The sequence below is a fragment of the Pelophylax lessonae genome (assembly GCF_965119305.1).
Source record: "Pelophylax lessonae genome assembly, chromosome: 2".
In the NCBI taxonomy this organism is placed as follows: domain Eukaryota; kingdom Metazoa; phylum Chordata; class Amphibia; order Anura; family Ranidae; genus Pelophylax; species Pelophylax lessonae.
The window spans coordinates 592,858,382-593,002,560 of record NC_138769.1 but is presented as its reverse complement, the minus strand read 5'-3'; the positions used below and the strand labels follow the sequence as shown (position 1 = coordinate 593,002,560).

General features: G+C 42.2%; 1 protein-coding gene across 2 annotated transcripts; it reads left to right on the top strand.

Annotated features, from left to right (window-relative positions):
• The first annotated feature begins 32,449 nt into the window (after positions 1–32,449).
• On the top strand, positions 32,450–113,377 carry ENDOU (endonuclease, poly(U) specific). Of its 2 annotated transcripts, XM_082247746.1 has the most exons (11): positions 32,450–32,578; positions 41,677–41,796; positions 43,655–43,699; positions 44,737–44,781; positions 54,132–54,314; positions 58,502–58,649; positions 71,533–71,732; positions 73,364–73,477; positions 99,136–99,242; positions 110,999–111,141; positions 113,121–113,377. In XM_082247746.1, the coding sequence occupies exons 1-11, from the start codon at positions 32,503–32,505 to the stop codon at positions 113,230–113,232; spliced, it is 1,293 nt and encodes a 430-aa protein (XP_082103872.1). In that variant the 5' UTR covers positions 32,450–32,502; the 3' UTR covers positions 113,233–113,377. The 2 variants fall into 2 exon arrangements, with proteins under 2 accessions (XP_082103872.1, XP_082103873.1); XM_082247747.1 differs by lacking the exon at positions 44,737–44,781.
• The last annotated feature ends 30,802 nt before the right edge of the window (positions 113,378–144,179 follow it).

Genomic DNA, 144,179 nt, shown 5'->3' with positions numbered 1-144,179 from the left:
GGTAGAGAAGCCTGGGGAGCACCGTCATCTTAATTATGGAGGCTCTACCAAAACAGAAAAAGGTCTTTATATTCCATTTCTTAAGATCAGTAGCAATCTGTTTCATCAGGGGGTTAAAATTCATCTCCACTAGATCTTCTAATTTTGGTGTGAGTTTGATGCCTAAATATTTTAAGGCATGATTTTCCCATCGGTATGGGCAATTTTCCATTGTAAGTTTTAAAGACTTGGGTGATAGGGTCGGGTCAAGTTTAATGCTTCTGATTTGCTGTGGTTTATTTTAAAGTTTGATAGGAATCTATAGAGTTTAAATTGGTTGTTCAAATTGGGGATAGAAATGTGTGGTTGAGAAATAAAAAACAAGAGATCATCCGCATAGGCAGAGAGTTTAAACTCTCTAGTCCCTCTATGAAAGCCGTGTATGTCTGGTGTCAAGTTGATAGTTCTAATAAGAGGTTCAAAGGTAAGTATGAACAAGAGAGGAGAGAGGGGCAGCCCTGCCTAGTACCATTTTGTAAAGAGAAAGGTGTGGACAGCACGTTGTTGACCTTTACTCTTGCCATGGGGTTTAAATACAATGTCTGGATCCATGTCAACATGTTGGAACCCAGTCCGATGTGTTTACAAGTCTGAAGTAGGAAATTCCATGCCACCCTATCGAAGGCTTTTTCTGCATCAGTTGAGAGCAGAAGTCCTTCGATGTTAGAGCCCCTAATGCCGTGGATCAAATTCAAAGTCTTGGTGACACTGTCCTTAGCTTCTCTACCCTGCATGAAATCAACCTGCTCTGGAACGATGATGTGGTGCAAGAGAGAACCCAATCTATTTGCCAGTATCTTGGTTAGAATCTTTAGGTCAATGTTTAAAAGCGATATTGGTCTATAACTCGCGCAGTGGGTAGGGTCCTTGTCTGCTTTAGGGATCACGGACACATATGCCATCAAGAAGTCCTTAGATGGAGTATGCTTTTGGAGAATAGAGTTCAGGGCCTTGGTAAGGTGTGGAGCAATTATGCCAGCGTATAATTTATAATATTGGGAAGTGAAACCAGGGCTTTTCCCAGTTTTCAATTCCTTAATGACAGCTTCAGTTTCTTCTAATAAAATCTCTCTTTCCAAATCTTCAATTGCATCTTTCGGCAGTACAGGCAAACCACTGCGATAAAGATAATCTGAAATCAGTTGGTCACGTGAACCATTGAGGCCCTCTGGTTTGTTTTGTGTTGGTATGTGGTATAAATTAGAGTAAAAGGAGCCAAAGCATTCAGCCATTTTGTGTGGGTCTCGCAGAGGATTGCCCCCCTGTCTTCGGATGCAATGAATGTTATTGTCAAGTTGTGCTTCTTTCAAAGCTTTCGCTAAAAGCTTGCCTCCCTTGTCACCATGCTCGTAGTAGATGGACCTCTTGAAGAATAAAGATCTCTTCATTTTAGCTTGAAGTGTATCATTCAAAGCTTTTCTATGTATTAGTAATTCTTGTTCAACCTTTTTAGAAGCACTAAGTTTATGTTGTATTTCAAGGGATGATATTTTCTCAACCATAGTGTTAATGATTTTTTCTCTTTCTCTCTTCTGAAATGCACCATGTCTGATCAGCTCTCCTCTTATAACACTTTTGTGTACTTCCCACACTTATAGCGGGGAAACATCTGCTGAGGTGTTATCTCTAAAGTAGTTATTTATCGAGTCTCGGATTTTGGATGAGATATCCTTTCTAACGAACAAGGAGGAGTTCAATCTCCAAGTGAACTCACCTCTGTAGTGGGTGTCCATTTGTAGAGCTATAGAAACTGGTGCATGGTCAGAAAGAGAGATTATACCTATTTCCGCTTTAATTAATCTTGGGAGATCTCTTTGTGTAATATAGATGTGGTCTATGCGTGTATAGCGCTTGTGTGGAGCTGAGTAAAATGTATAGTCCCTTTCCGATGGGTTAAGCGTCCTCCATGTATCAACTAGGGTTAGGGATCTGAGTTGTTTATGCAACCCTTTGCAAATCTCTTTAATTTTTCCAGTATCAGCGTGCAGAAAGAGATGTGTGCTTTGTTAGGGAAATAGACATTCGCCAGGGTTATTGGATTCCCATTCAGTGTGCCCGTTAGGAACAGGTATCTTCCATCTGGGTCTGAAAGTTGTTCAGCTAGTACAAATTTACAATTTTTGTGAAGAAGTATTGTAACTCCTTTGGTCTTAGCCTGGGAATTTGTAGCATGGTATGCTTCAGGGAAATATTTATTAGTTAGCTTAGGGATGTATGAACTTCGGAAATGTGTTTCCTGTAGGAATATCATTTGTGCTTTAGATTTCTTTAGTTCGTATAGTAGACGGCTTCTTTTCTCTGGGGAATTGAGGCCATTCACATTGTGTGAAATAAGGAATGGAGATTTACCTAGGTGTGAATAGGCCATCTTGAGGGTGAAGGGTCTAGGACTGGGATGGGTAAAACGGAAAAGAGGGGTGGGGAGTGTAGCTGTGGGGGAGAAAGTATAAGGAAAGAGAAGAAAGAGAGAGAGGAAGAAAATAGAATAGAAGAGACTATGTAGTAAATGTCAACCTCCCTAGGTGGAGCCTTCCGGGAAGCCATCCCAGTAAGTAGGAAATGGAGGCAGTAACTGCACCTACTTTGAAGTGATGGTCTGCCAATTAGGGATGATCGAACTTTCCAAAAGTTCGGTTCGGCCAGAACATCCGAACTTCCCGAAAGTTCAGCCCGGATTTCAGAACCCCATTGAAATCAATGGGACCCGAACTTCGGTAATCAAAAAACACCATTTTGAAGCCCTAAAACCCAATAAATGCCCCTAAAAAGTGCATAGGATTCTGGGTCATACCCCAGGGACTATTAATCACACAAAAAAAAGTTCTTAAAAATTGTAATTTTTGATAGAGAGCCAATTATTGGAAAAATTAAAAATAAAAAAAAATAAAAAAAAATAAAAACATTTCTTATCTGGGGTTTCTAAAAAGTGTACCTGTGAAGTTTCAGCTCTGTAGCATGTCCAGAACCATAAAAAAAAAGATTGTTTGTATTAGAACACTTACAGAACAGGTTAGTGGCTTCTCGCTTTTCACACCTTGCCGGTTTAATAGCAGGCGTATTTTGGGGCATTTTTTGGGTTCTTTTGAGGCAGGAAAAACATCTGAACTTGTGTATACGGGTATATATACCACTATACACAAGTTCAGATGTTTTGCCTGCCTCTAAAGAACCCCAAAAAATGCCCAAAAAAATGCCCAAAAAAACGCCTGCTACTAAACCGGCAAGGTGTGAAAAGAGCGAAGCCATATTACAGATCTATAATTGCACTAATACAAATGATCTTTTTTTTTATGGTTCTGGACATGCTACAGAGCTGAAACTTCACAGGTACACATTTTAGACCCCCAGGCACAAAATCACACAAAAAGTTCTTAAAAATTGTAATTTTTGATAAAGAGCCAATTATTGAAAAAAAAAAACATAAAAAAAAAAAAAAATTCTTTGGATTTAGTGTCTGGGGGGTCTAAAAGTGTACCTGTGAAGTTTCAGCTCTGTAGCATGTCCAGAACCATAAAAAAAGATAATTTGTATTAGTGCAATTATAGATCTGTAATATGGCTTCGCTCTTTTCACACCTTGCCGGATTAGTAGCAATTGTTTTTTTGGGCATTTTTTGGGTTCTTTGGAGTCAGGAAAAACATCTGAACTTGTGTATAGTGGTATATATACCACTATACACAAGTTCAGATGTTTTGCCTGCCTCCAAAACCCCCAAAAAAATGCCTGCAACAACACACCTGGGCGTTTTTTTTTTGGCGCTAGCGTTTTTTTGGGCATTTTTTTGGGTTCTTTGGAGGCAGGCAAAACATCTGAACTTCTGTATACGGGTATATATACACACATACTTATATGTATATACACACCTAGACATATATAGGTGTGATAGTAGCAGAAATATATGCTTGCGCTAATAAAATCATTTACACTAATATGGTTATGCTCCTATAACACCTATATATGTCTAAGTGTAAAATACATATAAGTATGTGTGTGTACACAAGTTCAGATGTTTTTCCTGCCTCCAAAAACCCCCAAAAAATGCCTGCAACAACACACCTGGGCGTTTTTTTTTTTTTTTTTTTTTTTACGCTAGCGTTTTTTTGGGTTCTTTGGAGGCAGGGAAAACATCTGAACTTGTGTACAGTAGTATATATACCACTATACACAAGTTCAGATGTTTTTCCAGACTCCAAAGAACCCAAAAAATGCCCAAAAAAACGCTTGCTACTAAACCGACAAGGTGTGAAAAGCGAGAAGCCACTATCCTGTGCTATAAGTGTTCTAATACAAACAATCTTTTTTTTTTTTATGGTTCTGGACATGCTACAGAGCTGAAACTTCACAGGTACACTTTTTAGACCCCCCAGATACTAAATCCAAAGAATTTTTTTTTTTTTTCAATCATTGGCTCTCTATCAAAAATCTATCAAAAATGACAATTTTTAAGAACTTTTTTTTATGTGATTTTGTGTCTGGGGGCTCTAAAAGGTGTACCTGTGAAGTTTCAGCTCTGTAGCATGTCCAGGACCCCAAAAAAAAAGATCATATAGGTGTAAAAGGAGGGTCCCACCATCCCTGCTCTACTGAAAAATTATCATTTTTTCTGGTTCTGGACATGCTACAGAGCTGAAACTTCACAGGTACACTTTTAGACACCCCCCCCCCCCCCCCCAGATACTAAATCCAAAGACATTTTTTTTTTTAATTTTTTTTTTTTCAATAATTGGCTCTCTATAAAAAATGACAATTTTTAAGAAACTTTTTTTGTGTGATTTTGTGTCTGGGGGGTCTAAAAGGTGTACCTGTGAAGTTTCAGCTCTGTAGCATGTCCAGAACCATAAAAAAAAGATAATTTGTATTAGTGCAATTATAGATCTGTAATATGGCTTCGCTCTTTTCACACCTTGCCGGTTTAGTAGCAAGCGTTTTTTTGGGCATTTTTGGGGTTCTTTGGAGTCAGGAAAAACATCTGAACTTGTGTATAGTGGTATATATACCCGTATACACAAGTTCAGATGTTTTACCTGCCTCCAAAAACCCCCAAAAAATGCCTGCAACAACACACCTGGGCGTGTGTTTTTTTTTTTTACGCTAGCGTTTTTTTGGGCATTTTTTTGGGTTCTTTGGAGGCAGGCAAACCATCTGAACTTCTGTATACGGGTATATATACACACATACTTATATGTATATACACACCTAGACATATATAGGTGTGATAGGAGCGTAAGTATATTGGTGTTAATTATTTCATTAGCGCAAGTAGTTTTTTCTGCTCCTTTCACACCTATATATGTGCAGGTTTATATATACAGACATGTGTGTGTATATATACCCCCTATACACATGTTCAGATGTCATGCCTGACTCCAAACATGTGCTCAAAAAATCACTATAGATGCCTGCAGCCAAAAATAATGCTGACGGCGGCAAAGCCATATTACTGCAGCAAAAGTGACTTGAGAGAAACAATCTTTTCTCTATAGCGGTCACCCTGATATGGAAGGGTTTGTCACCTTGCCATAGCAGTCACTGTCAGTTCACCCTACACTACATTACGGTCACCCTGATATGGAAGGGTTCGGTCACCCTGCCATAGCAGTCAGTTAACCCTACACTACATTACGGTCACCCTCACACTTCACACTTTCCCTACAGAAACTCAATTTTTGAAGCTAACTAAAGTGTAAAAGAGCACTCTAACTACACTAGATATCCCTTTCCTCACATTAATAAATGCTAAATGACACTTTTAAAGTAAAATTAACAGAACTGCTTCCACTCTCTTCAATGTCCTGTATAACAATGCTAGGAATTTGGCGGGGGCTATCTTATATACTGGGGGGCGTATTCACTAATGATTGGCCTAGGGACCCCCTAGTCACTCCAATCACATTCCTAGCATTCTCCTGCCCCCTCAATTGGCTTTTGCTAATGGTTCTGGTCCAATCACAGGCTTTTAAAGCCCATTTCCTGAACCATTGCATTTTGGTCAGTTCTGGTTGCCGAATTCCGAACTTTTTGGGCAAAAAGTTCTAAATTCAACCGAACCTCGAACACCCAATATTCAGGCCGAACCGATGGTCGACCCGAAACGTTCGATCATCCCTACTGCCAATTCCTATTTGGGGTAGAGTGATTGACTCGTGTAGAAATGGTAACTACGAATATTCAGATAAAGGTGTGTAAACATATAACAGCCGGGGGCAGTCCCCCACCTCGATTGAAAAACAGATATCTTGTAAACTATAATGAACATTACAATAAACAACACGACAAATTAGAGAGTTAATGAATACGACTCGTTAAAATGGCAATTCTATGCATAAAGCATAAAAAGCAGGGTTAAACATAAAAAGTTCCCAGATATCGTGTCAACGTCCTTTAGTTAAAGCAAACAGTTTTTATATTCCCTGTGTGGTTAGAAAAACCTTATGAGTTAAACATCTATATGTGGCGTTAACGTCACAGAGATATCGGACAAAATCCAGCCACAAATATACCAAAATCTCTTGTCAGCATTGAGCCGGTAAATAATTTGGGTGAGATTTGTGTAAAGAGAATCAATCATAGTAATATATAAGGTGAGTTTATGCGTTACCTATTCTGTCCCATATCCTGCGACATTCAGCTCCAGACCTCACTCAGGGATGCGATTGAAGTATGGTCATCTGCTCATTATAAGGTATTGAACATATGAGGTTAACATGCAATAATAAAAGACAAGCCTTATGAGTTATGCAAATACATTCACAATATAGGAAGTAGTAAACTTTCCTCTACTGTATTCCTCAAATGATCTCCCAAGTCAGTGAGTAGTGAAAAATATCTCACTCCCATTCACTTCTGATAAAGCTATAATGTAATATAGACACTGTCATCTTGTGGTAGTTTTTGGGAATTACCACTGTTATAGTAATACTATGTCAGAAATGTTTTCTCAGTTATTAGAATAAGTGAGATAATGTAAAACATCAGAACTGTATATAGTCAATTGTGAAATATGACCATTGAGGAAAAACCGCGAAAAGAACATGTAGGTAACCAGGAATAATGTTCCGCGGATTTTAGACCTATCAGCTTCCATCTGGTTGATCAAAAGGTTAGTCTATGGAGCTGCGTCCCAAAATTGAGGCCAGATATCTGGTTGAAAGATTTATGCTCATAGAACTAGGTTCCATGAATTACAATTCCCCATTGTCCAAAATCTTCCCTCTTTGGGTATGGTAGGAAAGGGGTGAAGGAAATTATTGGGAGAGGCTAATGAAAGTGTGTAGCATCTTTAGTGATCAGTTTGTCTGCCCTATGCAGATTAAACAAAATGGCTGATGAGTTCGGCTCCTGACATTCAGCATGTCAGGGATCCACACAAAGGCTATTGTCAGGTAGGTAGGCAAAGTAGGGAAAAGTGTACTGGAATCTGGGATATACTTATCAATAACAGAAGCGCAAAGATTTGTAGAGTGAGGTAAGTGTTCGATCACTTATGGACTCGCAGTCTCGGTGTCCTGGGAGGCGAAGTGAACAGGTTCTTGGGGTCTTTATATTTCTGTTTCTTCCCGCTTTTCCCAAAGGGAGTGTGTGCTGGAGATGGGTTTGGGACCTTAGGCGATCCCTGAGGATGGAAGCATAAACTCTGCATACCATTCTGGGAGGACTACAGGTTCCAGCTGTAAAAGGTTGCAGAAGTTTGGAAGTTCATCTGGGGTTCTAAGCAAGTGATGTCTGCCTCCCAGCATGGCCTGTAATGCGAATGGAAATTTCCAACGGTATGGTATGTTTTTAGACTTCAGTATTTCGAGAAGGGATTTCAGAGCACGTCTATTCTTCAGGGTGATAGAGAATAAGTCCTGAAATAATTGTATTTGTTGGTCATTAAAGATAACTTGGTCTTGCTTGTTTCAGGATTTCTTCCTTTAAGGGGTGATTGCTCAAACAGCATATTATGTCCCGTGGAGGTGTATTGTCCGGGGCTTTAGGCCTAAGTGCCCTGTGGGCTCTATCAAAATCTATTGGGGATTCTGCAGGCCTACCGAGTAATCCATTGAAAATGGAGGTCAGGGCCGGCTTAATTCTTTCACTCTCTATTCCTTCAGGAATGCCCCTGATCCTGATATTATTTCACCTGCCTCGATTATCGAGATCTTCAAGCTGGCGGTTCATGGCAATGAGGTGTGAGGAATGTGAGAGAGTGATCTCCTCCAGTCTGTGAATGGCTCTGTCCCTGGTTGCTCCTGCTTTCTCCCCAATGGCCATCTGCTCTTTGATGCTGATGATATCTGCCTTAAGATCAATTATAGCCGCTGAGAATGACCCCTTGATGTCAGCTGCTATGATGGTCATGTCATTGAACGTGAGGGGGTGATCATTCATTGTGCACTCACCTCCCATGTCATCCAGAGAGTCCAGAGAGTCTATGTCGCAATCGTCTTCCTCTGCCTGGGTCGGCGCCGGCGCCATCTTGGCTGCAGCCATGCCTCTCCTGCTGTGTGAATGAGGCTTGAAGAGATCGGGTATGAGCTTGCTGCTGTCGGGTCCCCCAGGGCGCTGGTGCTTCATGTATGTGTCCTGCTTAGAGATCTTTCCCATAGTGAAGGCGGATGGAGTCAGATGGTGTCGTATGAGTCAGAGGTGAGGAAGCTGCCGGCGGAGCTCTGTTACAATGCAGCCATCTCTCCCGCGCGCCAAGCCACGCCCTCGGTAGATCTAACCCCATTTAATAAAAACTCACATGATCTTTAATATTAATTTAATCATAATAATACTAATCATAATCTAATCATAATAATGTTACTTCAAAGAATGTAAATCCTTTCAAATCTGTAGCATTTATTATTCAAAAGAATATGTGCTAATCCTGATATGAAGGTTCTTGTTATGGGGTGACAACAGCTCCTGCATTGTCAAACTGTCATATTTGACCCTTTTTCAGACAACCTGTGCACACATTGTGCAGACAGGGACCAATGTTGTCACCATCAGGAAGCCAGTCCAGAGCATGAAGTCATTTGAGAGCAATGATGTGCAGCTAATGCTGGAGTGCATGTCTGTGGAGAGGAAGTGGTAAAAAAAAAAAAAGTGGAGGAGCTCAGTAGTACTGGGAGGCAAAAAATGAAAACAGAAATTATTTTATATAAAAAATGCAAATTATAATTGTTTATCACACACAGTGCATTTCCAACCCGAAAGTCATCTAGTTAGTGTTTTCCCTTAGGGGTCTGACTCTATTTATAAATGGTCTTTTGACAATATTCACATAGCTGTAACCCATGGTTCATGAATTTTTACCACGTGAGGGGAAATCCCAAGTTTTAGGTTTGCCCTCAGAACAAGAGGTGAGGGAAAATCTTCCAATGGGGTCACCTGTTCCAGGAAAATCTCTCTATGAAGGAAATCACCCTCCTCTAACTTCCCCATGCATTTCTGGGACAGAAAGTGATAGGAAATTTTCCTAAAGCAGTATTAAACACTTAAAGCAGTAATAATACAAACGTATTATATTGCAGTGCACCAAATTCTTAGATATGATGGATGCATTAGTTTCCTTTTTTTCTATTTTCGTCTGGTGATCCAGGCAGCAAATCTGTTGTTTATCACAAGTTCAAGCTCTCCAGCAGAATGTATCAGTTTACCTGGATGAGACAACCCACCTAACACTGGCAAAGGTGATTAAAACGATCAACTTTTATTTATTAACGCAAAATATTTATTCTAAAAGGACAAAAAAATGGTTGCTGTAATCGAAATATAAAATGATAAAAAATGATGTAAAGTATAAAATGTGAGCTGGAGTTTAGCTTCAATTTGTTAGTGCATCTAAATCTGCTAATACTACCCCCCCCCCCCCCCCAGACTGACAATGCTGCTTTCTTCTGTACCTCCCGTTCTCATTCTTCCAGAGTTGTGTCTCACTCATACACAAGGTGTGTTACTGGCCAGTTCACCAGGTGAAAACAGAGGGGAAAAAGCCAAAGAAAAGAAAACAAATGCAGCCACCACATCTAATGATTCGTAAGCTACAATATATAAAATTTTTCATTTTGGGTTTAATACCGCTTTACCTGGAACATCAACAGAAAAAAAACTGACAGGGAAGTAATTTTCACTACTCTATCAAAAACAAAAAAAGTGTTCTTTATTTAGATGGAAGGGTTAAAACCACCATTAGCTTTAAAAAAAAAAAAAAAAGCCCAAAATGTTCTGACTTTATTTGCGTTAAATCATTTATTTTGAATGGGCCACCGCTACCAACACACTTCAACAGATAGAAAAGCACACAAGACACTTTTTACAACTCAGCACTTTACAATGCATGCTGTGCATTGTGCGCTGGGGTGCCATTTATAATCAATGGCACCTCAGTGCATTTCACCTCCTATTCACGTTTCACCACATGTTTTCCACAGGTGTGAATGTGCATGTAACCACCATAATAACCTCCAGCATTGGTAAATAATTACTTTGAACACTGGTGTCAATTATTACAATAACCCCCAGCATTGGTGCAGTGACTACAATAATAACCTCAAGCATAGATGTCAGTGACTGCAATAACCTGTACATTGGTGGCAGTGTTGGGCTGTTAAGCCCCCATACACACACACACACACACCTTGGTGGTCAGTGCCAGTGCTTATTGCCCCCCCCCCCACAATTTACCTTAGTGGTCAATGTTGCAACCCCCCCAGGGGTCATATACAGTGGGTTTAGAAAAAAATTGCCCCCCTTTAAAATAATCACATTTTGTTGACACACATTTTTTGTTTTATCTAGCTGTATTTAATAGTGCAACTTATAAGGCCCCGTTCACATACGGGCGACGCTACTTCGCACCGCGACCTCCGAGGTCGCGGTGGAGCAGCGCGCCGCGACCTCTGAGCGGCCGCCACGGACTTCATAACATTGAAGTCTATGGCGGTCGCCTCCTGGTCGCCCCAAAGAAGCTCCGGACCCTTTTTCTAAGTTGGAGCGACTTGTGTCGCTCCTATTAGAACGGGTCCGCAGCTTCCCTATGGGAGGCGACTGCGGCGACCTGTGAGGCCGGTCGCCCTAGTGTGAACCGGGACTAATACCCTTGTGAAAGATAAAACATCAACATGTCAGAAAAAAATAAATAAAAGACGGAATCACTGAGTTGGAAAAAGGATCAACCCCCCTCCCCCCCCCTCCCCTGTGAATGTCAGAGTTTTACATTGCCTCATGGCCTGGGATGTGTAGTTCCACCACATCTGGAGGGCCGTAGTTTGAGGATCCCTGGGCTAAGGCATTGAGGTTCCTGTCCTTACCCTAGTTTTGGCCATTGTGCCACGCTAATGAGGTCTAATAACACATGCTTCAAAATGAGTACACACAAAATCCCTTGCTGTTATACAAACTGGGTTTATTAAGCACTTTAAAATAAAGTAAAAGGGCATATGGCAAGGATAGCTGGGGAAAATTAACAAAGCATTTTTGATTGCAGAGCAGTAGCTATTAGAAGAGATTAAGTAATTAGGAGGTGTTTTGTAACAATACAGAATGTGGGGCAATAACTCAAACGCCACTTTAGCAGAATCATTTTTGTTATTTTAATATAAATAGTACCGAAATTTGAGACATGATCCAGAGTATAGTGATGCCACATCCCAAAAATAAATAAATGGAAAATGTGTTGGGGGGGGGGGGGGGGAGAGAACAATTCAGTCCCCCTAAAGATGATAGGACTTTATAGACATACGCTAATTAATCTCATAAAAAAGTACAATCTTGAGTAATATAAATATAGACAAATTTATTATTTAAAAAATTCCATAAAAACCATCACACAGATGTGTTTAGATAGCCATGCAACAATTGCTCCTAAGCCAAAGGAACCCATGCACATTCCAACATGTCATAGTCTCTATTTGAAGACCATAAATATGGTCAACCTTCTTATTCCTGGGTAGACAGGGTTCAAATGTGCAGAAACGTGCCCAAGGAATCGCTATGCGTTTCGCTACACAGCTGCTTCAGGAGATTCCGTGGGAGCTAGGAGACACGGCATAATAAATACACATTCTATAATTTACAAAAATATTCATTAAAGATACGTAATTCATTATATGATTAGATACAAAAGTATTTTTAATTTTTAACATTGATTGTACACATTATATCACAATTACAACTATAGTTATTTTCAATTTGTTTTAAACCCAGGTTAAAAATTAAAAAAAAACTTTTGTATCTAATCATGTAATAAATTATGTATCTTTAATTAATATTTTTTTATGAAGCTTTCAGATGAAAACAGACTGCCTGTCTGTTTCCATCCCACTGTCATCTGTTTCAATCCACCGTATCCCCATCCATCTGTTTCTAGCAGACCGGATCGAATGCCGGCAGGTGTCAGCGGACATCTTTTACTGCACAGAGATCTGATCAGGTCCGCCTAAAAAAACGGATAGGTGGACCCGATCGGCCTGCTGGTGTGAAAGGGGCCTAGAAGTTTCCCATTCATCTGTTTTTAGGATTTTGGATTGGATGCCGGCAGTTGTCAGCAGATACATGTCCGCTGACATCCACCGCTCCATAATGAACAATGGGTGGTCCGGTTGGGTCCGCTTAAAAAATGGACAGGGGGACTTGATCGGTCCCCTGGTGTGAAAGGGCCCAAGACTTTAACTATTCTCTCTGCAAACCAAAAATAGAAAAAGTTTTACTTTTTTTTGATACTTGGACCTCTTCCTAAAAGAAAACCTTTCACCAACATTTCCATAAGAAAATTTGTGTGTTTAACATGAAGACTGGTATGTTAAACCCCCTTTCCGCCCAGATAATTTTTCAGTTTTCAGCACTGTGATATTTGATTACCCTCTTGTTAATATGAAAATACTCTTACTCTCTGTCCTGATCTGCAGCTCCTCCTGCCCTCTGCCCTGCTAATAGGATCTGCAGAATGGCAGAAAAGAAACTGCCTAAGTGGCAGAGCCGCACAGCAGGAGGTGAATGGCGACCATAATCCTTGATAGTCCAGTCCAAACCGCAGTCTCTGCTCACCTCCTGCTGTGCAGCCCACTTATCGACAGGCCGTGGACCGGTACAGTGGGGCTGTGGGGTTGGGGACTCCTGCATTAAGGTACAAAACCTTCAGTCTTTAGAACCACTTTAACCACCTCAATACAGGGCACTTAAACCCCCTTCCTTCCCAGACCAATTTTCAGCTTTTAGCGCTGTTGCATTTTGAATGACAATTGCGCGGTCATGCAACACTATACCTAAACCAAATGTGTGTCATTTTTTTCCCCACAAATAGAGCTTTCTTTTGGTGGTATTTGATCACCGCCAGGTTTTTTCTTTTTTGGTGCACAAATAAAAAAAGACAGAAAAGTTTGAAAAAAAAAAAAAAGTTTTTTGTTTAGGTTATAAAATTGTGTAAATAGATATGTTTTTTCCTGCACTGATGAGCATTGATGACGCCGCACTGACAGGCACTGATGAGGAGACACTGATGGGGTGGCACTGATGGGGTGGCACTGATGGGGTGGCACTGATATGCAGCACTGATGGGCACTGATAGGTAGCACTGATATGCAGCACTGATGGGCACTGATATGTGGCACTGATAGATAGCATTGATATGCAGCATTGGTGGGCACTGATAGGCAGCGCTGATGGGCACTGATAGGCAGCACTGATGGGCACTGATCGGCGGCACTGATGGGCACTGATAGGCGGCACTGATGGGCACTGATAGGTGGCACTGATCGACACTGATGGGGGGCACTGATGGGCACTGATAGGCAGCACTGGTGGGCAATAATGGGCACTGGTGGGTGGCACTGATAGATGGCAATAATGGGCACTGGTGGGCAGCACTGATAGATGGCATTGGTGGGCAGCACTAATAGGGGGGCACCACTGGCAGGCTCTCTGAGCCCTGTTTGCCATCCCTGGTTCTGTCAGGAGGAGAAGAGATCGAAGCCGTTACAACGGCTGTATTGACATTACATGACGGCTGTGATTGGACACAGCCGTCATGTGATCAGGAGGGCCAATCACAGGGCCCTCCTGCCGAGGCTTGTTGCTCTGTGTCCTAGGGACACCGGCACATCGAGATCGTGCCGCTGCGCGTGCCCGCGGCGGCGCGATCTCTCTCCTTCTGAAGGACGTTCTGGAACGTCCGATCAGAAGGAGGAGACTCCCACCCGGCCGTATATTTACAATGGCCCGGGTGGGAGGTGGTTAAGCCAACATGTATTCTGCTACATTTCTTTGGTTAAAAGAAAAAAAAACTAAAAAAAAGTTTATAATATTTAAATTGTGGTAACGTTGTAGAGTCTACAAACCATAGCATGTATATTTGAAATGTAACAACCCTGAAGTATCCAAAGTATTTAATAAGATGCATGGTGGACTTTTTGAAATTGTATTTTTTTTGCCACAGTTTTTTGAAAAGTGAAGAAAGTAAATAAAATTGTATTTTATTTTACAAAGTTGTCATCTTAACAAGTTGGTTCCCACACACAGCATCAGCATACTTACAATTTCACCCCAAAATACATTCTTCTACTAGGTAGATAAAGTTGGCAACCAGGTGAGAATGAATAAAATTTCTTTCTATTTCATCCAAGGAGTACACATGTTCCAAATCGAGCCAACACAAACGCGCTTCAGCCTATCATTCAATGCATCTATCACAACAACACACAATAAATACAGCAAATAATAACAAATATTGAATCAAAATAAAATAAAGAAATACATATGCTGTATACTACCTTCACAGTGGAATATCACTAAAGTCAGTTACATAAAAATAGCTGCAAGAATTAAATATTTTCATGGGTGTACAGTTGAATGACGTACAGTTAAATAACGTAGTTGGTTAACGCACAGTTGTATACCATACAGTTGGATAACATGCAGTTGGAGAACTAATCAATTCAGCTGAAGATCCAGGTCCCATCTTAGGTTTAACCCTTTGGGTACCCAAGTTTTCACTCTGTGAACCCACCATGCCTCTTTCGTGACACTGAGACTGGTGTGGTGGCGATCAGACACACCGGTATTTGCTTACACTGGTCTGATGATACTGGAACTAGTGTGGTGGCGATCAGTAACACTGTTGCTGACTGCACTGGGCATTTCTAAGTTGGTGACAGGATCTATATAAAGTTGTTTCATCACCTAAAAAAAAAAAAAAAAAAGATCAGATGCTCAAGATTCATAAGCTTCCACAGCTCTTGAGAAGAGTGAAGTTGGGCCAAAGTGGCAAGTAATAATCCTCTTCCACTGCCAGGTTTAGGGTTTGTTTTTCTTTAATAGAAAATATTGTCCAACTCCACCCAAGGTTATTCTTTGTTGTCAGTAGACTGGAGAAGGCTGGGAAGTGAAAACCTGATATAGGCTTAGACACTTGATCATATTTTAATTGCTGTCTGTATCCCTGCTGGGAAGATTTACCCTCACTGCTTGTACTGGAGACCATGCTTTTTGTTACTGGAAGTTGGACAAAATCTTTGCAGTGGGGCCCCAGACAGCTTTGGAAAAATAGACAGGTTCTATAAAAAATATATATTTTTTACCTTTTATTCAGCGAAAATCTATTCTATTCCACTTAATTTTAAATAATATAATTAGTAAATGTTTCATATTTTTATGTATTTGTTTAATTAGTGTACTTTTCATCACTTAGAGAACACAAACAATTCACATAAGCCACACCCATTGGACACACACACATACAATGTATATTTAGACCAAATTTGGATAAAAGTCAGTGTAGCCAGGTGCTGGACTACAGAACCACAGAGAAGGAGACATTTCCCTCTTTACAATGAGTATACTTTCACTTTCTACTGTAATGTTGAATATTGTGTTACAATATACCCTCCAGTCAGCACGGGAAGTACTATAACCAGGAAAGCCTATGGACCTCTATGCAGAACGCTGAGGGTCATTGGAATTGTATTCTGAAACATCAATCACAGAATGGGACTTATGGACCTTTACAATGCAGTTCCCATAGTCAATGAGGAGGAAGGGGAGTGTTGGAGCAGCTTTTACCAGACTGCACTATAAACCTCTTCCCGCAGTGTGGGAGCCAAGGTATGCACATCAGTCTTGGTGCACATGGATCATCCATAGAGCAAGTGACCAGAACAAGAGACTGACAACTGGGGAACAGAGACGCCCAGGGCAACGCAGTCCAGACCACAGCAACTTAATTATGAAGAGCGTCTGCAATCGCTTGATTTTTTCTCCCTGGAGAAGAGACGCCTGAGAGGGGACATGATAGCTATTTATAAACATCTCAATGGTGATCTCAGCATAGAAAAAAAGCTATTCAGTCGAAAGGATTGCATGAGGACTAGAGGGCATACAATGCGATTAGAGAAGAGGCGTTTTAACCTCAGGCAACGTGGAGGGTTCTTTACTGTTAGGGCTACAAGATTGTGGAATTCTCTACCACAAGAGGTGGTTTCTGCGGGAAGTATGGTGGCCTTTAAAAGACTCTTAGACGTACATCTCAAGAATCAGAACATTCAGGGGTATGAGAGATGATTACGGCCACATACACCTACACAGGTTGAACTAGATGGACTATTGTCTTTATTCAACCTCACCTACTATGTAACTATGTAACTATGTAACTGCATCTGCACTGTTGCTGCAGTGAGACCAGAACATCCTCTCACTCTCTGCTTCCCACTGTTGAATCTCTGGAGGCATTCTGTGGAGAAACAGAAGGGGTCCCCCTTTCTACAAGGAGAGGTCACAGCAGCGTCCCGGGGACTGGTAAGAAGGCTAGTCTCCCATTGCTGATACTGCTAGCAGGGACTGAGCCACTGAGAGCAGGACACCGAGTGTACCCAATCCATACTCATACTGCACACTATACTGCACTTATTCCAAACCTAAACTGCACCTATACCAACCCAATACCACATAATACCAAATGTTTACCACATCTGAGCCACATCTACCTTGCACCTATGCTGAGATTATACCGCACCTATACTGCATGCAGGTTAACAGGGACAGTCATTAAGAAAACCAACGCTCTTAAAGGGCCCCAAAAATAGCTGGCAGAAAAAATCTCAAAGGACTGTCCTTCCCATAATAATTTTTCTGCAAGTTCCCTTTGTTCCCCTGCCTCCTCTGCTACCATCCTGCTTTTATTTTAGACAGTGCATACTCAGTCGGTATAGGACTAGCATTGCCTCCATAAATGTGCTCTGGTAGTATAGTTCCAGAATTCGGTGAATTAAGCTTTACTACTGCTAAACTTTACAAGTGCTCACTGCTGCGCTTGAGATGGCCTTGCTACTGTTTATGCTAATCTGGATGCCAAATATCATCTTATGCCTAGTCCCTTCTGTTAATACCTTTGTATGCCAGATTGTGTTATTTCCACGGTAATCTATTTTTTGCTTGCCTAGTTATCAACCATATTGTTTGACAATATATTAGGTTTGCCTTTACTACCTGGTGTGTTGTCTGTTTACTTTGATATAGTGATACTACTGGGTACAAAGTATTACTTTCAGTAATTTCATGCGATTTTGTATGTTTGTACACTCAACCTGGTCTGTTAGTGAGGCTAAGGTTTTTTGGAAAAGGTTGATGCAAAGAACAGAGGACTCATAATCAGCCGCTCTTATGGGGTTACAGCTACACCAGTTAAATTAAATGTCATTTTTTTTACTGTACCAGGAAACCAGAGGGCAGGAAAGCCAAGGAAACATAGCAAAATCTTACGGACACCAATTAGACAGTATCCATGGTGCAAACTGAGCTTGGAACCCTAATTCCGGCCAATGTTATAGCACAAAGCAGAAAGTACAAATCGTGCATTGATTACAGCCATGTCTGTACTCCTCTTCTTATCCTCCAAATACTTAAAAATACATATACCTGTATGTTCTTAGTCGTATAGGTGAAAACCTGATATAGGCTTAGACCCTTGATCATGTTTTAATTGCTGTCTGTATCCCTGCTGGGAAGATTTACCCTCACTGCTTGTACTGGAGACAGTGCTTTTTGTTACAGGATGTGAGGCAAAATCTCTGCAGTGGGGGTACAGACAGCATTAAAAAATAGACAGGTTCTTTAAAAAAAAAAAAAAATATATATATATATATAAATATATATATATATATATGTGTGTGTCTGTGTGTGACGGTACTCACCATCACTGGGAATGAAAGACAGATACTTAATGGACACTGAGAATATGGTTTACTTAAAATGGGACAGTAATATTTGTCAGCCATGTATCTCGAGAAATATGTGAGGACTTTTCCTGCCCTGTTTGACTCTGAACATGTTGATTGAAAGAGCTAATCACATTGGCCTCTGCTCCATGTTCTTCAATGTCAGAGACGGACAGTCTGTCACTGGCGGTCTCTTCCTATTGTCTGTGTATTGAGGTGTGATGTGGATTCTGGTAAGCCTGTCTGTCCCATTGTTGAATGTTAATGAACTCACATACTGTTTCTATTCAGATGGCTGGATAATTAGTTCAGGTTAATTATATTTCTGTATACAATTTCATCTGCATATGATAATGTAATCAGGCAACCCCTGACCTGATGGGATAATTTGATCAGGAGGGGGGTGTCCATGCTGTATATAAACTGTGTGAGTTGTTCAATAAAAAAGAAGGTTCCTGAACAAACTAAGTTGTCGGCTAGCTTTGTATGGGCCAGCTGGAATATTTTATATCTATGTTTAAGACTGAAGGAAACCGTATACTAACGGAAGCCCACAAACACAGTGTAGGTTGTGGTTCCGTTACATTGGTGGCAAGCGGTGGGATGCTTCCTGCAGTCTGGGACATCCAAACCTCCACTGGGATCCAAGGTCCGGATAGCAGAAGAGAAGAGGTACAGATATCAGACGCCATGGAAGAGAAGTTCGAAAGGAGGTTGCGAGAGATGCAGATACAGCACAGGGGACCAGTGTCAGAGAAGGTCCTGCTAGGATGGTATGATTCAATCCGCTTGGAACTCTGGGAGGAAGGGCTAGCCCGTGAGCATCGACACCAGGGAAAAATCCTCCCCTCTTTCCAGGAAAGGTTCTGGCCTCAGCTCGAAGTTCGAATGGTGTTTTTGGGGAGACAACTGCACAAAGAATGGAAAGCTGAGTTAGGCGGGCTGGTCCAGTTGGAAATGCGGTTGGACGAGAGCTACAGAGCCCTCCGCTGGCATGTAACCCAAGTGTGCCCATGGACAGCGGACGACAGCCCAATTGAAGGCTTTTGCTACGGCGGCCTGGGGCTGTTATTAGAGAGGCTGTCCAAGCATCCGACTTTGGAAGTGATTTGTAGTGGCGGTTAGAGGAAATTGAGGATTACAGAGAAGAGATCCTGAACCTCTCGGGAAGTGTTCTGGGTACTGGAAGATTTGAAGTTTCTGGCCGTTCAGGAATGGGAGCTGGAGATCGCCTACAGATGGCTGCTAGACTCTGCTCAGTGCTGGGCCTGTGCTCCCCTTGCCTGGAAATATCCAGAAGTACCAGCTGACAGTCAAGAAATCCTGACTGAAGAATATACAATATCTCACAAAAATGAGTAGACCCCTGACATTTTTGTATATATTTTATTCTATCTTTTCATGTGACAACACTGAAGAAACGACACTTTGCTACAAAGTAAAGTAGTGAGTGTACAGCTTGAATAACAGTGTAAATTTACTGCCCCCCTCAAAATAACTCAACACACAGCCAATTAATGTCTAAACTGCTGGCAACAAAAGTGAGTACACCCCTAAGTGATAATGTCCAAATTGGTCCCAAATGTGTGGCCACAATTATTTTCCAGCACTGCCTTGACCCTCTTGGGCATGGAATTCACCAGAGCTTCAAAGGTTGCCACTGGAGTCCTCTTCCACTCCTCCATGATGATATCATGGAGCTGGTGGATGTTAGAGACCTTGCGCTCCTCCACCTTCCATTTGTGGATGCCCCAGAGATGCTCAATAGGGTTTAGGCCCAGAGACATGCTTGGCCAGTCCATCCCCATTACCCTCAGCTTCTTTAGCAAGGCAGTGGTCGTCTTGGAGGTATGTTTGGGGTTGTTATCATGTTGGAATACTGTCCTGCGGACCAGTCTCCGAAGGGAGGGGATCATGATCTGCTTCAGTATGTCACAAAACACATTGGCATTCATGGTTCCCTCAATGAACTGTAGCTCCCCAGTGCCAGCAGTACTCATGCAGGCCCAGACCATGACACTCCCACCAGCATACTTGACTGTAGGCAAGACACACTTGTCTTTGTACTCCTCACCTGGTTGCCGCCATCTGAACCAAAAAAGTTTATCTTGGTCTCCTCAGACCACAGGACATGGTTCAAGTAATCCATGTCCTTTGTCTGCTTGTCTTCAGCAAACTGTTTGTGGGCTTTCTTGTGCATCATCTTTAGAAGAGGCTTCCTTCTGGGACGACAGCCATGCAGACCAATTTGATGCAGTGTGCGGCGCATGGTCTGAGCACTGACAGGCTGACCCCCCACCCCTTCAACCTCTGCAGCAATGCTGCCAGCACTCATACGTCTATTTCCCAAAGACAACCTCTGGATATGATGCTGAGCACGTGCACTCAACTTTGGTTGACCATGGCGAGGCCTGTTCTGAGTGGAACCTGTCCTGTTAAACAGCTGTATGGTCTTGGCCACAGTGCTGCAGCTCAGTTTCAGGGTCTTGGAAATCTTCTTATAGCCTAGGCCAGTGAACCTTAGCACACCAGATATTTTGGAACTACATTTACCATGATGCTTATGCAATCTGCAGTGTAGTTGAGTATAATGGGAAATGTAGTTCCAAAACATCTGGGGTGCCAAGGTTTGCCATCACTGCCCTAGACCAGTGATGGTGAACCTTGGCACATCAGATGTTTTGGAACTACATTTCCCATGATGCTCATGCACTCTGCAGTGTAGTTGAGCATCATGGGAAATGCAGTTCCAAACCATAGGACATGGTTCAAGTAATCCATGTCCTTTGTCTGCTTGTCTTCAGCAAACTGTTTGTGGGCTTTCTTGTGCATCATCTTTAGAAGAGGCTTTTTTTCTGGGACGACAGCCATGCAGACCAATTTGATGCAGTGTGCGGCATATGGTCTGAGCACTGACAGGTTAACCCCCCACTCCTTCAACCTCTGCAGCAATGCTGGCAGCACTCATACGTCTATTTCCCAAAGACATCCCCTGGATATAACGCTGAGCACCTGCACTCAACTTCCTTGGTCGATCACGGCGAGGCCTGTTCTGAGTGGAACCTGTCCTGTTAAACTGCCGTATGGTCTTGGCCACTGTATTGCAGCTCAGTTTCAGAGTATTGGCAATCGTCTTATAGCCTAGGCCATCTTTATGTGGAGCAAAAATTTTTTATTTTTTTTAGATTCTCAGAGAGTTCTTTGCCATGAGGTGCCATATTGAACTTCCAGTGAGCAGTATGAGAGAGTGAGAGCGATAACACCAAATTTAACACACCTGTCCCCCATTCACACCTGAGACCTTGTAACACTAACGAGTCACATGACACCGGGGAGGGAAAATGGCTAATTTGGCCCAATTTGGACATTTTCACTTAGGGGTGTACTCCTTTTTGTTGCCAGCGGTTTAGACATTAATGGCTGTGTGTGGATTTATTTTGAGGGGGACAACAAATTTACACTGTTATACAAGCTGTACACTCACTACTTTACATTGTAGCAAAGTGTCATTTCTTCAGTGCTGTCACATGAAATGATATAATAAAATATTTACAAAAATGTGAGGGGTGTACTCACTTTTGTGAGATACTGTGTATATATATTGTCTGTTTTTTTTCTGCAAAATACTATTGTATTCCACTGAATTTTGGTACAATACATACCCTTAGTGAATATTAACAATGCCACATCTCCCCACAGTTTGAGTGCTCTTGTCCATTAATAAATAGTAGATACATTTGCCTACATGAAAACTAGTGCACATTGCTGTGCACATAACTATAGAGGTTTGCTGTTGCTTACAACAAAATTAAAAAAGAGGAACTAAGTATAAAATATATACACCCACTTATAAACACAGACTTCTCACATGCAATACCCCTTTTTTTTTTGCTACGTGTTTTGCAATAAGTGACATATCTTATTCATTACACATCACTTGAAATAGTAATAAACTCTGCCCACACTTGGTTACTGCCTCTTATACAACAGCCTTAGTAATTATATAGACAATGATCATGAAAATATTGCCACTGATACAGTCACATTTTAAAGATAATCTGACTGTATACATTTCAACACTATAGACAGTCTTTATAAGCGTTGATACTTGTATTACTAGTTGTATTACCACATAAAGCATTTGCAGAATGTGTGTATAATTATTATGTGGCCAAACAAACTCACATCAAGCGGATGCCTAAAGCAAAGACTGCACCCTTTAATGTTTAGCTGATGAATTGCACAATACAAAGCAGTAGACAGCACATTGTATTCTAGTAAACGAGTGATCTATGACTGATCTTACAGCCATCTCATTTCTGTCCTGTGGGAAATCATTTATTCAAATTTGATATTTGGGAAAGAAAAATAAACGCAATTTCTGTAAGTTTTTTAATACTCAATGTTATACAATATAAATCCTGGACTCTAACTGAGTGAGGTAAATTAAATAAAATAAATCAATAAATAAATAAAATAAAACTAGAAAATATCCATTAATTGACCATGTGTGAAATAAACTAATAATATCCCAAAAAGTGCTAGTGCATAGGTGACGATGTGAAAATTAATGTGCGACCGCCCCATGAAGACGTCAGATGACGAAACCGGTAGGGGGTGGCGAAGGACGCTGAAGCAATACCGCATCACACTGAAACATTGTATCCAAGCTCGTGCCTCGCATTGCGGCGACCCGAGCAGCGGAGGATTTATTTTATACGCAGATTCCTAGTCTCAGGCAGACACCATCTAATGTGAGTGTTTACAATCTTGCTTTTTGAAATAAAAATGAGTTAGGGCTCCTTCACACGGGCGATCCGATCAGATCCGCTTGTCAGTTTTTTAGGCGGATCCGATCCTCATGCAGCTCTATGGGGCAGCGGATGTCAGCGGAGACACCTCCGCTGACACCCGCTGCCATCCGTATCCGATCCTGTCCGTGAAATCTGGACGGATGGAAAACCTATTTTTCCATCCATTCAGGTATCGGATTGGATCAGATGAGAGCGGACAGGCGGTCCGCTCTCATCCGATCCCCCATAGAGAGCAGCGGGAGCTGTGACACCTCCCTCTCCGCACTGAAAGCTGAGACGGAGCTGTCATCCGTCGGCTCAGCGGGGGTCGGCGAATCGATCCCCGCTGAGCAGCACGGATCCGCCTATGGAGGCAGACCATGTGAAAGAGCCCTTATACAGTATCACGCTATGGTCGACATTCCTTATTCTTTTTCCTCATATGGACCATCCTGAGCCTTGATCCCTCCTGGGGTGAACAATAACAAATTAAGGAGAAAAGTTTCTGGCTGATCTCTGGTGTGGATAATGCTTTTTTGCTGTTTTATAATTTTACCAGCAATATTTCTGGTAAGATTTATCTAGGAAAAACAGTGAAGCACTGTGGGTGGAAGGATTTTCACGTGTGAACACTGTGAACACTTCGTGTTTGGATTGTCAGCAATATTTGCACTTTTGTCACTGGATTTTTCAACATGGACTTTTCTTTTGATGGACTTTTATTTATAATTTACATATCCTATTTATTTATTTATTCATTTTTGATAGATTTATATTTTGGATTAATTGAGGTTGTTGATATACCAATTGGTACACCTGTGCACATAGCACAACCTAATTGCACCAGCACTTTTCCATTGTAGACATTGGAGAATCAAATTGTTTGCTATCATTATACCACATATAAAAATAAATTGCACATACATATAATGACATTCAATCATTTGTATAAAAATAAATATATTGGAATATTGTTTAAGTATTAAGAGATCAATTACAATCATCAGGAGAGATACATTGCATTTGCACTCTTTTGACACATAGCACTGTTTCGCACATTAATTTTCACATCGTCACCTATGCACTAGCACTTTTTGGGATATTATTAGTTTTTTTCACACATGATCAATTAATGGATATTTTCTAGTTTTATTTTATTTATTTATTGATTTATTTCATTCAATTTACCTCACACTCAGAGTCAAGGATTTATATTATATAACATTGAGTATTGAAAAACTTACAGAAATTGCGCTGATTTTTCTTTCCCATATGTTCATAAAGCATAGCTATAGTTGATCTGCAGCACTTCTGGAAACTAAAGCCCCGTACACACGTACCGATCGTCGTCATACAAACGTTCGTCTTTTGTCCCCGGGATGTCGATGTCTGTTGAAAAGTGCAAAGACTGCCCAAGAATTTTGTCCGCCGACTACAGCCGACTGCAGAAGTGATGTCATGTGATGGTTAACTTTCCCTGTGTTTTTTCTTTTCTGAGCATGCCCAGTCTTGCAAATCTGCGGTCTGTCGGCAGAATTCTGTACTGACTGGCGAACAATCGTCCGTTCTGGTGTCGGCATACAAAAATTTTTATGTTTGCAAGAAAGACTCTTGTCCGCAGAATGTGCGCAGACAGCTGTCGGAGGCACCATACTAACAAGCGTACAATCGGCAGATCTTTCGTCCGCCGACGTTTGTATGCCGACGATCGGTACGTGTGTACGGGCCTTTATATCAAAATACCACCAAAAGCTCTCTTTCCTTAAAAAAAAAAAAACCCAAGGCGCTGGATCTTTTTATATTTGACAAAATTTGATATTTGCCATGGTTGGATACCGTGTGATGAACCATATACTGGTTTCTGTCTATTGGGGACTCCATTAGCAATATCTCTGCACAGTTTTTTACAGGTTACAGAGAGTTTAGTAGCAGTGAGTTGGGGGTAGTAATAAAGAACAAGGGGGGGGCACATACGTTCTGGGGATTTCATAAATGGTGCCGTAGACACTAAGGGAGGGTGGAGCTTGATGGAGAACTGAGAGACTAGTTCCTGTTCCTGGACAGCTAATGGTCTCATTCCAGCATCCTTGTTTTGGCTGAGTTGCATCCTCCCTGTCTGACTGTCCACCTGCAAGGTGATGTAGCCAGCCTCTAGGTGGAGACCAAACCTGTTTTAAGCTAGCCAAAAGGAGGGGTACACTGACCATGACTGTATGGTTAGTAGTAATACACAGGTCTTGCCGCTATGGCTAACAGAGGGTGAAATCAGGGAAAGGCTGGATAAACTTAACACAAACAAATCACCAGGCCCGGATGGCGTACATCTGAGAGTACTCAAGGAACTCAGTAAGGTTATATCTAGACCACTGTTCCTGATCTTTGCGGACAGTATTATGACAAGAAATGTACCAGGGGATTGGAGGAAAGCTAACGTGATACCGATATTCAAAAAGGGGCAGAGGCATATCCCGGGAAATTATAGGCCTGTCAGTTTGACATCGATAGTATGTAAACTTCTGGAGGGGATGATAAGGGACTATATCGTAGAGTTTACTAAAGACAACAACATCATCAGCAGTAATCAGCACAGGTTTACAAATGGGCGTTCTTGTCAAACCAATCTCTTAACATTCTACGAGGAGGTGAGCTGTGAGCTAGAAAGGGGCAGACCCGTGGATGTGATATACCTGGATTTTGCTAAGGCGTTTGATACAGTTCCCCACAAGCGCTTAAATTTATAAAATAAGGTCTGCAGGTATCGACAGCAGGGTTTGCTCTTGGATACGGAACTGGCTAAAAGGGCGTGTCCAAAGGGTGGTAATAAACAGCGCATACTCAGACTGGTCTGAGGTGGTAAGCGGGGTCCCCCAAGGCTCAGTCCTGGGATCAACCTTGTTCAATTTATTCATAAACAGCATTGAGGACGGGATCAGTAGCTCTAGATCAGTTTTTGAAGATGACACAAAATTGGGCAGGGCAATAACTGCACAGCATGAAGCAGATATCCTACAGAATGACCTGGACAAAATAACAGAGTGGTCAACGACATGGCAAATGAGGTTTAATGTGGAGAAGTGTAAGGTTTTGCACTTGGGGACTAAAAACATAAAAGCACAATACACGTTAGGGGGGGAACCCTTAGGGGAACCAAAAATGGAGAAAGATTTGGGAGTCTTGGTTGATGATAGATTAGGCAATAGCATGCAATGTCAAGCGGCAGCTGCCAAAGCCAGCAGAATATTAGCCTGCATAAAGAAAGGGATGTATTCCAGAGATAAGACTATAATCTTTCCAATTTATAAAACTCTGGTCCGACCACATCTGGAGTATTCTGTCCAGTTCTGGTCGCCAGTCCTCAGGAGGGATGTGTTGGAGCTGGAGAGAGTCCAGAGAAGGGCAACTAAACTGATTAGGGGATTGGAGGACCTTAATTATGAAGAGCGTCTGCAATCGCTTGATTTATTCTCCCTGGAGAAGAGACGCCTGAGGGGGGGACATGATAGCAATTTATAAATATCTCAATGGGGATCTCGGCATAGAAAAACAGCTATTCAGTCGAAGGGATTGCATGAGGACTCGAGGGCATACAATGCGATTAGAGGAGAAGCGTTTTAACCTCAGGCAACGTGGGGGGTTCTTTACTCTTAGGGCTACTAGATTGTGGAATTCTCTACCACGAGGTGGTTTCTGCGGGAAGTATGGTGGCTTTCAAAAGACTCATAGACGTACATCTCAAGGATCAGAACATTCAGGGCTATGTGAGATGATTACAGCCACACACACCTACACAGGTTGAACTGGGTGGACTATTGTCTTTATTCAACCTCACCTACTATGTAACTATGTAACTATGTAAGCCCAGAGTGTCTTGCTTGTAATAGTGTTTGCAACACATGTGTCAAGCTCCCTGTTTGCCTGCCCTGTTCCTGTACCTTTCCCCCACCTGCTCCCTGCTCTGCTAGTTTGGATTTCCTTGTTAATGACCTCGGATTGAATATTGACTACGCTCACAACTCAGCCTGCCCTGAACCCAGACTGACCACTCTGTCTGCCAACCACAAATACCTGTTGGCTGTGCTCAGATCAAGTATCTGTTTGCTGTGCTCAGTTTGCACCTGCCCTGGCGTGGTGGCCAGGCATTAGAGCATTGTGTATAAGATCTGGGGCAACCAAGTACCGGAAGGCCTGCTTGCCTTATGGGTTTCTATAGGTGAAGAACACAGTAGCAAGCTGTAGTGCCTAAACACCAAAGCAAGGGATAGGTGTGACAGTTCTCCATCAGATCCACCTTACTGTTGATTGACAGCGCATGGCAGTGGGTGGATCTATAGTCACTATCCAGTCCAAAAGTGACTTTCGAATTCACCCACTACTGTGCGCTGTCACTCATAAGTGAAGTGGGTCTGATAGGGAACTATCAAATGTAACTACTATTCACCAGTAGGGATGATCGAACTTTTGAAAAGTTCGGTTCGACCAGAACACCCGAATTTCCCAAAAGTTCGGTTCGGATTTCAGAACCCCATTGAAATCAATGGGACCCGAACTTCGGTAATCAAAAAACACAATTTTTAAGCCCTAAAACCCAATAAATGCCCCTAAAAAGTGCCTAGGGTTCTGGGTCATGCCCCATTAACTATTAATCACACAAAAAAAAGTTCTTAAAAATTGTCATTTTTGATAAAAAAGCCAATTATTGAAAAAAAAAAAAAAAGAGAGATTTTTTGATTTTGGATTTAGTATCTGGGGGGGGGGGGGGTCTAAAAAGTGTGCATGTGAAGTTTCAGCTCTGTAGCATGTCCAGAACCATGAAAAAAAAAAGATAATTTTTCAGTAGAACAGGGATGTGGGACCCTCCTTTAACACCTATATGATCTTTTTTTCTGGTTTTGGACATGCTACAGAGCTGAAACTTCACAGGTACACCTTTTAGACCCCCCAGACACAAAATCACACAAAAAAAAAGTTCTTAAAAATTGTCATTTTTGATACAAAAAGCCAATTATTGAAAAAATTAAAAAAATAAAAGAGATTTTTTTGAACTTTGGATTTCAGATCTGGGGGGTCTAAAAAGTGTACATGTGAAGTTTCAGCTCTGTAGCATGTCCAGAACCATAAAAAAAAAAAGATTGTTTGTATTAGAAAACTTTCAGCTCAGGGGGTTGGCTTCGCTGCTGTAACACCTTGCCGGTTTAATAGAAGGCATTTTTTTGGTTTCTTTGCAGTCAGGAAAAACATCTGAACTTGTGTATAGTGGTACTGTGCACAAGTTCTGATGTTTTGCCTGCCTCCAAAAAACCCCAAAAAATGCCAGCAAAAACACACCTGGGCATTTTTTTTTTTTATGCTAACGTTTTTTTTTTGGCATTTTTCTGGGTTCTTTTGAGGCAGGCAAAACATCTGAACTTGTGTATAGTGGTATATATACACACATAATTATATGTATATAGACACCTAGCCATATATAGGTGTGATAGTAGCAGAAATATATTACTGTAAATGATTTCATTAGCGCAAGCATATATTTCTGCTACTATCACACCTATATATGTCTAGGGGTATATATACAGACATATATGTGTATATATACCCCCTATACACATGTTCAGATGTCATGTCTGACATCAAACATGTCCTCAAAAAAGCACTGGCAGTGGCAGCCCCTGCAGCATAAAAAATGCTTGGCTGGTGAGAAGCCATATGGGTGTGCCGAAGCAATTCAGAGAAATGATCATTTCTCTATAGCGGTCACCCTGCTATGGAAGGGTTTTGTCACCCTGCCATAGCAGTCACTGCCAGTTAACCCTACACTACACTACGGTCCCTTTACACTTAACACTTTCCCTACAGAAACTAAATTTTTGAAGCTAACTTAAGTGTAAAGGAGCACTCTAACTACACTAGATATCCCTTTCCTCACGCTAAAAATAGCTAAATGACACTTTTAAAGTAAAATTAACAGAACTGCTTCCACTCTCTTCCATGTCCAGTATAACAATGCTAGGAATATGGCGGGGGCGATCTTATATACTGGGGGGCGTATTCACTAATGATTGGTCTAGGGACCCCCTAGTCACTCCAATCACATTCCTAGCATTCTCCTGCCCCCTCAATTGGCTTTTGCTAATGGTTCTGGTCCAATCACGGGCTTTTAAAGCCCATTTCCTGAAGCATTGCATTTTGGGCGGTTCTGGTTGCCGAATTCCGAACTTTTTGGGCAAAAAGTTCTAAATTCGGCCGAACCTCGAACACCCAATGTTCGGGCCGAACCGATGGTCGACCCGAACCGTTCTATCATCCCTATTCACCAGCACTAGGATCTATAAGACATGCAGCAGCTGCTGTATTCATATTCCCAAACTTTGGCCCCTGTCACAAATGCGGACCATTTGTTTCATCAGTTCAGTTGCGTTTTTTCAAAGAAAAAATGGATGAAGTTTGCATCTATTTTTACATTTTGTTTTTTACAACCACCAGCCAGAGTCCTTAACCACATGAGTCGCAGAGCCATTTTTTCATCCAAAAATGGACCATTTGTCAGTTTACATCAATTTTTACATCCAATCCATTTTTTAACGGAAGAAAAATAGACAGAATTGATGAAAGCTGGTGTAAACAGAAAGTTACATAGTTAGTCAGGTTGAAAAAAGTCCATCTGGTTCAACCAAAAAAAAAAAACAGTATTGAAAACCCAACCATACAATCCCATATCCCATATACACAATCCTATACCCGCAGTTTATCCAGAGGAAGGCGAAAAAAAAAACACCAGCAAAGCATGATCCGATTTGCTACAGCAGGGGAAAAAGATTTTACCTAAAAAAATTGTTGTGAGCTAGCCAGAACCACCTCTAGATGGAGTCTATTCCACATTTTCACAGCTCTTACGGTGAATAAACCTTTCCGTATTTGGAGACAAAATCTGTTTTCCTCTAGACGTAAAGAGTGCCCCCCTTGTCCTCTGTGTTGACCTTAAAGTAAACAACTCAACACCAAGTTCACTATACGGACCCCTTATGTATTTATGCATGTTGATCATATCCCCCCTTAATCTCCTCTTCTCAAGAGAGAATAAATTCAGTTCCTCTAATATTTTCTAGCTGATATCCTCCATGCCTCTTATCAGTTTGGTTGCCCTTCTCTGCACTTTCTCCAGTTCCCCGATATCCTTTTTGAGAACTGGTGCCCAACACTGAACTGCATATTCCAGATGAGGTCTTACTAATGATCTGTAGAGGGGCAAAATTATGTCTCTCTCTCTCTGGAGTCCATGCCTCTGTTAATACAAGAAAGGACTTTGCTGGCTTTGGAAACAGCAGCTTGGCATTGCATGCTATTATTAAGCTTATGATCTACCAGAACACCCAGATCCTACTCCGCTATGGATTCCCCCAGTTCCACTCCACCTAGTATGTATGATGCATGCATATTCTTAGCCCCCAAGTGCATAACTTTACATTAATCAACATTAAACCTCATTTGCCACATAGTTGCCCAATGAAACAGTGCAGTTTGTAAGTTGGAGACATCCTGTAAAGAAGTTATTCCACTGCAAAGCTTGGCGTCATCTGCAAAGACTGAAATGGTACTTTTAATCCCAGACCCTATATCATTTATAAAGATATTAAAAAGTAAGGGTCCCAAAGCTGAACCTTGGGGTACACCACTGATAACCTTAGACCATTCAGAGTAAGAATCATTAACCACTACTCTCTGAATTCTATCTTTTAACCAATTTTCTATCGAATTACAAACCGATCTTTCCAAGCCCATAGACTTTACCTTACACATCAGCCGTGTGTGAGGAACTGTGTCAAACGCTTTTGCAAACTCCAAGTATACTACGTCCACAGCCGCCCCTCTGTCCAAGGTTTTACTTACCTCCTCATAAAAAGAAATTAGGTTTGTTTGACAACTTCTGTCTTTCATGAATCCATGCTGTCTGTTGCTTAAAATATTTTTTTCCAGCAAGAACTCATCTATGTGGTCTTTTAGTAAACTCTCCAATATCTTCCTGACCATAGAAGTTAAACCAACAGGTCTATAGTTACTTGGCAAAGACTTTGATCCCTTTTTAAATATACTGTACGCACCACATTGGCCCTACGCCAATCCAGTGGTACTATTCCAGTCCTTAACGAGTCCCTAAAAATTAGAAGCAAAGACATTGAAATTACATCGCTCAATTATTTTAGGATGCGTGGGTGGATGCCATCTGGTCCAGGTGCTTTATACACCCTTATTCTGTCTAAATCTTTATGGACCATATCACTTTTGAGCCATTGTGGATCATTTGGGGCTGTGTCTACACTATCCTCATTATGGTCATGAGCTCCCCCATGATCCTTTGTATATACAGAGCTGAAGAAAGTATTTAATACATTTGCCTTCTCTTTGTCCCCGGTCACCCACTCCTGATTATTTTGTAAAGGGCCTACATGCTCAGACCTAACCTTTTTACTGTTAATATATTTGTCCTACTATCTTTTGCAATCTGTCGTTCATTTTGAAGATGTAAATCGATAATCATTCATTTACATTTGTTTTTCCAGAGAGATGCATTGATGTTCATTTTTTAATGGATGAAACACAGACAAACAATCCACATGTGTGAAAGTCACCTTAGTGTTCAAAAAAGTATTTACTACCACATATACAGCACTAAAATATGCCTTATTCATTAACCAATAAATATCATACAACACCAAATATATTAAAGTGTCTGTGCGTTAATAAAGTGTCCATGCAAAAACTATTTTGAAGGTGCTCTGTGCTGTGCAGATATCCTTCAGTGATATCATTTCATTCTTTTATTGCCCCCTGTGCTTACCATCCAATATCCTCTACCACCACAGGTTCTATTCCCTGGGAAAACATAAATGTTCAATGACCTACTGTACAATAGGTGGTCATGGTGATTCGGTGAGTTCTCTGGTGTGTAAAATAGTAGAAATAAAATCCCAGTAGTTATTAAATACCACCAAAAGAAAGCTCTATCTGTCTAAAAAAATGATTCAACAATAATTTAGGTACAGTTTTGTATGACTGAGTAATTGTCAGTAAAATATCAAGGTGCTGAAAACTGAAAAATGGCCTGGTAATGAAAAGAGTGAAACATGCTGGTACTGAGATGTTATAAAAAAAAAAAAAACAGGCTAGCCTGGGAGTTTTGCTGACAGACCAGACTATATTTGCAGGTATCTGTGTTCCCCAAATCTTTTGGATTACCACATATATCGATTTATTTCTCACAAAAATGAGAATGCAGAAAAAAGCATGACAATATAAGTTTAGTATAAATTGCAACAGATTATAAATAAATGGAAAACAGGTAGAGCTAGTTGTTTTATTAATCACTGTCATTAAGGAAGATAAATTATGTTCCTGTTCTTTTCTCCTCCTTAACACATTTGCATAGAAGAAAACACACCCTTCATAATGAATGGCTTTTTAGGTAGGATCCAGGGAGCACCGGTCCAGTCTTGTTGTTCACCATGAAGACGCTCGTGGTTCTACTTATCCTCTCTCTTATCGGAGGCAATCTGGCTTTTGATACTTGTTCTAGTGAAAGTAAGTGTTACTGTATTCTATATGACTTCTGAGTTTCTGATTACTTTATACAATTCTATAACTAAAGCAGTTTTCTGTGTTCCAGTTTCATAAATAAGCCTATAAGTAGTGCTTTACTCTTTAAATTTACTTTGAACATTAAAAGCTCAAACAGGATCATTACTTTCTAAACATTGTATAAATAACCAATTTAAATACATATGCTTTAAAAATATTAAAAATGTGATACTTGTCATAAGTTTGAAATGTTCGTTTTTTTTTAATATTCAATAAAAACTATTTGAAAAAAAGAAAAATTAAAAATTGACTAACTGAATGAAATGACTGATAACAGTAAGATTTCAAATACTAGACAAAAATAATCACATTTGGCTTTATGAATATAACAATTAATTAATACAGTAAATTAATTTAAAATCTTTGCTGCATCAATGTCCTGGCAGCTGGAAAGCAGATCTAAAGACAGTTTTTCTCTGTATAAGGGTGTCTTTGAAGGCTTGGTAACCACATCTTCTCCCCCTGAACATTTAGGAAAAGAGAAATGTTTCTCTTCACTCCAGCCACCAGGGTGTACTGACCTTATATGCCCCCCATAATGTCACTATCTCTCTCTCGCAGCATCTGCAGAATTTAATTTTATAGGAATCCAATGCTTGCATGTACATAGAAGGAGATTGTTTTTAGAGAGCTACAATAGTAAAAAAAAAAAAAAAATACAATTTTCTTTAAAAAGAAAAATAGATATACATGTGAAAGTGATCGTCTTGATGTAAATATTACCAGCATATGCTAATCTTGAAAAAATGGTGGGTTTCCTCTAATAGAAGTGGTTTATATAACTTGTTCTTAAAACAGAGGCTTCTTTTCTGCTGCAAGTTTTACTGTAGTTTGACTTCAAGGCTCAAAGCACTCATTAAATCGCAATAACCTGTACAGTCAGATTGTGAAATAATGAGCTAGTTTAAAGAACAGCTTTCATCGTTGTAGCAGTAAATCAGTTTACATAAATGTGACAAGTACTCACAAAGGTAACTGGCTTTAGGATAAAAATAAGAAGGATTTAGTTGTATAGACAAACAGGAAAAAAAAGTAATTTCTATTATCTCTCAGTTTCTGAGTGTCAGTCAATGATATAAACCAAAACTACAGATGCTATTACTTATATAAACCATTTTTTTGTTTATTATAATTGTTGGGGTTACAATATATCTAAATCCAGTTGCTAAAATCTCCCATAAACAAGCTAATGTTGTGTCAGGGCCAGTTCACACCATTGAAACGCAGTCCGGATGCATTCCAGATGCTTTTCTACATGCACGCTTTTGGAGCATTTTTGATGCAGTCCAGTGCATTTTTCCCCTCTTTTTTCTTAATCTTAAATGAGGTTTTAGTGCGTTTTTGGTGCTTTTAGGTGCGTTCTGGTATGTTTTTGATGCGTTTTACCGCATTCCAGTACAGTCCAGTGCAGACAAAATGCAGCATGTTCTACTCTTTTTTCTGGAACTGGATCGCGCTGGAACTGACCAGAAGATACTAGAGCCAAGGATGGCACTATGCCATTGAAAACCAAATATTCTTCTATCCATGTGTTTTTTAATGCAGAAAAAAACACACTGGACTGCATGTGGTGTGAACTGTCCCTTAGTTGTTTTAAATGACTTATTTTCAATGCACGGCTTTCAATAAAAGAATACTTTATGATCCTGCCATGAATGTTCTTATTCAGGCACATCTTGTAAATGTGTGACAACTGTCTCCCATTTGTGCTCCTGCATTGTCAATGCACCACTGGTATTGTGAGACACATAGCATAGGCATGATCAGTCTTTCTCAAAAGCAGGAAACTGATCCAGAGCAAAGATGTGCATCCAATGCAAGTTAGCATGAATGTAGACTTGAAGTGCCTAAAAGAGGCGTCAAGTAGCACCAAAATGCAAAACAAAAAGTATGAAAACAAGTTAAAAACATATTTTCTAAAAGGCAAATATTTAGGATTTACAGTGCTTTAGCAAACCTAATCTTACCCTATTGGTATAAACATCTACTTTGTGTTTAAGGGGTTAGGCTTTAGGATGATTTATGTGGAGGAGTATGGATTTAGAGCACATTTTCAGGGTGTTTTAGGAGCACATCTTAGGGGTTGGGTTGTGTGTTAGGATTAGGGTGGGGCTAAGTGTTAAAGGACAATTTCAACGAAAACTTTTTTTTTACAGTGGGAAATGGTGAAAATGTATACCTCTGTTAATTCTGTGTGTCCCTCACATCACATCTGGGTGATTGGTGTCAAACAGAACAGGAATAGAAGTGAAATCCCCTATCTAGGGACACAACATTTACATCTTACCGAAACACCTTAATATTAGGGTCACAGACACCCATTTATTACAGTCAGTAGATTCACCTTCTGTTCTTTGCCTGGTGGCTATTTTTATTGGGACAGTCAGAGCTTGGAAACCCATAATTTTAATTGTTGTCACTTGAACAAAACTAGAGAAGGACATTTCCAATGGGAATGTCAGTTGTGGTGACACTTTGGAAAATGTATTAATCATTCATGTCATACAGTATCTCTGAGGCAGGATGTGAAGGGAAATCTCCGCAACTGGCAGTAGACTTCCATAGACCTCAAAAGGCACATCTCACATGTATCCCCTGCCTCTTTGAATGGCCTTAGTACCCTACTAAAAATTAAATTTTTCCTATTATTTTCTTTCTTCTTTTCACATTTGCTTGCCGTTTTTTTTGTTGAAAACAAATAGAGTAAGCTTAAATTCACACAAATAACAAACTGCTCAGAACAGCGACTCGTCCACCTCTTTCTCCCTTTTTGCCTTAATGTAAGTCAAAGAAAAAGGGTTTGTTGTATGGGCGCTTCCGTGAAATACAGCAGGCTTTAGGTGAGACACTGCACTTCGGCAGCACTGGAGAGGAGAAGCTGCTCTGAAAGTGATAAAGATAAAAAGACAAGGTGCCTCTAAGTGCAGTAGGCTCTGAGTATTTATTGGGTTAAAAGTATAAAAGCACTCACATTTGGTTAATGTGACATGGGCATAGCAAAGATCTGTCTGGAGTCTTCCTATCAGCTGTGCTGAGTGATTGCAATGAGGACATCCGGTGATCTGCTTCCTGTAGATGCGTCCTTTCGTCTGTGTCTCAGCCTGGTCAGCATGAGATTTCCTGAAGGCAGGGTGTGGACGCAGCGGCTGGTGTCCAATAGAGCGGGTGGTGGGCGGATGTCCTCAATGCAATCACTCAGCACAGCTGATAGGAAGACTCCAGACAGATCTTTGCTATGCCCATGTCACATTAACCAAATGTGAGTGCTTTTATACTTTTAACCCAATAAATACTCAGAGCCTACTGCACTTAGAGGCACCTTGTCTTTTTATCTTTATCACTTTTTGCCTTGTTGATGCAGAATCATTGGGGCATTTCATTTAGGAGAGAAAGTATAAAGACAAACAGCTTATGCAGTGCTCTCTTTACAGTGCGTATTTGCTTATTGAGCATTATACAATGCTCTGTAAATCCAGTGTGCATCCAGTGTGCATCCTGTTTACTTCCTGCACCCTTCATGACCAGAGATCACTGATGTCTAGATACCTACGGTAAGTCAGTGTCATCATGCATTGGTAAACTTGACAATAACTCTTTGACCAATTTGCCTACCTAAATCATTTTTATGTATTTATTGGAATATAAAAGGATTTTATTGAATACTTTATTTTAGTAAGAATCCTGCTATGCTAAAAAGAATAACAATATTGTTTCTGATGTGTTTTTTTTTTCATTAATTTGTTATTTTTTATATATATATATGTGTGTGTATATGTATATATATATATATATATATATATATATATATATATATATATATATATCGATAGATAGATAGATAGATAGATAGATAGATAGATAGATAGATAGATAGATAGATAACACAGGGATTTATTCTGAATAATTGAATAATTGTGAAACCAAGAAGCGCAACTGCATGGTTTATTATTTCCCTATATACATACAAATCTGCGGTACAGAGGCTTCTCTTTAATTTCAGTTTGGATATCATGAGGGTCCACTGCATAAGAACTAGGGCCAAACTTTGTGCAGGCTTACTTATTTTTACAGTGTGATTACCGCACAGACCCCAGAAGTAGCTGTGTTGGCAGCTGTTCCAGCAGATGAGACATGAGATGTCCCTTAGTATCACATAGGAGTGTTTTCATCCTGGTTTCCTGAGCCCAGTCTATCATCTCATTCTGCACAAGGGTGTAGTCCTTAGTTCCAGCATGTCATACTGCTTTGTGTATATAAAACACAATTATGATGACACTGTATCTTTTCATAATTTAATTACAACTTCTGAGAAATGGGTAGAGTTCTCTTATTAGTAATATTGTTATTTCACTGCCCTTCACCATCCTCATCAAACCTGCAATATAACAATATGAATACTGATGTGGGCAAACCCATTTCACTGTAATGGTCTACTCACCTCCCAGCATTGTTTACATTGTGCAGTCTTCCAGCAGCTATGTGACATGCATGTTCTCATCTAGCCATAGAAAATAATGGCTTTTGGTATAATACAATGTGCTGAACTAGCTATGCCTGAACTAGCCTATGCACTACTTGTCATAGAGACCCAAGACGACAGCACTATGTTCGGCTGTGGACAGGCAGCAGCAATGAGAAGAAGATAACCTGTATTTCAGGTTTTTAAGTATTTCAAAGGGTGAGATGTACTATGATAAAAGTTGTTTTAAAAATATACATTTACTTTTTAAAAGTGTTTAACTAAACCCCTAGGCCAATTCTGACATTTCTCTCCTACTGTACATGTAAAAAGAAGCATTTTTTTGCTAGAAAACTACTTAGAACCCCCAAACATTATTTATATATATATGTATATATTTAGGCAGAGGCCCTAGAGAATAAAATAGTGGGCATTACAATTTTCTATGTCACACAGTATTTAATGCACAAAAACCCAATATAATACCCAATTGTTTGGTAAAGTATAAAAGATAATATTACACCGAGTAAATATATATCTAACATGTCTCTGAAAATCTCCATAGGCGACATTTTATAAGCCTTTTCAGGTTATTCGTTTACATTTACACAGGAGGCCTGGTGCTAGAATTATTGCTCTTGCTATAACATTGGAGCGATACCCCACATGTGTGGTGCGAACACCATTTACATATGCCTGCGGGACCTACGTATGCATTTTCCTCTGTGCATGAGCATGGGGGGGGGGGGGAAGGGGTTAGTGGAATTCCCATCTTGGAGCATTGCCACAGGAACAGGTATGCCAGTTGAAGGATTGTCCCGTACTACTTGCTCTGGTCTGACAACTGTAACATTTTGGATTTACCATCACTTTCTGTCTTGGTGGATGTGGTTACCAAATTGGAAAGTGAATCGCCCCAGTGGAGACCAGTAAAAACCTGTCTAGATATATAACCCTTTCCTGACAGACTCCATGGCAGCATACGTATGGGTTAACCCTGCCTCCACTCCGACCCCGATAGGACCCCACTCCCATAAATCTTTGCTCTGAGCCAGAGGCCGCGTTCCTTTTTTGCCAAGATTTGCCATGGAAGACATGTGGAGTCTCCAGCAGTCCCCAGCTATTAGCGGGGTGGAGAAGGGCGGTGGATTCGGTGCCACATGGAATCCCCAACAGTTCCCAGCTATTTGTGGGGTGGAGAAGGGCGATGGATTCGGCGCCATGTGGAGTCTCCAGGAATCCCCAGCCATTAGCGGGGTGGAGAAGGGCGATAGATGCAGTGCCATGAAGTGCTTAAGCTTGGCCAATGGCAAGCAACGAGGCAGTATGGCCTAAGAGCCTTGCTATAAGCAGGTGGCAAAAAACACCCTGGGCCCGTGCAGCAGCATCTTATGGATCCAGGCATGGTCATGGGGAATGTCATGTACATTGATGTATACTTTTATTTTGCATATTCCATGGCAGCACTTGTGTGTGTTTGTCTGTTTTTCTTCCCTGGCTCTAGTGTCTTCCAGTCTATGGCATCTGGGGCACATTTGTGTTCCAAGGCGCCACACTCTCTTCCGGCCTAGCGTCTCTGGGTTACTGTTGCCCAGGGACTCAGCGCATGCACGCTGTGGGCACGGTGGTGGTGTCATTTCAGTGGAGAATTCAATCAGCGGTCAGTACTGTTGATATTGGGATTTCTCTGTGTGCAGCTAGCAGCAGTTTCCCTAAATGCTGTGTGCAATCATCACAGGTATATGCTTTGCGATAACACCCTTGTGTGCTGCCTGTGTGTGTGTGATCCTGATGGTTCTATCACCTGTGCAGGTTGGCTGTCTGTGCAGTTTCCACACTATGGATGTATCACTGCCTCCCCCCCCTTGTGGCCAGCCCTTGTGTAGCGGGGATGAGAGGGCGTGTTTATCCCTTCCCATTCCTCGCTTGCCTGGATACTCCTTTTGGGTTTTAAACCCTTTCCTTTCTACCCTAGTTTGTTTTCTTTTCAGGTTTTTAAGTCCTTCTAGGTCAGATTGACAATACACGGCACATGATGATAAAGACCTCATTAGGTCACTACATCAAAATTCTTCTTCCAGATCTAGTCGTCATTGGTCACCGTCAAGGTCCAGCCTTCATAGCAGAAGCTTTGAATCCTCCTTTAGATACCACATACACCGCCATGTCAGCTGCTCCAAGGAAGGAGCTTGCTGGGGATGCAGGACTTAGGTCACAGAGGGCAAGTCTCTGTGTGAGCCATACTAAGCCCAGGCAGTTAGAAAAGGGGATGGTGATTTCCAGGAAATTGAATCTTTGGTGAGGCACGTAGTGAAGAAAATCCTTAAAGAGTGGGGTGCAAGCCACACGCAAAGTCCAACAGCCGTTATGGCCTGGTTTACCACTAGGGATGGCCAGGAAGAACTGGAACCATCCTAACTAAGCCATCAATCTATGAAGACCTCAGAAAATGAGGCAGAGCAAGATGAGTACCTTTGCCTTTGTGACGCCCTTGATCAAGACAATGAAGGGGGCATTTACACGAGTGAGAACCTGTAGAGCCTCCTACAAAGAAAGAGTAAATTCTTCAAGCACCTCTAGAGGGAGCGTTCTAATTTCTCATTCCTAACATGAATAAGGGACATCATTTTGGAGGAGTGGAGCAAGGTCAAGAGATATACCTCCCTTTTGAGCAAGATGGCCAAGCTCTATCCATTTAGAGATAAGGATGTGAAGCATCTAAAGGCTGTCTCTCTAGTTGTTGAGGCCCTAATGAGGCAAGCAAGCATGTCGCTCTTCCTTGGAAGATGCAGTGAATGGCCTGGGCTCTTATAGGGCTCAGATAGTTGGCCCGGGCTCTTGTGGCCATGTTTAAAGTAATGGAAACGTGGAAGAATGCTGACGTAGTATTCAAGAGTGTTTTCAGAAACTCGGTAGTCCAGGAGCCAGAGCTGGTGTCGGTTTTCATGGTGAGGCTCCAATTGACATCATCCGCGTAGTGGCGTGGGTTTTGCTCCTGTCAGTTACGGAAAAATGAGTGCTATTGCTCAGGCCTGGTCTTGTTGATCCAGCCTCTAACAGACCTAGTGTAAGATCCCTTTGAGGGAGCTTCATCTTTTTGCAAGCTGGTCAGCAGCATAACCCAGGCAACAGTTGGCAAGTTGGGTCTTGCCTCAGAACCGGCGCCTGCTAGGCCGGAAGACGACACAGTCTAGAAGACAAAGTTCAGAGCGTGCGAGGGACGCACGTTTTTTTTTTTAGGGAATCCTGAGTTTGATTCTCAGTAGTGCCTTCCTTTGGTTCTAGGAATCTATCAGATATTGTGAAGTTATATCTACAAACTACAGCCCTTCAGGAATGAATGCCTGTTCATTCTTTTTGATGGAAAGGACAAAGGGAAACGTGCCTCATCTAGGACAATTGTGGCATGGATTGTCTGGGCCATCTGACAGGCTCACAGAGCCGAGGGCTTGGCTCTTTTGGGGATGGTGACCGCTTACTTGACCAGGAGAGTGTCCACATACTGGGTGGTTTACAGCATGTGGTTCCCAATGTGATCAGTAGGGTGGCCTTGTGGTCCCAGATTAATACATTTATGGCTCAATTTTGTGTGGAGCCTGCCTCTTTATCTTCTGTTAATTTTTGGTTTACAAATCCTGTCAGTTAACAGTGTCAATTAAACCCTTTTCTTTTGTTCTGCAATTGCCCACCTGGGTGTGTATGACTAGTTATTTCCAATACGTATGCTGCCATGGAGTCTGTCAGGAAAACTGAAAATTTCCTATCAAATACTTACCATAATATCCCTTTCCTGATGGACCCCAGAGTCATGAGTAGGCTACTTACAGGAGCACGGCCTCTGGCTCAGAGCAAAAATTTATGGGAGTGGGGTTCTATAGGAGAAGCGTGGAGGCGGGGTTAACCCATACATATGCTGCCATGGTGTCCATCAGGAAAGGAAAATTACGGTAAGCATTTGATAGGAAATTGTCAGTTTTCTCACGCTTTTCAAAATGGAAAAAAATGCCTTTTCTAAACACTTTCACTCCGAGAACCTGTGGCCTTAAAGGAAATTCCTACTGAGAAAGTATGTAGACTCCTTTTCCATTTAAAAAAATGCTGAATGTCCCTCTGATCCAATGGCTCTTTATTATACTAAATCAGTAAATCAAAACCAGTATGCAAATTAGAAGGTCTGACTTTCCTAACCAGCATTCTTGTTCTTGTTAGTAATATGCAACTGAAATCAGAGACAGCCAAACATTATAGGGAGATCAACAATGGAAGCCCATGTATTTCTGTGTTCTTTAAACTAAGAAGACGTTCTTAATTTAAGAAGAACGCTCATTTCTCCACTTTATGCTGTTCTTACAGCCCTAAGTAACATTCAGATCTGTTTTGTATCCATGGTCTCATAATCTTCATTAGATCATGTCAACCAAGCTGATCTTTTTCATTATTAGGAAAGGGTATGAATGCTCTTGTGCTGGAGCTGGATGAAACTTTCAATGTGAAGGACACTTTGGAGACTGTGCTGATACTAATATATTGAACATTAACATACTACCATTAAATTAAAGTTTTCTACTTTTTATTTTTGCAGAATGTGAAGATTCGTGCAAGAATCGCTGTGGACACAAACCCAACAAAAAGTACAGCTGTCAGTGCAATGAGCACTGTGAAAGGTTCGGTGACTGCTGCGACGATTACTCATTTTGTAAATGTAAGAAAAGAACTGATGCAAGTACATTTTTAGATATATGTCAATAATAACACTTACACCGAAGCAAGAAAAAAATCTTGGATGCACTCATGATATTAGCTGTTGTGCCTAGAATTCCAGAAAGGACAACCCTCAACTATGTACAACGTAATTATTTTACTTTTGCTCAAAGCTGAGAATGCTCCCACAAACTGTGAGCCATACAGGCCAATCTAATTTTTACAAAACATTGTTTAAATCCTGGCTAAAAAGTTGGACTTTGATCTGAACAAAGTCAAGCTGGTCATGATTACCACCAATCTCATGTTTTATGCCAGGTTATTTAATGGCTTTGAAGATTCTTTTTTGTTTCTTAATTTCCAAGCTAGGCATGACCAAGTGCTGGGCTACCACGAATTCGATTAAAGAAAGGTATTTGAAGCAACCAAATGGATGTGTTGAGCATACAGTAATGCCAGTCTGGTAGATGAAATCCAATTGGCTGGCATGGATAAAACTCATCACTCCACCCCTGGCACATGATGACCAGATTTAATGTTTAGGTGGAGAGGGCAGGCAGCACCTATGGAGTGTAGGTCCCATGTGTACAGAGACCCCAAATGCTATTGAATGTCCATGCAAACCTAGACTGGTGTTTAGATATAGCAAGTGAGATGAGACACTCATAGGATTTACCATGTGAAAGAGCACTGGTTGTTTATCTGGTGCAAATAAAATTATAAATAAGATTACAGGCACTCCTTTACTTTGTAAGTCCTGTGAGTGGCTCATATTTCTTTTGTGTTCTACGTTTTTTACGTTGCACTTAGGCTACATTCTCTACATTCTTATTCTTACAGTCACACACACTCACTTGTGTCAAAAAAATCTAAACAGCGTTTCTAATAAAATGGGATGAACAGCTTCAATAAGATTAACAAGGATTTACTGCTGAATGAGTTATGTAATTAGCGATTAAGGGAAAATAATTATATCCTATACTATAGTCTTATACTGCTAAATTTGTTACATCACTTATTTGTCTCAAAATATCATTGTTAATCATATATATTTGTGGGATATTTGCTCTATGGCAATAAAAGGAATTTATTATTTGTTTACATGTATGACCTGCTTTAAAAGAGGTTTTGCTGTGAAAGGGATACTTTACTATCCAATGGTTTTGCTTTGTATTATATACAAGTTAAAGATGGAAATATTGGTATAAAGTCTTAACATTACTGTATATTTCATCAAAAAACATTAGCACCCATTAAGATATAATGGAACTACAGCACACTAGTAAAGTAGTGGGCAACACACCAACACTACAGTACACCACAATGCATTGCAATACATGTTGAGGTGCATGACAATGGAAAAAAAAAAACACATATATTTGTTTTTGTTTTTTTCAAATTAACGAACTGCATTAACATAACACACAAATTTGTGGACACAAACTGCATTAACACAAGCTCACATTACTGAGATCTGAATGGACTTATAATGTGAGTTAAAAAGGCATCTTTAGCCTTGCTCATCTTCTGCTTTATCTCCCCTCTCCATAAACATATCATCATCCTTGGATGTCTAAAAGTACCCTTACTTTCATGTCACCTGGGAGCTTGCTCCTTGTTGATAGAGACTTTACCATTTTTCTCCTAATAAATTATTGAAGTCCCTGACGTTTTGTTTAATAATTTGATTATTTTATAACTACATGTCTAAGACCTGAATGAATTAAAGGATATTTGTATACTAAGCATAAATCGGCCATCCTATTTGTCTTATTAAGTAACTATGCACTGCTAAAGTAATCCTTGATCTTCTGTTTATGGTATTCTTTTATCAATTTTATTATTTTGCCTTTTTACAGATATTGATCCAAACTTTGATGAACCAGCTCACCATAAAAAAGCAGGTAATAGGTTTAAACAATTGCATTATTCTCGCACTAACAAATACTGTCTTCGGGTGCGCTAAAAGATTACAAAAGTCCTTGAATTAAATGAATGGATAGGAATTAAAAGGAGATGTTGCTTGAACCTCAAAGGGTTTACCAGTGTAGAGGCCTTGCTCTAGGCAGCAGTGTCATATTTTAGTTCCATGTTTCCAGGGGGCAGTTAGGCTGTAGCCAGCCTAGGTTAAAATTCCTAATTGTGGGGTACTGATTGCTACTGTTAGCCACTAATGAGCTTGCTTTGGTATTATGTGTCAGAAGTTTTAATCTTCTGAGTTATAAATATGCATTATCCCTGCCAATCCATTGGTATTTTGTATATTTTTGTAATAAAACTATTTTGATTTTATATGCTCTGACATGTGTCCAATTGCACCAAGAAAACCCTCAAGCCCCTCCTCCCACTCTTTGTATACTTAATTGTATTTTAGGATGTAGGTACCCATTTTAAACCACAATTTTATATGAAGGGAGCACAAAAGCAATAAATTCCCATAAAAAGTATAGTCAATTGGTGTTAGCTGGAGAAAATGAAAAATATTTAGAAAACACTTTCCAGTTGGTCTTTCATTCCTGGACTTCTGCTCAGAGGAGTTGTGCCATTTGTCTATCCTATGCGGGAACTGGACTAAAGTGTGCTATATGATCCACTGCAACCAACTGGGAGGCAGTCTACTTTGGAGGTGTAGAGCTGAATTGGCTGTAAAAAAAAGTTGATATGGGGTCATATTATATGACCCTTGGGGTAATAACGGTATACCAGTGATTTGCTTTTAGTGATAGTAACATGTAGGAGGTCATTGTGGATCTCATTTTGAACGTTTAGTTGCCTGGTTGTCATGGGCTTTAGCTGTCTAAGAGCTGGCTAAATTAAAGAATATTAGGCATAGATCAGGAATCCTATTTGTCTTAATCGTTAACTATGCCCTTCTAAAGTATTCCTTGATCTTCTGTTTATGGTATTCTTGAACAATTTTATAATTTTGGCTTTTTTACAGATATTGATTCCAACTTTAATGAAGCAGCTCACCATAAAAAAGCAGGTAATATGTTAAAAGTGTGCTTAACAATTGTTTTGCTCTTACGCTAACCCAATACTGTCTTCTGCATTCAAAGATTACAAAAGTCTTTAAATTAAGGGGAACAGTGGAATGGATAGGAATGAATAGGAAATGTATTCTTGCTCATTACTTAAACTTTAGAGGATTTAATAGTGTAGGAGCCTTGCTCTGGGCAGCAGTATCATTATTTTGTTCTGTCTCCAGGAGGCAGTTAGGCTGTAGCCAGCCTATGTTAAAGTTCCTAAGTGTGGGGTATTGATTGTTTCTGCTACTGATGAGCTTGCTCCAGTATTGTGTGTCAGAATTTTTGTTCTTCTGAGTTATAAATATGCACCATCTCTGCAAATCCATAATCCATAAAGAGTATAATCAATTGGTGTTAGCTGGAGAAAATTATAAATAATTGGGACAAACTTTCCAGTTGGTTTTCTCTCTCCTGGGTCTGCCCAGAGGAGTTGCGCCATAGGCAGTCTACCCTATGCGGGAGCTGGACTAAAGTGTGCTATTTAATCCACTGCAACCAACTGGAAGGCACCTGCAGTCTACTTTGGCGAGGACCATAAAAACTTACGGTCAAAAATGTATGGGTCAAATCCACCAATGCTTTTTTTCCAACTTTTTCCCTTTTCTACTCAAAATGTTCAAAAGCACATTTTAAGAAAATGCAATCATTTAGAGGCTTGGTGAAAAGTATAGTGCAATATAACAATATAAATAAAACATGTATTTATGGAGTTTTAAATTTCAGATAAAAAAAGATATACAAACATATTACTATCCTTGGTTGTCTATAAGTACCTTTATGGTATTCTTTTATCAACTTTATTGTTTTGGCTTTTTACAGATATTGATCCAAACTTAAATAAAGCATCTCAGCATAAAAAATCAGGTAATATGTTTAAAAGCTGTGTTTAAACAGTTGTATTGTTCTTGCACTAACACATATTGTCTTCTGGTGCATTAAAAGACTACAAAAGTCCTTGAATTAAAGGGAACAATGAAATGGATAGAAATTAATAGGAGCAGTTAGGCGGTAGCGAGCCTATGTTAAAGTTCCTAATTGTGGGGTATTGTTTCTGTTAGCTACTGATGGGTTTGCTCCAGTATTGTGTGTCAGAAGTTTTATTCTTCTGAGTTATAAATATGCATCATCCCTGTCAATCAATAAAGAGTATAGTCAGTTGGTGTTAGCTGGAGAAAATTATACATATTTGGGACAGACTTTCCAGTTGGTTTTCTCTTTCCTGGGCTTCTGCCCAAAAGAGTTGTGCCATAGGCAGTCTTTCTTATAGGGTAGCTTGACTAAAGTGTCCTATTTGATCCACTGCAACCAACTGGGAGGCACCTGCAGCTGTCTACTCTGGAGGAGTAGAGCTGAATTGGCTGTATGGGAGAAGAAAACACAGGAAATTTCTCTGCTAACATGCAATTGCTGCATGTGCTTAAACTCTAGAAAGTAAAGCTAAGAAGTTGTTGGTATTTTGTCTTCCCTAACCTTTCTCTCATCATCCTATAAACCAATACACGCCAAGACTTCATCCCTGAGATGGGATGTGCCAGGGAACTCCATTAAAGGAAATAAGCTGGGGCATAGAGAGTATAGCTGAAAAAAGGTTGTATGGGTTGAAAGGGCTCGCAAAATTGTGCACGTTCCGACCCACAGGCACAGCGTGCTGCTCTTTAGCATTCACATGGGAGTGCCATCAATTCCTAATAGCACCCCAATGCATCAGCAAAATGCCTTTGTTTTCACACACACAAAACTGCATGGTGCTGCAGTACCATGCAGTTCCATGTGGCGTGATTTTTTTAAAAGAGTCCAGGGTTGCCCTACTTGCAGAAAACAGGTTGCACAAGTGTAAACCTACAGTATCTCACAAAAGTGAGTAAATCCCTCACATTTTTAAAACTATTTTATTATATCATTTTATGTGACAACACTGAAGAAATGACACTTTGCTACAATGTAAAGTAGTGAGTGTACAGCTTGTATAACAGTGTAAATTTGCTGTCCCCTTAACCAGTTCTGGACCGAAAGGATTTGCCCCCTTAATGACCAGGCCATTGTTTGCAATTCGCAAACAATGTTACTTTACTTTAATGAAATATTGTGTGGCCGTGCGACATTGTACTGAAATAATGTCCTTTTTTTCCCACAAATAGAGCTTTCTTTGGTGGTATCTAATCACCTGTGCGATTTTTATTTTTTGCGCTATAAACAAAAAAGGAGTGACAATTCTGAAAAAAAAAATATATATACATTTTTCACTTTTTCACTTATTCTGCTATATACAGTGGGTACGGAAAGTATTCAGACCCCCTTAAATTTTTCACTCTTTGTTATATTGCAGCCATTTGCTAAAATCATTTAAGTTCATTCTTCTTCCTCATGAATGTACACATAGCACCCCATACTGACAGAAAAACACAGAATTGTTGACATTGTTGCAGATTTATTAAAAAAGAAAAACTGAAATATCACATGGTCCTAAGTATTCAGACCCTTTGCTCAGTATTTAGTAGAAGCCCCCTTTTGATCTAATACAGCCAGGAGTCTTTTTGGGAAAGATGCAACAAGTCTTTCACACCTGGATTTGGGGATCCTCTGCCATTCCTCCTTGCAGATCCTCTCCAGTTCTGTCAGGTTGGATGGTAAACGTTGGTGGACAGCCATTTTTAGGTCTCTCCAGAGATGCTCAATTGGGTTTAAGTCAGGGCTCTGGCTGGGCCATTCAAGAACAGTCACGGAGTTGTTGTGAAGCCACTCCTTCGTTATTTTAGCTGTGTGCTTAGGGTCATTGTCTTGTTGGAAGGTAAACCTTCGGCCCAGTCTGAGGTCCAGAGCACTCTGGAGAAGGTTTTTGTCCAGGATATCCCTGTACTTGGCCGCATTCATTTTTCCCTCGATTGCAACCAGTCGTCCTGTCCCTGCAGCTGAAAAACACCCCCACAGCATGATGCTGCCACCACCATGCTTCACTGTTGGGACTGTATTGGACAGGTGATGAGCAGTGCCTGGTTTTCTCCACACATACCGCTTAGAATTAAGGCCAAAAAGTTCTATTTTGGTCTCATCAGACCAGAGAATCTTATTTCTCACCATCTTGGAGTCCTTCAGGTGTTTTTTAGCAAACTCCATGCGGGCTTTCATGTGTCTTACACTGAGGAGAGGCTTCCGTCGGGCCACTCTGCCATAAAGCCCCGACTGGTGGAGGGCTGCAGTGATGGTTGACTTTCTACAACTTTCTCCCATCTCCTGACTGCATCTCTGGAGCTCAGCCACAGTGATCTTTGGGTTCTTCTTTACCTCTCTCACCAAGGCTCTTCTCCCCCGATAGCTCAGTTTGGCCGGACGGCCAGCTCTAGGAAGGGTTCTGATCGTCCCAAACGTCTTGCATTTGAGGATTATGGAGGCCACTGTGCTCTTAGGAACCTTAAGTGCAGCAGAAATCTTTTTGTAACCTTGGTCAGATCTGTGCCTTGCCACAATTCTGTCTCTGAGCTCTTCAGGCAGTTCCTTTGACCTCATGATTCTCATTTGCTCTGACATGCATTGTGATCTGGAAGGTCTTATATAGACAGGTGTGTGGCTTTCCTAATCAAGTCCAATCAGTATAATCAAACACAGCTGGACTCAAATGAAGGTGTAGAACCATCTCAAGGATGATCAGAAGAAATGGAAAGCACCTGAGTTAAATATATGAGTGTCACAGCAAAGGGTCTGAATACTTAGGACCATGTGATATTTCAGTTTTTCTTTTTTAATAAATCTGCAACAATGTCAACAATTCTGTGTTTTTCTGTCAGTATGGGGTGCTATGTGTACATTCATGAGGAAGAAGAATGAACTTAAATGATTTTAGCAAATGGCTGCAATATAACAAAGAGTGAAAAATTTAAGGGGGTCTGAATACTTTCCGTACCCACTGTAACATCCCCAGCCCCCCCCCCTCCAAAAAAATTAAAAATCAAAAATTTTCATACTTTGAGACCAATTTGTATTCTGCTACATATTTGTGGTAAAAAAAAAAAAAATCGCAATAATTGTATTTTGTTTGGATTGTGAGGGGAGTGGTTTTTAACTGTGGGGGTAGGGACTTGTGAAATGGTCATAGAGACCTGTGATCCTATATAGAAGGATCACAGGCACTCTGTGATCATTTCAGAAAGAACGACGGTCAGCTGTGTTTACAACAGCTGACCGTTCTTCTCTCTCAGCGGGGGGGCGATCGCAGGTGCCCGGCAGCAATCCTGGCCACCAATCCCGAGGATCGGCATCCCCCGCTGCCTAGTGGGAGCGGGAACGTGCAGCCCCCCAGCACCACTCCTGCAAATCGACATACCCCTACGTCCTTTCGCCCAGCCGAGCCAGGCTGCCGCAGTAAAACTGCGGCGGGCGGGCGGCAAGTGGTTAAAATAACTCAACACACAGCCAATAATGTCAAAACCACTACCACAACCACCAATTAGCCATTTTCCCTCCCCGGTGTCATGTGACTTATTAGTGTTACAAGGTCTCAGGTTTGAATGGGGAGCAGGTGTGTTAAATTTGGTGTTATCACTCTCACTCTCTCATACTGATCACTGGAAGTTCAACATGGCACCTCATGGCAAAGAACTCTCTGAGGATCTGAAAAAAAGAATTGTTGCTCTACATAAAGATAGCCTAGGCTACAAGAGGATTGCCAAGACCCTGAAACTGAGCTGCAGCACGGTGGCCAAGACCAAACAGCGGTTTAACAGGACAGGTTCCACTCAATACAGGCCTCGCCATGTACAACCAAAGAAGTTGAGTGCACGTGCTCAGCGTCATATCCAGAGGTTGTCTTTAGGAAATAGATGTATGAGTGCTGCCAGCATTAGTGTAGAGGTTGAAGGGGTGGGGGGTCAGCCTGTCAGTGCTCAGACTATATGCCACACACTGATCCAAATCGGTCTGCATGGCTGTCGTCCTAGAAGGAAGCCTCTTCTAAAAATGAAGCACAATAAAGCCTGTAAACAGTTTGCTGAAGACAAGCAGACTAAGGACATAGTTTACTGGAACTGATGAGGCCAAGATAAACTTATTTTGTTCAGATCGTGTCATGTGTGTGTGGCGGCAACCAGGTGAGAAGTACAAAGACAAGTGTGTCTTGCCTACAGTCAAGCATGGTGGTGGGAGTGTTATGGTCTGGGGCTGCTTAAGTGCTGCCAGCACTGGGGAGCTATAGTTCATTGAGGGAACCATGAATGCATCAGGTACTGTGACATACTGAGGTAGAGTATGATCCCCTCCCTTCAGAGACTGGGCAGCAGTGCAGTATTCCAACATGATAACAACCCCAAACCAGAGCTGTATAGTAACTAAGTAGAACTAATTCACTACTGTACTTAAGTACCGAAAGACGGTATCTGTACTTTCCTAGAGTAGAATTGTTTTCTCCTACTTCCACTTTTACTTCACTACATTTTTTCAATGATTTCAATACGTTTTTTTTTGTGCTGCATAGTTACTAGTTACAATTATAAAAATTACCACTGCCAGAACAGTAGATGACAGGTTTCATGAAGCTCAAAACATGTGTATTATCAGCGCATATGAAAATAAATGCTACTGTATGTATAAATAAAAGCTGCATTTGAAATAATAAAAAACAATATGATGTTCAAACTTTTGACTTCTTTCTTTAATAACTACATAACACAGTACTTGTACTTTTACTTTCAGTACTTGAAGAGCAATTTTTTTTCAAAACTACTGGTACTTTTACTTGAGTAGCAAAATTTAAAATAAAACTACTTGCAATACTTAAGTACAAAAAATGTTGAATACTTTAGTACTTCTACTCAAGTCACTTTTTGATCGAGAACTTCGACTTCTACTCAAGTCACTTTTTGATCGAGCACTTGTACTTTTACTCAAGTATGGGTTTAGAGTACTTTATACAACTCTGCCCCAAACACACCTCCATGACGACCACTGCCTTGCTAAAGAAGCTGAGGGTAAAGGTGATGGACTGGCCAAGCATGTCTCCAGACCTAAACCCTATTGAGCATCTGTGGGGCATCCTCAAACAGAAGGTGGAGGAGTGCAAGGTCTCTAACATCCACCAGCTCCGTGATGTTGTCATGGACGAGTGGAAGAGGACTCCAGGGGCAACCTGTGAAGCTCTGGTGAACTCCATGCCCAAGAGGGTTAGGGCAGGGCTGGAAAATAATTATGGCCACACAATATATTGACACTTTGGGTCCAATTTGGCTATTTCCACTTAGGGGTGTACTCACTTTTGTTTCCAGCGGTTTAGACATTAATGGCTGTGTGTTGAGTTATTTTGAGGGGACAGAAAATGTACAATGTTATACAAGCGGTACACTCACTACTTTCCATTGTTGCAAAGTGTAATTTCTTCAGTGTTGTCACATAAAAATCCCACCGCACGTGTGCTCCTGGCTTTTATACAGTATCCCAGAATGCACTGAGGTGACCTGCCTCTGCCAATCAGGAGGACTGTATGAAAAGCCTATGCATTTATTTGTCAGGTTTCCTCCCACTGCCCAACATGCCTCCCTATTGGACCAGTGGGAAACACCCTCTAGACACAATGAATCGCAAACTGAGCAAAATGAGCAGACCTCACTAACAGATCCTGCTCTCTGATAAGCAAAGAGCAATATAGATTTGACTGCAGCCCCTCTGGTAAGCAGACAGAGCCAAAAACTATACTCTCTTACTAGCACCTACCTAGGAGGGTGCTACAAACATAAAAAAAGAAAAGTAAAAATGTCATCCACAACGCAGTTGTAAAATTCCACAGCATCCTACTTATACAGAATTGTTAAAGCTTAAGTGACCCTTGGTTGTTAATGCCTAGATGCCCAGGCCAAATTTAGCAGCATCAGTTTGAATCTGTTAATGTGACAATAATATATTAGTATCGCCATTTATTAATTTGCTTCCAATTTATATGAGCGGCCTTGCAATCAATAGCTAAACTATTGATTCCAAATCACTGTGTGTCAAATAAATAGATGATTCTGGTGCTCATTCTATATCCTAATATCAACTTTTAATGCCCATTCCTAGTACAATATGTATTGTTCCAACAACAGTAGATACTCCATAGATCTCCTTTGTGCATATATAAAGGATTCAGATATTAGTTATTCTTTATCTTAAACTCTTCCATAATAAATGATTGTATCTTTCTATTGTGGTTGATATACTGTATATCAAAAATAGGTTACAATACCCAATGGGTAGCCTTGCTGCTTTCAAGGCAGGTTCTGCTTTTTTAGGCCCCTTTCACAGTTGTGCGACCTGTCCTGCGATTTGGGACTGCAAAGTCGCATAACAAGTCGTACCCCATGATTTCCAATGAGTACCATTCATATCTGTACGACTTCAAGTTGCAGTGACTTCAAAATAGTCCCTGCCTTACTTTGGTCTGACTTTAATGCAACTTAGGCCCATAGACCTCAAGATTACACAAGCATTGCTTCAAGTCGCAGCAAATTTGCGTGGCAAGGTTGTGTCAAAGTCGCACGACTTTCAGGTGGTACAAGTGGGAAAGGGACCTAAATCTGACAAATACAATACTATATATATATATATATATATATATATATATTATATATATACTTTGTTGCTAGTTTTTATTTTTTTTAAATAATCTTTGTTTTTTTTAAATGCAATTATTTTTAATAAAGTCATTGTAATCACAAGTTACACTATTAAATGTAAAGCACTCCAGATCCCCCTGAAGCCTGAAGAGTGTGGCAGTGTTCATTTGCAGGATACAGGCTACATTTTGTAACATTAATGGTTTAAGATTGTCACAGGGGATCTGAACAGTCAGTGACACTTGAGATTGAAAACCATCAACTGTGGAAAGTGTCTGCTGGGGAAGGGGGTTTTAATGTATGCCCATGCTGTATGTGTATCATGCAGGGGAATTTTATTTAACAGAATGTGGAGGGAAGGGCCTAAAGACAGATATTTTCTCTGTAAATAAAATGTACGCAACATAGGAGGGTGAAATAGGCAGAGTTGTATAAAGTAAACTCTAAACCCATACTTGAGTAAAAGTACAAGTGCTCGATCAAAAAGTGACTTGAGTAGAAGTGGAAGTGTTCGATCAAAAAGGGACTTGAGTAGAAGTACTAAAGTATTCAACATTTTTTGTACTTAAGTATTGCAAGTAGTTTTTTTAAAAATTTTGCTACTCAAGTACTGAAAGTAAAAGTACCAGTAGTTTTAAAAAAAAAAAATGCTACTCAAGTACTGAAAGTAAAAGTACAAGTACTGTGTTATGTAGTTATTAAAGAAAGAAGTCAAAAGTTTGAACATCATATTGTTTTTTATTATTTCAAATGCAGCTTTTATTTATACATACAGTAGCATTTATTTTCGTATGCGCTGATAATACACATGTTTTGAGCTTCATGAAATCTGCGATCTACTGTTCTGGCAGTGGTAATTTTTATAATAGTAACGAGTAACTATGCAGCACAAAAAAAAATATTGGAGTAGAAGTATTGAAATCATCGAAAAAATGTAGTGAAGTAAAAGTGGAAGTAGGAGAAAAAAATTCTACTCTAGGAAAGTACAGATACCGCCTTTCGGTACTTAAGTACAGTAGTGAAGTAGTTCTACTTAGTTACTATACATCTCTGGAAATAGGTAAAAAATATAAAAACTGCCATTACTGAACTCAACTTTTTTATATGCTAGTTGCCTAATTGTAAAGCCTATGGCTTCAACACTTTTAAAATCAATAGCTCAGAACATGTGTGCAGATTAGAATTTCTACTTACTTCACTTACTTGCTTTTAGTTAAGGCCCGTACACACGATAAGAAAATCTGTACGGAAAATTCGTCCGACGACCGATCTGCCGATTTTCGGATTGTTAGTATGGTGCTTTCGATAGCCGACTCCGACTTTTCGGCTGACAAAATCCTGATGTGCAGGCTATAACATTTTTGTTGTCCGTAATACAACGTCCGATTTTCATCTCATTAGTACAGATTTTGATGGAAAAAAATCTTAAGAGAAAGACTAGGCATGCTCAGAGACGAAAGAACACATAGAAAACAATCCAACACATGGCATCACTTCTGAAGTAGAATTCTGTCATATGGGAAAATTCGTATGAAAATAACCTCTTCACTTTCCACATCAGACTAGCATGCCACAAAAAATGGACGACAGATCGTTCGATAATCTGATCGTGTGTACGGGGCTTAAGTCAGTGACTCAGAAAGTAATGCAGACAGGCAACTGGCATTTTCTGAATGAGCTTGGCAATGTATACTCATGCCTAAATATATCTGTTTTGATTGTCATCCATACAGATACCTCCTGTGAGGGAAGATGTGGTGAAAAATATAACAAGAAAGATACATGCCACTGCAATAAGAAGTGTTCTAAATACAATAACTGCTGTACTGACTATAGTGACCTATGTGGTGGAGATACCAGCAGCACTGGCAAGGAGAACAAAGCATCAAAAAGTTATGATAGCAGTCCCCATGGAGGTATGTAGTGTCACCACAGACTCCAGGGTTTCCCTAAATATTAGGTGGTGGGAGCAAATCTGGTGCCCTACATTTCCTCATCTGTGACCTCTCCATAGCAATGTTAGAGCATTGTGTGTGCCACCATCTTGGATTCCTCCAGATGAGCTCCATTTGCTGTATCATATCAGCCCTGTATACAGTATATACAGTAGTACATGTGCTCCTCCTACAACCTTTATTTACATTACACAGACTCTTAGCAGGTTGGCTGCAGATTGGAAAAAAGCTGAAGTGAAAAAGCTCCAGTGTCACAGATGGGAGGGGGAGCAATCAGGGATCCCAAGAAAGTGGCTTTAGTTTGGCTGTAAAGTTTCATTTAGAATTCCTGTCCAGTGTATGCAGTAACTGGAGTCAGGAAAGCTTGCTGTAAGGCTTCCTTCAGACAGGTGACAGTGCTTACCACCTCCTGAAATGCGGTCTGCGATGGATAGCTTTTCAGAGGGAGGTATAGCAGTGGCTGACTGACATACAGGAGGTGCTGCTGCCAACTCCTGGTGACTGGTCTTTGTTTCTTTTTTTATTCTTGAATGGCAATTTTACATTTCCGGACTGGGCTGTAACTGTGAGCCAAGCATTTTTGCTCACAGCTGCAGTGTGGCCCCATTGATCTCAATGGGCGAGTTTAATGAGTGGCGCAACCTCTAAAACTATGCAACCTGAGTTTTTAAATGCCACAGCCATGAAGCACAGCATTGCAGCTGTGGCATGTGTACAGCCCTGTCAGGCTTTAATGTTAGCATTTGGGTGGATAGCAAAACTGTGGCTCAGCTGACTGCATTTGGCAACCCTCCCAGCTGCACTTGTAAAAAGAGACCTAAAGTAATGCTTAGTATGCAAAAGTCATCTGTCCTTGTCATGGCTACTGGTTCATTGAAAAGTAGAAGTTTACCAAAGCCTTTTCAAAAATGTTATTGATGCACGGTGGTTAGAACCCCAGTCAGCTTTGTTTTGCTGTTTATGTTCATATTTAGGACAGTTATTATCGCAGGAAAAAGTCTCATAGAATGTCACAGCAAAAAATATTTTTTTTAAATAAGTTGGGAAGTAATTGAATTACCTACCATGTACAGATGCATCTCAAAAAATTAGAATGTCCTCAAAAAGTTAATTTATTTCAGTAATTCAATTAAAAAAAATAAAACTCATATATTATATAGATTCATTACACACATAGTGATATATTTCAAGCATTTATTTCTTTTAATTTTGATGATTATGGCTTACAGCTAGTGAAAACCCAAAATTAGTATCTCAGAAAATTTGAATATTACAGAAGACCAATGCAAAAAAGGAATTTTAATACAGAAATTTTAGCTTACTGAAAAGTATGTCCATGTACAGTATAGTATGCACTGGGGCTCCTTTTGCATTAATTACTGCATCAATGTATGGTGGCGATCAGCCAGTGGCACTGCTGAAGGTGTTAATGAAGCCAAGGCTTTAATAGCAGCCTTCAGCTCATCTGCATTGCTGTGTCTGCTGTCTCTCATATTCCTCTTCACAATAACTCACAGATGCTATATGGAGTTTAGGTCAGGCGAGTTTGCTGGCCAATCAAGCACAGTGATACCATGATCATTAAACCAGGTATTGGTATTTTTGGCAGTGTAGGCAGGTGCCAAGTCCTGCTGGAAAATTAAATCTCCATAAAGCTGGTCAGCAGAGGGAAGCACTAAGTGCTCTAGAATTTCCTGGTAGAGGGCTACGCTGGCTTTGAACTTAATAAAACACATTGGACCAAAATCATCACTGACTGCAGAAACTTGACACTGGACTTCATGCAACTTGGATTATGTGCCTCTCCAGTCTTCCTCCAGACTCTGGGACCTTGATTTCCAAATGAAATGCAACATTTATTTTCATCCGTAAAAAGGACTTTGGACCACTGAGCAACAGTCCAGTCTTTTTACTCATTAGCCCAGGTAGGACGCTTCTGATGTTGTTTCTGGTTCAGGAGTGGCTTGACACATGGAATAAGACAGTTGTAGCCCATGTCCTTGACACTTCTGTGTGCGGTAGCTCTTGAAGCACTGACACTAGCTGTAGTTCACTTCTTGTGAATCTCCGCCAAATTATTCAGTGACCTTTGCTTGACAATCATCTCAAGGCTGCGATTATCCCTGTTGCTTGTGCACCTTTTTCTACCACACTTTTTTACTTCCACTATACTTTCCATTAACATGCTTGGATACAGCCCTCTGTGGACAGCCAGCTTCTTTAAGAATGACCTTTTGTGACATACCCTTCTTGTGAAGAGTGTCAATGACTGTCTTCTGGGCAAAAGTCAAGTCAGTAGTCTTCCCCATGATTGTGTAACTGAACCAGACTGAGAGACCATTCAAAGGCTCAGGAAAACGTTACATGTGTTTTGAGTTAATTAGCTGATAATATATATACAGTATCTCACAAAAGTGAGTACACCCCTAACATTTTTGTAAATATTTATTATATATTTTCATGTGACAACACTGAAGAAATTATACTTTGCTACAGTGTAAAGTAGTGAGTGTACAACTTGTATAACAGTTTAAATTTGCTGTCCCCTCAAAATAACTGAACACACAGCCATTAATGTCTAAACTACTGGCAACAAAAGTGAGTACACCCCTAAGTTAAAATGTCCAAATTGGGCCCAAAGTGTCAATATTTTGTGTGGCCACCATTATTTTCTGCCTTAGCCCTCTTGAGCTTCACCGGTTGCCACTGGAGTCCACTTCCACTCCTCCAGGACAACATCACAGAGCTGGTGGATGTTAGAGACCTTGGAATCCTCCACCTTCCGTTTGAGGATTCCCCACAGATGCTAAATAGGGTTTAGGTCTGGAGACATGTTTGGCCAATCCATCACCTTTACCTTCAGCTTCTTTAGCAAGGCAGTGGTCCTCTTGGAGGTGTGTTTGGGGTCGTTATCACGTTGAAATACTGCCCTGAGACCCAGCCTCCGAAGGGAGGGGATCATGCTCTGCTTCAGTATGTCACAGTACATGTTGGCATTCATGGTTCTCTCAATGAACTTTAGCTCCCCAGTGTCGACAGCACTCATGCAGCCCCAGACCATGAGACCCGCACCACCATGCTTGACTGTAGGCAAGACACACTTGTCTTTGTACTCCTCCTCACCTGGTTGCCGCCATACACGCCTAACACCATCTGAACCAAATAAGTTTATCTTGGTCTCATCAGACCACAGGACATGGTTCCAGTAATCCATGTCCTTAGTCTGCTTGTCTTCAGCAAACTGTTTGCGGACTGTCTTTTGTATCATCTTTAGAAGGGGCTCCCTTCTGGAACGACAGCCATGCAGACCAATTTGCTGCAGTGTGTGGCATATGGTCTGAGCCCTGACAGGCTGACCCCCCACCCCTTCAACCTCTGCAGCAATGCTGGCAGCACTCATATATCTATTTCCCAAAGACAACCTCTAGATACAACGCTGAGCACGTGCACTCAACTTCTTTGGTCGACCATGGAGAGGCCTGTTCTGAGTGGAACCTGTCCTGCTAAACCGCTGCATGATCTTGACCACTGTGCTGCAGCTCAGTTTCAGGGTCTTGGCAATCTTCTTATAGCCTAGGCAATCTTTATGTAGAGCAACAATTCTTTTTTTCAGATCCGCAGAGAGTTCTTTGCCACGAGGTGCCATGTTGAACTTCCAGTGACCAGTATGAGAGAGTGAGAGAGATAACACTAAATTTAACACACCTGCTCCCCATTCACACCTGAGACCTGTAAGCACCTGTAAGCCACAATTATCAAAATTAAAAGAAAGAAATGCTTGAAACATATCAATCTGTGTGCAATGAATCTATATAATGCATGAGTTTCACTTTTTTAAATTGAATTACATAAATAAATTAACTTTTTGATGATACTGACATTTTTTGAGATGCACCTGTATTTATTGCTGACTGCTTAGAGATTCCCTTAACTTCTTGTTGCAGTGGTTAATACGGCCTAAATCTCCCTAAATTCCAATAGCAATATAAATTAACCAGTATTTCTAAAAGCTTCCTACTCTTTTAAAACATTTGGCTAGAATTCTGTTGCATCACTTGATTCTATTTTCCATGCATGGCCATCCTTGTTGTATATATATTGCAAAGTCTCATAAACCAGCCCTTTGAGTTTTTGTCCTGTTGTTCTAGATGTTGATATCACTAATGAGGAGATAAAGGCAGTATCTGAAAAGTTGTATCAATCAGACAGTAACAAAGCAGCAGAATCAGATATTGTTTTGAACAAACAGGAAAAGGTAAAGAAAGATACAACTAGAGAAGACCTCTGTGATGAACCGTAAGTTATTTAAAATAAATGAACAATACTTTCTGAATTTATTTTTTTAAGAAAATTAAACGTATGGGATGTGTTCACTTTAGATGCACTCTCCTTATCATACCTCCTAAATTTTTTGAGACTGCGATGAGGCATTCTTTAGCCCTGCCCTGCCTCCAGTTATGCTGATAATGAAGCATTAATAATGAAAAATTACTAATTAAACCCACAGGTGTTTTTTCTTTTTTTTTTGTTCACCTTTACTTTTCATTTATACTGGATTTTCAAAATATCAAAAAATATCAAATGCAATAAAATAGAGGCGACCCCTGCTGCTGTTTATTAAGCAAAAAATGTTGCTGCAGCCCTGCGTGGTGATTCATTTTCTTCCGCGACTAGTTCAGTGAAGTGCAGCGAGCTGGATCAGCACCTGGGGACTTTGCAGGGAAACCCGTGGTGAATCACTCACCTTGAATGGTATACCTGTCTTTTTGTGCAATAATATACTGGTTGGAGGACAGGTTATGTGTAGTATAACACTTAATAAAGTTAAATAGTACATGTACTTGGTAGCGGAGCAGTCTAAAAATCAAAACAAAGAGAGGAACAACTGAGAGCCCGTAACGCTCCTGCGTTTTTATTATAGGCTGGATTTGCAGCTGCAAAATCTCCACTCAGTAGTCATGCAGAGATGTGTTGAATACCAGATCCAACTCTCCAGGACTCATCACCGTGGGCCTGTCAGCTTCAACATACAGATATATACACACTCAATGAGATGTTCCTGGAGTGATACGATGTATATGATAGTATGAAGGTTATGTGCTGAAGGGACAGGTGTGAACAGTGACAAGGATGGTAAACACTTGATAGGTTTGTACAGGAGAGTTCAAGATGGTATTAGGAATGCAGATAGGTTAGTATCGAGTATGCTAACAGGTGGTGAGGACAGCAGATGACAAATACAGGATAGACTAACCCAGTGCAAGGATAGATAGTAGTAGACAGGAGAGCTAGCAATCTAAGCAGCAGTGCAGATGATAGATGGTAGTAGGCTCAAGAGCTAGCAATCTATGTAACAGTGCAGATGATAGGATAGTATGGATAGGTAGTAACAGTCCTTAATGTGCATAGGTAGATAGTGCAAGTAAGGTTATGGAGGGTTCCCCTGCGGGGTACTTATCACAAGTAATGTTAGTAGTTAGAGAGGTCCAGTAGAGGAGGAATGATCCGGTAGCGAGATACAGGGATCAGTAGCGAGGTTCCGGTCTGCTCCAGATAAAGGGAATAGCTGGAGGTTCCGATCGTGAGTCAAGCTTGAAAGCATGTGGATACACAAGGCAGGTTGAACGAACAATGTGAGTGAGATCGCCGGCGGTTGAAATAGCCGCCCTGCGGCGCTCAGCAGTGACATCATCGTTCTTAAAGGTATATGCGTACCACCTGAAGAGAAAGGTGGGACGCATTACAGAGAAAGTGGTGATTAAGGGTACCGGAGGTACCAGAATCTTACAGTACCCCCCCCCCCTTAAGGCCGGCTCCGGAAGGCCTATAGGACAGGTTTCTCTGGGTGTTTCGAGTGAAAGTTCCATATAAGTCTAGGCGCATGAATATCAGAGGTATCTAGCCAGGTGTCGTCTTGGGGTCCATAGTTCTTCCATCTTATGAGATACTGGAGTCTTCCTCTATGGATGCGAGAATCCAAAATTTCCTTGATCTCATACTCTTCTCTGCCTTCAACTTGTATTGGAGGTGGAGGCAAGATGGTAGGCCTTATTCCTTGGTTAGGAACATGGGGCTTCAGTAGCGACACATGGAAGATGGGATGGATCTTGAGATCTGCTGGTAGGGTGAGCTGTACTGCAGCTTTCCCGATAAGTTTTTTAATTGGGAAGGGTCCCAAAAATAAAGGTCCAAGCTTCTTGCTAGGGATTTTTAATCTTAAGTTCTTTGTCGATAACCAAACAAGGTCCCCAATAGCATACTGAGTAGAAGGTCTTCTACGAAGGTCGTAGTACTTTTTTTGTTGACTGTGAGCATGTGATATAGTGGTATTGAGTAAACCCAAAGAGTCTTTTATTTGGGTAAGGTAATCCGAGGCTACTGGGTTACTTGATGGCAGGATGCGTGGTGGAAGAAGAGTGGGATGAAACCCATAGTTCAAGTAGAACGGACTTTGCTTTGTAGTACTGTGGGTTGCGTTGTTGTAAGCAAATTCTGCTAGAGGAAGGAGATCCACCCAATCATCCTGCAGGTATGATGTGTAGCAACGTAGATATTGCTCAATGCACTGGTTGACTCTTTCAGTCTGTCCGTTGGTCTGAGGATGGTAGGGAGAAGTGAGCTTTCGCTCAATGCGTAAAATTTGACAAAGTGCTCGCCAAAATTTAGAGATGAATTGTGAACCACGGTCGGACAAATGAGTCTTTGGAATTCCATGCAACTTGAACACATGTTTCATCAGTAGTTCCGCTGTTTGTTTAGATGAAGGTAGTCTACGGATAGCAATGAAATGTGCAATTTTTGTCAAGTGATCCACTGACACTAGGATGGTATTAAATCCTTTGGAAGGTGGTAGTTCTACTATGAAATCTAAGGACACAACTTCCCATGGAACCTGGGGTATTGGTAGACTACAAAGTAGTCCAGATGGTTTTGTAGTGTCAATTTTGGACCTTGCACAGATGTCACATGAAGAAACAAATTTTTGTACAGACGTCTTCATATCAGGCCACCAAAACTGCCTGGTGAGCAAATTAAAGGTTTTCGTCATGCCCATATGTCCTGCCATGGGCACATCATGCGATAACTCCAAGATCTTGGTGCGCATAGTAGGGGGTATGTAGAGTTTGTCTTTGTAATAGAGGAAGCCTTCTGCATCAGTACTTAGTTGTGGTGGAGGTGAATCCATTCCTATACTGTGCAAAATCTCTTCCTTCAAGGAACGGACAACACCAATAATGCGTTCATAGGGTATTATGGGAATGGAAGGGATTTCGGCGCAGTTATCTTCGGTTAGTCGTGATAGCGCATCCGCTTTTTTATTTTTGTCTGCAGGCGTGTAGGTCACTAGGAAATTAAATCTTAAAAAGAATAATGACCATCGTACCTGCCGGTGGGAGAGAGTCTTGTTAGTCTGGAGGTATTGAAGGTTTTTATGATCTGTATATATGAGTATTGGTAGCTGGGTACCTTCGAGCAGATGTCGCCAATTCTCCAGTGCCAGTTTTATGGCAAGCAACTCCTTTTCACCCACTCGGTAATTCACCTCTGGGCTGCTTAGTGATTTTGAAAAAAAAGCAACTGGGTGGAGTGATGAAGTGTTTCTTGGTCGTTGGGAGAGAACTGCTCCTACTGCCATATTTGACGCATCTACCTCTAGAATATATTGGAGGGATGGGTCTGGATGGCGTAGTATGGGAGCAGAAGTAAAGCTTGATTTTAACAAGCAGAAAGCTTGATTTGCTTCTTCTGACCATTTGAATGGTTTTTTTATACTTGTCAGTTGTGTGAGAGGTCTCCCAATAGCGGAAAAGTTCTTGATGAACTTCCTATAGAAGTTCGAGAATCCAAGGAATCGCTGTAGGGCCTTACGAGTTGTTGGTATAGGCCAGTCCAGAATACAGGATATCTTACTCATATCCATCTTAATTCCAGTTTTGGATATGAAGTATCCTAGAAATAATATTTCTTCTTTATGAAATAGGCATTTTTTTAATTTCACGTATAGACTGTGTGAGAGCAGTCTGGACAACACAAGTCTTACATGTTTTATGTGTTCAGGCATAGAACGAGAATAAATAAGTATATTGTCTAGGTATACTACAACACAGACATCAAGTAAGTCTCTAAAGATGTCATTTATAAATCTTTGGAAAGCTGCGGGAGCATTACATAGCCCGAATGGCATCACAAGGTATTCGAATAGTCCGTATCTGGTTCTGAATGCTGTTTTCCACTCATCCCCGTCACGGATTCGGATTAGGTTGTATGCCCCTTTCAGGTCTAATTTGGTGAAATAAGTAGCCCCACGCACTTGTTCAATAAGTTCAGGGATAAGCGGCAAAGGATAGCGATCCTTTATCGTAATCGTGTTTAATTGCCTATAATCGATAATAGGCCTGAGACTGGAATCCTTATTGCGGACAAAGAAAAGTCCTGCAGCAGTGGAAGAGGTAGAGGGTCTAATGAACCCTTTTGTCAAATTCTCATCCAAGTATTCCTTGAGATGAGAAAGTTCATCCTGTGAAAGGGGATAAACATGACCGAAAGGCAATTTGCTGTTAGGGAGTAGATCGATAGTGCAATCGTAATCCCTATGGGGAGGCAACACTTGAGCATTTTTCTCAAGGAACACTTCGGACAGATCCTGATAGCATAGTGGTGCAATTTCATCTGACACCACAGACAGAATCTTCCCATAAGATGGGAGGTTACACGTATTCTCACAATAGTGAGAAGGGAAAACCAAAGTCTGTTTTTTCCAATCTATGATTGGTTGGTGTGTGTGTAACCAGGGAAGTCCCAAAATAATAGGAAAATGGGGTGAGGATAGTATATCAAAGGTGATGGTCTCCACATGTGACTCGTTGGTAGTGGCAAGGAGTGCCTGTGTCTGGTTGGTGATTGGACCAGAAGACAGTGGAATACCGTTAATGAAACTAACAGAAACAGGCTTAGATTTTGAAATAATAGGTATTTTATTTAAGGTAACAAAGCGTGTATCAATATAGTTTCCACAAGATCCAGTGTCGACCATAGCATTGGTGGTGATCCTAGTTTGGTCCCACTGTAATATTAAATGAACAAAAAGATAGGGGTTAGAAAAGGAAATCGTTAATCCTCCCAGCAAGACATGTGAACACTCACCCTCTTTTTTGCGGACAAGGGGACAGGTGCTTATCAAATGATCCGGGGATGCGCAATACATGCAGAGATTTCTGGATGTTCTTCTAGCTCGTTCAGTAGTCGTTAAAGGTGGGCGTATGGTTCCTACATCCATGGGAGTAGGGTCAACGGCCGGAATCCGAGAAGGACTAGACAATGGCATTCCCATCTTTTCAGCCCTTCTTTCTCGCAGTCGTCTGTCGATGTTGATACTAAGTTGTATTAAGGCCTCCAAGGTGCCAGGTAAATCCGCTCGGGCGAGCTCGTCTTTAACAGCTTCCGATAACCCGAGTCTGAATTGAGTTTGCAAAGATGTGTCATTCCACCCTGAGTCAAGGGTCCATCTTTTGAACTCAGATACAAAGTCTTCTACAGGTCTCCTTCCTTGTTTTAAGGCCCTCAACTGCATATCAGCAGTACTCTGCCTATTGGGGTCATCGTATAAACTAGTGAGTTCCGCTAGGAATAAGGAATAGGTGTTGAGAATCTGATCAAAGAGAGAGTCTGCCCAGGCCCGTGGATCACCCGTCAAGTATGAAATAACGGTACAGACTTTTATTTGATCAGTAGGGTATGTACGAGGTTTTAACAAAAAAAGCAATTGACATGCGTTTTTGAATTCCCGAAATTTTTTCCGGTCACCGGTAAACACTAGAGGAGGGTTTACTTTAGGTTCAGGAGGCTGAACAGCAGTGAGCCGTGAGAGCTGGGTTACCTACTGTGTCAGAGTCTGATTCTTTTCTTGTACATCAGTCAGAGCAAGTATTAACGCTTTTACTTGTTGTGTTAATTGTGTCACTTGAGTGGGTAATTCTGCTGAATCCATTTTTAAGGTTCGTTCAATCTGTAACGCTCCTGCGTTTTTATTATAGGCTGGATTTGCAGCTGCAAAATCTCCACTCAGTAGTCATGCAGAGATGTGTTGAATACCAGATCCAACTCTCCAGGACTCATCACCGTGGGCCTGTCAGCTTCAACATACAGATATATACACACTCAATGAGATGTTCCTGGAGTGATAGGATGTATATGATAGTATGAAGGTGATGTGCTGAAGGGACAGGTGTGAACAGTGACAAGGATGGTAAACACTTGATAGGTTTGTACAGGAGAGTTCAAGATGGTATTAGGAATGCAGATAGGTTAGTATCGAGTATGCTAACAGGTGGTGAGGACAGCAGATGACAAATACAGGATAGACTAACCCAGTGCAAGATAGATAGTAGTAGACAGGAGAGCTAGCAATCTAAGCAGCAGTGCAGATGATAGATGGTAGTAGGCTCAAGAGCTAGCAATCTATGTAACAGTGCAGATGATAGGATAGTATGGATAGGTAGTAACAGTCCTTAATGTGCATAGGTAGATAGTGCAAGTAAGGTTATGGAGGGTTCCCCTGCGGGGTACTTATCACAAGTAATGTTAGTAGTTAGAGAGGTCCAGTAGAGGAGGAATGATCCGGTAGCGAGATACAGGGATCAGTAGCGAGGTTCCGGTCTGCTCCAGGTAAAGGGAATAGCTGGAGGTTTACGATCGTGAGTCAAGCTTGAAAGCATGTGGATACACAAGGCAGGTTGAACGAACAATGTGAGTGAGACCGCCGGCGGTTGAAATAGCCGCCCTGCGGCGCTCAGCAGTGACATCATCGTTCTTAAAGGTATATGCGTACCACCTGAAGAGAAAGGTGGGACGCATTACAGAGAAAGTGGTGATTAAGGGTACAGGAGGTACCAGAATCTTACAGAGCCCATTCACACTAGCACGACTTGTGAGGCGACTTGTGTAGCCCCAGGTCGCTTGACATAACAAAAGCAATGTTAATCAATCAGTGCCGTCTTAATTGGCACTACTGAAGTCGCTCCGACTTCAGAAAAGGGTCCTGTACTACTTTGAGGCGACCTGTGATCCGACTGTCCCATATACTTCAATGGGAGTCACCTCCTTATCTTAATTGAAGCGACTTGTTATCAGACTTTCCAGGAAGAAGAAAGAGATTAGCCAGGCATTCCCCACAGACAAAGTCGCCTGTCTCTTCAAAGTAGTGCACAAGTCTCTTCCAAGTCTCTTCATAGTCTCTAAACAAGTCTCTTCAAGTCACGGGGCGACTTTCTGGTCGTGGTAGTGTGAACCGGCTCTGAAGAGAAAAGAGAAACAGAGGGATTTGGTTCCAAATTGGGGACAGTCCATTCAAACAAGGAACAGTTAGTAGCAGAGACATACACTGAGCGCACCCCCAGTAACAAGGATGGTAAGAGAATTTGTGCTAAAAAAGTGCTTGGTTTAACCCGCTGATGTTTTTTTCAATGCTAGTTTTTTCTTATCGTAGCCTTTGTAAAAAACAAATATTTCTTAACCACTTAAGCCCTGGAAGATTTTACCCCCTTCCTGACCAGGGCCTATTTTGCGATTCAGCACTGCGTGATTTTAACGGACAATTGCGCGGTCGTGCGACGCTGTACCTAAACGAATTTGACGTCCTTTTTTCCCACAAACAGAGCTTTCTTTTGGTGGTATTTGATCACCTGTGCGATTTTTTGATCATGCGCTATAAACAAAAAAAAGCGTCAATTATATAACAATATTTTTCACATTTTTTTATATGAAATCCCCCCCCCCCCCCCCCCAAAATGTAAAAATCTAAATTTGTTAACATTTTAGGCCAATTTGTTTTATGCTACATATGTTTGGTAAAAAAAAATCGCAAAAAGCGTATTTTGATTGGTTTGCGCAAAAGTTATTGCGTTTACTAACTAAGGGAAAGATTTTTGTCATTTTTGTTGGTTTTTTTTTAACGAGTAATGGCGGCGATCTGCGATTTTTTTTTGCGGGACTGCGGCATTGTGGCAGACAGATTGGACCCTTGACTGACATTTTTGACACTTTTGGGGTTACCAGTGACATTACTACAGTAATTAGTGCTATACATATGCACTGTTACTGTAAAAATGACACTGGCAGTGAAGGGGTTAACTTTTTTTTGAGAGGGAGGGGTTAAGTGTGATACTAGGGGGGTGCTTCTAACTGTGATTGGTTGTGGCTTGAGGTGTAAGAACAGTGAGCAACGGTCCTACATAGCAGAACCGTATGATCACTATTCTTACACAGGGGAGAATGACAGGCGGCTTTGTTTACATCAGCCGCCTACCTTTCTCCCGCTGTAACGGACAATCGCGAGTGCCTGGCGGACGTCGGGGGGGGGGTCCGTGAGCGAGCAGGAGTGCGTCTCCGGCGGCGCGCGCGCGCTCCCTAGAGCCTCACAGGCTAGCGACGTAGTACTACGTCGCTTTGCCTGTGAGGGGCTGACTGCCGACGTAAATAGTCGTTGGGCAGTCGGCAACTGGTTAATGGTTGGATGAAAGTTTAGTGAAATATAACATGCATGGTAAATGCAGGGTGCAGGGGTCAGTAGTATGGAATGTACAGTGCAGCAGTGCAGTGTCAACTACCATGATTTCCAGTTTCTGGAGGGATTCCACAAGTATGGTATATGCATATGTAGTGTTACCTGCGTAGGAGTCACTAAGTAAATTGCCCAGATCCTTTTTCCAGTAGTTTCCTCGCAACCAAGCACACAGTTCCAGTCACTCTTCAGGCTCATTAACCAGTCTAGGGGGATGCTTTTTCTGATGCTTTATTACAGAACCTGGATCGGTAGCAGGTAATGGTAGGATGCACGAGTAACCCATAGGAAAGTTTTGAGGACACTGTAACTGTATTTCTCTTGTAAAACTATGAGCCAAGTCCTTGTACAAGTAAAGGATAGGCTGTGCTTCCTAGTAGCAAATTGAGGTGATTTTTCTTCCTCTCTGGACAGTTAAAGAGAAGTCCTTTCACTAAGAACTAAATAGACTGAGCTCTTCAGGACACAGGACACATAGTCCCCTGTAAACACACTGACTGTAGCACAAGAAGAATGGCAACAGCACACAGTCTCTAGAATATCTCTCACCAGTCTGTACTGTCTAATGTACTTTGAAAATTGGTGTCCTCCTTACAAAATCCTTCAGACACGTCACCCCGTGGTACCAGACTGGATCCTCAGACAACAGCCCCTTAGTCAACTTCAGCAACTCTCAGCAAAGTAGGCCTCCAGGTAGGAAAACTGAGTCCTCGACAACCTGCAGGAACATGCCAGAATGGCCTAGGTGGCTAATAGCCCCCTAGGCTATGATCTCCTCCTCAGGGAAAAAGACCAGGCTGCTTTCAGTCTCAGAGTATTTATACAGACTCCCATTTACCATCTCTGCACTTCTCCCCAGGGATTGGACAGACTGCATTAAAATTCAGCTGCTGATTAGACTCCTCCTGCCCATTAACTTTCAGAACATTTATGGACCAACCAGGGGGAAGCAGTCAATGCTGCAGCCACTGAAACACAAAACAAGCCAGAACACACAGGCACACACACAGTGAGCCAAACATAAATTTACCTAAGAACGAAATGCAGCTCCACTGAATAAAGTGAGCCAGAATTACCTATCTAGGAGGGTGCTATGCATAGTTACATTGGTCCAAGCTGGGCCAATGTAATTATGTAAAAATATCCATACCTGAAATTTTTCTAAAAAATGTCACTTTTTAAAAAAAAAAAAAAACAGAAAGCTGAACTAACACCGTATGTTTCTAAATCATTATCACTTTGTTAGGAAAGACGATATCCAAATCCAGTTTATAACTGATAATAAGTCCAGCAGCACAGTAAAGCAGCAATAGTTATGTCAAGCACGGCTGCCCAGGCCCCTTATAAACAAAGTGCGTGGAATAAGGTTTTTCAGTGCTATCAAAAAAGCAACTAAAAAGGTAATCAGCAATTTTAAAATATTGCTTAAGTCATGCTATGTGACTGAGAACATCTAACAAACGTATTTGGCTGCAAAAGTGCAAGTGCACTCTAAAGGAGGTCTTTACATTTAAAAAGTGTTGGTTTTGGATTAATTTCTATGGTTTAAAAATACATGCACACATAACTTGTAGATGTAGCCCCCTCCTAGCGTAGGATGCCAGGCAAATTTAATTTTTAGCTCCTTCTGTATTCAAGGGAACTGTGATTGTTGTTTCTAGTCTTTTCAGGATTTCACAAGCTGGGAGTTTGACTGCTGGAAGAAGATTCCAGAACATAGAGCTAGGAGAATAAAATGAAACATAGAAAAGTGACGGCAGAAAGAAAAACTAAGTAGTCCACCGAGACCATCGAAATGACCAGCCTAAATATTTATCATGCCCTAGCTAATCCAAAGAGGGGAGTGTCCAGGAGGTTGCTGGGGCTGGTCCTGGAGAGATTGTTTTTTTGTCAGGAAGGGTTCCAAAGCTTCTGGAGCTGCTGTCGTTCTTAGGCAGCCTGTCGGCTGAGTAATTGTTCTCTGAGGTCTCAGTTGTGGCAGCGCTGGGGGCCAGAAGCAATTTTATTTTGGGTTGGCTGTGAGACTTCACCCTATAGGATCTGGTCTAGAGAAGGATTGTCTCTCTCACCGGGTGGTATCCGGGGCAAGTTGGAAGGTGTGCAGCTGTCCTTGAGACTTGTGGGTACTAACCCTGAATTGTGATCCCTGGTGACTGTGTGCCATGGGTGTAAGTGCAAAAGTAGCTATGGACTGAGATGGATCTAATAGGGTCTTAGAGTACTGCGCTTTTAGCTGAATCCATGTGTAGCAAGGTTTCCAGGCCTATGGCCTGATGTGGGTCTGCCATTAGTACCAGAATCCTTTCCAGCCCATGTGAGCTGAGTCCCTGGGTGTGACAACTGAAGTAACGACAACTCCGGCATCTTTGTTTGTAGTTTTATTGAAATAAAGGGAATGGGAGAAGGGAAATAGTGGGATACTCCTTGAGGCTTTAACTAATTACAATTAGGACTTCTCTCCAAAAATGTCTGTTGGCGCTTCCTCGACACCAGCCGGCGCCAGCCAACGCTCACTGACTCTGAGAACACTCTGTATAACAGAAGAAGTGTTGAATCCCCGACATATAGTCCAGTAGATCCAAGACTGAGAATTGTATAACTTCTGACACTGCTGTGCTGTGGAAGTCACAAAATACTTTCCCCCGCTTGGTGCAGCTTGAGGTAGTATATTGTAGAACTCTGTGTAACTGTCACTGTAACTGATACGTTCTGCACAATTCAGGGCCCAGACTGCAGGTGTCCCCTTTACCTTGAACTCTTCAGAGTCCACTGACTATGTTCCCCTTTACAACTTCAGGGTCCTCAACCTAGGTACCCCCTTTCACAGCTAGCTGACACTGGATACCAGAACCTCTCCCGGAGTGGTCCCCTCTGACTCTAGGAAGATCCCCAGGGGCAATCCGCAGTACTCACAACCTGTGTAGGCCTTCCTGGGACTGGACCCCTCTCTCTCTCCGCAGGCTCTTGGCACAACGGATCCCCTCAGCTCACTCAGCATGCTCTGGACACTCAGTTGACACCCCGAGACATCCGCTTCCTCAGACAGGAGGAGAGACAGCCGCACTCTCCTTCCTGGGACTCTGCTCCCGCCAAAGACAACGTGCCGTGCACCTCCCCCCAGACCTTTACCCATTCCCAGAATCCTCTGCGATCAAAAAGGACAGATCCTGCACATGCTGATATACAACAAGTACAAAGAGGAGTACTTCACCAGCCCATGGTGCTGTCCATGTGTTCACCTCCTTTGTTTGTATGTTTTTTAGCTGAAATGTCCCGGTTGCTGCTGCTCCTCTCTCACTCCACTGGGGGGGGGGGCGGATCAAAACAATTCAAATCTGTAAAGAAAAGCGCACGCAACCTCGGGCAATAACGCTTTAATAAAGGACAATAACACAGTACATTGGAATTGCACTCACACTTTTCCTTTAAGACAATCGCTTTACAGCATTCCAACAGGAGCTACTCGCTCCTCCCGTCCCTCCAGATGGTGACTCTGCGGTCTCCTCATTCGCGGCTGCCGCCGCTGTATCCCCGTAGGAGAGCGGGGATACAGCGGCGGCAGCCGCGAATGAGGAGACCGCAGAGTCACTATCTGGAGGGACGGGAGGAGCGAGTAGCTCCTGTTGGAATGCTGTAAAGCGATTGTCTTAAAGGAAAAGTGTGAGTGCAATTCCAATGTACTGTGTTATTGTCCTTTATTAAAGCGTTATTGCCCGAGGTTGCGTGCGCTTTTCTTTACAGATTTGAATTGTTTTGACCAGAATCCTCTGCGGCAGAATCTGCCTTCTGGGGTAGTTACAAGCTGGGATGTGTCCCCTGATTGGGCTTCCCACACTGCCCTATGAGAAGCCTCTCACAGGAGCCAGTGGGAACACTTCCCTCATAGCAGACACACTTGGTAGCCATGGCAAATTACCTGTAGAAAAGAAAACATGGTTCTGCTGTTAGGCAGACAAAGCCCACTATGTTTTACCTAACACCTACCTGTAGGGTGCTACACATGTATGGGAACCTGGGGAAGAGTATATTCCTGCTACTGTGCTGCATTTTGGAGTATCCCATGCTCGTCTAACTCCTCTAATGTTTAAAGTTCTTCAAGCAATAAATATTAAAAAGGCATTCCCTAGACAGTACAGCCCGGAGCAAAAAGAACAAAGAATTTTCCAATAAAGGTGTCCGTGTATTTATTGCAGGAAGTTCATTGAAAGGGTTTGGGATTTGAGATAAGGGTTATGGTAAGTGTCCAAATTTCATCTGGGGTGCCTTAGTCATGAGTTATTCGAGCTAGTGTGTATGGTCTGGTGCTTGTGGTAGTCTCTGTACTAATTGGGAAGAACCAGCTATTACCAGTGGCCCCTCTGGGGGTAGCGCTACGTAAATAGTCATGACACAATAGACTAAATGAAAGGTAACATTTTCTTCCAGACATAGTATCCATGCATACTCCAAGTTGAGCATCATGTGTGACATTATGGGTACTTAGGAGTAAACAAGTGTGAAAATCAGTACTATCAGGATGGGCACTAATCATTGTTGCAATCATTATCCAGACATGCTGGATCTCAGTGTGATGTCAGATCTGCAGTCTCTGGCTGAAAACCTGCACTTTCTTTTCTGCAGATTGTACCAGTATGTGAATGAAGAATTGTTTAAAAAACCAACGTATGCCGCATTCCTAAACCTGCTGGACAATTATGACAGGAAGACAGGGATCGATGAAAGCTACAGCCCACAGGAGATGAAAGAGCAGGAACATTTCTTGCAGGAAGTGATGAAGACAAAACCTCTGAAGGAGCTTTATAAGTTTTTCAACAAGAAAGGTAAGATGCATCACGCAGTTGAAGTGCTAAACTGTAGGAAAATGCTAGTTGCCTGGCTGTCATCATAATCTAATGACTCCACTTCTTTCCTCATCCCTGACCTGGAAAAGCTTATTGATCAGGAGTTCTGACTTCAAGTGTTACTAAACCCAGGACCCTGCATTCACTAAATCTGGTCTCCCGCAGTACACAAAACATGGAAATGCAATAGTTTTAGTAAATATAAACTGATAAATACATTTTTTCATCAGCAGTTGTAACAGTCCTATGGCTTCCTATGACCTATCAGTGTCCTCGTAAAGCTTGTAGGGGGAGTTTTCATTCTCCTCTGACTGCCCTTTAAGGCTGCAGGACCCCTCACCCTCTGTCTGGACAGTGCTGATTGGTTCTGTGCTAATCACATGCACAATCCCAAGAAAAACTCTCTAGCAATACACACCAAACTGAGCATGTGCAGCTTGCCCCCAAGGCTCTATTCTATCAGGAGATGGGTTGAGGACTGTGGAAGAAGGGGAGGAGACAGGATCAAACAGCCTTTTTACACAATGTAGAGGATTAACCCCCTAGATTCCACAGTAAGTATACCAAGCATGCTTTACTGCATTTACAAAGTGATTTTACTGTTGTGGGTTTAGTAACACTTTCAGTCTGACATTTATTACATTATTACCTTGTTCCAGGTCAGTGGCTCTGAATGCATTGCCAGAGGTTGGTCAGTGGAAAGGCCATACTGAAAGGCAACCAGCAATTTGAAAACATGGGCAACAATGGTAGCCTTTAATTTTTTTCTCAGTACAGGTTTTATTTCAATTATTTTTAAAGCCAAAACTAGTATGGGAGGAGGGGGCCAAAACTTCAGAGGGACAGCATCAAAAACCGGTACCCGTTCCCCCCTCCCCCCTGAAAGGTGCCAAATGTGGCACCAAACGGGGGGGGGGGGGGGGAGAAGCAAGTGAGCGGAAATCTGCTTTAAGAGTTCCCTTCACTGCAACTAAGGGGCCAAACTCAACCCCTGAAGAACAACCCCACCCCATAGTCTCCATTCCACCAAATGATTTGGACCAGTGCACAAAGCAAGGTCCATAAAGACATATATGAGCAAGTCTGGGGTGGAGCAACTTGACTGGCCTACACAGAATCCTGACTTCAACCTGATAGAACACCTTTGGGATGAATTAGAGCGGAGACTGCGAGCCAGGTCTTCTCGTCCACATCAGTGCCTGACCTCACAAATGCGCTTCTGAAAGAATGGTCAAACATTCCCATAGACACATTCCTAAACCTTGTGGACAGCCTACCCAGAAGAGTTGAAGCTGCTATAGCTGCAAAGGGTGGGCCAACTCAATATTGAACCCTACGGACCAAGACTGGGATGCCATTAAAGTTCATGTGCGTGTAAAGGCAGGTGTCCCAATACCTTTGGTAATATAGTGTGTGTGTATATATATATATATATATATATATATATATATATATATATATATATATGCGTTGTCTTTATCTACACTGTAATACTTTGATGTTGTGATTTTGCTACACCTGTGACAGCTTTGCTTTAACTATTACATAAAGTTACAGAACCTGCATCAAGCAGTCAAAGTGACTGAGAAAATTGATTATCATCCACACAGGCCTATACACATCAGAAAAGGAGTTTGCTGATGACCTGCAGAAGATGTGGTTTGGACTTTATTCCAGGTCCTCTGGAGAAGAAGACTCAAGCGGATTTGAGCATGTGTTTGTGGGTGCGTATTGTCTTTTGTTACAGTTGCGTGAAACCCATCTTAAAGAAAAAACATAGAATATCACCCAATTGAATAAGAAAAGCCTTATAATTATTGTAATATGAATCTAAATACATCTTTTCTAGGTTGTTCTGTTTTGTTTGAAAAAGGCCACATGTATTAAAGCAAATCTAAATCTAAAGTGAGAAAATGTAATGTATTGCAGCATGCTGGTCCTTACATGTGGCGGCTGCATTCGTTTTTTTCTCTGGCAGAAGCACACTTTGGCTATGATTACACTTGCCGTCAGGGGGAGGGGGCAGTAAAAACACAATGGAGGCACGTTTCTTTTTTTTACCCCCCCAACAACTCCCTCTTAAAGCGGAGTTCCGCCTTCCCCTCCAAAAATTAAAAGTCAGCACCTACACATACTGTAGCTGCTGACTTTTAATATTAGGACACTTACCTGTCCTGGAGTCCGGCTATGTCAGCACCGTAGCCATCGGATGTCGGGTGCTGCTGCCGCCTTTGCCGGTAAGGGAACCCGGCAGTGAAGCCTTGCGGATTCACGGGCGGGTCCCTACTGCGCATGCACCGGAGGGGGGGAGGAAGCAAAAGAGCGGAAGTTCCACTTTTGGGTGGAACTCCGCTTCAAACTGCAAAGGCATTAGGGGTGTTCACATGCTGCAATCATGATGCTTTGCACAGCAAGGCCATCCCTCTGACACATTTTGGTGTTCAGCAGGGCCGCTGATAAGTGGGGACCCCCAGCCCTCCCATACTGGCCCTGAAACTGTCAGCAGGGGGGCCCGGAGGTAGAGCAGGCGGAAACTCCCAATTGTCCACCAATTAGATAATACGCCGCTGTGCAGCTATTAAGGAAAAAAAATGTCTGCATGCCTCCTGTGTTCGGTGAGAGCAGCGAACAGTAAAAAAACTATTTTATCACTTTCGGGTTTAGGCGGTACACAGATCGAGGCCCTGCCTCTTCAATATGAATACACCGCGACAGGCCGAGAGCGCTGCAGCAGATTGATCTGCCTAAACTTGAAAGTGACAAATATAGTCTGCTTACTGTCCCCCACTCCCACCAAACACAGGGGGCAAGAAGACGTTATTTTTCTAAATAGGGGGATTATCGAATTGGTGGATAGAATTTGGGAGTCCGCACCTGCTCTAACTCGCCCCCCCCCCCCCCCCCACAGTTGCCCAGCTCAGTGGTGTCATTCCAGGAGCATGCACAGTTTTAGAGCATAGCATATTAGGTATCTATTTACTCGCTTTAACAGCATATTTTAGATTTTACAAAATATTTAGTTTTGTATTGTGCTTTTTTGCATTAAAATCCTATAAAGTGTATTTTTTATGTTTGCGTTTGAAAAACCCCTGTGCAAATAACATGTGACATAAAAAACTGCAACACCCACCAATTTATTCTGTAGGGCCTCTGCTTGGAAAAAAGAAAAAAAAAAAAATTATATATATATATATATATATATATATATATATATATATGTATATATACAGGGCTTTTTTTCAGCAGGAATGCGGGGGAACGAAGTTCTGGTACCTCCAGCACTGAATGTATGTAACGGCAAGGAGTACTGGGATATGCTGGAGGATCTATTAATTCTGGCTGCTGGGGGCTCTTTTGCTACTGGAGGGGATCTATGTTTGCATGGCGGTCTATTGTTTCTGGTGGTGGATCTATTGTTTCTTTGGGGTCAATTGTTGCTGGAATAGAGCTACTGTTGAGGGGAGGGGCCGGGGCCTATTGATACTAATTGCTGGAGAGTCTATTAATGCTGGCTGTTTCTGAGATCTTTTGTTGCTGCTAGATTGTTATTTTGTTGTGAGGGTCCATTGGTGCTGGTCTAATCTATTGTTGCTGGCTGTGAGGGATCTATATTACTACTTTACTTTATCATTCACATATTACTTGGCTCTGTATTTCCCAAAAGTGGATCTACTGGGTAGAGAGTGGAACCAGGGAATAGTGCTCAGAGGTGGGTAGGGGGTGGAGACGGGGGGGGGGGGGGGGTTCCTGCACCTATTCTATTCTCTGAGAAAAAAAGCCCTGTATATATATATATATATATATATATATATATATATTTATATACAATGTTTGGAGGTTCTGAGTTGTTTTCTAGCACAAGAATTATTTTTGCCGTTAGGAAGTAGTTAAAGTGGGAGAAATGTCTGTTGGAGGTGCGGTGAGGAGAGGGGTACGATGGTACACATATGGTGGAGCTGTGTCAACATACAAAAATTTTGTAAGGAATTGTTGAGTCATTTCCAACTTATCACTAATACCACAGTTGATTTTACCCCTGAATGCTGTCTTCTAAATATAACGAACTGGCCACTGAGCGAGTATAAGAAGTCGTTGGTGAGGCACTTACTGAATGCCGCAAAATCTATTATTCCTAAATATTGGAAGTCGACTAGAACACCTACATTGGGGGAATGGGTGGGAGCTGTGAATTCAATTCATGATCTGGAAGAATTAGCTGCGGTAGCTAGTGAGAATATTGGAGGACTTAAAAAGCTGTGGGAGCCGTGGGTTAATTTTAGGTCTTTGGATATATATAAGAGCTTACAGGATGGTGGAGCAGAATTGGCTTTGTAGGGGGGGAGCGGTGTTTATTTTTTTTTTTATTTGTTTTTTTTTTGTTTGTTTTATCTGATTTAATATGATTTAGAATTATTATGTGAAATTTTTGGAGTATTGTGAGTTTCTTTTCTTTTTTGTATTGACTAATAATAAATAAACTTCAAATGTAAAAAAAAAAAAAAAAAAAGTGGGAGAAATATAGTGTAGTGCTGGTCTCCTGCTAAAAAAATCTAGTTTTGCAGGTATACAATGACAGCTACCTTATTCCTATCATACTGATCACCTGCTGTAAGTTCTGAATGTTGCCACTAGATGTCTAACTGTACTACATTTAAATAGAAGCAGAAGATTGATAGCAAGTCAATAGAGTAAGAAAATAGATCTGTGCAGGTCATGTCTGACACAAGTCGGGCTGATTTGGATATAGTTAAAATCTACATCTATCAGCTGATCTTACATGCCAGTCCACTGTACTTGTACGCTCTCCCTATATATACTGTATAAATTGGTTTCAGTATCTCAGGGAGGTGAAGAATATTTTAAAGTGGTTGTAAAGGCTAAATGGTTTTTAGCTTAATACATTCTGTGCAATAAGGTAGAAAAAAAAAAACCTTTCACGTGCAGTTAAAAATTTGCTTTAGCTATACTTTATAGTTGAGCTCCAGGCAAGTATAAACAGCACAGATTATTACAGCTCTGTAATTATTAGTATATCATTGTATGAGATTTTTTGAAAGCAGTGGAAGTACCTGAGTTTGACTTGTCATCATCCTCTTGAAGTCCCTGTATAGCACTTGTACAGCAGAACTCAGTAAGCACACAAGGAGCCAATCAGATATGCATATATGTATAGCAGTTCACTTATATTTATTTCATCTGTGTATTTCATGTTCTTCTCCATTAAATAACCTGAGTCTTTAATCACATCAAAAATAATCACATCTGGGATTCATTTTGAGATTAATTGCATTAATGCCCCTCAATAATGATAAAGCATAAGTTTAGATAAAGAAAATAAATTACAAAATCAGCACAAAGGTCATTACTGACATTCAGGGCCAGCCCTACCATGTGTCCCGCTGGGTCCATCGGACCCAGGCGGCACTTTGAGAGGGGCGACAAGTTGACGCCCAGGATTTTTTTCCAGCAGTTTTGTGTGTCATCCAGGGGCTGCCCTGTACAAAGACCGCCCTGCTGCCCTCATCACGCATACTCATAGTTGCTGGGAGCGAGAGTGCTTGCACACGGTCTAACACCGGCTATTAAACACCCAAGCACACCTGAAGAGCTCAGGTGTGTGTGTTGCCAGGGGCAGGGTACCCCCTGGAGACAGAGAGCAATGAAAGATTCCTTCCCCACCGGCTCTGCCAGCAGCCAATGTTCGGGCGCAGCTTACCAGGCTTTCATTTCTATTGGGTGAAACTAGAGAAGGGGGTGCAGCCAACCTTGCGCACAGCCCGCCTTCTTCTGCTCTGGTACATGCGTGAGGATAGGCACCCTAGCCTTTCTATATACTACCCTAGCCTGCCCCATACTACCCTAGCCTGCCCCTATACTGCTCTAGCCTGCCCCATCCCAGTGGCACATCATCCATGGGTGCAATGTGTTCACTGCACATGGGCCCTGAGGGGTGGGGGGGCCCACTGTGCTGACACACACTGCACCCATGGATGCCCTAGGGCACCAAGATGGAGGAGTAGTAACTTTTGCATATACACAAGGTGCTGTTGCATGTAAATCAGGTTTTAAATTATCATTAAAAAAAAATAATATATGTAGGGGTCTTTTGGTGGGCGTGATTTTTTTTGGGGGGGTGACCACTGCCATCTCCCTTAACCCGCAGCCATAATATTCTGGTGCTGTGGGGGATAATACTAGTGATAGATCTGTGAAAGGCATTCAAAAAGAGTGCTGGCTATGTCTGCCTCTTTCGCCCCACCTCCATTCATAGAAGTTGTGCTATAGCTTCCATGAATGAATGTTGCACCATGAGAGAAGGAGGGATGAATGAATGAAAGGTCTGCCTTCTCTATTCATAGAACGCCTTTCATTCATAGACGCTATATTACAGCTTCTATTAATGGAGGCAGGAGCAGAAAGGAAAGGCATAGTTGCCACTCTTGAAGAGTGCCTGTTTCTCAGCTCTATTAAACCATGCAGCACAAAAAGAATACCACTGTGGGTTAAAGGTAGGGAGGCAGAGGACTTTGGATTTCCACTGTGACAGCCAGTACAAGGGACACTTTGCAATAAATGTAGGTAACCTCCTTTTTGCTGATTTTTTTCTTTTTTATGTTTTTACCATACTTGGGCTTTAACAGGCCTTTAGACTGATATTCCTAAGATGTACAACATTTAATGTGTTTGCCAGTGAGCACATATTTTGTAGCATGACTGAGCAATAAATGTCCCTTACTTAGACATGACCCCATTGTGCTTTAAATCAAACGAGGATATATGTAACCAATCAAAATTAAGAGGTTTGTATACCAATGCCAGAAGCCTGGCCAACAAGATGGGAGAGCTGGAGCTGCTGATGTTTGAGGAGGACTTAGATTTTGTGGGGATAACTGAGACTTGGTTTGACAGCTCTCATGACTGGATGGCGACAATTCAGGGGTATTCCCTTTATCGCAGAGATAGAGAAGGTAAAAAAGGGGGATGGGTATGTCTGTATATTAAGAACAGTATACAGGTAAATATGAGGGATGATATTAATAATGGAGCTATGGACGAGGCAGAATCCCTATGGGTAGAGCTTCAAAGGGAAGGCACGGTGGGGAAGGTAATATTGGGCGTATGCTATAGGCCCCCCAACCTGAGGGAGGAGGGGGAGGCGGACCTCATTTTACAGAATGGATTGGCAGCAAGGATGGGAAATGTCATTATAATGGGGGACCTTAATTATCCAGATATAGACTGGGCAGAAGGAACTGCACACTCAGCCAAGGCTAGGCAGTTCCTAAATGTTTTGCAGGACAATTTTATGGGTCAGATGGTGAATGCACCGACGAGAAAAACTGAATTTTTGTAAAATCTTACCGTAAAATTCCTTTCTCTGAGTCCTCCGACAGTCGCCGCCCCTTCCCAAGTCTTCACCAATGGGTATTGACCTTTGCTCCGCAGGAGTAGCTAGGCACAAGATTTGTTAATAACAAAAGCTTTTAGCATAGACACACCCCTAGGGGCTGTCCCCTTAGTCAATACCTCCCTGCACCAGCATTCCCAACTCAGTTTGGTAGCATAGCAGTAAGAGTACACAAAAACCCCAAAAGAGGGGCGGCGACTGTCGGAGGACTCAGAGAAAGGAATTTTACGGTAAGATTTTACAAAAATTCATTTTTCTCTTACGTCCTCCGACAGTCGCCGCCCCTTCCCAAATCTTCACCAATGGGATGTCCCAAAGCAGTGTAAACCTGAGGGGTGGGAGACGCAGCCGCACAGTAAGAGAACCAACCGGGCAACAGGAAAACGTGCTCAACAGGAGCAACAACCCAGGAAAAACAAGTAACCCAGGGGTAAAACACCCCAACAGCCAAGGACCCAAAAACAAGGGTCCCTAAGGCACTGCCGCACTGAGAAATTTACGGCCAAAGGAGGCATCGGCCGATGCCTGAACATCCACCTTATAGAACTTTGAGAAGGTGTGAACGGACGACCAAGTCGCCTTCTTACACACCTGGGCCACAGAAGCCTGATGCCGGAAAGCCCAAGACGTACTCAAAGACCTGGTAGAGTGCGCCTTTACAGGGAAGGGAGGAACCCTCCCCCTCAAGGCATAGGCCTGCACAAAGGTTTGTCTAATCCATTTGGCGATAGTCGCGGCCAGCGCCGCCATGCCCTTCCGAGGTCCGAGGAAAAAGAGGGAATCCGACTTGCGAAAAGGCTTAGTGGACGACAGGTAAACCCTGATCGCCCTGACAACATCCAAGGAATGTAAGGCAACCTCCTTAGGATGCTTCGGCTTCGCGCAGAGCGAAGGCAAGATAATTTCCTCATTAAGGTGAAAATCCGAGATCACTTTCGGCAGAAAGGACGGGTTAGGTCGCAAGACCACCTTATCCTTGTGTACCACCAAGTAGGGAGAGCTGCAGGACAAAACCGCCAGCTCCGAACCCTGCGAGCCAACGTGATCGCCACCAAAAAGGCCACCTTTTTGGATAACAGAGGCAACGAGATCTCCCTGATCTTTTCAAAGGGAGCATGTTGCAATGCGGACAGAACCAGGTTCAAGTCCCACGGAGGCAAAGGCTCCCTCCGTGGAGGGGCCAAATGGCGCACCCCTTGAACAAAGTGTGCGGATCAACGAGTTTGACGCCACAGGGCGCTAAAAAAAAACGGCCAGCGCAGAAATCTGGCCCTTAATCGTGGCCAGCGCCAAACGATGGTCCACTCCAGTTTGGACGAAAGCCAACACTCTGGACACCGAGTATGAGCGAGGGGAAAACCCCCTGGACTCACACCAGGCAAAGTATGCTTTCCAAGTACGGTAGTAAATCTTTCCCGAAGAGGCTTTTCTAGCCTTGATCAAAGTGGGAATGACCTCAGGGGAGAGACCCCTGTCCTTCAGGACCTGGCTTTCAACAGCCAGGCCGTTAAAGCCAGTGACTGTAAAGCAGGATGGAATATCGGCCCTTGAGACAGAAGGTCTTCTCGAAGCGGCAGGCGCCACGGAGCGTCGACTGCCAGATTGACGAGGTCTGCGTACCAAGACCAGCGAGGCCAGTCCGGTGCCACCAGAATCACCGTGTGCGGTTCCGAGGCTAACCTGCGAAGGAGCATGGACAGCAGCTGAAGCGGTGGAAAGGCATACATCAGACGATACTGATGCCAGGGCGCCACTAACGCGTCCGAGGCGTCCGCCTGAGGATCGCGCGTCCTTGCCACGAACCTTTCCACCTTGTTGTTTAGACGAGACGCGAACAGGTCCACATCTGGGGAACCCCACTTCGCGCACAACATCTGGAAGACATCCGGGTGAAGGGACCATTCTCCCTGGTCCAGGGTCTGGCGACTCAGATAATCCGCCTGCCAGTTCTCCACCCCCGGAATGTGAACTGCCGTTATCGCCGGGACGTGCGTCTCGGCCCAAGACAGAATGTCGGCCACTTCCCGAGCCGCTCGGGCACTCCTGGTGCCCCCTTGATGGTTGATGTAGGCCACCGCGGTGGCATTGTCCATCTGAACCCGAACTGGGCGGCTCTGAAGCCGTTCCGACCAATGCCAAAGGCAAAGCTTTATCGCTCGCAATTCCAGAATGTTGATCGGAAGGGAGGACTCCTCCTCCGACCAAGTCCCCTGGGCGGACAGAACGCCCAGGACACCACCCCAGCCCGACAGGCTGGCATCCGTGGTGACTACCGTCCACAACAACGGACGGAAAGACTTGCCCCCCGACACCGTCGGGGACTAGAGCCACCACAGAAGACTCTGTCTGGTGCGGTGGCTCAATGAGATCCGCAGATCCAAGGACTGCGGACGCCCGTCCCACTTGGCCAGAATCTCCGCCTGGAGACCCCGCGTGTGAAACTGGGCAAAGGGAATCGCCTCGAAGGCTGAGACCATCAACCCCAGACATCTCATGCATGTCCGGAGGGACGAGCTTTGGTTGTCCCTGAGGGCCCAGACCTCGTCCTGAAGCGTCCGGAGTTTGTCCTCTGGAAGGAAAACCTTCGCCTGAACAGAGTCCAGAACCATCCCCAAATAGGGAAGGCGAACCGAAGGACACAGAGTCGACTTCGGAATGTTTATGGTCCAACCGAACTCTTGCAGCGTCTGCACCGTGGTGGACAGGTCGGCCAGCAGGCTCTGGCTGGCATTGGACCATATGAGGAGATCGTCCAGATACCCCAAGACCGCAATGCCCTGTGCCCGCAACAGGGCCAGGACCGGCGCCAGCACCTTGGTAAAAACCTGTGGAGCCGAAGCGAGACCGAAAGGTAACGCCACGAATTGGTAGTGTTCCTCCGCAATGGCGAAACGAAGATACCGTTGATGACCCTCGAAGATGGGGATGTGTAGGTACGCATCCTTCAGATCGATGGAGGCCATGAACTCCCCCGGACTCAGGGCAGCCACCACTGAGCGCAGGGATTCCATGCGGAACTTGCAAACCCGCACAAAGCGGTTCAGAGCTTTCAAATCCAGAATCGGACGCACCTTGCCCTCCTTTCTGGGCACAGTGAACAGATTGGAGTAAAACCCCTGAAATCTGTCCCGATGAGGCACCGGAACCACCACTCCTTGGGCCCGCAGGTCCCGCACCGCCAGGCGCAGATCCTGCAAGCGCTCCGAAGACAGCTTAAGATTTGAGGGGAAAAATCTGCCCGCTGGCCAAGAGAGAAATTCGATCTTGTAACCAGATCGAACGATTTCCTGAACCCATCTGTCCTGAATGCGGATCAGCCAAGGTTGGAGGAAACCGCGCAGACATCCCCCCACCCCAGAAACGGGTGAGGGCGCCACTTCAGGCGGAACTGGCGTGGGTTGTCGAACCGGACTGGCCGGATTTTTGCTTACCCGCCCACGGCTTCTTCTGGGAGCCCTGGCCCTTGAAGGGCTTGCCCTTGGATTGTGACCGAAAGGCACGAAAGGACCCCTGGGAGAGCCTAAACGAGGAATTCCATTTGCCACGGAAAGATTTGTGCTTGGGATTCTGGGGTAAGAGAGTACTCTTGCCCCCAGTAACACCCTTAATCAGAGTATCCAAAGCCTCGCCAAAAAGGCGAGATCCCACGTAGGGAAAATCCGCCAATGTCTTGCGAGAAGATTGGTCCACCGACCAATTCTTCAGCCATATCAGGCGACGGTTGAGCACTGCCACGCCAGACAGGCGTGCAGCCAAAGGAGCTAAATTCAAGTCCGCATCACACAAGTACTGGGCTGCCATAACCGAAGCAAAAATAGGTTTTAGCATAGAACCAGCAACCATATAGGCATGACGGGCAAGAGACTCCAACCTCCTGTCCGTAGGGTCCCGGAAAACCGATGTATCCTCACAAGGAATCGCAGTAGCTTTGTTTAAAACGGCTACCGCATGATCCACCTGAGGCGCCACACACCAATGCTCGTCGGTGGATGGCGCAAATGGATAAAGCAGTTTAAACTTATTCAGCACTATAAAGGGCTTCTTTAAATTGCGCCACTGCTCATTAACAGTATGGTGAAATTCAGCAGGGCAGGGAAAAACCTGCGCTGATTTGCGGGTCCTCTGCGTCCCAAAGGAGGACACCCTAGCAGGAGCAGTGGGCTCATCCTCCAAGTGCAACGTATCCTTAATGGAGGCGATCAGCTCATCCATGAGTGCAAGCTCTTCAGGCGAGCCAGGGGGAGAAGCATCAACCCCTGCCACCTCCGCCTCCCCCTCAGACCCCATGAGGTCCAGAGATGAGCGAGACCCTGAGAAGGGCACGCCATCCACAGCAGCCACATGTAACGCTCCTGCGTTTTATGTATGATGTGGATTTACAGCTGCAGAAATATTCCACTTCAGTAGTCATGTAGAGAAACGCTGAGACACCAATCCCAACTCCCAAGACTCATCATGTGTGGATGATCTCAATTCAGCAAGTAAATACACACACTCAATAAGATGTTCCTAGAGTGACTTATGTATATAGTAACACAGTGATGATAGGCTGAAGAGACAGGTTGGGTAGAGATGGTAGATGACAGACACTTGAAAGGAAATGTTCTTGAAAGTAAGATAGTAGCAGATGGGATGCAGATAGGTTAGCAATCATGTATGGTAGCAGATGATAGAGTAGCAGGTGAACATACAGGAGAGACCAACCCAGTGCAAGAGCAGATGGTAGTAGGCTCAAGAGCTAGCAATCTTAGATAATGCAGATGTAATAATAGTCCTTAGTATGCAGAGCTAGATAGTGTAAGCTTTAGTATGAAGGTTATAGAGGTTTCCCCTGTGGGGTACTTATCACTAGTAGCAATGTAGCAGAGGAGAGGTTCGGCAAGAGCGGATGATCCGGTAGCGGGATACAGGGATCAGCGCAGCGTGGTTCCGACAGCGAGGTATGCTTGCAAGCATGAGAGCTTCAAGACAGGTTAGCATCAAGGCACAAAGCAGGTTGAACGAACACATGTGAGTGAAAGCTGGTGATTTAAATAGCTGTTCAGTCCGGCGCTCAGTGATGACAGCATCAGTCTTAAAGGTGTATGCGCACCTTACCAAAAGAGAATGGTGGGGCGCATACACTTAGGAAAAGAGTAATTAGGGTACCCAAAGGTACCAGAACATTACAGTACCCCCCCCCCCCTTAAGGCCTGCTCCTGAAGGCCTCTGGAGCTGGTTTGTCTGGGTACTTCGCATGAAAATTGCGGATTAATCTAGGGGCATGTATGTCAGAGGTGTTTAGCCAGGTGTCGTCTTGGGGCCCATAGTTCTTCCATCGAACTAAGTATTGAAGTCTTCTTCTGTGGATACGAGAATCCAGAATCTCTTTTATCTCATATACTTCTCCACCTTCAACTTGTACAGGAGGATGAGGTGAGATAGTAGGCCTTATTCCTTGGTCAGGAACATGAGGCTTCAGTAGCGACACATGGAAAATGGGATGTATTTTGAGGTCTATTGGCAATGTAAGCTGTACTGCAGCTTTTCCAATAAGTTTCTTGATTGGGAAAGGTCCCAAGAACAGAGGTCCAAGCTTTTTGCTAGGGATTTTCAGTCTTAAATTTTTTGTTGAGAGCCAAACGAGGTCCCCGATAGCATACTGAGGAGAAGGTCTTCTGCGAAGATCATAGTACTTCTTTTGTTGACTATGAGCGTGTGCAATGGTAGTATTAAGCAAACCCAGAGAGTCCTTTATTTGGGTAAGATAGTCTGAGGCTACTGGGTTATTTGAAGGAAGGATGCGTGGTGGAAGAATAGAGGGATGAAACCCATAGTTCAAGTAGAACGGACTCTGCTTGGTCGTACTGTGGGTTGGGTTGTTGTAGGCAAATTCTGCCAGAGGGAGAAGATCCACCCAATCATCCTGTTGGTAAGAAGTGTAACAACGTAAATATTGCTCGATGCATTGGTTGACTCTTTCAGTCTGTCCGTTGGTCTGCGGATGGTAAGGAGAAGTGAGCTTCCGCTCAATTCGTAGTATGTGACATAGTTCTTGCCAGAACTTGGAAATAAATTGTGATCCACGGTCAGACAGAAGAGTTTTTGGGATACCATGTAACTTAACCTTCTTAGCGGTATTCCCGAGTGTAGCTCGGGGTTAAATTTCAGAGCCAAAAGCGGTAACCCCGAGCCACACTCGGGGTACCGCCAGAAGCATCGCTGGATCCTGTAAAAGAGGTTTCTTACCTTGTCACCGGGATCCAGCGATGTGTCTCGGCGGTATCTCGCGGCGGATCTTCCTCCCGATTGTCTCCGTGCCACGGCTTCCGTCTCCTGTGACGTGATGTTCGCAGGGGGGTGGAACCGGCGGCAAATTCAATGGTAAAAACACACCAAACACACTGATACCATTCAAAATAAAAAAAAATCACATTAGTTTGCCCCCCAGTGCCCTTTCCTGCAGTTTTACTGTACTTTTTATGTAAATATATGTAAATATGAATGTAAATATATATATATACAGTATATATATACGTATATATATATATATATATATATATATATACGTAATTCTTGTGAATGAGCAGCCCAAACCAACTGTATACATTATATATATATATATATATATATATATATATATATATATATATATATATATATATATATATATATATATATATATATATATATATATATATATTGTGACAGGAAGTCAGCTAAATCTGGGAATGTAGTCACAGGAAGGAGATACATTTCCACCTGATTTAGAAAGTCCATTAATTAATTTAGGGTGTTGGCTACAGAGCTAGCCAGCAGGAAGTTGAAAGGCCTTCACCTGTTCAGAATGAGGGAGTTAAGGCTCTATAATTTGTTCAGAGAAAGTCCTATTGTTTGCTGCCTCCAGAAGCTGCATCCTGAAGCCATGTGGGCTGGGAGCAGGAGGACAGTCAGCGTGTGCCTCCCGACAGGATGTGTGGGCCTGGGAGAAGACCCCCCGGAGTGATGTGTGCCCGGGACGGTAACCAAGGGTGAATACGTCTCAAAGGTGAGAAGACGAACTGTTGATGTGAAAGAAACAAAAGGACTGTGTTGCCCTGTGAAGCTATTATAAAAGGACTATTGAGTGTCCGCTGTAGGACAAGGAAGTCTGCCCGACGGTAGGTTGGAGACAGACACTTAGGCAGGTTCCAGTTGTGAGAAGGTAGCCGCCCACAGAGGCAAGGATTTATTTTCTGTTTTATTTTATTTTGGATGTTTTGCTGCATACAGCCTGGTGAAGAAAACACCATTTAATAAACCACACTGTTTGTTTGCAAGCACTTGTCGGCTACCTCTCTGGGAAAACGCACCCCCCAAGGGGTCATCCACGCCTACCACCGAGCTAAATCCCTCACATATGGTGGAGGTATGCAGTGGGCATAAGCAGAGATCCCTGCAAGGAAGTGCAAATGTTTGATGAACTTTATCTGGTGCATGAGATTGCACAATCTATGTGTGCAGGAGAGAAGATCCTGACAGAAAAAAAAAAAGTGTTTTAAAGAGACAGCGGTCTCAAAATTATTTGATGAACTTTGTTGTGTCTGGTGCAAGTGACTGCACAAACTGTGTGCGCAGGAAAAGAGATCTTGCAAGAGAGAGAACAACTACATGTGTTAAAGAGACAGTGGTCTGAAAAATTTTTGCTGGACTGTGAAAAATTTGTTTGTGGAGTTATTGAAGATGGGGCGTTCAAAACGCCTGAAGAATGCAAAGATAGATGAAATGAGAGACCGGATTCTATGGATGGAGGGGATGTTGCCGTCTGAACCAGCCCCATCCATGCCTAAAGAGAGTCTACTAAAGAGGAAGGTTGTTGTCCCTAGCAACACTGATGAAACCGCTATGGAGACGCAGTGTGCTCAGATGAAAAGTAAACTCAAAATGGAGGAGATGTTGAAACATCTGATTATATCAAATGCAGCTCAACAGCAAGCAAATGCAGCTCAACAGCAGGCAAATGCAGATTTTCAGCAGAGCTTTGCAGCTCAACAAAAGGCTCATCAAGAGAGCATGGCAGGCTGGAAACAGAGACGCCAGCAGCCAATGGAGGCCATCGGTTTGGAGGAAACCGAGTATGTGTGCAGGGCTGAGTTGGATGCCTTGCAACGGAAAATGGAAGAAAAGGAACAAGCCTTGGAATTGCTTAAAATGGAGCATAGAAACTTGCAGGAAATGAATGAACTACTCAAGTCTCATGTGTTACAGTGGGAAGAATCCACTGCTCTTCTTTTGGTCGAGTTGCAAAAACGCAGAGAGACTATAATGGAGAAAGATACCATCCTCATGGAAAAGGAAAGTGAAATTCAGACTTTGCAGAAGCAAAGTATGGCTGATATGTTGGAGTTGCGTAATCAGCTGGAAAAAAGTCTTCAGTCTTTGGGAGCTACAAAAATAGACCTGCAGGAGTCGCAGGAACAGAATGTCGCTCTGAAAACGACATTGTCTCTCAGCGACAACGAGAAAAGTGAAAGAGAGGCTAAATTACTGAGTACTGTGTATGAGCTCACTACTTTGAGCAATGTGGTAAATGAATGGCGTGCGGACTGTGAAAGTTGGAAAGGGGAAGCCCAACGTGTCCAGCAGCAGTTAAAGGAGAAAGAAGCCTGTGTGGCAGAATTACATTCTTATTCCCAGATGCTAGCCAATGAGGTGAAAGCTCTTATGCAGGGAAAAGGAGATTGTGAACATAAGAGGGAAAAAGTAGAGGCACAGCTTCTGGAATCGCAAGTCAAGGTGTCAGAAGGTGACCGATTGTGTGCTAAGCTGTCAGAGAAGGCAAACCGACTGCAGGTTGAGTTGGACAATGTTACAAATCAGCTTTCTCAAGCAGACAGCAAATCTAGAGAAATTGCGGAAGATTTTTCTATCTTGGAATCGCAGCTGCAAGACACGCAGGAACTCTTACAGGAAGAGAGGTGTCAAAGGCTGAGTTTTAGCACAAAGCTCAAACAAATGGAAGATGAGAAAAATGGCTTCCTGGAACAATTAAAAGAGGAGGCGGAAGCAAAGAAAAACCTATCAGAGCAAGTCGCAACATTGCAAGCTCAGATAGCGGATATGAAAAAACGCATGGAAGAAAGCGTTGGTTCATTACAGTGTGTTGAAGATGTGAAAAAGAAGTTTGATCAGATGCTTGGTGAAGAGAAGACTGTGTCTGCAAAATATGCAGAAGAACGCGCACGTGCAGAAACGGAGGTGCGTGATAACGAGAGCAAAGCCCTGTTCTTGGCTCGCTCTTTGGAGGAAGCTCTAGAGTGTAAGGCTGAACTAGAAAGTGTTAAACAGCTGCGTACAGAAATGGAAGAATTGGTCAGCTCCAAGGATGATGTTGTGAAAAGCGTTCAGGAGCTAGAAAAGTCTAAGCGAGCCTTAGAACAGCAAGTAGAAGAGATGAAGATTCCGTTGCAGGAACTGGAAGAGGAATTCCAGGCAACAGAGGATCTGTCCCAAAGAGGGGATAGTGTGCCTGATGCAGTTTTTAAAAGGATCAGTGTTTTGGGGTCTGTCCTGAGTGAGCCTCAGAAATGTGACGACATGTGGCTTGAATCACCCCTTTGGAATAAACCGTTCCTTCAAAAACTTCAAGCATTGGAAAATGTATCATTAGAACTTCAGCAAACAAAGGAGCTGAGTAAGAAATGTGGTGATTTCTCAGTTCAGGCTGAAAACCTAGTGGAGAAAACTAAGGCTGTTGGTGAAAACGTGAAGCAAATGAATAAGTGCCTTTCAGGGAGTGTTTCCAAAATGGAACTGGTGAAAGACGGGTGGCAGAAGTTTGATCGTGATCTTGAGATGCATTCCATGTGGAATTCAGATAGAGAAAAAGAACTAGGTGACCTTGAGCGGTCAAATAGTTCAGCAGAAAGTGCATTGAAGAAACCTGTAAAAGAATGTGTTGCAGTTCCATGCTTCTTCACTGATGCAGAGAGGAGGTCTATAATGGATACCACCCAGATCGCTGGGTTCAACTGTGTTGTTGCCTTTGACCCCTATGTTGGTGGAAGGAAAGTTGATGATGTTCTGGTTGGCTTCTTCTGTGAAGAGTTTGGCAAGAAATATAAACTGAATATCAAATCAAATAGTAGGCCTTTACTGCGACTCGCTCAGGAGGGCGAAAAGTTTAAGAAGTTGATGAGTGCAAATGCTTCAGATCTGCCTATGAATATGAAATGTTTGGTGAATGATATTGATATCTCTGGGAAAAGGAACAGGGGTCACTTTGAAGAAATGTGTGACAGCCTGTTGTCTCAATTGGAAAATCCTCTGCACAGCATCTTAGAGCAAGCAAAGCTCAAGAAGGAAGATCATTCCCTTTTACAACAAAAAGTCAATGATTGTGTACAGATGTATGGAGAGGCAACTCAAGTCACAGAGGGATGTCAAGAGTCCCTACTTGGAACAAAGCTTAGTGAAGCAAAGGTTCTCAAAGTTTTGTGGAAAACATTTATGGATTGCAGAGAGAGGCGTCTTAAGAATGTTGAAGACATTAAGACTAGCCCAATTGAGTTGCCTATGGATCACGGTCCTCCATGGTGGATTGGACAGACGGTTATGAGGGACAAGCTGTCTGACATTTATGAGAAAGCTGTCAATGAAGATGACAGAAACGAGAAGGAGCAAAATGATGCCAAAAATGCAGTTGAAGAATGTGTATATGAGATGAGAGACAAACTGTGTGGCATTTATGAGAAATCCGTCAATGAAGATGACAAAACAGTTTCATCCGGAAGCTTGAGGATAATAGGAGGCTTATCAGTGAGTCAGCAGTGCCTGACACATGCGTGCCTGGAAATATGTGTCCCAACCCTAGGGTTGAAACAAGAGGGGGGGGTATGTGACAGGAAGTCAGCTAAATCTGGGAACGTAGTCACAGGAAGGAGATATATTTCCACCTGATTTAGAAAGTCCATTAATTAATTTAGGGTGTTGGCTACAGAGCTAGCCAGCAGGAAGTTGAAAGGCCTTCACCTGTTCAGAATGAGGGAGTTAAGGCTCTATAATTTGTTCAGAGAAAGTCCTATTGTTTGCTGCCTCCAGAAGCTGCATCCTGAAGCCATGTGGGCTGGGAGCAGGAGGACAGTCAGCGTGTGCCTCCCGACAGGATGTGTGGGCCTGGGAGAAGACCCCCCGGAGTGATGTGTGCCCGGGACGGTAACCAAGGGTGAATACGTCTCAAAGGTGAGAAGACGAACTGTTGATGTGAAAGAAACAAAAGGACTGTGTTGCCCTGTGAAGCTATTATAAAAGGACTATTGAGTGTCCGCTGTAGGACAAGGAAGTCTGCCCGACGGTAGGTTGGAGACAGACACTTAGGCAGGTTCCAGTTGTGAGAAGGTAGCCGCCCACAGAGGCAAGGATTTATTTTCTGTTTTATTTTATTTTGGATGTTTTGCTGCATACAGCCTGGTGAAGAAAACACCATTTAATAAACCACACTGTTTGTTTGCAAGCACTTGTCGGCTACCTCTCTGGGAAAACGCACCCCCCAAGGGGTCATCCACGCCTACCACCGAGCTAAATCCCTCACAATATATATATAATATATGTATACATAATATATGTATACATACATATATATATATATATATATATATATATATATATATATATATATATAATGTATACAGTTGGTTTGGGCTGCTCATTCACAAGAATTACATGCAAAATAATGGTACCGCTTTCAGCACCTAAAATGCAAATGAATCATACCGCCAGGGAGGTTAAAGACATGTTTCATCAGGAGTTCTGCCGTTTGTTTGGACGAAGGTAGTCTGCGAATAGCAATGAAATGTGCCATTTTTGTCAGATGGTATTAAATCCTTTGGAAGGAGGTAGTTCTACTATAAAGTCCAAGGACACAACTTCCCATGGAGTTTGGGGTATTGGTAGACTGCATAGTAGACCGGATGGTCTCGTAGTGTCAATTTTGGACCTGGCACAGACATTGCATGAAGAGACGAATTTTTGTATAGATGTTTTCATGTCAGGCCACCAGAATTGCCTGGTAATCAGATTAAGAGTCTTTGTCATACCCATATGTCCTGCCATAGGCACATCATGCGATAATTCCAAGATCTTGGTGCGCATGGTAGGTGGTATGTAAAGTTTGTTGTTGTAGTAGAGGAAGCCTTCTGCATCAGTATTTAGTTGTGGTGGGGGTGAATCCAAACTTATACCATGCAAAACCTCTTCCTTCAAGGAACGGACAACTCCAATAATGCGTTTGTGAGGTATTATAGGAACGGAAGGGATTTCGAAGTAGTTTTCTTCAGTTAGTCGTGATAGTGCATCCGCCTTTTTGTTCTTATCTGCAGGTGTGTAGGTCACTAGGAAGTTAAACCTTAGAAAGAATAGTGACCATCGTACCTGTCGGTGAGAGAGAGTTTTGTTAGTCTGAAGATATTGAAGATTTTTATGGTCCGTGTATATAAGTATTGGTAATCGGGTGCCTTCGAGTAGATGTTGCCAATTCTCCAGAGCCAATTTTATAGCAAGCAGTTCCTTTTCACCCACGGGGTAATTTACCTCTGGACTGCTTAAGGATTTAGAAAAGAAGGCGACTGGATGAAGTGGTGAAGTGTGAGTTGGTCGTTGGGAGAGTATTGCTCCTACTGCCATGTTTGACGCATCTACTTCCAGAATGTATTGGAGGGATGGGTCTGGATGGCGTAGTATGGGAGCAGAAGTAAACCTTGTCTTTAACAGGTGAAAAGCTTTATTTGCTTCATCTGACCATTTGAATGGTCTTTTAATGCTAGTGAGCTGTGTGAGGGGTCTCACAATGGCAGAGAAGTTTCTGATGAACTTCCTGTAGAAATTCGAAAATCCAAGGAATCGCTGTAGCGCCTTGCGTGTGGTTGGTGTAGGCCAATCCTGAATGCAGGATATCTTACTCATGTCCATCTTGATTCCTGTTTTGGATATGATGTAGCCTAGAAACAGTACTTCTTCTTTATGAAACAAGCATTTTTTCAGTTTCACATAAAGGTTGTGTGCAAGCAATCTCGATAATACTAGTCTTACATGTCTTATGTGTTCAGACAGGGATCGTGAATATATAAGTATATCGTCCAGATATACCACAACACAGACATCTAGTAAGTCTCTGAAAATATAGTTTATAAATCGTTGAAAGGCTGCAGGGGCGTTGCATAGCCCGAATGGCATTACAAGATATTCGAACAATCCGTATCTGGTTCTGAATGCAGTCTTCCACTCGTGTCCATCACGGATTCGAATGAGATTGTATGCTCCTTTCAGGTCCAATTTTGAAAAATAGGTAGCTCCACGCACCTGCTCAATGAGCTCAGGGATAAGCGGTAGAGGATAGCGATCTTTTATTGTAATAGCATTCAATTGCCTACAGTCGATGATAGGCCTGAGACTTGAGTCCTTATTGCGGATCAAAAAGAGTCCTGCTGCTGTGGAAGAAGTGGAAGGTCTAATAAAACCTTTTTTCAAATTCTCATCCAAATAGTCTTTGAGATGGGAAAGTTCATCCTGCGAAAGAGGATAAACATGACCGAACGGCAATTTGCTATTTGGGAGTAGATCAATACTACAATCATAGTCTCGATGGGGAGGTAGTGCTTGAGCATTTTTCTCAAGAAAAACCTCAGAGAGATCCTGATAACATAGTGGTGCAATCTCATCTGTCACCACAGACAGGATCTTCCCGAAAGACGGGAGGTTACACGTACCCTCGCAATAGCAAGAGAGGAAGGCCAGGGTCCGTTCCTTCCAATCTATGGTTGGTTGATGTGTGTGTAACCAGGGAAGTCCCAAAACAATGGGAAAGTGGGGTGAAGGTATTAGATCGAAGGTAGTGGTCTCCATATGAGACCCGTTAGTAGTGACTAGGAGTGCCTGTGTCTGATCAGTGATCGGACCAGAGGATAAAGGAACACCGTTAATAAGACTCACTGAGACAGGTTTAGGTTTAGAAATAATAGGAACTTTATTTAAAGCAGCAAAACGTATGTCAATATAATTTCCACAAGATCCTGTGTCAATCATGGCCTTAGTAGTAATCCTGTTCTGGTCCCACTGTAATGTTAAGCAAACAAAAAGGTAAGGGTTAGTAATTGAAGTTGTCAATCCCCCTAGAAGGACATGTGAACACTCACCCTTCTTTTTGTAGACTAGGGGACAGACGTTTATCTTGTGATCCGGGGATGCACAGTACAAGCAGAGATTACCAGATCGTCTTCTGGCTCTTTCAATAGTTGATAGAGGTGGGAGTATGGTTCCTACCTCCATAGGAATGGGGTCAACGGCCGAAATCCGAGAAGAACTGGATAATGGCATTCCCATTTTCTCAGCCTTTCTTTCTCGTAGTCTTCTATCTATGGTGATACTGAGTTGTATCAATGCATCCAGGGTTTTTGGCAGATCCGCTCGGGCGAGCTCGTCTTTAACGGCCTCTGATAGGCCAAGCCTAAATTGGGTTTTCAGAGATGCATCATTCCATTCTGAATCAAGGGTCCATCTCTTGAATTCTGCGACAAAGTCTTCCACAGGTCTCCTACCTTGTTTCAAGGAACTTAATTGAAGATCGGCAGTACTCTGCCTATTGGGATCATCATATAGGCTAGTAAGTTCTGCTAGGAACAAGGCATAGGAGTTGAGAAGCTGATCGCTTTTCTCAAAAAGAGAGTCTGCCCAGGCCCGAGGATCGCCTGTTAGGTAAGAAATAATAGTACAAACCTTAATGTGATCAGTAAGGTAGGTACAGGGTTTTAGCAAGGAAAGTAACTCACATGCGTTTTTAAATTCGTGAAATTTTTTGCGATCGCCTGTAAATACCAAAGGAGGATTTATTTTGGGTTCAGGGGACTGAGCAGTGGTAAGTTGTGTCAGTCTAATTACCTGCTGCGACAGAGCCCGATTGTCTTCTTTTAATTCAGCAAGTGTGTGTATTAACGCAGTTACTTGCTGTTTTAATTGTGTCACCTGAGTGGTTATTTCTGCTGAATCCATTTGAGGTTCATTCAATCTGTAACGCTCCTGCGTTTTATGTATGATGTGGATTTACAGCTGCAGAAATATTCCACTTCAGTAGTCATGTAGAGAAACGCTGAGACACCAATTCCAACTCCCAAGACTCATCATGTGTGGATGATCTCAATTCAGCAAGTAAATACACACACTCAATAAGATGTTCCTAGAGTGACTTATGTATATAGTAACACAGTGATGATAGGCTGAAGAGACAGGTTGGGTAGAGATGGTAGATGACAGACACTTGAAAGGAAATGTTCTTGAAAGTAAGATAGTAGCAGATGGGATGCAGATAGGTTAGCAATCATGTATGGTAGCAGATGATAGAGTAGCAGGTGAACATACAGGAGAGACCAACCCAGTGCAAGAGCAGATGGTAGTAGGCTCAAGAGCTAGCAATCTTAGATAATGCAGATGTAATAATAGTCCTTAGTATGCAGAGCTAGATAGTGTAAGCTTTAGTATGAAGGTTTTAGAGGTTTCCCCTGTGGGGTACTTATCACTAGTAGCAATGTAGCAGAGGAGAGGTTCGGCAAGAGCGGATGATCCGGTAGCGGGATACAGGGATCAGCGCAGCGTGGTTCCGACAGCAAGGTATGCTTGCAAGCATGAGAGCTTCAAGACAGGTTAGCATCAAGGCACAAAGCAGGTTGAACGAACACATGTGAGTGAAAGCTGGTGATTTAAATAGCTGTTCAGTCCGGCGCTCAGTGATGACAGCATCAGTCTTAAAGGTGTATGCGCACCTTACCAAAAGAGAATGGTGGGGCGCATACACTTAGGAAAAGAGTAATTAGGGTACCCAAAGGTACCAGAACATTACACCACATCGCCCTCTGAATCAGAGGAAATGGATAACCTGGCCCTTTTTGCGGATCGTTCAGCCATCAGCATATGCACCTGAGACACCAGATCAGCCCCCTAGGGGGGTGCAGCAGCCCCCTGGTCCCCCACCAGGGCGGGGGGAAACTTGCTATCCTGAGAATCCATGCCCACAGCAATGAAAGGAAAAAAGGGGAACTGTCCCTTTAACACCACGGCGAGCGCAGCCCACCGTACACTACTGTATGCACCAATCCCGCAGGGATAGAGAACACTGAGCAAGGAATGACAGGACAATGAAGGAAAAAACCTGGAGAGAGCACAAACAGGCTGCTGCCACCGATCGCTGTCCCAGAGAAAGAGGAAGTGATGCAATAACCGGCTGACTTATATAGCCTATGAAGGCTCCGCAAAAAATGGCCGCTCGGCTGAGGGATTGAGGCTACAAGAAAATGGCGCCGACATGTGCTCGAACGAGCGCGGCCCGCCAAAATGGCGGCGATTGGCGCCAAAAACACAGCGCTGTATAGGGACAGGGCCGTCCATAGCAATTTCTGCAAAAAAATGGCGGGCCGCAACAGCGGTCGCCGCTCAAGCATGTCTGTCCAATCTGCCCCACAGAATTCACAGCAGAGCGGGAGGGGCCCCCCCCTCGCAGCCCACAAAGGCATGCATCCATACAGGGATCTGACAGGGAGCCCGCATAGTACACAGACATGGGGGTACACACAGCCACAGACTGACACCCACACAGATGGTCCCCACCTGTACCGGATGGCGTGGGGAGCCGTCTCAAGCGACCAACCGCTATCAGGATGACAGGGAGTGCCGCAGCCAGGACGCAGTGGACTGCAGCACGAGACCGCAGAATGGCGTCCAGTGAGGTAGCCACCTCACAGGCAGCATCCCTGCAGCGAACAGGGATGGGTCGTTCATGGCGCCAGGGCGAACCATAGCTGAACACTCGATGGCAGGCTGGGGATCCATCTGGCCCTCAGCCCTGGGATCCAGGGCGGCCAGTCCGAGACCCAGCTCCGCATGATCATCTTCATCCGAAGATCCCTAAACTAAAGCTGACAAAATAACAGCTAGTAAAAAAAAGAAAAATACTTGAAATAAAATTAAAAAAAAGGGTAGAAGGCTGAGACTGAAGCCCCAGCACAGGAAAGCCTGCTACTCATAAGCTAGGCAAGATCAAACTGAGTTGGGAATGCTGGTGCAGGGAGGTATTGACTAAGGGGAAAGCCCCTAGGGGTGTGTCTATGCTAAAAGCTTTTGTTATTAACAAATCTTGTGCCTAGCTACTCCTGCGGAGAAAAGGTCAATACCCATTGGTGAAGACTTGGGAAGGGGCGGCGACTGTCGGAGGACGTAAGAGAAAAATGCGGTACTTGACCTACTGATTACCAACAATACAGACCTGCTCACGGATATAGAAATACGGGACAACTTAGGAAACAGTGACCATAGGTCAATAAGTTTCAGTATTAATTACAGTTATAGGAAGCAGAGGGGAAATATAAGGACACTGAATTTCAAAAGAGCCAATTTTCCAAAACTGCGCTCGCTGCTAGAAAATATCAATTGGGATAGAACCCTGGGAACAAAGAACACGGAGGAAAAATGGGAGTGCTTCAAGAGCATACTTAACAAGGGGATTGACCAGTGCATTCCAAAGGGAAATAAATTTAAAAGAGCAAAATTAAACCCTGGGTGGCTAAACTACAACATAAAAATGCATATTAGTGCTAAAGAAAAGGCCTTCAAAAAATACAAGACTGAGGGGTCATTGGCAGCGTTTAAGCATTACAAAGAGTGTAATAAGAAATGTAAAGACGAAATCAGGGCGGCTAAAATAGAACATGAGAGACATATAGCGGAGGAGAGTAAAAAGAACCCCAAGAAGTTCTTTAAGTATATAAACAGTAAGAAAGTGAGGCCAGAACACATTGGCCCCATAAAAGGTGACAAAGGAAATATGGCCACTGAGGACAGAGAAAAGGCGGAAGTGTTAAATAATTTCTTCTCTTCAGTCTTCACAAAAGAATCGGGGGGCTACACGAACCTTGCTTGTAAGGCCGAACTAAACAATACACCTCAGGAAATGCCGCCATGGCTAACAGAAGATAGACTTAGAACTAAACTAGAGAAACTTAACATAAATAAATCACCGGGACCGGATGGCTTGCACCCTAAGGGTTCTTAAAGAGCTCAGCCTCCAGATCAGCATATGGGATGCCCAGAAGAAGTCTTTCTTATGACGAAACGTTGGCGATCCCAGACGTAAACGTCCACACGCCCCCCAACGAAGCCGGCTGTTTATCCATATGCTGATCTGGAGACTTGCGGGACGCCGCAGTGGCATGCAGTGGCATGCAATGCCAAGCCGCTGCAAGTAAAGCCAACAGAATACTGGGATGTATAAAAAAGGGGATTCACTCCAGAAATAAAGAGATTATTCTCCCACTCTACAAGACTCTGGTCCGGCCACATCTGGAGTATTCCGTCCAGTTCTGGGCACCGGTCCTCAGGAAGGATGTGCTGGAACTGGAGAGAGTCCAGAGAAGGGCAACAAAAATAATTAGGGGAATGGAGGACATCAGCTATGAGGAAAGACTACAAGCACTGAACCTATTCTCTCTGGAGAAGAGACGACTGAGGGGGGATATGATATCAATGTTCAAATACTGTACTGGCGACCCTAGCATAAGGAACAAATTATTCAGAGAAAGGAGATGCAATAAGACACGTGGCCACTCACTAAAACTAGAGGAAAGGCAGTTTAACCTTAAAATGCGTAAGGGGTTCTTCACTGTAAGAGCAGTAAGGATGTGAAATTCTCTTCCACAAGCAGTCGTATCAGCAGGGAGCATTGATAGTTTCAAAAAACTGTTAGATGGGCACCTTAGAGACCACAACATACAGGGGTATACAATGTACGGTTAAAAGCAAACACACACACACATCATAGGTTGAACTGGATGGACTGGTGTCTTTTTTCAACCTCACTAACTATGTAACTATAAATGTTAGGTAAAGTTTTTACACTATGGCGAGCCTAATGGCCCGTACACACGTACCGATTGTCGGCCGTAAAGATGCTTCCGACAGCCGACAGCGCATTTTCGGCCGAACAGAATCTGTCGTGCAAGCATTAAAATTTTTGTTGGCCAACACCAGAACGGCCGATTGTTCGCCAGTCAGTACAGAATTCGGCCGACAGACAGCAGATTTGCAAGACGGGGCATGCTCAGAAAAGAAAAAAGACAAGGAAAGTTAACCATCACATGACATCACTTCTGAAGTCGGCTGTTGTTGGCCGACAAAATTCGTGTGCAGTCTTTTGCACTTTTCAACAGACAAGACAGCCCTCGGACAAAAGACGGACGATCGTTCGGCCGACGATCGGTACGTGTGTACGGGGCTTAATATCTTTTGGGGAACCTCTATGAGTGTGATATCCCAAGGTGTGTCATATGAGCTCTTTGGAGGACCCTAGCCAGTATTGAGCTGTGATTGTTGCTGACCCTTTGCCATGGTAAATCTGTGTATGGTGGAAGTTGCCATATTCCTACCCCTCCTAGATGGATAAAGGCCCTGGCTGGGTATAAGACATAAGTGTGGATGACCTCCCATTATAGGAGGACCATGCAAGCTGGTAAGTGAGCACCTTATATGGCAGAGGTCACACTTCATTTTTTGGTGTTGGGTGGTGTCAATATCACTGGAAGGACTCCTCTCATTAGAATTTGGACTTAATTTATTTTATTTTTCACTATTTGCACTGGTGGTTCAGTTTATCTTACCATGATTGCCCGATAGGGATGCTCATTTCACAGCAGAAATTTCTCTATGTGATTTGGAAATTTTTTTTGCTTCATTTATTATTTGTGTATTGGTGTTTCAGCGCAGCTCTATTTATAATTGTTTACAAATGACTGTGCTCTTAAAGATCATTTAGAATTTATAGCGCTGTTTCTTTCCTTTTATTAATACCCTTTATATAGCCAAAAAAAATCTTATAGTTACTCCTGAAAGTTTCCCCAAAGCTCAGGAGTTTTCAAAAATGGATCCTTGTTTTAACACTCAACTGCTTAATCTTTAATCCATTTTGCTTTGCTGAATCCCTAGGTGAAGTAAAGAAAGGCAAAGTGTCTGGATTCCATAGTTGGATTCGATTTTATCTCCTGGAGAAGAAAGGAATGTTGAATTATTTCAGCCACAATTATGATGGACCAGTAAGTTTCTTCCTATGTGGATAAATCATTTGCAGTCAGTTCTCAGATACTGGAAGCCATCCATTTTAGGCTTTAATTCTGAATTTGAAGTGTTGTAGTTTGAGCTCTGCTCTGGGTTTAGTTTGTATTGACCACTATAGAAGGTTGTAGGAAAGCTGGGGCAATGTGGATTATATAAGACAAATCCCTCATTTGCCCTCCTATTCCTCCTATTCTTTGGGAAGAAGAGACTAATGGGCCATACACACTATACAATTGTCTTTAGATTTTTTCCTTTAGATTTACCAAAACTATATAATATGAGGTCAGACCTAAACACTTTCAATCTGTATGCAATCAGGCAGGCCCCTGCACTACATAGAAAAGGTAAATCTAAAGGAAATCTAACCACATAAGTTGTATAGTGTGTATCCAGCTTAAGTTCTTAACTCTAGTTGTTTCATCAGCCCAACAACAGACTGATGACTAGTGGATCATGTTGGTGGTAACAAAAGCAGTAAAATCCGAAACCCCACGTTATGACACTTACAGCCAATGACAGTTTTCTCCTATAGGACTATAAACCATAAGTAGGGAACAGAAGAGTTTGAAGCCATGCCTTGAGTTACTTAATGTGTGACCAAGTTGCAAATAAAGTAGAAACTGGCAGGTTGGCTATGGCAGAGCAGCTTAAAAGAGAAACATTATAAAAATACAGCAAAAGATGCAGGAAAACTGGATTGTTGTAGTGAGCAAGACTGCCCCAAGGGGGAGTAATTTATAAAGAGATAACTAGATGATTAGTGCTGGATTAGTAGATTGTTTTTTTAGCTATTTTCATAAATAGATCAGAATAAATAAAAGATGCTAGAGATGGTCGTCATTCAGCTTGAACAATGCAGTTGACCAAAATAACAAGGTTTCATTTGTCATTTTAAGACTATTGAACGGACCAATGTTTTAGAAGTTGAAGATGGTAAAAGCTTTTTTATGTGACTTTGCTTTTGTTTTTGCCTCACTGATGTTGCTATAGGTAATCAAAAATCTGCATGTGGATTATTTTTATTTTCAGAGCAGTGGTATTTCTAAAGTATATCTAAAGCCAAAACTCATTTTAGTTTTGGATGAAGTAGTGAGGGTTAGAACCCTGTAAACCACTGTTACGGGACTGAACATGAGGGAAAATTAAAAACTGTGAGCTGTCAACAGAACAGAAATAGAAGAAATCTTCAGATGGGGACACCTGTCCCGGAATCTAAGTAGGTATTTCATTCACTTGGGAGAGAGGTCTTCCTACTTCCTGTTGTGTCTATATCACAAAAAGTGAAGAGAGATATTCCCAGTGGGACACAGACAACTTGACTGAGGTTTTAACCATTTACTATTTTTTCCAAAATGATAAAAAAAAAAATGTTCGCTTTGGAAAAAAAAAAAATATTGTTATCAATGTTGTTGCTATAATCGTAGTTCTTTTTTTTTTTTTTTTTTTGTAAATATTTTTTATTGAAATTAAATGCATACAATGTAAGCGAACAAATGTACGAAGACATTAGTACATGAACATAATTCTGTTTCTGTTACTCTGTTACTAGCAGTGCTAAAGACACATTTAAAGGTTGTCTTCTAATTTCCACAGGCACATACTCTATACTATGTAATGAATTGAGTAAATTCACTACTTTTTAAATCCCGAAATACTGATCAAACATGCAGATCAGGAGCTCCGACTCCACTTTCCTGATCTGCATGCTTGTTCTGTGTTAGTATCTCTGAGAATGTAGTAAAACCACAGCAAGTAGCTTTATCAGAAGGAGGTCTACAATGGCCGCCCCTATGCTTTCCATAGCTTAGGTTTCCTTTAAAGTCAGTTGTTAGTTTCAATAGAAAGACCCTAGGATACCATTTAGTTCAGTTCTCCTGCCCTTTACAGATTGGCTGTATGTGTAATTAGGAATTCCTGATAAGCATGTTGTTCTTTTAACTTCAAGTGGGTCACTTGTCTAACTCTTTGTTTCTTTTCCTGGTGGGTGGCCACACTCTTTCAGGCTCAGTTTACTCTTTCTTCTGGTAGCCGCACTAGTCTCAGCCTCCTTTAGTCAAGTTTGGTCAATGACAACTAAGCCTGGTGCTGCAACACACACACATCTTCGTACCAAGATTTCCACATTTAAAATCTGCCAGTTTCAGCACAAGGGAGCCATTGCATCTTCAGCAGTATGTCTTGTAGCACTGCCTAGCTACCAATATAGAATTCAGTACTGCAACTCCACATTGGGAAACAAATGACAGGGCTTAATAAAATAGTCACTGAATCAATGACTAGTACCACCAAACCACTGGCAGCTCTACTTTTGAAGAACAATAAACATGAAACAATGCACACACAACCTTAACCTTAGACACTCCCAATCACAAGCTGGTTGCAGTAGATAAGACCCTAAAGCTGTTAGAATTTAATTTGAAAATTTTCATTTTATAAATGTTCATTTGATATGCTAATGGAGTCAAATCAACATGTGTTTTCAACCACAGTGATGAAGGAGCAGGATGCAAAATTTTTCTTTAACAAATACATTTCTTTCACTTAGTTTTTACTAAGAGAAGGTTAAGAAGGAACATGCAACTAATATCCATTACATTTTTGGTTGAAATACAGCCACTGGAGATTGTCATCATACAAGCAGAACAGCAAAGAATACAGCAACACAAAATGTTCTACTCACCGGTGCAGCTGACCAGAGGTTCTTAGAGCAGATAATCTTAACTAAAGAACCCATTGTATAAGAGCATAATCAAATTAGCCTAAAGATGTTGTATCCAGGTAAAAAGCTAAAGAAATATCACAAAAAGGCCATGGGCATATTACCTTAGGAAAGTTTGACAGGTCATAGACCTGTGTGATATTTCCCAGACGGTGGAAAGATATAACTACTAGCTAATAGTCACGCGCAGGGAACAAATACATTTCTAACAGTGTATGTGGTTTTCGAGAGTGATGTGAGAGTGAGAGAGATAAGAGTGGAGTAGGCTGAAACAGGGGGGGGCGAGTGCCTCCTACTGGACCCTGATTTACGGCCTATCCAACCTTGACTATCCCTGGATCTTTATGTAGGATGAGTCAGTGTAGGGTCAACAATAAAGAAAGAATGGATATCCTGAGTATTGCCCTTATTTATTTGGATTTGGGGGTCCATGGTTTTAATATATTCAGTGGTGGTTCTAAAATTAGACCAACAAGACCAGTAGGTGGTGTGTGTGGAGATGTTGTCATGGGAAATGGCTATAAGCTCCTCCATTTCTGTGATTTTGTCTATTCTCCTAAACCAATCTTTGATTGAGGGGGCACAGGTTTTGCCCCACAGGACTGGGACATATAGCTTAGCCGTGTTTTAGCATGCGCATAGCTAGGGATTTGAAGTAAGATCGTCTGGGTTTTAAAGGTGTGATGGAAGAGGAATTGAGAAGGAGAGAATTCTAATATAAGGGTACATACCCTGGAGATTATGGTATGAACTTCCCTCCAAAACATTTGGATGATGGGACATGACCACCAGATCAGAGAACCTGGTTCGATATTGCATATCCAACATAAGTTGGATGCAGATGGTTCAAATTTATGAATAGAGGTCTGAACTCTGTATCATTGCGTGAGGACCTTATAACCATTTTCCTGGGCTGATTAATTTATTGGGCCTTTAAGGATGTTTTCAAATATTTGTTCCCAGTGTTTATCTGTGAGGTCCAAGGATAGTTCTTTTTCTCAGAATTGACATGTTTTGTTTTTTTATGAGGTGTTTGGCAAAAAGTAAAGCGCAGATGGTTGAGACTACGTGTCTTCGTGGTGTGTTCCCAGAGCATAATGATTCTAAGGGAGTAAGTTGATGGGACCAGTGAGGTTTGCGGTTCGGACCCCAGAAAAGGTCTACTTGAAGATAAGTCCATAGTGGGAACTTATGATCTTTCATTTGGGAGGCAGGTTGTTTACGGTTCAGTAATATAGCTCTGTGGAAAAAATATTTAGCTAGAACATGTTTGTGTGGCCATGAGTTGGACATCCCTGGAGGGAACTTGGGATTAAGACAGAGTGGTGTCTTGGGACCTGGTGCAGATGAAAAGGAGTATTTGATGCCTGCTTCGTGAAAACAGCATAAGGTGGGACCCTAAGGGCAGCTGGTCAGCGATAGTGGATGGAATATGTTTAGGAGGTAGCCAAGGTGCAGTAGCTAGGGGTATCGAGGATATGGATTCTTCTAGTGTAACCCATTGTTTTGTAGAGGCATGGATGTTACAATCCGCTATTTTGGTGCGAAGGCAGACTCTATAGTAGTTACGCAGATCTGGAAGGCCTATGCCTCCTTTGTTTTTGGGGAGTACAAGGTGTTTGCATTTGATGCGTGGACATTTGTTGTGCCAGAGATATTTTGTACAGATGGCTTTTGTACGTAGAGTAAAATATTGGTGGTAGATGAATGGGGATGGCTTGGATGACATATACGAGTCTAGGTAGAACGTTAATTTTTAGTATAGCAGCTCTTCCAAACCAAGAAAAGGAGGGAATTTCCCACTTTTGTAAATCTTCTTTTATTGAGGTCAAAAGTGGTGCAAAATTCAGGGAGTTTAAGTCGATAAGGCTGCTTGGGAGTTGAATACCTAAATACTTAATTGCTTTGGTTTTCCAGATTAAGGGGAATTTGCATTGACAGCGAGATACTGTGTCCCTTGACAGGGAGATGTTTAAGATGTATGATTTTTCAAAATTAATTTTGGAGGTGGGAGATAGGCTGGAAGAGGGCAACATCTCCCAATAGGTTTGGGAGGGTAATGTGTGGTTCAGAAAGGGACAGTAAAATGTCATCTGCAAAAACTGCAATTTTAAATTTGTGTCCAGAAAACGGGATTGCCCTGACATTTGGGTTGGCTCGGAGACAAATGAGGAAGGGCTCCAGAGTAAGTACTTAAACAATCAACTCTGGTGTAAGGGTTCAACCGGCACCCCGACCTGGTACCTCTGTTAATGGATGCTCCTAGTGCTTCCCGAGGGCTTCAAGCACACCACCAGACACCATAACCACCTCAGACCCCACGAACCGCCGTAGCTTGGTTGGGGTCTGGCCGTCTCCTACCCACTCTGGACCTACCACAAGGCTCTATGTTCCTGTGGGTGAACCTCTCTTTTCCCAGAGAGTGAAGCAGGAACAAGCTCTTACAAGAGCTTAGTGATTATTCAAGGTATGAAGAGCATAGCAATCCCTTGTTGCAGATTCCCCCAATGAGAGACAGGACTCTAACTTGAGGGTGAAATAGAACTCTTTATTGAACAAGAAACATACTTTTATACAGTTTCCCCCCCCCCACAAGGTTACCGCCCAGGTGGACCTTGTGGGGAACAGGACATTCACAATCCAATAGAAACAGAGTTTTACACTCAGTCATTCCCATACAGTGTACGCAATCCCTCCCCTCTGGCTGATTACGTTATCATATGCAGATGAAATTGTATACAGAAACAGAATTAACCTGAACTTATTATGTAGCTGTCTGGACACAGTACATATCCCACCTCAATACACAAACAAAAGGGAGCCTGTCTGACATTGAAGTACAATACACATTAGCATCACTTGTAAATACAGACCACATTTGAAGCAATCCAAATCATCAGTCTTTCACTTCCAGTGACGGGTAATACCGTCACACCTGGTGAATGCCGTTTCAAATGGAGAAGACATTCGACAGGTGGCCAATTACTCTCACTTGTGCAGCTGGGCAGCTGTAGAGGGCCAGAATAAGATTAAGCATGTTATCCCCGATTCCAAGGGATAGGAGGGTTTCACTCATGTAGTCCCAGGCCACATTGTCGTATGCCTTCTCCGCATCTGGGTAAAGGAAGATGCCGCTTTGTTTAGAGGAGGTTAGCTAGGAATGAAAGTTGATAGTTTTGATGGTGTTATCCCCAGCTTCTCGACTAGGGACGAAGCCCACTTAGTCTGTGGAGACCAATGACATTTGACTTTGGCAAAGAGTTTGGTATTCACATTAAAGTGGAAAAAGGGGTGGTAGTTGGAGACTCAAGTGTGATCTTTCCAGTCTTTGGGTAGTACAGTTATGTGAGCTTCTAGAAGGCAGTGGGGGGGGGGGGGGGGTATTGTTGATGCAAGCGTGTTGAATGCAGAAAGAAAGGAAGTGGTGAGGGTATCCTCAAAAGTTTTGTAATATGCGGCTGTATAGCCATCCGGGTCAGGACTCTTCCCTGCTTTCATTTGTTTGTTCACTTGGGATCTGAAATAGGGTTTTCAAGAGACTGAGCTATATCTTGAGATATTGGGCTAGGGGTGTACTGTCTGAGAAACTGTCGATCTGGGTTTTGTGGGGTATTGGGTTGATTTTGTGTGGGTCAGATTGTATAGGTTGGCATAATATTGTTCAAAGAATGCAGATATATCCTTGTTGTTTGTGGCAAGGGTGCCATCAGGCTTCTGAACTTGTCTTAACACCTTGCATGCTCTTTTGGCCTGTAAGGCTCTGGCCAGTAGTGCTCTGCTTTTGTTGCCCTGTTTGTAAAATGATTTACGTGTCAGGGCGAATTTACATTTTGTTATTTGATTTAGCTCATCCAGTAGGAGTGATCTTACTCGTGTGAGTTCTTGTAGAACTTGGACGGCTTGGGTCTTTTTGTGTGATACTTCCAGATTATTAATATGGTTGGTCAGGTCTTTGATGTATTATTGTTTCTGTGGTTTTCGTTTGGTGATAGTTCCCCGCTGATGGTGCACTTGTGTGCTTCCTATTTGGTTAAGGGATATACAGTGCCTTGCGAAAGTATTCGGCCCCCTTGAACTTTTCGACCTTTTGCCACATTTCAGGCTTCAAACATAGAGATATAAAACTGTAATTTTTTGTGAAGAATCAACAACAAGTGGGACACAATTATGAAGTGGAACGAAATTTATTGGATATTTCAAACTTTTTTAACAAATAAAAAAACTGAAAAATTGGGCGTGCGATATTATTCAGCCCCCTTAAGTTAATACTTTGTAGCGCCACCTTTTGCTGCGATTACAGCTGTAAGTCGCTTGGGGTATGCCTCTATCAGTTTTGCACATCCAGAGACTGACATTTTTGCCCATTCCTCCTTGCAAAACAGCTCGAGCTCAGTAAGGTTGGATGGAGAGCGTTTGTGAACAGCAGTTTTCAGTTCTTTCCACATCTCGATTGGATTCAGGTCTGGACTTTGTCTTGGCCCTTCTACCACCTGGATATGTTTATTTGTGAACCATTCCATTGTAGATTTTGCTTTATGTTTTGGATCGTTGTCTTGTTGGAAGACAAATCTCCGTCCCAGTCTCAGGTCTTTTGCAGACTCCATCAGGTTTTCTTCCAGAATAGTCCTGTATTTGGCTCCATCCATCTTCCCATCAATTTTTACCATCTTCCCTGTCCCTGCTGAAGAAAAGCAGGCCCAAACCATGATGCTGCCACCACCATGTTTGACAGTGGGGATGGTGTGTTCAGGGTGATGAGCTGTGCTGCTTTTACGCCAAACATAACGTTTTGCATTGTTGCCAAAAAGTTTGATTTTGATTTAGTCTGACCAGAGCACCTTCTTCCACATGTTTGGTGTGTCTCCCAGGTGGCTTGTGGCAAACTTTAAACAACACTTTTTATGAATATCTTTAAGAAATGGCTTTCTTCTTGCCACTCTTCCATAAAGGCCAGATTTGTGCAGTATACGACTGATTGTTGTCCTATGGACAGAGTCTCCCACCTCAGCTGTAGATCTCTGCAGTTCATCCAGAGTGATCAATGGCCTCTTGGCTGCATCTCTGATTAGTCTTCTCCTTGTATGAGCTGAAAGTTTAGAGGGACAGCCAGGTCTTGGTAGATTTGCAGTGGTCTGATACTCCTTCCATTTCAATATTATCGCTTGCACAGTGCTCCTTGGGATGTTTAAAGCTTGGGAAAACTTCTCCACAACAGTATCTCGGACCTGCCTGGTGTGCTCCTTGTTCTTCATGATGCTCTCTGCGCTTTGAATGGACCTCTGAGACTATGACAGTGCAGGTGCATTTATACGGAGACTTGATTACACACACAGGTGGATTCTATTTATCATCATTAGTCATTTAGGTCAACATTGGATCATTCAGAGATCCTCACTGAACTTCTGGAGAGAGTTTGCTGCACTGAAAGTAAAGGGGCTGAATAATTTTGCACGCCCAATTTTTCAGTTTTTTATTTGTTAACAAAGTTTGAAACATCCAATAAATTTCGTTCCACTTCATGATTGTGTCCCACTTGTTGTTGATTCTTCACAAAAAAATACAGTTTTATATCTTTATGTTTGAAGCCTGAAATGTGGCAAAAGGTCAAAAAGTTCAAGGGGGCCGAATACTTTCGCAAGGCACTGTATGTCAGGAGTGTTGTTTGTTTGGAAGAAAGATTTGAGGCAGGAGTAAATGTGGTCCAAATTGGCTTTGTCTGTTAGTAGTGAAGCATCAAGATGCCACACTTTCGATCTTTAAACTGTCTCTGGGAAGGTTAGCAAAATGGGGATGGGATGGTGGTCAGATAGGAACATGGGTTCAATCATTTTCTTGGTTAAAAGAGGTAAGTCCTGTTGAGTTAAAGAAGAAGTAATCTGGAGTATCTTTGGTGTGAGGTTGAGTGTATGTAGTTTTCATATCTGAAAGTACATTCATTCTAAAATCAAATGCTAAAAACAATTACATTTTTCAGTACTTTCGAATTACATGTCCAGTTGTCAAATGTACAAAGAATTTTCATATGAATGTTTGTACAAATATTTGTACAAATGTACAATTAGAAATCTACCAGTGTATAGCCAGATTTACTTTTCCCTAGTTTAATTTAGATACACAAACGACCTAAAACTGATTCAGTTTCAGGCATACAAAATGAGGCTTTGGAAGCAATGATGAGATGCTAATGTTCCTTTCAGGCCAGCAGTGTGTCATGCAGTATAACATACTTAGTATTCCCTGTTTGACAAGCCATCCCTGAGACCTAGGGAACAGCAGCAGAGCAAACACAACAATTAGATTTTGTCCTGAATGGCTGTGATACAATTGAATTATTAGCCGCCAACATATCGCCTTGTTGACACTTCAGATATGGTTGTTTGAATGGAAAAATTGAGTTAAACTCAGAGCGTTCATTGTCATAATAGAACTTCCCTGGCCAGATGCAGGGGCTGAGAAGAGGTCACTGACTATGACCCCTACCAACCAGTTATTGTGACCTCTTTGATCAAAGATTTGTCAAGGTGACTGATTATTTACTTATGCAAAGTGATAAAACAAAACTGGTTCTGAGGAAACCCATATGCATCATATATGAGTCATAATGAAATACACTTAAGGCAAAATTTGTTAAAAGAAGTCCAATCTAAGCTTATTTGTCTACATTCATCATGGTCTTTCGGTCATTCACTATGCCAATGTATATTATTTATAATGTGAATGGCAGCAGGTGGTAAAGGCAAATGGATAAAATTCTATTTATTCAGGGGTGCTTATGTATTTGAGAGTTAGCAGGGGTGAACATAGGAATCAAGGGGAATCATTAAAGGGAATGCATAGTGCATTTTTACATATTTAATTCATTATAATCATGGTTGTAAATACAGTACGTTAAAGATGAATTCCAGGTATGGATATTTTTATATTTTTTTCAGTTTGGCCCCATGTAACTATGCATATGCCTGGCCGATTCCCCTGTAAACTGGAAATCACTGAAAAAGTTATGTACCTCACATCCCTCCCTAATAATTTAGTTCAAACAAACCATTCCAAACCATTCTAAGTGCCCCATAAGATTTTGTAGAGGTACATCAAAAACACAAAACATACAGAAAAAATTCATTTTTTTTATGCATTTCAAACAATGAATCTGTACATCAAACAACATTTAAAAACACAAGCTGATTCACTACAGACCATTTATAATTGTATTTGCAAATCGTGATCAAAGACACTCATGTTGAATTTTCACAAAATAGCATTTGGATATACAAAATAGAGTGCTTCATAGAGCTCTACACATTTCGTGAACAATAACCTCATCAGATGATACTTTCTGCAAGCTAAAAAAACAAAGTTTCAAAATTTAGGAATGGTAATAATGTTGGAACACACCCTCTTAAAAAGGGTTAGTGCTGCTCAAACTCCTGTAAATTAGTCATAAGACCAATGCTTGAATATTTGTTTAAAACGCATTGTAATACTTCCAAATGGTGACAGCTCCAACCAATGAATGGCAGCAGATAATGCACAGATGAGCATAAGAAATATAAGCAGCCAGGGCTTTTTTTCTCAGACAATAGGTGCAGGAACTCCCCCTTCTAAGTTACTTTGTGTCTCCGCCCCCTACCCACCTCCGAGCACTAACCCTTGGTTCCACCCCTTCCAACCTCCGATACTGAACCTTGGTTCCACCCCGTACCCAGCTTCCAGTACAGCCTCTTTTAGAGAATATAGAACCAAGTATAATTTTGTATTGGAATGTATGGAATTAGGTTATGATAACAAGAAAAGCAATAAAATAGATCCCCCACAGCCAGCAGCAATAACCCCCCCCCCCCAGCAGCAGCAAAAGATCTCCCAGCAGCCGCAAAAGATCTCCCAGCAGCCAGCATCAATGGACTCTCTAGCAGCCAGCAGTAGACCCCTCCCTAAACAGTAGATCCCTTCTAGCAACAATTAACCCTCGGTATCAAAAGATCCTCCACCAGCAACAATAGATTTTCATGCAAAAATAGATCCCCTCCAGCAACAATAGATCTCCCAGCAGCCAGCATCAGTAGACCCTCCATCACCCATTGGAGGTGCCGGAACTGCGTTCCCCCACGTTCCTGCTGAAAAAAAGTCCTGTTAGCAGCCCATAATCACACCAAGAGTAAACAACAAGAAAACCTATCAAGTAATATACAGTGAAAACCAAGTAAATAACAAATATATGTTCCAATATACATATAGAAAAAAACTTCCATCAAACGCTCCCCAAAGGAGAGAAGATTGCCCTGTGTGTTCAAAATGATCTAAAAATAAAAATGTGCACCAGTGATACCAAAATAAGATCTCTCTATTCCTGGAAGATAAGCAGATTTCAAATGGGACCCAGTAACCATTAAATGTTAGTGCAAAGGTAAATGAATAAATACTAAATGCTAACTATAAAAAGGCTAAATTGTAAGAACGTGAATTCAGACAATGGGGTTGATTTACTAAAGGCAAATAGACTGTGCACTTTGCAAGTGCTGTTGCTCCAAAGCTTAGTAAATGAGGTAAAGGTTCTCTTGGCAAAGAGTACCCAATCACATTCAAGGAAAATTAAAAAAACAGCACTTTTGCTTGCACGTGATTAGATGACGGAAGTCAGCAGAGCTTCTGCTCATTTACTAAGCCCTGGAGCAACTGTACTTGCAGAGTGTAACTGCACATTGCAAAGTGCACAATCTATTTGCCTTTAGTAAATCAACCCCAATACAAGAAAGCAACCTGCTTCTACAGTGACCTCCACTAGCTTCATGCCAAACAGGCTTTGGCTTTAAAGTATAGAATACTGAAATACTGGTAATGTGACATGATTTGGTGATGGCTTGATAATGGTAATGTGATGTGGATAAATATGGTAGACAATCAATAAAATCTTTATGGAAAAAAAAAATGGTAGACAAAAATTTGTTTAAACTACAGCAAAAGATTCAGCTTGAGATTTTAAATATATTTTAATATTTTCATATTTTCATTTGATTCTAGTGGACAAGCTATCCAGATGTGCTGGGTAAGCAGTTTCATTGGGATGGTTTCTTAAAAGAGGTTGGCTCGCAGTTCATTGGATCAAGCCCTGAATTTGACTTTGCAATGTATTCCCTGTGCTTCATTGCCCGTCCTGGTAAAAAGTAAGTCTAACAAAGTTACTGTTCCTTCTATATAATTTGCCTAGTTCCATTTGCTACACATGACTAAATTCATATATTAACCTTAAAACAAATATTCAAAACATTTCTAATAATGACTATTAGTGTTGAGACCAAGGTCCTCTGGCACCTGAGGTGAGGATGGCATACTGCTCTCACTCTCTCAAGCTCTTTATTTCAGAATAAAAAAAACAAACACAAATTTAAAGGATTTCTAAATGCTTTTTTGAATTCCCTCGCATTTCAGTCCATGGCAGGTGCAGCAGCCGTAGAGTTGGGTGGGTGAGGCTTAATGGGGAACTCTGAGACTAGTATCCCATTAAGTTTCACATCCTTTGTGACTTTGTATTGCCCAAATATGTGGCTATATTAGATCTACGATGTCATGAGCATCCCTGCTTCTGTGTGTATGTGTAGGGAATGCCCTGTCCACAGATATTTGGGCCCATGCAGACAGCTTCTTAGGTTCAGTTAAACATGGGACTGAACCCAAGCTCATCCCTAGTCCTGAACAATGAACCAACGCTGGAACCATTGCCTATAGACCTTAAATGGCTGTTAGAGGCTGGAGGAATTTGGCAGCAATGAGAGGCAATCAAGGTGTAAGCAGTATTTAAGGGGAAAAAATGGCAATTGTTTATGATATTCAGCGCTTAACCACTCTCCACCTGCCCACAGTAGTTTTACTGCAGGCGGCAGCTGCAGGCCAGGTGATGTACTTTTACTTGGGGCATGCAGTGCGTCACTTCCAGGACCGCTGTTTTCACTGGACACAGTGGATTGCAGATCACGGTAACCGGCTACTTTGAGCGGCTGGGGTGGCACATGATCCCTATAAGATCAAATGATCTCAGTGTCAACATAACATGCTTAGTATTGTGATAATGTGATTGGCCCATAGCTATCACATGGTACCTGGGCCAATCACAGCACCCTGTGCCATGCGATTAGCTATAGCCAATCACAGATCACTAGTAATCACAGCTGTTATGAATGAAACCAATTCATGACAGTTCAAAACATTGCTGTTACAGTGATAATCACTGTAACAGCAAAGTGTAAAAAAAATAAAAAAAAGTTAAAAAAAAAACCCTGAACTATTCTGATGAAAATATGTAAAATAAATAGTAAAAAAAAAAAGAAAAAAAAAAAACGTTAAAAAAGAATGTTAAAAAAAGTTTAAAAAAAATGAAATTAAAAATGTATTTTTGTTAACATATTGTCACCAATAAGTATGCCTGATCACCGCCACACCAGTCATATGATGATGCTGTTTTGCAGTGGTGACAGTATGTAAAAAAAAAATTAATTCCTTCTTTTGTCAAAAAATATTACTTATTGTGACAAAATATTACAACTTCAAAAAAACTCGCCATTCTTCTTACTAAATACCTCAGACTGTTTACTTTCCAAAAAGGGGTCATTTGTATTGTCCTGGCATCTTAAGGGCCTCATGAAATGAGGCTATCAGTACATCAGAATTGAGCAATTTCTAAATTTTTAAATATATATATACATATATATATATATATATATATATATATATATATATATATATATCTCAATCATAGTTTTTAGATGCTATAACTTTCACACAAACAAATTAATATGCACTTATTGTTTTGTTTTTTATCAAAAATGTTTAGCAGAATACATTTTGGCCTAAATTTATGAAGAAGTTTGATTTTATTGCATATATTTTTAACAGAAAGTAGAAAATTGTAGTTTTTTTTTTTTTTTTCCAAAATGTTCAGTGCCAGTTAAAGTAGCACAGTGCCGAATAGCAAAAATGCCCTGGTCATGAAGGGGGTAGATCCTTTGGGAAGTCAATTGATTAAACAAAATGAAATTCATTCAGTTAGGATTTACAGCTACTTTAAGTAGACCAATATTCTTGATTTGCAACAGAAATAACTAAAGACAATACCAATTATCTCTCAATATATTTTTTTTTTTTGCAGGTGTATGATCTCTATGGATGGGCATGAAATGGCCATTCGAACGTATGAATGGACCAAGAACAGATATGGAAAGGGCAAATCGTACATCGCCACAGCCTACCCCGAGGTTTAATCTAGTGACTGACAATATCACTTAGCCTTTTTAAAATGCAGCTGTCTCCTCTACACATTCCAGGAGGCTTTTTTTGTGAAATAGACTGGAATTTCAGAGAATGCACCCATGTTTAAAAGGAATGGCCCTTCTATATTTTAGTATATAATGTTTGTTGACGGAAAAGAGACCGGACAATGAAAAGGGTCAGCTTGCAACCTCTGGTATTAGCATTCTGCCCTTCCTTGTGTGGCCTTTGTACAAATACAGGTCAGCAAACAGAACAAGCCCCTTTTACCATGAGATGAGCTAAAAATATGATTTAAAGAGAATGTATGTGTTTTCCTATATTTTCTTTTTATGTTCAGGAGGACTACAAAAATACAGTTTACAACAAAACACTTGTGTTTCTTTTTATTTGGGTTAATATGAACGTGAGTGCCGGTTCACATTGGTGCGATGTGGGAACCCTGCGCATCCACTGCGGGTTCCCACATTGCACCCGACTCGCAGGCACTTCACACTGCCATATGCAAACTGCTGGGAGTGTCAATACAAAGTTAATGACACCCCCAGTTTAGTTCACATATCTCAGTGCGAATTCAATGGATGGCATAGTTGTGAATACCCATGCAATCTGATTCTGGCGCGGACCAAAAAAGGGTCCTGCACGACTTTGGTCCGAATGCGATGCAAATTCAGCCATCTAATCTGCATGGCTGAATTTGCATCGCATAGACATCGCATGTGATTTGCATAGCAGTGCAGTGTGAATCACATGCGATGTCTGACATCGCTATAGTATGAACCGGCACTTATGAATATATTTTATTTTTAACAATTTTATTGATTTACAACAATGATATTGATAGGATGTGCTGTGAACAGGCCTGAATATCAGAACACACACACTAGCTTAAAGTATAACCAAAGGCAAAACTTTTTTTTTTTTTTTTTAGTTTAGGATAGAGTGGAGAGGGATGAGAATGTTTTTAATTTTTTTTTTTTTTTTTCTGTCTGTGCTTCCGTTAGGGAAATTCACCCATTCTATTTGCCCTGTTTACCATTATCATTGAAAGTGAAAAGAAAATCCCAAATTTTGGGTTGTCCCAAGAAATGTAATAGAGAGGAAATCTTCCAATGGGGACATTAGTTCTGGTGACCTGGGGGTCCCCAAGGAATTCCCTTCATTTGCAGGGATTTTCCCCACACTTCCTGTTTGGCTATGGGACAGAAAGTGAAAGGAAATCTCCACAATGGGACACAAATGGTGAAAAAAAATCTGACAGGTGTTATAATCCTCCCTTCCTCTATCCAAAATGTAAAAAAAAAAAATTGCCTATAGTTCAACTTTAATGTGTTAGAGGAGGGAGCTATCCACAAACCATATATTGTGGATATTTAGAGCCCTTTCACACTGTGACATCTGAATCCAGCAAAGAGACATCCTAATATTGCAAAGATACATCCCCTCTGGCAAAGAGACAGCTCAATCCAGCAAAGAGATATCACATTCCAGCAAAGAGACACCCAATCCAGCAAAGAGACATTCATTCCAGCAAAGAGATAGCCCAGTCCAGCAAAGAGACATTCAAATCCAGCAAAGAGACATTCCAATCCAGCAAAGAGACAGCCAAATCCAGCAAAGAGACACAACCCAATCCAGCTAAGAGAGAGCCCCCATCAAGCTCTCCCCTTCTTCTTCACCGTGACCAGCTAATCTCGGGAACCTGGCTCAGTGATGCAAGATGTAGCCCTTTCCTTTCAGACCTTCTTGTTCCTTCCCTCAGTTTGCCTGAACCATGCTCCACCACCAGTCACGTGACCCCCCACGCTCTCACCCACCCGCTGCCGCCAGCCAAACAAGGGAAGCTGTAGGGGAGTGGGCAATTTGGGATGCCAGGGCAGCCAGGCCCCTCTGGACACTAGTGCAACCAGGCCCCTAGTTACACCTATGCACCCCTGTGTATGGGTTGTCCCCACTGATGGCAGCCCTGCAGCAGGTCTGGAACAATCCTTCTAGAAAAAAGGATGAAGAGGCAACAGTCTCTCCCCCGAGATTTCTCTTATGTCTGCTCACTGTTTCACAAGCAATCCGAAGGCCTTCCTTCTGCTTCAGCAGACACTGGCACAAAAGTATCCCAGAAAGATGGATTTGGATGTTGTCCTGGTGTTCCTGCAACTTTGAGGTGATCCTTCAGCTCCTTGGTAAGCTAGAATCATCCAGGATTTCTTAAAGCTTCTCAAAGCCTTGGAAGGTTTAAAAGCACTTCCAGGCTGGGTCACTCTCTAGCAGGCAAAGGACACTGCTACTCTTTGTTCGAACCCCTATATACTCCCAACTAGGAATGGGAAAATGGTTCGGCCCGAGGATGAGTTTGCCCCGACAAACACCCTGCAATGCTGCATCCTTAAAGCAGAGATCCACCCTAAAAAAAAAAAATTTTAACAAAAAATACCCCTAGGACAGTCAGGGCTAGTGCATTTAAGCAACGATAGCCCCTGAACTGTCCCCTGTTTAGCTTACCTGTAAGAAGAAAAACGTACCATCAAAATTTCTTGTCCAGCGCTGCCATCTGCGTTGTGGGCAGCTGAAGCCGCAGCGTCCCTCTTCGTGTCCTCTTCTGTGATGTCGGAGTCCCAGAATGCCCTGCTCGTCACTTCCGGTGCAAGTTCGTCATCCCGCAGCTGGTTCTGTCTGTGCATGCCCAGAAGCTGTTCTAATTGATTCAGCAGGGAATGACGCTACCGCACCAGAAGTGACGGGGGACACAGGTGCAGGCGCATTGACTCCTAGGAATGACGACGCTCATCTCCCAGGAGTCAATGGAAAGGAGGAAGTGACGTTGGGGGCCACAGCCGCAGGAGGAGGAAGTGGAAGGAAGGTAAGTTAATTTTCAGGAAAAATAAGGTAAGTGAATCAAAAAAAAAATATTAATTATCCAATTCTTTTTCAGGATGTTTTAATGTAATCGATGGAGCAAAGTGTCAAAATAGGGTGGAACTCCGCTTTAACAACCAATGAGTCATCAGCTGTCGACTGCTATAAAGCTGGGAAAAAAAAGTGCTGGTTAAAAAAAACAAAGTTCCTTTAAATTTAGTCAGGTGTAATGTGAGGCGCTAACACCTATATTACATTATTCCAAAACACAACCTCAGTTAGTGAAGGAAACAATATGAATGGGGTAAGTATCACCAATGAAAAAGTGCTAAAGTGACTGTGCACAAATAAATTACCTATAAAGATAGGTGATAGTGCAAATATAAGCAAATTGTAAACATATAATAAATAAAGTGCTGGTGCTTAATCTTACACGATTCACGTGTTGTGATTGTGAGTGCTACAAAAAGTATATAATAATATACTTCATGCAATAAATAAACACCAATCCGTGACACACCATATAATGATTACACAATAATGCGTTTGCCAAGACAGTTAATAAAAATATATAATGTAAATATTTCCAAAAATACGTGGTGCTTTGCTGTGCATTTTTTTATCTCTTTAACGTGCTTCTTACTATTGGTGGGATGCCAAAGTAAGGCAATGGGTGTCTTATCCTTCACCCAGTGAGCCAGGGTCACTTACCAGATGCACCCAGGCCTCAAGGGACCTATGGTGTTGGTAGAGCTCTTTAAAGGATCTTTCAGCGACACCCTCTTCCTAAGTGGGGATTCAGGGGTGGTTTCCCTTCAGAATGGATGGCTCAAAACTCCTGTTTAAGTGGCTCAGATTCCAAGTGGCTCAAGAAAATGACAGGGAGAAAGCCTCATGGTGTAGTATGTATTTATTAAATGAAAATAAGCAGAAGAAAACAACTCACGTTTTCTGGTGCCACACAGGCACTTGACATAGGCAGTATAAAAATGCAGGCAGGGGAGCCGCTATGCTGATTACCAGGAAGCCGCTCCTTACTTCCACGTTCCAAACTGTAATTACCGCAAACCGCATGTGACATCGGATGTGCTGGACCTCAATGCATTTCGCTACATAAACGTCATCAGGAAGACGGTGTAGGGTTCCCCCCAAGTCCATACCAGGCCCTATAAATCTTGGTATGGGTTTTGAGGGAAACCCTATGCCAAAATTAAAAAAAAAAACTGCCCCCCCCCCCCCAAAATCCATGCTGGACCCTTATCTGGGCACGCAGCCTGGCAGGTCAGGAAAGGGGAGGGGACGAGCAACCCCCCCCTCCTGAACCATACCAGGCCACAGGCCCAAGCCACCAGGCCACATGCCCTGGGAGGCTCTGCCCCCCCCCCCACACCAGAGCACCTTGTCCTTGTTGATGCGGACAAGGGCCTCTTCACGACAACCCTGGGCTGTGATTCTTGGGGTCTGTGGGTGTGGGGCTTATTAGGATCTAGAAGCCCCCTTTAACAAGGGATCCCCCAGATTCCGGCTCCTCCTACTATGTGTATGGGTATCGGGTACATCGTACCCCTACCCATTCACCATAAAAGTGTACAAAAAAAATAAACACACGAGACAGTTTTTGACAAGTACTTTATTCAAAACTAAAAATAAAAAATTAGTGTCCCCCGATGTAAATCCATCATCAATCACACTGCCCACTGCACATGATGACCCGAAAAAAGAAATAAAAAAAGCTCCGCTCTCGGTGAACGCTTCCCGTGGTCTGCCTATTCTTGGTTTGACAGTCCTTTTATAGGGAATGGGCGGGCCACATCGGTGATGTCAACGGGTGGTCCCGCCCCCCTCATGACATCACGGACTTGTGCATGCTGGGTCGGTGGTGTCACAAGGGGCGGGGCCCTTACAATACCCGAAGGGCCTGGTGTGGACTGGGGGGGGGGCGTTTAATTTTTTAATAGCCGGGAGATGGCAATTTTAAATGTGATTTGTTGTTTGTCTGTTTTCTTTAGAAATTAAATTTTTGCTCTAGCAAGATCTATACATGCTACAGATGCCCCACTTTACAGGCACATCAAGTGGACACCACCCCCCCCCCCCCCCCCCCACTTTACAGGCACATCAAGGGGACAACGACACAATATTTAAAGGAATTTTTAATTTTTATTGTTGCACTTTAAGCATCATTAAAATCAATGCTCCTGAAAGAAACTATAGTTTTTACAACTGTTTTTTTTTTTTATTGATCCATGTCCCCCAGGGCAGGACCCAGACCCCATACCACTTTTATGGCCAATTACTTGCATTTAAACCTTCAAAATTGGAACTTTTGATTTTTCCTGTTCGGCTCCCATAGACTTCAATGGGGTTCACCGTTCGGGTTAGAACATTTTCCCTGTTCGGGAGTTCTGCTGCAAACCAAACAGGGGGGTGTTCGGTCCATCACTACTCCTGACCATGGACTAACTGAGGCTGTATCCATGGCCAGCTCAGACTCTACCCTCTCCACCCACTATGTTCCAAAGGTTTCTGGAAAGATGGTAGACAACAATCAATCCACAAGCTCCACTGGCTACAGCTAAGCCCAAAAACGAATACATTTACCTCTTACTAATCCCACTTGCACCTAATTAGGAGGGTGCTAAATTCGTAATATGTTCCCTGAAACCTCCCAGTTTTTACCAAAATTCCAGGGAAAACTCTCAGTTTTGCACATCTCCAAGAGTAAACTAACTGATATTAATTAAATGCACCTCGCCAACACTTGGCAGAATTCACACAAAATCAGCCCAAGAAAATGCTAGGTCAGATGGAAGCCTTCGGTGCTGCATGAAAATCACAGCATCTTTTATTCAATTATGTATCTCATGATAACACATTATTTGCCAACAACCTTTCCATCAAGGGCCAATTTTGCAAAGAACATAGCATCTCACAGTCAGCACGTGGCTTTATACAATGCAACTAAACTGTTACTGCCACAGAAATGTAATGTGCTCCAGGTATACGGTGTGGCAGGGTCAGGAAAACAATAAGTAGACACAACTGAAACTTTTCAACAATGTTTGAGTGAACTGTTAAAGCTATTTTAAAAGTTGGATTTTTTTAAAAATATTAAACATGTGATACTTCCCTACTCTGTGCAATAGTTTTAACACAGAGCAGCCCTGAACCTTCTCTTCTTGGGTCCCCTGTTGACACTCTTGGCTCCTCCATTCCGAGTGCCCACATAGCAAGCCCCTTGCTATGGGGGGCATTCATGCAGGCTTGATCCCAAGCCGGGCTGTGTGTGTGTGCCAATGGCTTCTGAGTCCTGTGAGGAAAGAGAGCAGCGCTGCTGATGATAGTTTTTTATGCAGGGAATGCATTAAGGTAAAAAGCCTTCTGCCTTCACAACCACATTAAGTTAAGGTGACCAGATTTTAAAATGAAACCATGGGACATATTTTTTTTTTTTTTTTTATTGGCAAATGGCACAGGACTACATAATACACAGAGTGCTGGGCACAGGACTGCATAATACACAGAGAGCTGGGTCCAGGGCTATGTAATACACAGAGTGCTGGGTACAGGTCTGCATAATAAACAGAGCGCTGGGCACAGGACTACATAATACACAGAGCGCTGGGTAAGGACTGCATAATATACAGATCACTGGGTACAGGACTGCATAATACACAGAGCGCTGGGCACAGGACTGCATAATACACAGACCACTGGGCACAGGACTATATAATACACAGAGCACTGGAAACAGGACTACACAATATACAAGGGGATGTTAGCATAACCTCCACTGAACAGCAGCAGGAGCGGTAGTGAGATCGTCCAACAGGGGGCGTGGGTATCCAAGCCACCAGGCTGTTTCTCAGCCAACATGGAGTGCCCTGTCCATGTTAATCTGGACCTGAATCTGGGGACAGACTTGGTTTGGGGACAGTGTCCCCAGTCCGGGGACTGTCCCTGAAAACCGGGTACGTCTGGTCACCCTACTTTAAGTGACCCTGTCACCAGAAGGGTCAAATTAATGACAGTGCAGACTCTTAAAAAACAGTATATATTCTTACCTTTCTAGTGCCCCATGTGTTGAAAGTCTGGCACGATAATGTTCTTCAACACTTCCAGGTGTGTCGAGAACCAGCTTTCCTGATATGCACTGTGCTTTTCCCACCAGCACATACGTTGCATGACAGCCCATAAAGGCTCCTTCTCAACTATAATAAGGTTTACTGTGTATATATTTTAAAAGATATGTATAAAGACCTGTAATGGAATCCATCTTATAGTGTTAGATTACATAGTTTATCTTGTCAGCAAGAAATGGGGAATCTTCTTGGGTTCAATTCACTAAGGAATCAGAAAATCCTGTTTGAAATCTATCAAACCAGAACTGAAGTCTATGGGTTGAGGTCAATTTTGTTAGTAAATTCTGGTTCATACTTGTGCGGGTTTTTCCCCCTGAGGGTCCGCACCCATTCCCACAGTCACAACTGCCTGCACAGAAAACACAGGAGATGCATGCAAGTGCCATTAATGCTGGCCAACAGCATTAAGCAAGGCTAGGCCTAGATTTGTTAGAGACAAAGAACACAGACAAAAAATGGTAGGTAGTATGGCTCTCATAGGTAGTGCTTAGGGGGTGTCAGCTGCAATACAGGGTTGGGAAGTGTATCCTGGGTAAGCTTTGGGCTTTGGGCATGTCTTTAAAAAGTATGGTATAATGGTGTCGCGCTACTCCATATCCACCAGTATTGATAGACAGATAATATCAATGTAAGAGTAAGTCCCAAAAAGTGTCGGCAGGGTCCACATCCACTATAGCGATGAGAAGCAGTGAAGCAGGAAAGACCACCACCAAAACAGGATAATAGGGTACTCTTACCGACTATGTAGACCACTAAGGGTCAAAACCAGCCCAAATAATGATGTTGGCACCGACAGGAAGGGATCAATTAGTTTCCAGATGCTTCTTTCAATAAGGGTATATCTGGGTTCCCCCAACTCCTCCTTCAAGTACTCAGAAAATACAGAAAACAAGATCCCCTCATGGTGCAGTAATTCGATACAAAATTTATTTAAAAAGAAGAAAGCAGCTTACATGTCCATAGAGATATACTGGCATATCGGTAGCGTGGGTTTCCAACCGACAAAATGGCCGCCGCGTCCCTCGTCTGCGCATGCGCTTCGGCTCCAGCCAATCCCGACGCGTTTCGTCATAGAGTGACGTCATCAGGGGTGTGGCTTGGCCCGAGACGCCTGCCAATAAATAGCCGAGGGAGGCGGGATCGTCAAATCTAGTCCGGAAGTCCGCCCATCATAGGCGACTCACACAGACCGGACATGACATCTGGCCCGGAAGTATACGCCCCTCAAGGGCATCATAGAGACCGGACCTCCATAGCGGTCTGCACATAGCGTACACCCACGAAAGGCAGACAGATATGCTGAAATTTGTAAAAAGGCCCGATAAAAACAACCAAATGCACAAAGGACCTTTGAAACGATTACAATAATAAGAACTAATCCCGAATTAAATTGAGAATAGTTGTATATATACACAAGCACAAACTGGGAAGCGGCACCATCTTGTGGCCAAGAAACCTACTGCATCTTCACACAAAAACCAATACACATGTTTCACATATATTTCACATAATATGGGAAAAAATATATCTCAATGACTAGAAAAAACTTTTAAAATTAAATGAATATACTCGGCTCTATGGATAACAAAATCCATGGCCGTAAAAACACAGAAATCAATTTAATAGACTCAAAAATAATATAGTAATATGTAAAACCAAGACAAGGAGGTATTATAAAAAATCAGGAAGGTGGATCACATTATGAATTGTTAATAAAAGCATTTATGTCCCAATCTATATTCAAACCGAAAGGGACATAACACTTCATCCTGTAGATCCAGGAGGTTTCAAGTTTAGAAACACCTCTCGTCTTATTGCCTCCTCTCCAACTGCCCTCAAATGGTCTATGGCCAAAAACAAAGTGCCACTTGGATCCCGATTATGACATAAGTCATAATGGCGGGTTACACTGTGTTTTGGGAACCCTTTCGCAATGTTCGCAACATGCTCTTGTAAGCGGACATGGAGCTGGCGAATAGTGCGGCCTACGTAATCCTTACCGCATGGACACCTTAATAGGTATACCACATGTGTAGTACAGCAGGTGATAAACAGCCGTATCTTATGGGGTTCCTGTGTGGCTGATGAATGGAAAGAGTCAATTCTCCTGCCCCCTGCAATATTTATTTTGCAAACGATACATTTCCTACAGGGATAGTAACCTACCCTCTCCTGAAAGAAAGAAACTCTTTTGGGTGGATTTTGGACATTTGGTGCTACAGTAAAACCTTGGTTTGAGAGTAACTTGGTTTAAGAGCGCTTTGCAAGACAAGCAAAATTTTCAAATAAATTTTGACTTGATATACAAGCAATGTCTTGATATACAAGTAGCCTCAAGTCACAGCTGAGTATAAAAGAGAAGAGAGGCGCCTCGAAGTGTAGCAATATGGTTAAATTTAATGAAGGTACAACATTTAGCAACTCTCATGGTTGATGATTGGAACAGGCACATCTAAGGATGCAGGCATCCAAGCTAAAGCTGTCCACATAGGACCATCCACCGTCATCTACGTCATCCTTTCCATGCTGCCCCTCGCTTTCAGATCGCTTTACTGCAGGGTGGTCTTCCCGGTCAGGATCACAGACTAGCAGCCGGCTGTGCAGAAGATGGTCTATGTGGACAGCTTTACCCCGGATGCCTGCATACTTAGATGTGCCTGTTTTATTCATCAACCATGTGAGTTGCTAAATGTTGTACCTTCATTAAATGGAACCATATTGCTACCCTGTAGCTCCTGCTGGATTTTGCTTCCAATCCCCTTGTGGAAGCGGCTATTTGTGGATGGACATTTTATGGTTACACAACCTATCGCAATGCTATAATCTTTTTATATGGACTATAAATTGAAGGATTTATGAATAAATGGTTGTGGAACGAATCATCTGAGTTTCCATTATTTCTTATGGGGAAATTCGCTTTGATATAAGAGTGCTTTGGATTACAAGCATGCTTCCGGAGAAAGGGTCCTAAAACACTGTCATTCCGTAGAACTTGCCAGTGTCTTCTGAGGATCTTCTTGACAGAGTAGTGTTGCACCGAATATGAGGAAAAAAATGAATGCTGAAAAGCATCACTCTTAACCCCCGGTTTCGGTCTCAACAGATCACTCCTTTCTCTCTGATCCGCTTTGAGAAAGGCTCTATCCAATTCCTCCTGGCAGTAGCCCTTCTCTAAAAAGAAGACACTGGCAAGTTCTACGGAATGACAGTGTTTTAGGACCCTCTCTCCCTGAAATACCTTCGGTGGTGTTCAGAGGAGTACCACCATTACGTTTACAAATAGCACCAAATGTCCAAAATCCACCATTTTTTATAATACCTCCTTGTCTTGGTTTTACATATTACTATATTATTTGTGAGTCTATTAAATTGATTTCTGTGTTTTTACGGCCATGGATTTTGTTATCCATAGAGCCGTGTATATTCATTTAATTTTAAAAGTTTTTTCTAGTCATTGAGATATATTTTTTCCCATATTATGTGAAATATATGTGAAACATGTGTATTGGTTTTTGTGTGAAGATGCAGTGGGTTTCTTGACCACAAGATGGTGCCGCTTCCCAGTTTGTGCTTGTGTATATATACAACTATTCTCAATTTAATTCGGGATTAGTTCTTATTATTGTAATCGTTTCAAAGGTCCTTTGTGCATTTGGTTGTTTTTATCGGGCCTTTTTACAAATTTCAGCATATCTGTCTGCCTTTCGTGGGTGTACGCTATGTGCAGACAGCTATGGAGGTCCGGTCTCTATGATGCCCTTGAGGGGCGTATACTTCCGGGCCAGATGTCATGTCCGGTCTGTGTGAGTCGCCTATGATGGGCGGACTTCCGGACTAGATTTGACGATCCCGCCTCCCTCGGCTATTTATTGGCAGGCGTCTCGGGCCAAGCCACACCCCTGACGACGTCACTCTATGACGAAACGCGTCGGGTGTGGTTGGAGCCGAGGCGCATGCGCAGACGAGGGACGCGGCAGCCATTTTGTCGGTTGGAAACCCACGCTACCGATATGCCAGTATATCTCTATGGACATGTAAGCTGCTTTCTTCTTTTTAAATAAATTTTGTATCGAATTACTGCACCATGAGGGGATCTTGCTTTCTGTATTTTTGGAGTACTTGAAGGAGGTGTTGGGGGAACCCAGATATACCCTTATTGAAAGAAGCATCTGGAAACTAATTGATCCCTTCCTGTCGGTGCCAACATCATTATTTGGGCTGGTTTTGACCCTTAGTGGTCTACATAGTCGGTAAGAGTACCCTATTATCCTGTTTTGGTGGTGGTCTTTCCTGCTTCACTGCTTCTCATCGCTATAGTGGATGTGGACCCTGCCGACACTTTTTGGGACTTACTCTTACATTGATATTATCTGTCCATCAATACTGGTGGATATGGACTAGCGTGACACCATTATACCATATTTCTGTTAAGATACATGTTTCTATCTTTTTGTGTCAGCTGCTTTCCGGAGATTAATTTTTAATATACTGATTTTATTATTAGTGCAGAGTTTTGATATGGTTTTAGCGCAGCAATTTTAACATTTGTATGTCTTTAAAAAGGCCCTATTGACATTCAAAAAAAAAAAAAACAATATACCCCCAAAATAAATTAAAACCACAAAATACCACCACCTGAAATAAAAGCCATCCTTTTTTGAAAGGAAAGCTTTGCTGCAGTTTAACCTAAAGTAAATGTCCTATTAACAAAATAAAAATCAATAGACCCACAAAAATATATGAAAACCTCAAAGTTGTCTTACCCCTAAAACAAAAGACACGTTTTTAAAGGGAAGCCTTGACCTCAAATCAACCACAAAGTAAAATTAAAAACAAAAAAGCCCTAAATAATAATAGCAAAAAGGCAGCAAAGAGGTTGATTGACCAAGAGCTAACATTCAAAATTAAAGTACTGTCATCTAGCAGATCCTAATCTCTCCCTGTGCGGTTTGACAGCTTTTTCTGTTTTCCCTTTACAGCAGCAATATCTAATACAGTGACTCAATGAAGGCTCTGTGTTCATTCATTTATGGTGAGGGGGCTGACTTATCCCAAAAGCCCCCTTATTGGCCCCTCTAAGTCTTCTGGTGATAGTTCAAAGGTTATGCAGTGCATTATGAGTCAAAAAAAATATATATTCACATAAATTTGCCAGAACTGCAAGTTTCAAAACTGCAGGATTCACCTCAAACCCATGGTAGAGCAGAACTCAAGCCTCATACCTACTAATTGGGTTATTTTTTTAGAACCCTTCATTTGTTTCATGCAATCACCCATGTAATTGGAATTGGACTGATTGGAGGGCAAAGGACAAGTCAGCAGTATTTTATGTGGTCTCTCTACAGCTGATCTTTTCCCATTACTGACTTACCATGCCTTGTTCTGCACTGTGTCACAGTGTTAAAGTGGCCATCTTGACAGAGACAGGGCTTTACTTTCTCATGTCAGACCCTTCAGCATGAAAAATATTGAGCACCACAGCCACAACACCACATTATACTCCAAATATAATAGAACTGGCAGTAAGAGGAAGCACTGCCTGGGGTCTCACACTGCAGATATAGTATTCTGCTATAAGGCTGTACTGTATTTACAAGAGTTCTTAGGCACACTATTTCACATACCATGAAGTGCACTACTATGTTTCAGAAGGAATTCTAAAGAAAAGGTAGCTTTTAAAGGCAGAATTCATTTTTATAGATGTTCTGTAAAACATAGAAAATCAGCTTTTGAGTTCAGTTCCACTTTAAGAAATGTAGTTGCCATCATTGTCTTTTGAAAAATGTTAAACCAATATGATCCCTATTGCCTAACAAAGTATGCTATTAAAAAGATAAAGGAGGACATTTGTCACTGGATTACTTCACTGAAGATTGAGCTTGTGAATTATTTTATTCATTTTTTTCCTCTGTTATATCTGCTCTGCACACCAAATAAAAATATATACGGTCCCACTTTCATCATTATGTGGAGACGGTGGAAGGATTAAGACAGGGGTAGGTAAGCCTGGAGATCCACCTGAACACTGAAGGGATTAAAGTTCACCAAGATGCAACACACTATCCTTTTTTTTTTTAGGAGATAATCCAGCAAGGCCTCATTAAAAAGTAAGAAAGGTTTAAAGGGTAACACACAGTTCAGGAGTCAGCAGTAACACAGAGTTCAGGAGTCAGTAGAAACACAGAGTTCAGGAGTATATAACACACAGTTCAGGAGTCAGCAGTAACACAGAGTTCAAGAGTCAGTGGTAACACAGAGTTCAGGAGTTAACAGTAACACAGAGTTCAGAAGTCAGTAGTAACACAGAGTTCAGGAGTCAGTAGTAACACAGAGTTCAGGAGTCAGTAGTAACACAGAGTTCAGGAGTCAGTAGTAATACAGAGTTCAGGAGTCAGTAGTAACACAGAGTTCAGGAGTCAGTAATAACACAGAGTTCAGGAGTCAGTGGTAACAAAGAGTTCAGGAGTCAGTGGTAACACAGAGTTCAGGAGTCAGTAGTAACACAGAGTTACATAGTCAGTAATAACACAGAGTTCAGGAGTCAGTAATAACACAGAGTTCAGGAGTCAGTAATAACACAGAGTTCAGGAGTCAGTAATAACACAGAGTTCAGGAGTCAGTAATAACACAGAGTTCAGGAGTCAGTGGCAACACAGAGTTCAGGAGTCAGTAATAACACAGAGTTCAGGAGTCAGTAGTAACACAGAGTTCAGGAGTCAGTAGTAACACAGAGTTCAGGAGTCAGTAGTAACACAGAGTTCAGGAGTCAGTAATAACACAGAGTTCAGTATTCAGTGGTAACACAGAGTTCAGGAGTCAGTAATAACACCGAGTTCAGGAGTCAGTAGTAACACAGAGTTCAGGAGTCAGTGGCAACACAGAGTTCAGGAGTCAGTAATAACACAGAGTTCAGGAGTCAGTAATAACACAGAGTTCAGGAGTCAGTATTAACACAGAGTTCAGGAGTCAGTAGTAACACAGAGTTCAGGAGTCAGTAGTAACACAGAGTTCAGGAGTCAGTGGTAATACAGAGTTCAGGAATCAGTAGTAACACAGAGTTCAGGAGTCAGTAGTAACACAGAGTTCAGGAGTCAGTAGCAACACAGAGTTCAGGAGTCAGTGGAAACAGAGAGTTCAGGAGTCAGTAGTAACACAGAGTTCAGGAGTCAGTAGTAACACAGAGTTCAGAGATCAATAATATATAATATAGAGTCAGGTGTAAATACCACAGAATACAGAGGCCAGTGGTATGTACTGCACCGTGTGGGTGTCAGCAGGAAGTAACACAAACTGCAGGGGTAAGCAATGCAGAGTTCAAGGGTCAGTAGTTTGTAAGAGATAGGATTAAGTAACACAGAGTGCAGCGATTAAAGTTGAGTTCCACCCAAAAGTGGAACTTCCGCTCATTTGCTTCCTTCCCCCCTCCGGTGCCACATTTGGCCCCTTTCAGGGGGGAGGGAGGAATGGGTACCTGTTTTTGAGGTGGCGCCCTTGCTATTAAGGAAGAGGAGGGTTCATAATTGCCTTATGCCAATTTTCTGGTGCTTCTGACCTCTCTGCTCTGGGAGGTCCAGATTGTCTGAAGAGGTGTGTATGAAGGAGGATGAAGGTTCAATCAGCTTTGTTGCCAGTCACTTTTTTCAAGTGGCACCCCTGCTATTTCTGACCGATCTGTGAAAGGAGGGTCAGAGCTTCTGGTAAGCAGCCTTTTTGAACTGTCAAGTGGTGGTTTTGAACATCTTCTTCCACTTCTGTGCACTGATGATTGGAGAACCTTGTCGCAGTACCGCAAAAAAAATCGCAGATCGCCGCCATTACGCGTTAAAAAAAAAAAACAACAAAAATGACAAAAATCTTTCCCTTTGTTAGTAAACGCGATAACTTTTGCGCAAACCAATCAAAATACGCTTTTTGCGATTTTTTTTACCAAACATATGTAGCATAAAACAAATTGGCCGAAAATGTTAAAAAATTTTGATTTTTACATTTTTTTGGGGGAGAATTTCATATACAAAAATGTGAAAAATATTGCTATTTTTGCAACATTTACGCTCTTTTTTTGTTTATAGCGCATGATCAAAAAATCGCACAGGTGATCAAATACCACCAAAAGAAAGCTCTGTTTGTGGGAAAAAAAGGAAGCCAAATTCGTTTAGATACAGCATCGCACGACCGCGCAATTGTCCGTTAAAGTCACGCAGTGCCGAATCGCAAAATACCCCCTGGTCAGGAAGGGGGTAAAATCTTCCGGGGCTTAAGTAGTTAAACACAATTCTGAGATTAAAAGTCAGAATTCTGAGATTAAAAGTCAGAATTCTGACTTTGAAAGTCAGAATTCTGAGATTAAAAGTCAGAATTCTGAGTTTAAAAGTCAGAATCCTGAGATTAAGTCAGAATTCTGAGATTAAAAGTCATGTCATGTCTATGGTCATAACATATCAACCATAACAGTAGCACAAGCTGCCCCCCCCCCCCCCATACACACACACACACACACACACACACATGACTCTTTTTAACATATATTTTAAAATATTTTAAAGATAATATCAATATATTTGAAGTTTATATATATATAATCTAAAAAGTACTGTAGATTATACATATAAAAACATCATCTGGGCTCAAACCCACAATCTTCACCATGATAAGCCTAGTACCCTAACCACTACCACTACCCTAACCACTGCGATATTGCCTCAAGACTGCTCCAGATGGCACTTCTATAGATCTAAGTCTCTGTAACAGAGCTGTATTAGTCCGGACAAGTATCTGCTATGATTCATCTGTTATGACCATAGACACACACGTTTTCAGCATGGCTCTTTATGACGGAGCAGATGGCAGAGAAGGAAGATGACAGTGAAATGAGGAGCTTTAAATACAGTAGAGGAACCACAGAGCCCAGCACTGCCCTGCCTCCCTATATATACTGTGTGCTGTAACTAGGATAGATTTACAAATCTTACAGAGCAGAAGATATGTATGTCTGCAGAAAGATGCTCTGTGGGTGTTACTACATGATTCCTCATTGGTTCTAAAATCATCCTTATAAAGACTACTGTATTAATAAACTCAGAATTCTGACTTTTAATCTCAGAATTCTGACTTTGAATCTCAGAATTCTGACTTTTAAACTCAGAATTCTGACTTTTAATCTCAGAATTCCGACTGTTAATCTCAGAATTCTGACTTTTAATCTCAGAATTCTGACTTTTAAACTCAGAATTCTGACTTTTAATCTCAGAATTGTGTTTAATACATTTTTATGGAAGAGCCCTGGGGCCATCATAAAAAAAAATTTGAGTTTGTAATTTTTTTTTATAGAATTCTGAGTTTGAAAGTCAGAATTCTGAGATTAAAAGTCAGAATTCTGACTTTGAAACTCAGAATTCTGAGATTCAAAGTCAGAATTCTGAGTTTAAAAGTCAGAATTCTGAGTTTAAAAAGTCAGAATTCTGAGATTAAAAGTCAGAATTCTGACTTTGAAACTCAGAATTCTGAGATTCAAAGTCAGAATTCTGAGTTTAAAAGTCAGAATTCTGAGTTTAAAAAGTCAGAATTCTGAGATTAAAAGTCAGAATTCTGACTTTGAAACTCAGAATTCTGAGATTAAAAGTCAGAATTCTGAGATTATACAGTAGTCTCTATTATGATTTTAGAACCAATGAGGAATAATGTAGTTACAGCCATAGAGCATCTTTAAAATATAAGGTTTAATATCAATATATTTAAAGTTTATATATATAATCTAAAAAGGAAGAGACACCTGGGCTCAAACTCACAACCTTCAGCATAGACCTGTCACCCTACCCACCAGGCTATCACCTTAGGTCTGCCATAGTTAGAGCTTTCATGTTTGGTATGGGATAAATGTCTGTCAGAAAGCTGTATTGTCCAGACAAGGAACTGCTATAATTGACACACATTGATGACACACACGTTTTCTGCATGGCTCTTTATGACGAAGCAGATGGCAGAGAAGGAAGATGACAGTGAAATGAGGAGGTTTAAATACAGTAGAGGAACCACAGAGCCCAGCACTGCCCTGCTTCCCTATATATACTGTTTGCTGTAACTAGGATAGATTTATAAATCTTACAGAGCAGAAGATATGTATGTCTGCAGAAAGATGCTCTGTGGGTGTAACTACATTATTCCTCATTGGTTCTAAAATCATCATAATAGAGACTACTGTATTAATAATCTCAGAATTCTGACTTTTAACCACTTAAGCCCCGGAAGATTTTACCCCCTTCCTGACCAGGGGGTATTTTGCGATTCGGCACTGCGTGATTTTAACGGACAATTGCGCGGTCGTGCGACGCTGTACCTAAACGAATTTGACGTCCTTTTTTTCCCACAAACAGAGCTTTCTTTTGGTGGTATTTGATCACCTGTGCGATTTTTTGATCATGCGCTATAAACAAAAAAAGAGCGTCAATTTTGCAAAAATAACAATATTTTTCACATTTTTTTATATGAAATTCCCCCCCCAAAAAAAAGTAAAAATCAAAATTTTTTTAAATTTTCGGCCAATTTGTTTTATGCTACCTATGTTTGGTAAAAAAAATCGCAAAAAGCGTATTTTGATTGGTTTGCGCAAAAGTTATCGCGTTTACTAACAAAGGGAAAGATTTTTGTCATTTTTTTTTTTTTTTTAACGCGTAATGGCGGCGATCTGCGTTTTTTTGCGGTACTGCGACATTGGGGCGGACAGATCGGACCCTTGACTGACATTTGTGACACTTTTGGGGTTACCAGTGACATTTCTACAGTAATCAGTGCTATACATATGCACTGTTACTGTAAAAATACACTGGTTGTGAAGGGGTTAACTTTATTTGGAAGGGAGGGGCTGTGTGTGTCCCTAGGGGCGTGCTTTCTACTGTGATTGGCTGTGGCTCTAGCTGTAAGGACACTGATCAACGGATCTACATACTAGATCCGTTTTATCAGTGTCTTTACAGCGAGGAGAATGACAGGCAGCTTGTTTACACAAGCTGCCTGACATTCTCCCTCTCCCCCGCCGATCGCTGAGTGGCCGGTGGACATCGGGTCCGCTGGTCACACGCGCGGGGGGGTCCGTGACCACGCGGGAGCGGGAGCGCGCCTCCGGGGGCGCGCGCTCGCTCCCTAGACCCTCACAAGCTAGTGACGTAGCCCTACGTCACTTTGCCTGTGAGGGGCTGACTGCCGACGTAGATCGGCGTTAGGCAGTCGGCAAGTGGTTAATCTCAGAATTCTGACTTTCAAAGTCAGAATTCTGACTTTTAATCTTAGAATTCTGACTTTTAAACTCAGAATTCTGATTTTTAATCTCAGAATTCTGACTTTCAAACTCAGAATTCTGTAAAAAAAAAAAAAAAAAATTCAAACTTAGAAATCTTTTAAATTGTTTTTTTTATGATGGCCCCAGGGCTCTTCCATAGGAAAATAATATTGGCCACACAAAATATTGACACTTTGGGCCCAATTTGGACATTTTCACTTAGGGGTGTACTAACTTTTGTTGCCAGCGGTTTAGACATTAATGGCTGTGTGTTAAGTTATTTTGAGGGGACAGCACATTTACAATGTTATACAAGTTGTACACTCACTACTTTACATTGTAGCAAAGTGTCATTTCTTCAGGCTGCATTCACACTTGAGCGTATAGTTTTACCGCGTTTTTTACCGCAATTTTTACCGCAATTTGTACCGCGATTTTCAGGTGTTTTTTAAGGCGTTTTTGGAGGCAGGCATTGACATCTATCAAAAACGCTGGTAATCAGGCCAAAAAGAAGCTCATGTACTTTTTTCAGCTACAGGCGTTTTGCAAAACGCTCAGATGTGAACAGGGGCCATTTAAATGAATGGGGTTTTACTTGTTGGGCGTTTTGGAACTTTTTTTTTAGCGTTTTTGGAGCTGAAAAACACTCAAAAACGCCCAGGTGTGAATGGAGCCTCAGTGTTGTCACATGAAAAGGTATAATAAAATATTTACAAAAATGTGAGGGGTGTACTCACTTTTGTGAGATGTGTATACTAAAGCAAAAAAAAAAAAACACCATGGGTGGGGAGCAGCACTTTTTAAAGGGCTTAAGGGGAAACATTAGGCCCTCGTTCACATTGGAACGACTAGTCATGCGATGTGACAGATCAAATCGCATAACAAGTCGCATCCAAATGTCTGGCAATCGCGCTGTTCAAATCAGTGCGACTCTGACTTTGCAGTGCTGCATCAATTTGAAAAAATAGTTCCTGCACTACTTTTGGCAATGTCGGGTGCAACTTCCAAAAAACATCTGTGCACGAAGCCGCACAGATGTCTTTCAAGTCGTACCCGAAGTCACACTGATATGCGGCTTTGAAATTGTGCGCTTTCAGATGAAGTCACACAATTTTAAAGCTGCAGTAAATGTAAACAATGGCTTAAAATGCACAATTCCTTCAACTACATGCTTGGGGGATCCCCTAAACCTGCCTGTGAAGTGGTGCACCTGTATAATGTACTAAAAGCATAGGCAACATTTACAAAAAAATAAAAAAGAACCATTTAAATTGCTTGTAAATGACAGTTCCCTGATTCTCTGTTTTGTTTGTGTAGCAAGAGTTCCAGGCCTATGGCCTGAGGTGGGTCTGCCATTAGTACTGGTACTCTCTCCAGCCCATGTGAGCTGAGACCCTGGGTGTGACAACTGAAGCAGCGACAACTCCGGCATCTTTGTTTGTGGTTTTTTTATTGGAATTAGGGGATGGGAGAAGGGAATGAGTGGGATACTCTTTGAGGCTTAAACTAATTACAATTGGGACTTTACTTCTAAAATGCCTGTTGGCGCTCCCGCGACGCCAGCTGGCGCCAGCCAATGCTCACTGACACTGAGAATATTCTGTAGAACTGAAGAAGTGCTGAATCCTTGACTTATAGTCCAGAAGATCCAAGACTGAGAACTGTAGAACTCCTGACACTACTATGAAAGTCCCTGAATACTTTCCCCCGCCTGGCACAGCTTGAGGTAGTATATAGTGGAACTCTGTATAGCTGTCACTTTAACTGGCATGCTCTGTGCAATTCAGGGCCCAAACTGCAGGTGCTCCCTTTAACCTTGAACTCTTCAGGGTCCACTGACTATGTATCCCCTCTGCAGTTTCAGGGTCCTCAACCTAGGTACCCCCTTTGCAGCTTGCTGACACTGGATCCCAGAACCTCTTCCGGAGTGGTCCCCTCTAACTTCAGGCAGACCCCCAGGGGCAATCCTCAGTACTCACTACCTGTGTAGGCTTTCCTGGAACTGAACCCCTCTCTCTCTCTCTCCGCAGGCTCTCGGCACACCAGATCCCCTCAGCTCAGCTCAGCACTCTCTGGATACTCAGGCGACACCCTGAGACATCCACCTTCCTCAGACAGGAGGAGAGACAGCCGCACTATCCTTCCTGGGACTCTGCTCCCGCCAAAGACACCGTGCCACGCACTCCCCCCAAACTTATACCCACTCCCAGAATCCTTTGCAGCATAATCTGCCTTCTGGGGTAGTTATAAGCTGGGATGTGTCCCCTGATTGGGCTTCCCACACTGCCCTATGAGAATCCTCTCCAGGGCTGGCCCAAGACATTGTGCTGCCTGGGTCCGAGAATGAAATCCTACCCCCCCCCCCCCAAAAAAAAAAGAAATTAACGCCCTCCAAGAGGCCCCCACATTCTATAGGACTATGAAAGCAGTCAGAGGAGTGTGAGTGTGTACAGTAGTAGGAGTGACAGCAGGAGCAGGACAGAGCAGTAGACACTGGGCAGATGAGCGCACCAGGCTTTCTACTGTCTATAGTGCCACAGTGCCCTGCAGGGCTGTGGGCATGGTACAGGAGAATGCAGTGCTGCGGGAATGGTTCAGGAGAATGCAGTGCTGCGGGCATAATACAGAAGAATGCAGGGCTGTAGGCATGGTACCAGAGAAAACAGGGCTGTGGGCATGGTACAGGAGAATGCAGGGCTGCGGGCATGGTACAGAAGAATGCAGGGCTGTAGGCATGGTACAGGAGAAAACAGGGCTGTGGGCATGGTACAGGAGAATGCAGTGCTGCGGGCATAATACAGAAGAATGCAGGGCTGTAGGCATGGTACAGGAGAAAACAGGGCTGTGGGAATGGTACAGGAGAATGCGGGGCTGCGGGCATGGTACAGAAGAATGCAGGGCTGTAGGCATGGTACAGGAGAAAACAGGGCTGTGGGCATGGTACAGGAGAATGCGGGGCTGCGGGCATGGTACAGGAGAATGCAGGGCTGCGGGCATGGTGCATGAGAATGTGAGGCTGCGGGCATGGTGCAGGAGAATGCGGGGCTGTGGGCATGGTACAGGAGAATGCAGGGTGCAGGCATGGTGCATGAAAATGCAGGGCTGTGGGCATGGTGCAGGAGAATGCGGGGTTGCAGGCATGGTGCAAGAGAATGCAGTGCTACGGGCATGGTAAAGGAGAATGTGGGTCTGCGGGCATGGTACAGAAGAATGCGGGGCTGCGGGCATACTACAGGAGATGCATTGCTGTGGGCATGTACCATGCCCGCAGCACTGCATCTTTTGTAGTAAGCCTGCAGCCCCGCATAATGGCAGGTAGTGTGGCTGTGGAGCAGTCTCACTTACCTGTTCCTAAAGGGCTCCTTAGGATTTAAAAATGGCGCCGCCCGGCACCAAAAAAAAAAAAGGTCCGCGGCCGGCCTGACATGCACACTGCGCATGCACCGCCGCCGCTCGGTAAAGTCTGTACATGTTCGGCTATTCCCGGAAATAGCCGAACGTTTACGGGCTTTACCGAGAGGCGGCAGTGGCGCATGCACAGTGTACGTGTCAGGCCAGCCGCTGACCTTTTTTTTTTTTTTAGCAATGGCCGAAGAACAGAAGAGGCGGCCGGGGGCCGCCCCTCTCTAAGTGCCGCCTGGGTCCCTTGGTCTGGTAGGGCTGGCCCTGTCACTTGGTTTGAGTCCCAAGACTTCTACTCTAGGAGCTTCTCTGCAAAATTCAACCTCTACTTCCTGCAGCTGGGTATGGATCAGCATTCCTTTTTGGAACTAAATAGGGCCAGGTTTCTGCCTATTCTATCCTGTTTAAAAGCATATTGGTCTTTCACTCCTTGATCGAGACCTTTTGTACAGGGGAATTCTTATATATTTCCCCTGTCACTTTGTGGGATCTGAGCTCATTACAGACATTCCTATGTGTACTCTCTGTCCCTCCAGGGTTACCTCCGATATCGCCTCTCGTGGCTTACGCCGCTCCAGCCCACTCACAGACACTTCCTGCTTCTGCCCCCCCGCCGGATCCGTACGAGCTGAAGACAGGGCTGTCACCCGCTGCCCGCACATGAACAATCGGGAGGATGGAGCGGCAGCGGCAGTTAGAGGACTTCTTTCCCCGCCCACCACCTATCACAGAGGCAAAGGAAGTGCTCCAAAACGCTGTTGGCTCTGTGCTACAGGTGGTGGGCAGGCCGGGAGAGAGAAGAAGCCTGCAGCTTCAGCCGCAGCTGAGAAGCCCGAAGTTCCCCAAACCTTGCAGCTCCCAGCACACATTCCGATGCCTCTTCTCCACTCCACATACCGCCCGTGCTTCTCTCTCCTCTGCTCCACATACCACCGTGCTTCTCTTCCAGTCCGCCACTGATTTGCCGCCCCTATAAGAGTGCCACCTGGGTCCAATGGACCCACCAGGACCCATGGTAGGGCCGGCCCTGACCCTTTCACAGGAGCCAGTGGGGAGACTTCTCCCCTCAGCAGGCACATCTGGAATCCCTGACACCCTGACTAGATAAATCACAGCCCTGCAGTTAGACAGACAAGGCCCACTATACATTTACCTAGCACCTACCTGGAGGGTGCTACATTTTTAAACAAGCAGCTGGGGATTCTACTCATCATTTATCCAGTCAAATGTTGGCCATACATGAGTGGAATTCCGAACAAGTTTTCTTTCAAAAATCTGAAATTTAGTGTGTTTTGTGATCCAATGATTTTGAATTGAAATTTGACCAACCAAGTCTTCATTTTCACTACATGTTTCTACAGAAAATAATTTTCTTTCCAGAAATGTTCTTTTCTTGTGCTCATGTGCATTTCTTTTTTGAATATAATTCTCACACGATTCTCCCATCATCAATTAGAAAATCGTTTGTTTTTAAAAAAATTTCCAACATGACCGATCACTCAAATTTGATGGCCACAAGAAAATTGGCCATTGCTGCATCCCGTTCTTAGATAAGATTTTCGAAAAGAAAATTCTTTTGAAATTCGACCCATGTATGGCCGGCCTGTATGGATTGTAAGGGGGATCCCACACACACAAAACAATACCAGACTCTTATCAGGAAGGGGCAATGAGCATGCAATTCCTGCTCCTGAATCATACCAGGAAATATGCCCTCAGCATGGGGAGGGAACCTTGCCAACTAGCACCCTGGAAAAGCACCTTATCCCCATGTTGATGAGGACAATGGCATCATCCCCACAACACTAGCCCGGAGGATGTGTGGGTCTGCAAGGGAAACTTGCTGAAATCTGGAAGTCCCCCATAAAGTAAAGGGGCCTCTAGATATCTGCCTCCAGGGGTACATATCATTCCTTGCTACTCATTCACAAAAAAATAAATGAACACATACACAATGTACCTGACCAGATTTGCATTCTGCATCATCCTGAACTAAGGTGACCAGATTTTTTATATAAAACCTTGGGACATATTTTTTTCATTTTATTGGAAAATGGTAAACTATTTTATAAGCAGATTTTCCCCAAACTATATATGCAGTGTATTTGGTATGTGTGTATGGAATGATTGTATGATATATATGTTATTTCTTACATTTTGTCCATGAGTTAAAAAAAAAAAAAAAAAGATACTTGTTAGAATTTTTGGGATATGACTACCAAATGTTAAGAAGGTAAGATAGAGAAAAAACTTTTCAATGCATATTTTGTATTTTATTCTTACTAAAGAATTTTGGTTTAACAATAACAATATAAATTAACAATTCAGAACAGTAAAAGATTGCATGGTAACAACACGTAGGATTCCTTCCAACAAAAATAATCAAATATTAAGGCTACACTTGAGCGTAGCGTATTCGCGCGTTTTTTTACAGCGATTTTTACCGCGATTTAACCGCGTTTTTTTTCAGGCGTTTTTGGAGGCAGGCATTGACATCTATCAAAAACGCTGGTAATCAGCCCAAAAAGAAGCTCATATACTTTTTTCAGCTACATGCGTTTTGCTTCAGGCGTTAAAATGCTCAGATGTGAACAGGGGCCATTTAAATGAATGGGGTTTTACTTGTTGGGCATTTTGGAACGTTTTTTTTTAGCGTTTTTGGAGCTGAAAACGCTCAAAAATGCCAAGGTGTGAATGGAGCCTAATGGCTAACTGTTATAAGAGTACACTCATGCTGAAAAGGGAGGTATGGAAGGATGGGGCGGCAATATTCAAATCCATTCCGCCGAATCCGGGGACAGACTTGGTCCAGGGACAGTGTCCTCAGTCTAGGGACGTCTGGTCACCCTACCCTGAACTCAAACTTCATCCCACCCTTTGCAAAATGAGCATTCACTTTACAAAGTATATAAGCTCTGCTCCTTTAAAAAATGAACCCTAACACATGCAAATTCTGAGATGCTTTCTATTCAGCTAAAAAACATCAGACTGAGAAACGCCGGCAATGTCTGCTGGTCCACATCAGGGAACACATACAAAGGTTTCTCCCTCTTTTACATAAAAAAAACTCAGCATTTTTATACAAGTGCACTAGCTAATAAAACAGAAGGAAAATATTCCCTTTAATCACAACCTACATGGTAATTAAAGTGCGGCTCTACAGCGTAATTGTGTTATTTTAAATTGTCTGCCTTTAATTTTCTACATAATAGGACCATCAATTGACCACTAGAGGTCACAACACACGCATTTAAATTAGAATGAGGGCAAAAGTACTCACTTTCAGCGTACGATCCGAGTTTGATGTGACATGCATTATTATTATCATTATATTATTATACAGGATTTATATAGCACCAACAGTTTGCGCAGCGCTTATCAAAATGAAGGCAGACATTACAGTTACAATACACTTGGTACAAAAGGAATCAGAGGGCCCTGCTCGTTACAGCTTATATATCTGATAATGTGCGCCATACAGCTTGTTTAACCACTTCAGCCCCGGAAGGTTTTACCCCCTTCCTGACCAAGCCCTATTTTGCGATTTGGCACTGTGTTACTTTAACGGAATTGCGCAGTCGTGTGAGGCTGTACCCAAACAATATTGATGTCTTTTTTTCCCCGCAAACAGAGCTTTCTTTTGGTGGTATTTGATCACCTGTGAGATTTTTATTTTTTGCACTATAAACAAACAAAAAAGCGACAATTGTGAAAAAAAAAACAATATTTTTCACGTTCTGCTATATGAAATTCCCCCCCCCAAAAAATGTAAAAATCAAAATTTTTTAACATTTTAGGCCAATTTGTTTTCTGCTACATATTTTGGTAAAAAAATCGCAATAAGAGTATTTTGATTGGTTTGCGCACAAGTTATCACGTCTACTAACTACGGGAAAGATTTATGTTATTTTTATTGTTTGTTTTTTTTACTAGTAATGGCGTCGATCTGCGATTTTTTTGCGGGACTGCGACATTGCGGCGGACAGATCGGACCCTAACTGATATTTTTTACACTTTTGGGGGTACCAGTGACATTACTACAGTAATCAGTTTTATACATATGCACTTTTACTGTAATATTACCATTGGCAGGGAAGTGGTTAACCCAGTGGGTGATCAAGGGGTTAAATGTAAGCCTAGGGGAGTGATTCTAACTGTATGGGGGTTGGGCTTCTGAAATGATCCCAGAGACATGTGATCCTATATAGCAGGATCACAGGAGTTCTGTGATCATCCCAGGGAGAAGGACGGTCAGCTGCATTTACAACAGCCGACCGTCCTCTCTCAGCGGGGAACGATCGAGGGGGGGGGGGGTAAGGCGGCAATCGGAGCCGCCTGCCAGCTGTATCTGCTTCCCCGCTGAAGAGCAGGGGCGGGAGCGTGCCGGTGGCAGCACGCGCTTGCCCCCTAGACTCCCGAGAGCGAGCACCATACATGTGCAACGATTTGCTTGGGAGCGGCTGCCTGCCGCAGTATATCTGTGGCGGGTGGTCGTAAACCGGTTAAAGTGTAACTAAACCTAAAAATTTAAATGTAAAAAAATTGCAGCTCACCAGTTGCTATATGTGGTGGCTTCATTTGTTGTCTGTCTGAGGATGACACCCACTGTACTAATGTATGAAGGAACATCGTTGTCACTCTAGGCCAGTGTTTCTAAACTCCGGTCCTCAGGGCACACTAAGGCCCCTTTAACACGGGCGATCCAATTTGATCCGCCTGTCAGTTTTTCAGGCGAACCTGATCGGATGCTCCATGCATCCCTATGGGGAAGCGGATGTCAGCGGAGACATCTCCACTGACACCCGCTGCTATCCGATGCGATCCTGTCCGTGGAATCCGGACAGATGGAAACTCTATTTTCCATCCGTCGGAGGATTGGATCTCATCTGATCTCCCCATAGAGGACAGCGCGGATCTGAAAGCTCTGTCTCTGCTCACAGAGCGGAGACGGAGCTGTCATCCGCCTGCTCAGCGGGGATCGGCAAAGATTGATCCCCCGCTAAGCAGAACGGACTCCGTTGGGCAGTGCGCCCGTGTGAAAGGGGCCGAACAGGCCAGATTTTAAGTATTACCTTGGGGAGATGCAGACTAGAATACTGCAATCACTAAGCAGCAAATGATATCACCTGTGATGTATTTCAGTTTTCTTGCAAACCTGGCCTGTTAGTGGGCCCTGAGGACCGGAGTTGAGAAACACTGCTCTAGGCTGCTTTCCTGATTAGGACTACAAACACCTCCCCCTTTTCTTATCTCCTCCATGCATGGAGAGGAGGTGTTGTGTTGTTTACAGAAAATAGCTACAGTAGTTTGTAAGAAGGGTCCATGTTCAAGTATTTCATTAACCACTTGCGTGTATTTACTGCGGCAAAGCGGTGCCAATGTGCAAAACAACGTACCTCTATGTTGTTTCATTCAATAGCCACTAGATAGTGCCATTGCGCCACCAGATGCACCATCGTGATGTGATTGGCTAGTGGGGAGGTCAATCAACAGGTCCTACGGAACCAAAGTCTGCCGGCCACCCACCATCATCCCGGGGAGAGGCAGAACGGCGATCTGCCAAAATAAACAAGGCAGATCGCTGTTCTGCAAGGGGATAAGATGGAGATCTTGTATTCCTGCTAAGCAGGAACACGGATCTCTGTCTTTCCCCAATCAGTGCAACCTCCCCACAGTTAGAAAGCAACCCCTAGGGACACACTTAAACCCTTTAACCCCTTCCCTGCCAGTGTCATTAGTGCAGTTACAGTGCATTTTTTTTTAGCATTGATCACTGTATTAGTGTCACTGGTCCCCAAAAAGTGTCAAAAGTGTCAGCTAGATGTCTGATTTGTCCACCACAATGTCGCAGTCCTGCCAAAAATCGCTGATCACGGCCATTACTGCTAAAAAAAATAAATAAATAAAAATTCCATAAAAACATAGCATCGTTTGTAGACACGGTAACTTTTGGGCAAACCAATCCATATATACTTATTGGGATTTTTTTTACCAAAAATATGTAGAATACAAATTGGCCTAAACTGATGGAAAAAAAAATAGATTTTTGAAAAAAAATTTATTGGTTGTGTTTATTGCTGAAAGTAAAAAAATATTGTTTTTTTTTTTTTCAGAATTGTCGCGCTTTTTTTGTTTATAGCACAAAAAGTAAAAATCGCAAAGGTGTTCAAATACCATCAAAAGAAAGCTCTGTTTGTGGGGAAAAAGGAGCTACATTTATTTTGCATACAGCGAAATCCGACTGCGCAATTGTCAGTTAAAGTAACGCAGTGCTGTATCGCAAAAAAATGGCCTGGTCATTAAGGGGGGGGGTAAAACCTTCCAGTCCAGAAGTGGTTAAAACTGTCCCAGCCATGATAGTGTTACCAATAGCAACCAATCATGTTTTACCTTTACTTTTTGGGCAAATTTAAATAAGTCTGATTGCTAAGGACAGTATGTCAATTTTTTCCTATTTTCTTTATCAACAAATCAGCCTCTTTGTATGTAATTGTTAACTAAATGTATTAAAGGATTGACAATTTAATAGACTATCACATGAGATTGGAGATTGGAAATTCATAGTTTTTTACTGTCTACTTTCTAAACCTATGGAATAATGTACATTAATGTATCTCAATAACTGGACACAGCAAACAAAACAAAAAAAACGAATCATTCAGGTCTGATTCACATTTCCTGCACGGTAATAGCAGTGCTTTATTTTGCATAAAGCGTTCTAGCCGGCGTTTTGACTGCCAGTACTTTGCACTCATAAAGCGCAGAGCACTGTTTTCACTATTTTTTTTACTTTATTGAAATGTCAGAGTGTGATATTTCATTCATTTTTTAGCACCATAGTGCCTATGCATTCAGGTTAGAAACAGAGCTGTGGATGAGATTTGGTGCAGGATGAAAAACTGCAGCCCGCACACTAATAGGTTATAGAGAGACTTAAAGGGCTCGCTCACAGGGGTGGCCTGGGAGGGGGGAAAAAGCAAGTGGTTGAGCCATGGTTTTACTACTCCCCCTCCCCCCCCCCAACCCCCGAACCATCCCACCTCCCAAACCACCCACCTGAATACAGAAAGACAGCCACTCAGGGCTGTACACATGCCATACCACCACCGAATGCAACCCATTAAGATGAATTGGGATCGATGCATTTGTCCTGCAACAACATGCAATGCACATGGTTGCAGCATGATGGGTGAGCATTTTGAGAGTTAAAGATGAAGTAAACTTGTATTTTATTCAAATAGCTGACAAGCAGGGTCCTATTGGTCTCTTCTGCCATAAATGCATCCTTCTGCCTGTCAGCTGTCATGTTCATGCAGATCAGTGAACAATTACGGCACCAATCTGTGCCGCTGTGATGTGACTCCTGTGCACATGTGCAGGAGTGACATCATCGCAGCCTGGCCTATCAAGTGGCTGAAGGCACAGGACCTTGAAGGAAGACCGGGCAAACTTGGAAGCGCCAGGGGCCCACCGAATCAGTCCCAGTGCTGCGCTGGAGGACACCATATGACAGGTAATAATATGCTGTGCATGCCAGCACATTATGGCATAACTCACCTGGGGGGCCTTAAAAAAAATAAAAAAATCATAGCAGACTTTACTTTCGCTTTAAAGAGTATGTAAACTCAAGATGTCATATTCCTGATATGTGCATGCTGTACTATGTAATTGTATGAAAAATTATCCTGTTCTCTTTGTATTGTTTCTGTTATGTAAAAATCCCTGGCATTCCTGCCAGTCCCTCTGTTTTCCTATGAAAAGGACTGACCTCACGCTTGCCATGCTGGGAACATAGTGTGCTTTCCTTTAATGATCAGACTTTTCCTGACCCCCCACAAAGCCATTCACTGGGAAGATCAGTGTACTGCTGCTTCTCCTCCCCCCAGCTCTTATGCAGCAGAGAACAGAGGGAATGTGATCACTTACAAAAAAGGGAAAAAAAGTGTTTAGAATTTTCTCCTTTTTTTATATATCTTTACACAAATGTTTTGCCTTTTATTTCTTTTTAAACCGAATGGGTTGTTTTACAAGGTTAGGTTTACATATGCTTTAAAACAGGCAGTGAGGAGGCGACATATTTCATACCTCCCAACTTTTTGAGATGGAAATAAGGGACACCTTTTACAAAAGTATGTAGGTATAGGACACACCCCCTGCCATGCCCCTTAAAGGTAAATTAAAAAAACAATTCTTTTATACTGGCTTTTGAAATGTACAAATGCAGAAATTTAGAAATTGGATGAAAGGTTTAGCACTGGGAAACACTTTTTGGAAAATAAATAATGCATTTTATATACAACTATATAGATCAGACCACAATGAGGGACAAATGAAAAATGAATTTCCAGGTACTGTATAGAAAAATAAATCATGCCCAGGACAGCTTTCTAACTTAAAAGCTTTTCAGAATTGTTATCACACCTTCCTTGCTTCTGCTTTCTAGCTATTGAAATATTCTGTTCCAGCGTAATTCATGATATCTTTCAAAATGACATGTGGTAGGTTCTGCTTTACTATAATCACTTCAGCCCTGAAATGTTTTACCCCCTTAATGACCAGGCCATTTTTTGCGATTCGGCACTGCGTTACTTTAACTGACAATTGTGCGGTCGTGCGACGCTGTACCCAAATAAAATTGATGTCCCTTCTTTTCCCACAAATAGAGATTTCTTTTGGTGGTATTGATTTTTGATTTTTTGTGCTATAAACAAAAAAATAGCGACAATTTTAAAAATAAAATATATATATATTTTTTACTTTCTGCTATATAACATTCCCCCCAAAATTTTTTAAAAATCTAATTTTTTTCATCATTTAAGGCCAATTTGTATTCTGCCACATATTTTTGGTAAAAAAAAAAAATCCCAATAAGTGTATATCGATTGGTTTGCACAAAAGTTATCACGTCTGCAAACTAGGGGAAACATTTATGTAATTTTTATTTAATTTTTTTTTTTTTTACCAGTCATGGTGGCGATCAGCGATTTTTAGCAGGACTGCGACATTGCGGCGGACAGATCGGACGCCTAACTGACATTTTTGACACTTTTGAGGGAACCAGGGACATTACTACAGTAATCAGTGCTAAAAATATGCACTGTTACTGTACTAATGACACTGGCAGGGAAGGGGTTAACACCAGGGGGTGATTAAAGGGTTAAATGTGAGCCTAGGGGGTGTTTTCTAACTGTGGGGTGATGGGCTTATGGAATAAACACAGGGTCCTGTGCTCCTAAATAGGAGTAACACAGGAGTCCTGAGTTGATTGTTG

Bases quoted from the DNA above. Each gene is read 5' to 3' on its own strand.
- ENDOU (XM_082247746.1), top strand. From the start codon at position 32,503: ATGAAGACGCTCGTGGTTCTACTTATCCTCTCTCTTATCGGAGGCAAT. The intron at 41,797-43,654 runs GTAAGAAAAGAA...GCCTTTTTACAG, and splicing joins CGATTACTCATTTTGTAAAT to ATATTGATCCAAACTTTGAT. The intron at 99,243-110,998 runs GTAAGTTTCTTC...ATTTGATTCTAG, and splicing joins GCCACAATTATGATGGACCA to TGGACAAGCTATCCAGATGT.